The sequence below is a fragment of the Amblyomma americanum genome, chromosome 4 (assembly GCF_052857255.1).
Source record: "Amblyomma americanum isolate KBUSLIRL-KWMA chromosome 4, ASM5285725v1, whole genome shotgun sequence".
NCBI classification, from domain to species: domain Eukaryota; kingdom Metazoa; phylum Arthropoda; class Arachnida; order Ixodida; family Ixodidae; genus Amblyomma; species Amblyomma americanum.
Genome location: NC_135500.1, coordinates 116024008 through 116129886, shown reverse-complemented (window position 1 = coordinate 116129886; position 105879 = coordinate 116024008). Strand labels below are relative to the sequence as shown.

The 105879-nt window shown below is 47.0% G+C and overlaps 1 protein-coding gene and 2 long non-coding RNA genes across 3 annotated transcripts; 2 read left to right on the top strand and 1 right to left on the bottom strand.

Annotated features, from left to right (window-relative positions):
- Positions 1-23168: 23168 nt before the first annotated feature.
- LOC144128265 (histone-lysine N-methyltransferase PRDM9-like) lies at positions 23169-91281 on the bottom strand. The gene is made up of 8 exons (XM_077661538.1): positions 90062-91281; positions 61799-61912; positions 55475-55576; positions 55063-55139; positions 37036-37224; positions 36372-36624; positions 26740-26905; positions 23169-24538 (listed from the first exon to the last, which is right to left on the bottom strand). Exons 1-8 carry the CDS (start codon positions 90165-90167, stop codon positions 24028-24030), a joined length of 1518 nt encoding a protein of 505 aa, XP_077517664.1. The 5' UTR covers positions 90168-91281; the 3' UTR covers positions 23169-24027.
- On the top strand, positions 74174-78566 carry LOC144130319 (uncharacterized). The gene is made up of 3 exons (XR_013314068.1): positions 74174-74323; positions 74731-74801; positions 78466-78566. It is a non-coding gene; the product is annotated as an uncharacterized LOC144130319 (long non-coding RNA).
- LOC144130318 (uncharacterized) lies at positions 81578-87308 on the top strand. The gene is made up of 3 exons (XR_013314067.1): positions 81578-81714; positions 85439-85546; positions 87229-87308. It is a non-coding gene; the product is annotated as an uncharacterized LOC144130318 (long non-coding RNA).
- Positions 91282-105879: the final 14598 nt, after the last annotated feature.

Genomic DNA, 105879 nt, shown 5'->3' with positions numbered 1-105879 from the left:
TTGAGCCGTTTAATTATGTGACAGGCATATACGCGTATATTCTCTGATACAACTTTAATGCGACGTTTAAGAGTTATTTTCACTCATAAGTAAAATGTATATTGATTGAATGTAAAGGTGACCAGTTCCCCATCTAGCCAGCAAAAGTTGGCATTGCTTATTGTTAACTGATGTTTATACCACTAAACACGCGTTGAATATTCGAGTGTGCTAATAGCTGCAGACTATCAACATCTTCAGCAAAATATACCTGCTTCATTGCCAGTCTGGTTTTCAAAGAAATAAATTAATTGAGGCATCGAAAGGCATCAGAAATTTGAAAAAGACCAATTTGAAGTTAGGCCGAAGAATGCTGAAAAAACCAGGAAAGCAGTGATGGCTTTTGTCTTTACTGGTGTCTCTCTGCTGCAACTTGAAATTGACGGCTTTTGTGTTCAAGATGAACCAACGGCCGTGTTAACATTATTCTGAACATATTAAAGTCACATGCATAAACATGCATTCGTAGCATTCTCACTGAGCCATGTAATGATGAGCCAAGTGATGAAGGCGGTGTGTTGCTTAGCTGAAGAGACGATAAGAGAGAAAAACAAAGAAAAATCTGACACAGATAGGCACAATAATGCATTCTTAGCTTTTCAGCGCACAAGCTTAGCTGGCTAGACCTAGCTTGTGCACAATGTGCAAGTTAGCTTAAATGTAACTGTATACCGTCAGACAAATCTATAGTGAAAATCTGCCCCAATATTACTTGAAATAGACTTTGAGGAAAGTTTTTACGCATAAGAGAGCATTGTATTTGTTTGCCGAGCTGAGCAAGCGACTAAGCACTTCATTAGAACAATTTTTTTATCATTTATTATGCATAAACAGTACTAAATGACAATACTTGAGTGGTCAGCATTGACATGATGTGCCAGGTAGAAACGTGATAAGTTTTTTATTTACTAATAAGGCGTAATCAACCACTAGCAGCCAAGCACAGCCATACGGCTACAAAGGAAACATTTGTGGCCTTATGGCTGCACTTGGGTGGATATTAATAACTAATTACTCCCTTTTTACAAGTATTCTCTGCGTTGGCAGAATCGCTATAATCAGTGAATGAACATCATCATTTACTGGGTGGATTTCTGCAATGACCAGCTCAAAGGACAACAGGTTAGTAAGCCTTTTGAGGTGGAAGGCCATTCGAGCCTTTAGTGGCAAAGACAAAAATCGATCTTGAAATGCAGTGGCATGAGCTAACTGAGGCACAACAGTACTTGTGCGGCTAGTGCAGAAGAAACCATGAGTCAGAACAGATTAGTCGGTTATGTGACGGTAAAGAGCTAAAAATTCCCTGCAGTTTCTGCATGACGAGAAAATATTTCAAGATTCAGCTTTGGTGCTGTGAAACTGGAGCTTCAACAATTGTCTGAGAAAAGAAAACAAGGTCTCAGGTCTGAACTCATTCTAGGATTTCAGTTAAGTTAGGATTGTGCCATGTGCCATTATAACGCACAAGGTGATGCCACACAGGGGATCTGAACGAATGTAACTTGAAAGACGGCAATGATAAGTACATGTTATGGTGTAAATATCCTAGGTTGTAGGTGGGCGTATAAACATTACGAGGTTAGACCATGCTACAATGGGAGCCATTTGAATGGCTGAGTGTTTGAACTAGCATACAGTGATTATACCTTTCTCGGTAAGGCCTTATAGTAAGCAAAATGTAGTTTTGTTTACAATAAAAAAAATATTAGTCCATTCCTAGTAACATTAGCAAACAGGCCATTCTAGAGCATGCAAAATGTTGTTTTGGAGAACTGAAGCACTGGTATTTATTGCAAGATGGCAGACCCCATATAGCCTTCAATCAAGGCATGTAACAAAACACTGAAGGGAAAGTCATAATGTAGGTAATAAAAACCTGAGGCCCAAGGGCAATGGGACGTCCAAGGTTGCAGGAAAATGCAGGATGCATAAATCTGCCGATGGCTGGCTGTTTAAGCTTGGATCCAGTTTAGAGCTGTTGGACACAAGTTAAAGCACGACAAAAAAAGCCATACGCGAAAAGCCATAAGCGAATCGGATGCTTTTTCAAAGCCAAGAGAAAAAGCATCGAGGGGGATATTGCAGTCAAGGTGCATGTCGTGAATACAAGAGCAAGTTGGCTATTGCAGGAATGTTTTCTAAAAGCTTGCCAATTTGGATGAAACAACTTAATGGGCCAAAACAATCTAGCAGGGCAAGAATACAAAATGTGTTTGGTGATTTGCAGCACATGACAATGGCATAAATAGGGCCATAGGTGCTGGGTAATGATGGGTAAGAAACAGAGGGGCCAAGCTATGATGAGGCAGGAAGCTATCTGCACAGTATGCACTAGATATGCGTACACCGTGCTTCCTGTCCCGTTGATGTTTGCTACAAATTTCACAAAACTTGGTACGGGTGTACTGTCGGATGAACCGGCCGTAAGTTGGCATGTTGAAACTTCGCTAAGGGACGAGGACAAGAGAGCAAGCATTCCTGCTATGTGCGGTGGTATTGTGTTCCGTCGTCTTTGTTCCTAACATACCTTTACCAGCTCCACAGGGCTCATTTTTCAGTCTGCTCTGTATAGTGGTGTCAGGTAAAACCAATCGTTATTCTTCAGCCAACAAACTGCTGTGCCATACAACACATCCTTCTAATCATCTTCATAATTTGCAAAATAAATGTACTTCTTTAGTCTCGTAGTAAAATAACACAAATTAATTACTTGTGTCATCATCAGAACTAAAAAAATTAACCATAATTTCACTATGCAGCCTCTCCTCATTAGCACAGTCCTGGTTTATATGGACTCAAACTATTGACAGTGTTTCTGGCGAAAAAAACTTTTTTCAGTGCACTTACGCTTTGCTAACATAGAAACTTTCTGATCAGAGTGGCGCTGATCAGACAGAACGCGCACGGCCCATGGCCGCATGTGTTCTTGTCCCAGTAAAGTGCAGAGGGGAAAGGCTTAAAACTTTGGATTTGAGCAGAGAAATCAAATGCTGCCTGAATCATATACTTTTCTTGCACACTGGAATTGTCATCACAATGCTTACCCCACTGTCTGCACAGAATGTTATGTTATTGGAACAGCTGAGCAGCTTCTTGTGTACGCTTGACCTGAAAAGGGAATATTGCTAGTTTTTTTTCTGCTTCTTGTGTTAGCTTGTTTTTGCCTTTTCATGTCATTTCCCGCTGCTCGTGTTCTGTTTGCATTTTGGTATTTTTGCTCAATTTGTGATATGTTTTTGTAATCCTCTCCTGCTTGGGCCTAACGGCCTGCAGTATGTCATAAATAAAATAAATAAATAAATAAACCTGTGGACAGCCAGGCACACTGATTTCTAACCAGCTCAAGCATTTTCTGGTTGCCAAAGCACTTCTCCTTCTAGTGTAAAAATCACTGGCGGGGCTCGGTGACTCACATCCTGGCTTGGATAGCTCATTGCACAAAATGAATTAAGCTGCTTAAAAATAAAACAAAAGGACCGCTTGCTTATATTATAACCTCACAGATGCCTACCCGCAGCCCACAATGCTAGGTTAGCACTTTTTATACAGAGTGCACCGCTGAAGAAAAGAAAAAATGCAGCACTCCTGATTCAGGCATGCAAAGCGGGCAAGAACTGTACTAGGCGCTGTGCAAAGCGGGGAATCTGCTAATGCACGCAGCGACAGGCATTTCATTCATTCCGAGGAGTACAGGAAAGGGTTCAAATTAAATGCGGTCTTTGCCTTGACGGGTCAACGGTTCCATTGATACTACAGGTCTCTCAGAAACAGGGCAATGTCGGTATTGCAGAACCAACCACCATGCAACAATGCCTAGCACATTTCAAAGAACTGAAATAAGCCTTGTTATTGTTGCTTTGAATGTGTGCAGGAATCTTACTGTCGTGACCACACAAATGTGAATGGATGAGTGGGCCAGGAAACCTAGCCGATCACTAAAGAACCTGCAATTATGCATCTATATGTCAGCAAATAAATTTTTGTTAGTGTAAGATGTTGGGAGGATTAAGAAAGTATGGGAAGCATTCTACACTGCCGACACGCAGATGATTGTGCTCACCATCGCCGTCGCTCAGCAGACAAGTAATCATGTCCGTAGGAAGCAGTCACAGGCAAATGAAGGTAGCAGGGTGCATGTGCATTCATGGCATCTCCTTCTGAAGGCTTCGAAAATGTGTTGTTAAACAAACTGGTGCGGCTGTCCCAGGGAGTGCTGCTGAATACCTACTTAACACCAGCAAAGCAGAGTTCACGAGCTGCTCTGCAACAATAGCATTGTGCACACATCATCCACATTCGTACCGCTTACCTCCCGATCGAAAGGGACCCTGAGAAAAATCAACAACAAACCGTGTCACGGCCCATCAGGCGCTTCAAGATCACCGCCTTTTTCTAATTACAATGGAAACCAAGATCCCATTTCAACTTCATATTGCCAAGCATTTGTCAAAGCAAAAAGAGAAAAAAAGCAATGGGAAAGATTTTTTAGTATTTATTTATTTTTCTTTCAATCAAGACTCGCTATGCCCAAGTTCTTCTGTGGACAGTTTTGACCCCATAATCGTCTGCAATTTTTTTTTTGCGTAACATAGAGTGGAATGCTCATTGAAAAACAGACTCATGAGTTACCACATATTAGAGATTCTACACTGTGAAGTAGCCGTGATTTAAATGCGGCAGAGATTCTTGCTCGTAATCGCGTAATGCCATGTTGTCACAACCTAAACCGAAATGGCTAGAGGAAGTGTTCAGTCACCCATTCATCGCACAAATATCTATTGCAGACAAATGCCCGCACAGTCGGCAGGAAATAAAAAGAAATGACGCCCCCGAAGATACTTCTGCACTGCGCACCGATGTTTTCACACAAGTTAAACAGTGCCGCCGGCCACTCGTAACCCGAGCACCCATAATCACAAAATGTACTGAATGGAGCACCAAGACGCAAAAGGATGGCTGCGTTACTTTTGTCGCCGCAGAAAACAGTCCGACCGCAGTGCAGCCAATATCGTGTCACGTCGCACACACGGCAGGACTCGAGCACTGTGCCCGCATGAATCGTGATCAAAATGGTCATGAATACGTAGCAGAAATAACGTCTTGTGGTCGCGATCACTGCAACCATCGCACGAATGCGACTAGCTGCGCAACGCCACGATCATTTCAGCATTCGAAAAGCACGGCGTCCGTCGTGAGCTTTCGCTCATTTCGCTGCCTTGTCGTAAAAGCACTCGCTCCAATCGTAATAACGTTCACTACGCGGACACTTGCCACTGTGCTATGCAGCTCATGCACGCACAAGAAATTCACCGTGAGCAGCTGTTACTCGCCGCTGTCCGTGATGATCCTCGCAGGAATTAGGAACGCTTGTAACAACCACGAACAGCTCCATATAAACACTTCGTGACACCGCCAACGCGTAGGTCTTGAGTCGGTTTGAAGAGGTGCCCTGTCGACTCCATCAGCGTAGATGATTACAGAACTCAACTAGGGGAACTGTCGCTCGCCACTGCTGCACGCAGCGAAGTTCGCAGTCAGTCTGAACACTTCTAACATCAACAGGTGGCCAATATAATATGCTTCGCGACGTTACATGCCACTGCTCAGGACTCGCTCCCAAGTTCAGTCGACGGACGGCCATCTTGCCCTGGAATAAGCGAGACGTCACACTGATGTCACGAAACAAGCAGCCAATAGATGCAGTCCGATCCCCGGCTGGACCCGCTCGTCCACTCAAACGTTGAAGTTGACCAACTTTCCATCCGTTCGCCGGACGGGGCGGACCCGCTCGCCCGCTCGATTGCGGAAGCCGCATAAAAACGATCATACGACGGCCCTTAGGGATCTAGTGGCCTTGCAGCCAGCCAGGGGCGGCCGCCCGACATGTGATGGTCGGCCGCATATAGACGGGAGAAGATATTTTCCCCAATACCCTTAAAGGCTTAAATTTTACAGAGGCATAAAATCTACAGCAAACCTAAATTTATTCTGGTGCATCATTCTTATCAAGCACTGATATTACTTGGTACACTGTTCAGGGTGTTTCTTTTTCCTCCCTAGAGCTCTGTAACACCAACGTCTACGCAATGCCGTTGGCAGCTATGAGAGTGCAGCCCGAGTGCTTATCAATCCCACTCAAAGCTAACCGCTGAGGAATGAAGGAACGCAAACATGAACGGGTATTGTTACTACCTTGTCTAAGTCGAACTGCAGGCGCCTTCAGTGTACACAGCTTGCTTATGGAATGAGTGAGCCCACAGTATTTTTCTATGAACCCGTCATTGCCTATTAAGAGAGGGAACGTTCTGAAAATTGGTTTCATTCACATAAATAAAATTAATACCTGATTCCTAATATACAATAAATTTGAAAAAGAAGGCTCTTAATAATGGCTCTCTGCTATCGTTTTATTTTCTCTAACTCGCGTTGAGTATAACTTCGTGAAGGCAGTGTCACTTTGGCAATCAAAGCTTTTCATTTATTCTGCAAAAATAACCACTTAAGGCGCTGGGTCTACATATGTGGACGCGACATAAGCCTCCTCATATTTTCGTACGCAAGGCAAATTTCCACCTTTGAATACCGCGCTCACCGTTTTGACCCTTCCTGTCAAGTTTGTGGCGCCATCTCGTGCAGCTACAGAGAAATGCGTTTGTAAAAAAGAAGAAAATATGTGCATCACATTCGTTTTTGGCGGGAGGAGTAAATAGCTTTTCTTTTTGCATTCTATCTTTAAAAATGGTCCTGAATGATAGAATTTAGGGCTTGGAATATGTCTATAAGTTAATGCAGAAACGGCACACCAGTTTTCGTCGTCACAGACGAAGAAAAACTGCTGCGGTGGACAGTCAAGAGTGGCGCGTCCACAAACGTAGACGTGGTGCCATCATGCCGAAAATATCAGTGGTGTTTTCTCCCCATAACGCGTCGTTTTTTGTAGACGAATAGTACGAAATGGGCTTACTGCTTTTAGACGTGGTGCCATCATGCCGAAAATATCAGTGGCGTTTTCTCCCCATAACGCGTCGTTTTTTGTAGACGAATAGTACGAAATGGGCTTACTGCTTACGGGCGTTGAAAACTATGCTTGTACAAAGAGAACGCTGTACGATTCCAGAGCTGAAGCCTTTTTCATGAAAATAGCCGATGGAGAAGCACCTCCAATGAAATACAGCGCGCTACGACCAGGTCTCGGAGGGTCTTAGGCCCCTTACCAATATTCAAAAAGGATCAGAGACCACCACTGCTAGATTGTATAACTCGTGAATCCGTAGGAAGCAACCATTTTCAGGGGCGGTCAGAACGTTTTTTCTTTATCATTTTGAAAATTTAGCTGTAGTTTTTAGCAAGAGTCATTACATTGTGTATGAAACCCAAGACGGAGAAAAATACAAAATGGCAGCACTACACAAGGGGGGATGAAAAAGGGGAACCCGTGCCCTCACACCTTGGTCAGTTCAGAGCTGGCCACTAAGCTTCAAGGCTACAAAACAACAATCAGCACATTCATAGAGCGAGGAGACAGTTTGTTTGACGTCTCTGACATAAATTGAGCAAACTACCTTGAAAAATGATTTCTCATTTTTGCAAAAACCATGTGTAAAACAGGCCGCTAGATGCTCTCTCTTCCTTTCCACCTGTGCTCAGATCATTCGAGACCCCTTCGGTGCAGCCGGACTTGAAGCATTACTTATGATAGAAGCAACGATTGGCCCCAACTTCTGAACACGTCAGTTACACAACGGGGCCGACGTAAACGCTCCCCATCTAAAAGCCACATTCGGTGCTCGAAATATGGAATTTTTATCTGCCTGTCATCAGGGAATGACTGCTTTTATCGCTTTTATAAGTCAGGAACTTCAGAGTAATTACCTGAAGCGTACATTATTACACCTAAACATTTATTCCTGTCAAACAATCAGTTAGAAAAGGCCAGCAAAAGTATTAGCATTTGCGTTCATGTATCAGCTTTAAGGCGCTATGTCCGCAAATGTGGACGCAAATAGAATATATATATATATATATATATATATATATATATATATATATATATATATATATATATATATATATATATATATATATATATATATATATATATATATATTGTAATGGGACCGACAGGCGCAGCGCAGCGAAGAAGCGGACGAGTTCAAGCGGGACAACGAAGAAGCAGACGAAGTGCAGCTGGGTTTTTCGAACAACGCCTGTGAGTGTGCCCGTCGTGTCGCCGGACAACCAAGACCAACCGACCTGTGCTTCAAATAAACGCCTTGACACTTGGTGGAGGTGCCTCGGTTCCCGTCCCGGTCCTCATCCTGGAACTTCGAAGTGGAACGCTCCTCGTCTCCGCCACCATGCCGGAAGGTCCGAGTGAACCATCGCAGCCCCTCCCTGTCACCGTACTCTGTCACGGGGTGCAGCGCCAGCGTGACCCTTCTCCATTTAGTGGCACCGATGACCAAGACGTCGACGATTGGCTGGCCTCCTATGAGCGCATCAGCACCTACAATCGGTGGGACGATTCCGTGAAACATAGCAACGTCCTATTCTATCTAACGGACGTTGCCAACCTATGGTTTCGCAACCATGAGGCCGACCTTCCCACCTGGTCGTCCTTTAAAACAAACTTCGCCGACGTTTTCGGCCGCCCCGCCGTCCGGAAGCTTCGCGCCGAGCAACGTCTTCGTGCTCGATCTCAGCTCCCTTCCGAGACGTTCACAAGCTACATCGAGGACATCGTTGACCTGTGCAAGCGTGTCAACCCCTCCATGTCCGAAGGGGATAAAGTCAACCACATACTTAAAGGCATAGCCGATGACGCTTTCCAGATGCTGCTGGCGAAGAACCCCACCTCCGTCGCTACCGTCATCCAGCTGTGCCAAAGCTTCGACGAACTCCGCAAGCAACGCGCATCTACGCGGCAGTCCGGCGCGCCTGCGGGGGGTCTTGCTGGCTTGGCCCTTGGTGGCTCGTCTGCTGAGCAGTCCCTGTTCATGCAGCAGGTTAAAGACTTCATCCGCGAAGAGATCGCTCGCCAGCTTTCTCTGCCGCATCACATTCCCGACCCCGTCTGCCCTCCGCACGACCTGGCGCCATCTCTCACGCCCACTATCCGTCGTGTTATTCAGGAGCAGGTCGCTGCAGTTCTGCCATCCAGTCCCCCACCTCCTCCTGTGGCAGCGCCGCTCACCTATGCTGAAGCAGTCACCGGTACACGGCGCTCGCCCACCTCTGCCGCCTACCCTAGCAGCCCGGCCTTTTATGCTCCACCGCCGTCTTTACCCCCGCCGCAGGTCCCGGTTCGTCGACCCCGCCGAAACCCTACGAATCCCTGGCGTACCGAGGACAATCGACCGATATGCTATTCCTGCGGTCTTCCGGGCCATGTCGCACGCTTTTACCGTCAGCGATCTCCTCGTTCTGGCGATTTCATGCGCAATTTCCGCTACGATTCCGGGGCGCCCTTGCCTAATGTCTCTTCTGCCTCCTCTACACATCGCTCCCAGTACCCTACTCGTCGCTCGCCTTCCCCTCGTCGACGTTCCATTTCTCCGATGCTCCGCCGCCCGGGCCCTCTCCCAGAGGAAAACTGACTGCCGCAGTTCAGGAGGCAAGAACTGCGTGTTTTGCCAACTTTTTAAGTCCTCCGTGTTCTCCTGCTAACGTGATTGAGGTGTCTGTTGAAGGCGTCCCCGTTCTCGCGCTCGTCGACACGGGTGCTGCAGTGTCAGTAATTAGTGATGCTCTTCGACGCAAACTTCGTAAGGTGACAAAGCCGCTGTCTGACTTTTCACTACGTACGGCCACCTCTCAGCGCATCCACCCCATCGCAGCCTGCACGGTCCGCGTTTCTATCAACGACGTCGCCTATACCATCGAGTTTGTTGTGCTGACCGCCTGCTCTCACGATGTCATCCTCGGCTGCGATTTCCTCTCGACCCACCGTGCAGTGATTGATTGTGCCCGTGCGGAACTTGAGCTTTCTCCCCTGTGTGATGTTTCGTTGTGTGACCTACCTGTGCGCTCCGCTAAGCTTCTTGTAGCTGCCGACACCGACATACCTCCCTCCTCTTCAGCCCTCGTTCCGCTCCGCCCCGACTCTTTCCTCAGCGGCCCTGTTCTTTTCACACCTACCGCAGCACCCACTCGCCATCAGCGCCTCCTCATTCCATTCGCCGTTGTCACGATTTCCGATGGCCACTGCGCCATCTATGTCACCAACCCATTTTCTTACCCGTCGTTTGTTCTTCGCGGCGAATGCCTCGACTCTATTGAAGAACTGGACCCTGCTATTGCTTCCGAGTTCTCCGATACCCGTGCCTGCTCCCCAGTTACTGCCTTAGCCTGTTGTGCGACAGCGCCCGATCCGATTTCCATCGACGTCTTTCGTCGTAACATCGCTCCCGACCTTCCGTCCGCTTACCATGACCAACTCTTGGAACTTCTCTGCCGCTTCCGCAACTCTTTCGACCTTTCCCAGCCCTCCTTGGGGCGCGCATTGGCCGTCTCTCACACAATTGACACTGGTACCCACGCTCCCTTGCGTCAGCGACCGTACCGAGTCTCGCCGAGCGAGCGCCGCGTCATCCGTGACAATGTTGACGACATGCTTCGGCGCGGCATAATACAGCCTTCTCACAGCCCTTGGGCCTCTCCTGTTGTCTTGGTGACGAAAAAAGATGGCTCCATCAGGTTCTGTGTGGACTACCGCCGTCTCAACAAGATCACACGCAAGGATGTTTATCCTCTACCCCGAATCGACGACGCACTGGATTGCTTGCAGGGAGCGGAGTATTTTTCATCCCTCGACTTACGCTCCGGCTACTGGCAGGTCCCGATGGCGGCGAACGACAGGCCGAAAACCGCTTTCGTCACCCCAGACGGCTTGTATGAGTTCTATGTGATGCCATTCGGCCTCTGCAATGCTCCAGCCACATTCGAAAGGATGATGGACACTATTCTCAGTGGCCTCAAATGGGAAACTTGTCTGTGTTACTTAGATGACATTGTCGTTTTTTCCAAAGATTTTCCTTCCCATCTGCACCGCCTTCAGCGCGTACTCACTAGCCTTACTGACGCCGGCCTCCAACTAAACTTGAAAAAATGTTACTTCGGTGCAACGCAGCTCACAATATTAGGCCATGTCATCTCCAAAGACGGCGTTCTTCCTGACCCTGCCAAACTTCGCGCCGTCGCTGACTTCCCCAAACCAACCACCTTAAAAGAACTTCGCAGTTTTATAGGCTTATGCTCATATTTTCGCCGCTTCATCCGAAATTTCGCCAGTATCATCGCCCCTTTAACGCAGCTTCTTGCCGGCAGCCCGAACCTTTCGTCTTGGTCCCCCGCCTGCGATACCGCGTTCAGCACTTTACGCCGCCTGCTGGTCTCTCCCCTCATCCTTCGCCATTTTGATCCCGCCTGTCCGACAGAAGTTCACACTGACGCGAGTGGTGTGGGCTTGGGCGCAGTTCTTGCCCAGCGAAAGCCTGGGTATCCGGAATACGTCGTCGCTTACGCCAGCCGCGCCCTCACCAAGGCGGAATCAAACTATTCTGTTACAGAAAAAGAATGTCTCGCCATCATTTGGGCAATTGCTAAGTTCCGCCCTTACATTTACGGCCGGCCCTTCTATGTCGTCACAGACCACCACGCCCTATGCTGGCTATCCTCCCTCAAAGATCCTTCTGGCCGACTCGCCCGCTGGGCTTTACGTCTCCAGGAGTTTGATATACACGTCATTTATCGCTCCGGCCGCAAGCACTCGGACGCCGACGCCCTTTCTCGTTCACCACTCCCATGCGAGTCAACCTCTGCCCTCGTCTGTGCCTACGAATTCTCTTCGTTCAACATCCCTGATATGCTCTCCGAACAATTGAAGGATCCTTGGATCACCTCGCTGCTAAACTTCCTGAACACTCCCTCGCCGCATCCTTCGACCCGGACCCTTCGACGCCAAGCCCACCACTTCGCCGTTCGTGATGGCCTCTTATACCGCCGTAATTACCTCCCCGACGGCCGGAAGTGGCTGTTGGTCATCCCTCGACACCTCCGTGCTACAATCTGTGCCTCTTTTCACTCCGCTCCACAATGCGGCCACGCCGGTGTACTGAAAACATATGCTCGCCTTCGTCAGCGATTCTACTGGCGAGGTATGTACCGCTACATACGTCCGTACATTCGGTCGTGCACCGCCTGCCAACGTCGCAAGAAACCTCCCCACCCCGCCGCCGCTCCTTTGCAGCCGTTACCTTGCCCTGGCCGTCCCTTTGACCGCGTCGGCATTGATCTTTATGGCCCGCTTCCAACTACTTCGGCTAATAATCGGTGGATCATCGTTGCCGTTGACCATTTCACCCGTTACGTCGAAACGTCGGCTCTCAAATCTGCTACCGCAAACGATGTCGCTCACTTCATTCTACACAGTCTTGTTCTTCGTCACGGCGCCCCGAAAGAACTTCTAAGTGACCGCGGCCGTGTTTTTCTCTCGGACGCCGTCGAGGCCCTGCTCAAGCAATGCCAAATCGTTCATCGCTACACCAGCGCCTATCACCCCCAGACCAACGGCATGACTGAGCGGTTCAACCGCACTCTGAGTGACATGCTCGCCATGTACGTTGACACCGCCCACTCCAACTGGGATCAAGTGCTCCCGTTCGTCACGTACGCGTATAACACAGCTATTCAGACAACAACGGGGTTTTCTCCTTTCTTCCTCTTATATGGCCGGGAGCCTACGTCCACCATGGACACCATCCTTCCTTATCACCCTGACCCTTCCGAGACCACCTTACTCTCCGAAGCTCACCTGTATGCCGAAGAATGCCGGCAACTTGCCCGCTCTTTCACCACACAGCCACAATGGGATCAGAAGCACCATCGGGATTCCCCGGACCCTCCAGCGTCATACCCATCTGGCGCCCTCGTTTGGCTCTGGGTGCCTTCCTCCACTCCCGGCCTCGCCACGAAACTACTGTCTCGCTTTCACGGACCTTACCGGGTTGTCCACCAAACTTCTCCGGTGACTTATATCGTTGAGCCGCTCGTTCCCTCTTCGGACCACCGTCGCCGGGGGCGCGAAACTGTGCACGTTGAGCGCCTCAAGCCTTACTATGACCCGCCCATCCTCTCCTCTCCGTAAGTCGCCAGGATGGCTCCTTTTTCGGAGGGAGAGTAATTGTAATGGGACCGACAGGCGCAGCGCAGCGAAGAAGCGGACGAGTTCAAGCGGGACAACGAAGAAGCAGACGAAGTGCAGCTGGGTTTTTCGAACAACGCCTGTGAGTGTGCCCGTCGTGTCGCCGGACAACCAAGACCAACCGACCTGTGCTTCAAATAAACGCCTTGACACTATATATATATATATATATATATATATATATATATATATATATATATATATATATATATATATATATATATTGCGCAATTTCTTCACGTAAGTTCTGCTCAGTCTGTCAATTGTCATTTATGCAAAAAAAGATTTTTACTTTCAGCAGATTTAATTGGCGCCTGAGGGGATAAAGAATATTCCCTACAGCAAATATAGCAGTGTATTTTCGCTGCTTTTTTTCTGCAAATGGCGCCGGCCATTAATAAATATCAAATAAGGTCGTATACCATTGCAAGATAATGTGGTGGCCTGTGGGGCGTACAATATTTGGTGTCTACATCTCTTGTAAAAATTGGTTAACCTTAAGTAGAATGACCAGCATTGAAATGCGCCATAAAAATGCTCTCCTCATTTCACAAGTCCGACACAAGGCATGCAGTGCAGCTCAGAAGCAATTCAAGATTTAAAAGAAGCTGAAGGAGTGGTTCTTGAACTGCAGTAATAGGTGGGCAATGCTGAAATTAGTTTGGAAGCACCATGAACCTTATTTATTGAAGATGCATGCGACGGTATGAACGCCGCACAAGACACGTGAAACTCCGAAGAGGGCGCGATAGTCTATTTGGAAGAACGTGTCCTTTCTGGTGACCTGTTACGTGCCAGGAGAAATTCACCGGCAGTACTTTCCGGTCATACAGTTGCACGTAGTTGCCTTCAAGGTTGCTGCGCTGGTTATAGGTTATCGTCTTGAAATTACGTGGTACCTGCCAGGCTCTTAATCTCTATATTACTGTAGCTTAATTTAGCGGAAGTAATATGATAGGCAAATCGCAAATATATGTTGGATATCATTGCGACTATACTATGTATCTTTAGTTACATTTTGATGCAGTTGCAACTGACAGCTAGTGCTGAGATGGCAAGCTATTTTAGAGCGAAATCTCTACTTCAGGACTAAAGGCAGAAAATCCGCTTCATCGCTGATCCTTTGACCTTGAATAAATAAATATTGCCGCGGTTTAGATTCAAAACCGAGGTGGCGCGAACACATGGGGATAGCTCCTTTAGATATAAGGACCTGATTTTAAAGGCCTTTGCGCTGGCCGTGTGACAGGGCTATAATACCCCTGTCACACGGGCACTTGTAAGGCCATAGAAATTAAGGTCCTTTGCCCCAAAGGCGCGTGACGCGCATCTACACGGCAAAGCGTCGAGACCTTTGCGATAAAGGTCCGTAGCAATGAAGGCGGCCGTCAGCGGCCTTAAAGTTGCTTAAAGCAGCACCCAGACGGCAGCGCCAGCTAGCGAGCTCAAAGAATAAAAAATTGACGCAATTTTAATTTTGAAACCGTAAAAAAATATCTAATTTATCTTATTTAATGGTTAATTTTGCGTTAAAGTGCACTTAACCGTAGAGGAGACTATGACTAAAGACATCCACACTGCTAAAAAAGGACTTGAACGCTTTTCAGCAGCCGCATCGACACACACGTGCTTGCGCATCTCGCTTTGCTGTTTTTTCTTCGTTTGCTCTTTGTTGTGTGCGTGTTTTGAGTTTGCTTGTGTGCACAAAGACACAAGCAACAAAGCACGCTTCTCGAACACAACGAGGAGCCGAACGGAAAAGTGCGCCTACTGTGGTCGGACCGAGAACAATGAAAAAAAAAAAACTTTGTTTCAAAATATCTGTTTCTCACGGTCAGAACGCTCGTTTATTATCGTGATAGCTACTTTTTCCAACATAAACGAAAGCACTCTTAGCTGAAGTGCTACCGTCTGCATAATTTCATAATGTTACTAGCGCCACTTCACACACAGCGGTGACTTTTGGCATTCACAGAGGCCGCGTTCTAGCTCCTTTGGATTTGCCGTGTAGCAGCCTCGCTGCTCCTTTTCGGTTTTCCTCCTTTAGTGCAATAAGACAACTTTACGGCAAAGGCCGAGAAGAAGTCCCGTGTGACAGGGATATTAGTCACGTTGTACCACTGTGGGGAGGCGGTCAATGGCGACTTTTTTTCGTTGAGTCGAAGAGCGAATTCCCTGGGCATGTTCTGGGGGAAGGTTTCCTTTTGTGCAGTTGATGTTGTTCGAGGCGGTTTGGATGTTCCAACATTTCAGAAGGAGTCTTTTTTGGTAATTTGTTTCGGTTCCGAGGTTGCGGGTTTCTTCAAAGTTGATTCTATGGTCGGAGTCCTCGGAATGTTTTGCTACAGGATTGCGCTCTCTTGCGAAGTTACGGACGTCGTTTTTATGTTGCCGAATTCTTTCTTTGAGATTCTTGGTTTCGCCGATATAGCTGACGTAGCTTGCGTCGCAGTCGGGGCAAGAAATTTTGCAGACATTGCCTTGGGCTTTTTCTCTCCGCTGCCGGTCTTTGGGAACAGGCAGGCAAAGCGCAACAGTGTTTGTGGGCTTGTGCGCAACCTGGAAACCCCTTTTTTTCAGGATTCGGGCGACGGTTTCGCTGGCACTTCTGACATAAGGCAAAGTGAAGTATTTTGGCGGTGGCGTTGGTCTTTGTGCGTTGATTTCTTGGCGCATGTTGTCGTGTTTTTGAAGTCAAATGGTTTTTTGAATAAAGTTTTTGGGTAGCCGTTCATGATGACTTCTTGGAATATCGTGCGTTGTTCTTTTTTTCTGTCAAGTTCTGTGCTGCAGTATGTCTCACCTCTTCTGAACAACGTCTTCACCACTGATGCTTTATGGACTGTCGGGTGGTTCGAAGAGAAGTGGAGATACCGGCCTGAGTGAGTTGGTTTGGGTTATGCGGAGAATTGAAGGATACTGTGGTTTCGGGACACGAGGCCGTCCAAAAACGGCAGGGAGTTTTCTTGTTCCACCTCTAGCGTGAACTGAATATCAGGTTCAGCAGAGTTTAAATGAGAAGGTAAATTTTGAATCTCAGATCTTTTCATGACTGCAAAGCAGTCGTCGACATACCCGAGGAAAATCTTTGGTTTCGGGTGGAATGAGTTGGCTCGTTGTTCGATGTGTTCCATGGTTAAATTGGCCATGACGACAGAGATGGAGGCTCCCATTCGCGTTCCTTTCACTTGTCGCTAAAATTCCCCGTTTGACGAGAAGTATGTGTTTGATGGACACGGCTCCAGGATGCGGCACACATCATTTACACTCATCGGGGGTCGTGCGCTGGGTGTGTCGTCGCGTTGCAGGGCGTCTCGGGTAGCAGTCACCGCAAGCTTCACGGGGATTTTTGTGGAAAGGGACACCACGTCGAAGGAGACAAGGCATTCGTCGGCCTCAAGGGTGGCTTGGGACATCAGTTCGATGAAGTGATTGGAATGACGGATATGGGTCGTTGTTTTTCCTGCGATTGGGGATATGAGCTTGTGAAGGTATTCCGACAACGAGCGAAGGGGGGAGCACCGGAAGTCCACAATCGGGCGTAAAAAGGAATCCCCGGTTTGCGGGCTTTGGGCAGGCCGTAGAAGGGTGGAGCCGATCCGTTGGTGCTCAGTAACTAGAGGTAGAGGTTTCGGAAGTAGCAGTGCTTTTTCAAGACTTCTTTTAATATCCCGGTCGAATTTCGATGGAGGCGAAATTCTAGAGGCCCGTGTACTGTGCGATGTCAGTGCACGTTAAAGAACCCCACGTGGTCTACATTTCCGGAGCCCTTCACTACGGCGTCTCATAGCCTGAGTCGCTTTGGGACGTTAAACCCCCATAAACCATAAACTTCTTTTAATGTTTTGTTTAGCCTTGCTTGGGTAGTCGTTGTGGGGTCCTTCTTCAACTTTCATATTCCGGACTGCTGAGTAAGGCGGATATTTTTTTTTCGTAGTCCCGTCTGTCGAGAACGACTGTTGTGCTGCCCTTGTCCACCGGGAGAATCACTCTGTTGGTGTGTGTCTTGAGTTCTTGCAGGGCTTGCCTTTGATCCGGTGGTAGGTTTGTCTCTTTTCGCTGTGCTTGCATTGCATTAAGTACACCTATTGTTTTGAGCCTGACCACTTATCGTACACCATGTTCCAGTTGCCGGATGCCAACTTCAAGCGCACATACAATTACTGTAAGGGGGGTCTATTCACCTCAAGGTTCAATTTGTGTCCCGTGGCTAGGATTGATGTTTCGGTGCTTGTGAGCTTTCTGGAGAAGTTGGCGACCTGGTCAGAAGTGCATGTTTCGAAAACCAATTTCTATAGAGAATTAACAACGAGTAACAGAATATCAAGCAAGCAGCAGTAGTTTATTGTATTGTGAATAAATTGATGCAATAGCAACAAAGGTTGGAAGGAAAACAGCACAATAGTAATCGATTATTTTTCTGTAATTGTAAAGTTATTTTTCTGGGGATTATGATGATGATGATGATAGATTTTCATGGCGCAAGGGCATCTGAGGCAAAAGAGCGTCATGGCAGAAAGTTTTTTCGACTACTCAAGGTTGGATCCGAGACCCGTTTCCCAAGGATTTCATCCAAAAGGAGCCGAGCACCAGGCAGGGGAAATCTTGTACTCATTGTATCACCGCTGGGTACCCGGTGGCACTAGGTATCGAACCCCCCCCTCCCCCCCCCCCCGTATGCGAAGCGTGCGCTCAACCACTTGGCCAGCGCTGCAGTTTTTCTGGGGATGTAACTGACCACTCTAATCAGTTACATTTCAGATGGAGTAATTGCAATTGGTTACCTACTTTTTGTAACGTGTACCACGACTGCTCTTGAGTCTCAAACCAGAGCTACGTGGTGATTACACGCGGCAAAAAGCTGCTTGCCCTAGCATGCAATAATGAGCTGCGGGACGACCGGACATGCGGCTGGTATTTAAACTTCGGCCAGCCCGTGGCACCACAGCGGGTAGCCCCGCTGACGCAGTCGGTTTCGGAATGAAAAACGTGCAGCCTTACTTACTGCGGAAAGATGGAGCAGGCTGAGAGACGCTTGGAGCTCTGGTAGTGTTCTCGAGACACTCCCGCATGAACATGCGTGACGAAAGTGCCTGCTGAGACTCATTGTTTTACGCGATAGCATAAAGCGTGGCCCGCATGGAGCGTTTCTCCGGGCGATTCGTCGGCGTCGACGGTAGCGGAGCGTTTTTTTTTTTTTTTGCCGCGGAGAGGACATTTTCGCCAAATCGTCGGGTTCTGGCGGAAGAGAAAAAAATGCCGACGCCGCGCCGACGCCGGGAGAGGACAGCGACAGAGGGCCAATGAGAGCCGGAGCGGGCGTCGCGTGATTATGGCCGGATCCACGCCGGCCGAGAGAGACGCGCTCGCGAGCATTTTGCGCGCGAGAGCCAGCGCCTTCACCGCGCTTTCTGCGCATCCGTCTAATTTCAATATGGATGGGGCGCGCACATCGCACAACTGGCCGGCAAAAAAACACCGCTCGGTTGCTGACCATGTGGGAGTTAATTTGTCGACGCCGGCGCGGGCGCGCGACGCGATTTCGCGGGCAAAAAAAGGCTCCATGCGGACTACCGACTGCAGAGCTTCCGACTTCAGCACCACTACTTGTAGACAAAAACAATAATGAAAACACAAACACAATCAGCCCTCACGCGGGCAGTGAGCGCTGATTTGCTCTCAGAGGCAAAGAAGGATGCTGCATTCGTCGACAAGATCATTGCTGAAAACGAAACATGCTGTTTTCAATACAATCCTCAAAGAGGCAGAGCGCCGAATGGCGGTCCACAAGCTCTCCGGCGTCGAGAAAAAAAACAGGTGCGGCGACAGAAGACCAAAACAAAGATGATGCTAATAGTTTTTGTCGATGCCAGAGGTGTCATACACCGCGAATTCGTCCCACCACTCTACTACATCGAATACGCACGGCGTCTGCTCTCACTCCTGCCTGGATGCATAAGACGGGCGTGGCATCGTCTCTGCTATGTTCTTTATGTGGTGTGTGCGGGGATATCGAATATTATATTATGTACTGCGCAGAGTACGGCGCGGAAAGGTATGTGATGTTCGCTTCCTTTAAGAACACAGGAACCCTTCATAGTACAGTCCAGGACATTGTCTACCCGAGTGAAAACCAGACATGCAGAAGGGAGGCTGCACGCCTTCTTTTAACATTTCTGCAGGACACTGATCTTGTTTCTAAATGGTGACAGCAGGAACGGACAGTGGTCTACTGTGATTGAATGTGTGCGTAGATGGTGTCTTCTGGAGTGGACTTTGTTATACTGTGAGTGAATGTGTGTAGGGATTCTGGCACTGCAATGAACTATGTTCTACTGTGACTGAATATGTGCATAGATGGTGACTTCTAGAGTGGACTGTGGTGCGGACTGTGTGGAGTGAGCGTGTGCATAGATGGTGACTGCGGGAGTAGAATATGTGCTATTGTGACTGCGCGCATAGCGGGGTAGATCCGACAGGTTTTGGGACATTATTAACATAGATGTGACGCTACGGTGGAGCAATCGCCGGCATAACAAGCAATGCTAATCCCACCTGTAGCATTCATGAGCTCAACTCAACTCCCATGACGGTAGAGGGTGAATCAGGAGATTTATATCCGCGTGCTCCAACATATGCGTGATGCACTGCGACGCCGTCGCCCTGACTTATGGGCATCTGGACAATGGCGCCTTCTCCACGATAACGCAAGGCCGCAAACTGCTCTCAGCGTGACAAAATTTCTCGCCAAGCACAGCATTACTGTACTTCTCCATCCGCCATACTCGCCTGACCTCTCCCCATGCAATTTTTTCCTGTTTCTTCGTGTGAAGAGAGCCCTAAAAGGTCGCTGGATGGGGAGCTTGGAGGCCATTCAAGACGCCACGACAAAGGTGCTGACAGCCCTGCCAAATGAAGCGTTTTCGAAATTTCCCAAGACCTCAAGAAGCGTTGAAAGCTGTGTACAGACTGCAAGGGAGACTATTTCGAAGGGGTGCTGCACAAACTATTTCAATGTTAAACGCATTTTATTTAATTGACAAAGCCTTGTAACTTTACTGACGAAGGTTGTGTCTAGACTTTGGGTTCAGCAAATTGAACCCTATTTTAGTCTTTGCTATTTTAGTCTTTAACCAGGTTAGAAACAATGTCAACTCTGGCTTTCCTTTAAAAAAATAGAAATATCTACGAACGCCATGAACTGTATGGCTGTGCTTAGCCTCCTTGCAGCTTGGCCTCCTTGCTATACCAGCCCTTATCCCCAATCTATACTCCGTTTCAAACATCATGTGCAACGCTGTCAAAGCTAGCTCTCTTGTTGCGCTGCCTGCATCTGCGACCAAAATGTAGTGCGTTATTTGTGATGAACGAAACATAGTACATGCTTTGCGTGTAGGTTTACCACATGACATAGTTGTCATGATCTTGATTAAATGCACTGTTATTGCAGACAATACGGTGTCGCTTTCTCGTGCAATAGACCACTCAGGCACAGAACAAGCGCGGAGTAACACTCCTTCCTTTATTTTCCCGTACGGACTACTTCCGCACCTTTCACAGCGTTGCACCTGATGTATGAAACGGAGTATAGACATTTACTATTGAAGTTCTTGGCTGCCCGTGATATTGATAGGGATTGTTATACTTTGTACAGAGTGAAAGCGCATCATGATTCTCGAATCATTCAATCAAATGTATCGCTGCGCAGTAGAACCGATATGTTTGTTCTTTTATCGCTTTAGATTTCTGCCCAGGGTCCTAATTAGTGCCGAATTCTTTCTTACCGGCCAGCTTATGAACAAATACGGTTCAAACGTTTAGTCTGATGCTTGGGCGAGTTGGTATGCCATTTTCAAGCACAGCGCGAAGTAGACAAGGACTGAAGGCGGACACACACAGACAAGCTTTCACTTGCAAATAAAAATTTACTGCTTGTTCACAAGAATACACGAATACATCCTCTCATCTTTTGCCTTTGTTTTCTCTTGCTTGTATTATATATTTGTAATACGTTTTTGTCCGGAATTCTTGTACCCACTCTTTCCGGCAAGCGTTCGCTTTCGAACCAACCAGCTCTCGCAGCCGAGACGCGAGACTACCACATTTTTTTCTATGTCTGGTTGTTTCAGTGAGATAGCCATGGCAACTGATTAATGTTTATGTTGTTGTTATCACAACAGAACGCTTTGGTCTATTTAAAAGCATGGCTGCTGTGCTAGTGTGTGACCGGCGTGTCGTGCTAATGGGTGGCTTCATTTGCGTACGTCATCGGCCAGGTCGTGCAAATTTTGATGCTCCCAGGGACAAGAGCGAAGAAGTATTCTCACGCGTTGCAGGTGTCGCTGGGCTTATTAATATGGGAGCATCTCGCCCGCTTTTTTCCTCGTTCACCCTCATTCGGGGGCATTCTCGCGCCCGTATCCATCGAAATTATGCATTTTACGCACTCGCTTCACGTAGGCTGTTATGTGAAACTACCAGCTCCATTTTGTGACCATTGATGTGTTTGATCAGCTCGGTAGAAATAATTGTTCAGCATTTATTGCACAATTGGCGCTTTTGAACCAACAGTTTGTCATTCATATGCGATTGAAACTGCTATACTGTGTTTCTTGCTGCCTGCCGCTGTTTGCCGCTTCGGTGTTGTTTAAAGAGGAAGTACGTGCGAAAGATTTTTAACTTGGCTGTTCTGTACTTTTGTAGCAGAGGGTAAAATCCGGCACTTCACAAAATTTGTACACCTTGAATAAAATAACACGCAAAGCAACTGTCTCCAATGTGGATGAAATTTCTAGTATGAAGTGTGAATTAAAAAATCATAATGGGGGCTCGACGATTAAGGGCCGTCTCAGTTCGAAATTGCACGAAGCGTGATTTGAACTGTGAACTCCCGGCATGACAAGCTTTGCTCAACGAACACTGTCTTTGACTGCAAAGGTTAATCTGGGGAGGATGTGTGAAGTATAAAAATCCTCGTTCATCAATTGTTACACGGCACTGTGTAGAGCTCCTTCTCATATGCATAATACAACATTCCGTCGCATTTCCCGTCCCTTTTGAAGCTTTATCAGAACATTATCAATCCTTTATTGGCAGCTCGTTCACGAGGTAGAACTAGCAATTTATCAGTAACCTCTCTCAAAATGGCCTGGCCTTGATACAATTTCATGCGAATTTCACTCGTGTATTAACAGAATGAATACGTCAAGAAAGCAGTACAGAGCTGACCACTCGCTGTGGGAGCGGGAAATTCCGCCAGGAATGCACCGGCTACAACGACTGCGCCCACGCAACGCTATGCTGTTGTTTACACAAATGCATATACAAGCAGCCATGTACTGCTTGTTCTCACTGCATATTACGCAGCATAAGCTCTCATTATCTGAACAATTCTCTTGCGCACCGATTTCGCTTTTATTTGTTTAGACGCTACAATAACGCTGAATGAAGCGCCGACGATGAGATCGCCTTCCTGGGAAACGAAGCTTGATGGTCGGTTTTGTTGACACCGCTAAGGACCAGTGCTTCTCGCATACTGTATCTTCTTTCTCCGATGTAAAAGATACTTTACTGTGAATAGTTCTATTCACTAGCCTTCTCGGTGACCGTATCAATTTAATAAAACACTCAAATTTATGGCCCAAAGCTGGCGCAAACAACTGCTCCTGGCAGCCTGCAGGTTTTTTCATCACATCGAATAACTGCATTACTTCCCGCTTACTGTACGCGCTTCTTCCAACGTAAGCAAGGCTCTATTTAGGTCTCAGTTGACAGAACTACGGTAGATGCTCATTAGCATCAGATGAAACTTGCGAATTCACTCTATTCAAAAGCCTGCAGTGTACACACGAAACTGCAGACTTGCTAGGCATACATGTCGAGGGAGAAGTCGGTCTGGCCGGCATCGAATGAAATTTCAGGCGAATGCTATCACTTGCAAGTGTAATTTTATTATAATATAAAATTTAGCTCATCGTTTCGCTTTTTCTAACAAGCATAAGGCTGCGAAAACCGCAGCTGTTCAGGTCATCAGCTCGAATCTCTTCATCCAGCTGCGACTGCAACCTCGATCGTAGACGAAAGGAGGCAAGTCCGCTGATACCACAGCCCGCACTGCAGACGACTCTGCAGCCTGCATGTCATTGAGACGTCTCTGCATCATTTCAAAATGGCGGTCACTGTCGGATCCCAAAATCGATAGCATGGGCACTCAAACTATGGAAAGATAATCACAGCCTTTTGTACTTTTCAGTGAAGTTCGAAATTGAAATACTTCGAATAACCTTGCCATAGCCCGCATAAGAAACTCATCATTTAGCATGATTTGCATGTTTTAAGATGTCCGCCAACACAACGCTGCCATCCGCGATAAAAGTAACAGACCTCCTCTTTGAAGTTCCGACACCTGCCACTCTACTTGGTGTGCCGCCTGACAAAGTATTTCTGCTGTCGAGACAGACCAGCGCAGTGTGCTCTTCGCTATAGTGTACTACTCGAAGCCAGAAGTGCTTTGTCAAGTGGCGCCCCCATGCAGAGTGGCACAGGTCGCAACTTGGAGGGGTGGTCTGCTACTTATGCTAACGACAGTAACCAGGCTCTTCCAATGTATTTGAACTAAGTTCGGCTTTGTGGTGCCTCTTGGCCGTTTTGGTCTTTTCCTTTCTGTCGCACGAGCTTAACTTGGCTTCGCTTCACTATTCACTGTGCGTTTTATCTGTTTTTCACGTCGGCATTACGAAAGAAGCACGTACCCCTTCCCTCGCATGTGGGCGCATAATAGAGCTCGCTCAGTCCTCGCTGTACTGCGGTTCCTCTTTCTCAGCGGAAGAGTGGTGTCTGCGCACGTGGATTCTCAGATGATCCATGTCCGCATGGCCCTGACCGCAGTGCGGGCAGTGCAGCGCGTACTGGCGGCTATGAACTACTCTCTCATGCCTTCTGGTATTGCTGCGCGTCGCGAACCTCCGCCCACAATGCGAGCAGGCATGGGGTTTCTCTCCCGTGTGCGTAAGTATGTGCCGTTTGAGGAGGCCGAGGTCTGAGAAACCCTTCCCACAGAAGCGACACACGAGTGACGCAAGCCTGCCGCCGGAGGAGTGGTGCACATTGCGGTGACGCGCCATATTAAAGGCGCGTCTGAAGCGCTGTCCACAGTCGGTGCACTCGTGAGGTCTCTTCTTCGAGTGGGTTAGCAGGTGTCTGGTGAGGTGATGCCTCCGTGCGACAGCCTTTCCGCACTCCTTGCACACGAAGGGCCGCTCGCCCGTGTGGCTCCGCTGGTGTGTGGTGATGTGGCTTCTGTATGGAAGCAAATGAAAGGAGGAGGGGAGAGGGCATATTTTCACAGGCCTAGTTGACGACGATTATCAGAAAAGCAGGAATCTCATGGATAATAAAAAAAAAACCTGCGCCTATACATCAACATCATCCTCAGGCTGACTGCATCCACTGCAGGGCAAAGGCCTCTCCCCTTTCTCTCCAATTAACCCTGTCCTTTGCCTGCTCCACCCACCCTATGCCTAAGAACTTCTTAACCCAATCCGCCCACCTAACCTTCTGCCGCCCCCTGCTACGCTCCTCTTCTCTTGGAATCCACTCCGTTACCCTCAAGGACCAGCGGTTATCTTGCCTTCGCATCACATGCCCTGCCAAGCCCATTTCTTCCTCTTGATGTTTACTAGGATGTCATTAACCCGCATTTCTTCCCTCACCCACTCTCCTCACTTCCGGTCTCTTAACGTTACACCAATAAAGAATTGAGCCTTTTGTTCCCGCGAATGCAACTGCACAATTCTGCTCAGTTTCTTCTTGTAACAAGAAAGCATTGATCCTCTCCAATTGCGTTTATTCCAGACTGAAAATGAATCATTGCGGAAAAATAGCAGACGGTGAGCAAGGCTGACATGCAATTCCGTGCAGAAGCAATATAGTCAGTGTGCTGTGTTTCCACTCCGTCAAAGGTACAGCGCACCAAGTCCTGGTCTTACCTCCTGGCTGGTGTGAAAGGTTTTTTTTTTTATACGGCGATTTTTGCTGCAGAGGCCGTCATAATGCAAATTGCCTAAAAGGTAAGGCACATTGCGACGGGGACGAGTAAATTATTTCTGGGGTGCGGTCATTGGTTTTCCAAATAAAGAAGAAGCCAAATTTGGTTGTATTCAGTTGCTTAAGCGAGAAAGTTTTGGTCGGATTTCAGAATGCGACCTAACTGGAAACACAATCTCCAGAGAAAATGAGAAATGGCTTACGTCGTGAAAATGATGCAAAAAAAGAAACGAATAGAAAGTGTTCTTGCAATAATAATATAATAATAATAATTGGTTTTCGAGAAAAGGAAATGGCGCAGTATATGTCTCATATATCGCTGGACACCTGAACCGTGCCGTAAGGGATGGGATAAAGGAGGAAGTGAAAGAAGAAAGAAAGAGATGCCGTAGCAACATCTGAGGCCTTCCTTCCTTACTTCAGTAGCGGAGGGCTCTGACATCTCGCGACAACGTGCACTGACATCCCGCAGCACACGGGCGCTTTAGCGTTTTCCCGCTATAAAAACGCGGCCGCCGAGGTCGTATTCGGAGTTACGCGTTCTAAAGCAGTGCTCTAATCAAATGCGTCACAGAAGAAACTGGTATCAGTGGTTATAAGTGTGAATTTGCACGTTCTCGGTAATATCCTGTATTCTATACGTGCTGCTGCAGCTGAGTTAGAGCACTGTACCGTCGACGGTTCGAAAACACGCGTGAAAGAACAGTTCGAACGCCACGGGGCACAGAAGAGAAGGAAGACACAACACGCGCGTCGCCTTCTCCGCGTGAAGTGCCTTCCTTCTCTTCTGTGTCCCGTCCAGTGCGCGCTATTAGTGCCTAGGCACTAATTCGAGGCGTACCAACGCTGAGCAGAATAATAATAATAATAATAAAAATAATTGATTTTTGGTGGAAAGGAAATGGCGCAGTATCTGTCTCATATATCGTTGGACACCTGAACCGCGCCGTAGGGGAAGGGATAAAGGAGGGAGTGAAAGAAGAGAGGAACAAATAGGACCGTAGTGGAGGGCTCCGGAATAATTTCGACCACCTGGGGATCTTTAACGTGCACTGACATCGCACAGCACACGAGCGCCTTAGCGTTTTTCCTCTATAAAAGCGCAGCCGCCGTGGTCGGGTTCGAACCCGGGAACTCCGGATCAGTAGTCGAGCGCCCTAACCACTGAGCCACCGCGGCGGGGCGAGCAGAATAGTCCGTGTTCTGTTCCATGGTTGTTCGCAGCCGGCCCATCTCGAGCGTTCTGTCCCGCGGCACTGCCCGCTCATCGTCGTCTTCTACGTAGAACTAGTCCTGTGGTTTTAACCCCGCTAGAAGATATTCTTCTGCCCACTCATGATCGTCTTCTGCGTAGCAGAAATCCCTGCTTGCGCACTAATTTCAATATAGAAAAAATTATGTTAATTTTTTTGCACCATGTCTAAACAAGGACAGCAAGACATATTTTGGCTTACTTGTGATCGCTGGAATAGGGGCAGTATCTACAGCTGTGCCTCCCTTCCGGCTTCTCCAAGTGGTTGCCCTGCCGATGCTTCTCCAGAAGCTCTTGTGCGGAGAACAGGTCGCCGCATGTCTCGCAGGGGAAGGCCGGAACAGGAGCAGACTTGGTGTTCTCACCCTCTGAAAATAGATCATAGTAGACAGTGATTTGCTGATGGACACCGAATACCTGGGACGCTTTTCATTTTAGCACTGCCCCTTCTCTAATCGTCAGAAACGCACGGCAACGAACCAGGTGAAGTAGTGTGTCAGACCCTCTGTTTTTCTTTTTTTTTTTACGAAAGAATCGAATGAAAACTTTATTTCACTGGATTCTTTCTTGTAAACTAATTATGACGGCTCATTCTTGGGAAATCTTCACGTGCCGTCGCGGGCGCCATTTTATTGTACAGCGTTCAGCTTCAGCGGCAAACACACCGGGCTGCCTTCCGATGTGCCCCATTTACACCAACATGGCGGTCACTGTGGCTCGGGTGAGTTCTCCCTATACTACTGCTCCTACAGACGACAACCCCACCGGCAATATAATTAAAACGATTTTGGATAGGGCGACAAAGAGCGCAGTGAATAAGTGTTCATCTCACCTTCATTTCCTAACACCACTCAATCCTCTCCCCTTTTGTTATTCTGAGTTAACGCAGGGCGGTTTTAAATCAAATTCATTCACTTCAAAACGCATCTTTAACGTCTGACCAGGATATATTTGCTTACAAGAAATTAAACACGCCTGCACTGAAATACTCAAACTTCGTTGGCAACCTTTAATTACAACTACATGGCTAACTGGACCACTGTAATTAACCTCTCGAACTCGGCATTGGAGCCTACATGAGCTGTTTTTAAAATGGCTATTAAGTGGGCAACTTGTGAGTAATGAAATCCAACGAGTTTTCATATCGCGTACAAGTCTGCCAGTGAGCCCATAATATAGAAATATTTCTTTAGAGCGTTACCACATAAATTATTTCCTTCATGAACTCAACTGTTAGGAGAAGTCTTAGTGCGAGACCAGAGCGACGACGTTGCGATCAGTTCCGGAAACACGTGGCACACTCTTGACCGCCTCGGAGCAAGAAAAGTCGCGGCCTGCCGCCCCGCGACATGCTTCCGAACGCAGCTGCGGTGAGCGCAATGGAAACATCCTGATGCTGCGGATGCAGTGCCAGTATATATTAGGCACATATGATGGAACCAGCGAAACAGGCGCTGGATAACACAAAGAGGCACACACACACAACACCGTACTCACACAAACGTGTGCATTATGAACCACCTAGCCCAGAAATTTAATCTATTAAAATAAAATAGTGATACGGGATAGCGTGATTTGACCTGTGCGTGCGCCAAATGCTATTTCATATCAAGCCTTATATTACGCTTGCTTTGGGTACCCCATTTTCACAGTATATCGTACGCGGCTCTTGCGCGCTCTAAAACATATTTTCCAAAATGGCGGCGCCAATTGAAGCAGGACCCCTCGGACCATCGCCTAGAACTGAATTCGTCGTTACTGCCGTTTTCAGTGCGTTCACTGGCCATAAATGGGGCACCGGGCTTTCGCTTCGTCTCATCTCGGCTATAGCAAAACGTATGAGCAATAAAATTGCTTTAATTTCTTCACTTAGACTGATGATTATGCCGCTTCTAGTCTCAAAAAGGAGCGTCAATTTGTTGGCAAAATTCTTCCATTTCACACAACATGATGGCGCCACTAAGCTGAGCTTATCGTTACTTCTCCGTACGCATATGCTCAACTAAATGTGTTAATGTGACAAATCGCGTAACGTGCCGCAAAATGCGTGCGTTTAGCGTACATAAACGAACACACGCTTATGGTACGTAGACAGCGTGAATAATATTCTTTTCTAACCATAACTCTGTAAGGCGCGAGCAGACGAACGCATACGTGTATAGCGCAGAGGAACACATTTAACGAGCTCTCCTGATTGGCTGAGGAGGTCTCCGCCTACGGGATGCTATGATATGAGGTTGTGTTTCCGTCGAGATTATGTACTAGTGCCTGAACAGGGTCCAAAAAATCACTACATAGGTTTGCATAATGGATTTCGTAGACTCAACGAATTTGGTTTGGTTTATGGCGGTTTAACGTCCCAGAGCGACTCAGGCTATGAGAGACGCTGTATAGTGAAGGGCTCCGGGAATTTCGACCACCTGGGGTTCTTTAACGTGCGCTGACATCGCACAGTACACGGGCCTCTAGAATTTCGCCTCCATCGAAATTCGACCGCCGCGGCCGGGATCGAACCTGCGTCCTTCGGGTCAGCAGCCGAGAGCCGTAACCACTCAACCACCGCGGCGGCTTCAACGCACTTGGTTTCATGGTTTTTAAAAAGACTGGTTGTACGAAGAAGCATGAAACCAAGTTCTCTTGGTATACGGAATGGATTGTGCATAGCCTACCATTCACTTTCGGAAATAAATATATAGGTCAGAGTGGAAGGCGCCTGAAAGACCGCCTTGTGAACATCGTTGCAATGTCAAAAAAAAGAAATGTGGTTTCACTGATGCGACTTGAAGGAAATGCAAATCCAAGAGCAAAACTGCATAAGAACTATGAAGAATGCACTGTCGTCACGAGGAATGGTTGCGAACTTCCGCACAAAATCATTGAGGCAGGAGTCATAGATAGCTTAAGTGACACGTGCATCGCTAAACAATCTGTCGGGCTAGAGCTCTCAAAGACGTAGAATGTCTAAGAAATCACTAAGCAGTTCTTCTCCGGGCCCTTCGCAATGTATGGCCACGTCGTGTGTATCACTCGCTGTTCACTATAAACCGTTGCAAGTTAGCTCTCGTGTGTGTGCTTTCTTTTTACTGCGTGATGTCGTGTTATTCTCGGTGTTATGTTAGCAGTACTGTTCCTCACGGACGGAGGAGCAGCTGCCGCTGATGGGTTGAGCCATTGCGAGCTGGTGGCGGGGTTCAAATATTCAATCAAAAAATAAATGGCCACAGTTTAGCTCCGGTTAAACCTGGAGCGACGCGATAGGTACAAGTGGCCGAGTGGAACTCGCTCAGTCGAATTGCAAAATCAGTATTTCGCCACTCCGTTTCGCTGGGTGTTCCTTCTTCATCTTCGGCCCTGGACGTGGGTTCACACTTTACCCCTCTCCACACACTAGGTTTCGTCGGCGCGAAGCGCTGCCTGCGCTGCACCGCACCACGTGACCAGCCACGGCGCCGCCGCCGAGCTCAACGGCGGCCACGCAGCTCAAGGGGTGCCATGCTAGCCCGGGATACATAGTGCGTTTTTGTCGGCGTTTTTCGCCCGACGACGCGCGTGTGACACTCGGCGTAGAGAAAAACACCCGGCGCCGCCGATCTGGGCCCGCCAAATCGGCGAGACCGGAAGCGGCAGCCGAAGCAAGCCAATAGCAGCGCAGAAAGCCCGCTCTTCCGGTTTGGCTGCCTCCGGCGCCGGCGCTAACATGGCCGCCATAGACGACGAGCAATGCGATGTTTATTGCACGGAAATGTTATTTTCGTGAAAATAAACGCTTCACCAGAAATGAAATGTCACCTTTTTTGAAGAACTCGACCGATTCTTGGATCGAAATGACTGCTTTTCCTCCCAGAAGCAAAGGTGCCGAAGAAAACCGCAGCCGATGGTCGGCACGGCTGAGCGGGCATCGAAAGGTACGCGACCGCATGCATTCGAGCACGCCGAACCTTTTGGATACCTATGCACTCGTGCTGCAATCAGTACAGTGGTGTCCAAATGAACAATTTCGTTATTCTAACAGAGTATTCAGCGTCGCAGGTCTCAAAGAGCTCCTCGCTTAATGGTATTTGCCACTTGTTGATAACAGTGCTTTCGCTCTGAGAGATACGCGGCGGCGGGCTGCCACTTATTCGCTCCATGTATCTCCGGCCGGGCGTCGCGCCTCCACGACGTTTTCTGCCACGCGAGCGTCGTCGAAAAAAAATTTCTAATGTATCCCAGACTTAAGGCTCAAAGTTCGCCCCTGACAGGAAAATGCATGATGGTCACATGGGTTGGCGGCCACCGAAACCAGACCGCCGGCAATCACGGCGGCAAGCCGACAACAAATCACGGAGTGCAGGTGGTCTCCGAACCCGCCGCGATGGTTCAGTGGCTGGTGCGCTCGGCTACTGATCCGGAGTTCCCGGGTTCGAACCCGACCGCGGTGGCTGCGTTTTTATGGAGGCAAAACGCTAAGGCGCCCGTGTGCTTTGCGATGTCAGTGCACGTTAAAGATCCCCAGGTGGTTGAAATTATTCCGGAGCCCTCCACTACGGCACCTTTTTCATCCTTTCTTTTTTCACTCCTTCCTTTACGGCGCGGTTCAGGTGTCGAACGATATATGAGACAGATACTGCGCCATTTCCTTTCCCCGACAACGAATTATTATTATTATGCTCTGTAGCTTTGCTTTCTGCTGCGTCTTGTAGCTACGAACGCATACGGTAGAAATAGGCTGCTTGGGGGAAAACAATGACAAAGTTATTGAGGACTGCCGCAGACTGCAGAACAAACATATCATCGCACTCACACTCGTATTCATCGGCGGTGACGACGCGGTCGTGTGCTTTCGGTGCGCTGTGAAAGCTTCGAGAAATCCTCAAATTCATTCGATCAGCAATCGCAATGCAACACCTTTCAGTCGACATCACATCGGGGGGAAAAGCTGCCCTTGCGTTGCTCATCAAACGGCCCACCGCGCTCTCGGATTATCGCGTGTTTGTTTAATGCGCAGTAAGAATGACTGGTATGACCGCAAACGATCGACCCTGCAAGACGATTGACTCTCCGGATGTAGCTCTGATTTCTACATTCGCGAACTGATTCCTGTGGGCTGTAATCAGAAAAGAATCTGGATTCGAGATACGTTTCGTTCAACTCTATGTCTGTCGGCCAGCGGATTTTTCTGCCTGTTAGGAATGCGCGCGTAGTCATTGACATACGCGAATATCAGCTTATTGAGCGTTCACCTAGAACAAGCAAGTGTACTGTACAAATTTAGCTGTGTACCCTATCTGTAACGCTGCAGCTTTACCGCAGAGGACTGGCACTCGAATGAGAGGCGCTACAATCCGGCCTTACGTGTCGGCGCCTCACGCATCGCGTGTGGTTGCATGATGATCCGCACTGGGAAATTCTTCTCTTCATCTTTTTAATGAGCCAAACGCGAGGATGATGCACACGCGGGGTACTTCACAGATACTTTAAGCATCTGCGGCAGAAGGCCCGAGCATCAAGCTGTACGGCAGTCAGAGACGACGGAATCAGCTCTCGTTTCGGCTGCCACAAGTGCACCTGTGTAACCACATATATGCTCTCACACATGCCGGGAGCAATGTTCTTGTGAGGTCTATTTAAAAGAACATCTTTCAATCAATAATGCATTTCTCAAAGCACATCCGCCTTTCCCTTGCGCAGAACGCAGTTAAGACGCTTCCATACGCTTCCGTATCGCGTTACACTTAACTCGCCAAAACGTTCAGCACATTCGTATTTGTGCGCGCACTGGGAGCTGGAATCTGCCTCGAACACCATCGCAATATCAGCCGGTCGCACAAAGTTAACACTCGAAATATTTTGGGAATAATTTTGTGATCGTAATACCAAGCGGCGATTCGTGATTGGGAGGTGGGAAGACCATCCATCGACTGCAATAACACACACCTACGCAAAAAAAATAAATGAACGTTGCAGCAAAGCTGCCATTGCAGGCGACACAGACGATATACACCATGATCTGTTCAAAAAATCGCCTGCATCGCGCAAATCATCGCAAGAAGAACCGCGGTCCTTCTATTCCACATAAAAATGGCCGCGCGCGCTTCCCGCTACCGTACCTCCTCCCCGTCGTCTGCTAGTTGCCCGAGTGCGGGCTGCACGAAATCGTCCTGGTGAGTCTGGCTGCCCGCTGGCAGTCGAAAACCGCCCAGCCAGAGAATAACTAACGCGTTCGGGGCAGCCACCAGAAGTGAGGGGAACAGCCCAAGAAAGAAAAAACTGAAGGAAGAGAATATTGCCGGCCGCGGCATTTGCTATCTAATATCTTGAGCACCCGAGCTGCAGCCGGCGGAGGTGAAAGGGAAAGGAAGAGGAAAGCGAGGAGAAGCATAGGGTGGAGTGATAGCAAGAAAGAACATGGGAGTGCTTTGTACACTATATACAAAATACAAAAAGTAATCAAGTTCGCGCCGCTCACGCGTCAATATACAGGTTCTGTTCCCAAATAATTGCGCGCAAGCGGCCACTGTTCGCAATTATTTGCAGAAAAAGTAAACTACATACATTGACGTGCGCCGTAGCGCCCCGTCTCAAATCGCGCGGACGGCACACTGCACGAGCGGCCGGGGTGGGGCGCCCGGCCGCGCGTACAGTCCGGGGTAGCACCCACGGGGCGTTCATGTCACGCGTGCACTACCTGGCGAAGAGCAAGCGGAAGTAAAGCCCGCCGGCTCGGTGAACACACAGAGCCTCACCATTGTTCTGTCACAGGTGCGCGCACTGCTGTGTGGCCGCAGGACCGCCTCGAAACTGTCCGGGATAAGTATGCCGCGAGTATCTCGCGACCCGGCATTGGAGAAGCGGTGCAGCGAAGGGCATGTGCTCCAATAGACAATTATGCATAGCGCGATCCGCTATCGTGACCCGTTATCGCGGAGCGCAGCTGGGTACACGCTGATTGGTCCTTATGCGGCTGGCGCGCACGCAGCTGACGGCCACGTGGCGCCATCTGGCGCCCTCAAGGCGTTGTGCGCACGCGCAGTGTCGCCTCTCGCAAGCGGTTCACAGTAGCGGATTGCGGGTTGCGCTATGCTATAACTCTAATAGACAGTTTTAGCTGTGCGTACACAAAGCGCAACGGCGCTGCGTGCGTTACGCTGTCCGCTCCGAACCACAGTTTTAGCTGGCCGACTAGTGGCGTCCCTCAGGCGCACGTAGCGCCATCTAGTAGCAAGAGGTCAAAACACATCAACGCTCGGTTGAAGAAAATTTCATCCGTGATTACTGATAACTAGTGTGAGTGCATTGGGAGCCTTTTTTTTTGTTCCAAGAAGAAAAACTATGCAAACCGAAGAAAATGTAAGAACTGGCTAAAAGCTGGAAAACTGCTTCGCCAGGTGTCGTTGCTACGAGGAAAACACACTGCATTCATTTAGCCCTAGGAGCTTGAAAATCGCCAATTTATCTGAAAAACAGGGGCTAGTTATCGCTTATACCGCTACGTGTGGGCAAGAGTAGGTGAAATAAAAGCGAACCGCTACCATTTGAGCGAGCTAATGCGTCGAAGAATCCAGCGGCGACATTTATTTATTCCGAAGCGGGCGAGCAGGGCGCCGCCATCTTGTCAACTTTAGACTACGCAAGCCACGCAAGTGCCGCAACGCAAACTCCGCTGGCTAGCGTACGCACGCAAGACGCAAGGCTTGCGCATGCGCACTACCGTCCCCGCAAACTCCTTGCGTACGCACAGCTAAAACTGTCTTATGTCTCCACTGCACCGCAGTCACCGCACGCGTCGCTCGACGAAAGCACGTGGCGCACCCGTCTTTCCCCGGGCCATACGCAGCCAACGCTGGATGCGCGCTCTCGAGACCAGCAGGCATCCCGCGGGGCGGCAGAGGCGGAAAATTGAAGAGGCCCACTGCGACACATCATTCCCCTTTCCACTTTCCCTCTCGCCATCCAGCGCCTTACAACCTCTCTTCGTCTTCCATAATTAACCCACTATCTCTCCCTTTCCCTCATCTTTCCTTGAGAGGAGGGGTGCATTTTCCTCTTTTCACTTCGACACCTGCCAAACAAGGCTACACACGGAAGGAAGGAAAGTTTTTTTTCCCCGCAATGGCAGTGCTAAGACTGAGTCCTTATTAAACTGAAAACAAACTTTGTGGAAGCATTCAAAACATTCCTGATGAATATGTGAAGTTATGACGTGTTTTTTTTTTGTTGTTTTGCTTAGGATGTGTGAATTGTGTATGCGTACGTTTGTTTATGCCTGTTTAGAATCTGACTTATTTTATGAAACCAATGTGTCGTTTTCGCGTGCCGCGTTTAAAATGGGCAGTATTGTGATGGACCCGAAACTAGCCTTGAGCTCTGGGTCTAATAGCATTCTGCGTATTGTAACCTTCAGAATTCATTTTTAATTTTAAAAAATACGCCTCCACGTCGTTTTGCACTTAACTTAAGCTGCATTCTTTTCGTTAGCCTTCACGTTTCTGCCCCATAGGTGAGTACCGGTAGGATACAGCGGTTGTATACATTTCTCTTGGATACATTGGTAAACTGCCATTCATTATCTGAGAGAACCTGCCACATGCGCTCCACCCCTTTCTGATTCTTCTAGTTGTTTCCTTCTCATAATCCGGAGAAGCTGTCACTACCTACCCTAAGTAGACGTATTCCTTTACCGCTTCCAGCCCCTCGCTTCCGCTTGTGAACTGCTATTATGTTGCTAGGCTGTTGAACATTCCTTTAGTTTCTGCACGTAAATTTTTAGACCCACCGTTCTGCTCTCCTGACTAACCCATTCATCATGATTCGCAGCTCATCTCCTGACTGATTCAACAAGGTAAAGTCACCACCGAATCGCAAATTGTTTTGGCGTTTTTCATTAACCCTTATCCCAAACTGTTGCAATTTAAGCATTGGAAGACCTCCTGTAAACAGGCGCTGAATATCTTTGTCGAGATCGTGTCTCCCTACCTGGCGCCCTCCCTAATTATAATTTTATGGCAGACTTTATGGAGGACTATGGCAGCTGTGCAGTCGCTGTAGATATCTTCCACTATTTTCGTATAAGGCTCTTCTACACTCACAGCGCACGAGCGGCGCGAAGTTGATTGCTTTATGTATTTTGTAAATAGTGTACAAAGCTCTCCCGTGTCCTTTCTTGCTATTGCTCCCCTCCATACTTCACGCTATCCTCTCACTTTCCCTTTCACCTTCGCCGGCTGCAGCTCTGGTGCTTAATATATTACACGGCAAATGCCGCGGCCGGCGACATTCTTTTCCTTCCATTCTTTTATTTATGTTTAAATAAACTACTAATACTACTACCTCTACACTCTGTTTACGCAATGCCTGCATGAATGCTGAGGTTTCCATTGAGTCAAATGCTTTCTCGTAATCAATGAAGGCTATATATAGGGCTCGGTTATAATCTGCGCATTTTTGTATCACCTGATTGAAAGTGTGAATATGACCTATTGTGTAATGCCTTCTACGAAAGCCTTCCTGATCGTTTGGTTAATTGAAGTCTAAGGTTGCCCTGACTCTATTAGCGATTACATTAGTAATTATTTTCTAGGCAATGGACCGGAAGCTGATCGGTCTGTAATTTTTCAAGTCCTTGGCGTCTGCTTTCTTATGAATTAAGATAATGTTAGCGTTCTGTTAAGCTTCTGGTACGCTCGAGGTCATAACTTAAGGTGGTCACGCGTTTAAGCACGTCACTAGGGCAATCTGTAGCCGCAGGCATCTTATTCCATTGGCAAAGCATTGATTTAATATTGCGAGACCGAGGTGACATCACTCTGCCCGCCTGAAGTGAATCACTTCCGCGAAAAGTGACGAACCCCTCACCGTCCCGTGGTGGCCGCGAAGCTCGTGGCTTGGTGAGCAGCCCTCGCTCCCGGGCGCACGATGGGCCGCACGACACGAGGAGCTCCTCGCCCGTGCCGACAGCCTTGCACGTCCTGTAGTAGATGTTACCTTGGCGCGTGTAGGCCACCAAGTTATGTTCCCGCGGGTTGGCCGCATAGTTCACATATCGCATCCAGTTGGAACTGTCGAGTGGACGACCGTCCACCAGGAACTCCTTGCCGTTCTTGCGAACCTGGGAACACCACGAAGAAACTTGGCTGTGTGTCAGGCCATCAGGTCAAGATTACAAGGCAGCATGGGATTCTGTTTGGTCACGGTGGAAATTCTGCCTATCCTTCTGCGCTGGACACTGCTATCCCACTGGAGGCAAGAATGGAAGACCTGGGGCTTTATATTAAAATTCAAGCGTAAACTCGTCCTGAGAAAGCTTCATCATGAGTAGTTGATTGGCAGAGCGCGTGATATTATCTGCTGTTCGTGGAAGTGGAATACTTTCAGGCATTTCTGTGAGACTCATCAGATGGCAACAAATCCACAGACTAGAAAATATTTCACATTTAGAGCTACTATAGTAGAAGAAAGAAGACGCCTGTGCTCTAAGCGGGGCCATGGTGGTTCTAAACAGGCCTCGTATTAGACGCACCTTCCAGGTGTAGGCGTTGCTCTCGCCGTTGTCTTTCACCCTTAAACCCTCATAGGGGCCGAAGAAGACCCTCCTGGGCAGGGGTTTTAGCGTGAACACCCCGATCTCGGTGCGCTTGAGGGCGTAGCGGCGAATGGACAGACCTTTTGGGAGGCTCTTGTTGGCACGCAGTGGGTCCCCGGCTTCCACCTGCGAGCGGAACGCCCTCTCGTGAATGCCTGCAGTGCTCCAGCTTCTGTTTTCCACAGCACTCACTAGCAAACCACACTCACAAAAGCACTCAACTTCAGTGGAGCTGCAGTTTCATACATGAAAAATCTGTTTATTTGCATTTGAATGAACGCCGCAGTCCGAGGAATCTTTGCTGTAAAGGGGTCATCCTGATATGTGATATGTTTTGCGGGTAATCATGATAAAACGAAAGGAGCAGTAGTTCGCTCAGTAATGGCTTTCCGCTGAATAACGTTCTAGGGCATACCTCGTCACTATGACATGTGGCTCAACCACACTCACAACCATTTACGCTCACAACCATTTACGGAAGCTCACGTCCACACGTTCACATGGATACATGGAGCGTTTAGTAGGTGTTTTTCGCCCAAAGGCGCGCGTTTGACGCCCGGCGTCGAGAAAAACGCCCGCCGCCACCGAACTGGCCCGATATTGACGCGCGGCGTCCGGCGAGACCGGAAGCGGCAGCCGAAGCAAGCCAATAGTTGGTGTCCAACCTGACCGAGCCGCAAGGCATGCTGGGTACTCCGAGTTCCGGTCCTTTCGGCGAGATGCGTGTGTACAGCACTTTGCTTGAAACGCGATATTGACAAGCTTGAATTCGGCTCTTCATGCGTTAATACGCGCGAATGAAGCCGTATAAAAGACCAGGATGCTCTACGTGCATTATTATGTCCGCGCTCGACGTTACGTATTTGAATTAATGGCGAAAAAGCGTTGCAAGTGCGAACGTTTCGGCGTGCGTCGTCTGTTCGCGCAGAAGTTTAGGACGCTTCATTCACTCGTTAAAAATTCTCCTGTTGTTACTCGGCTGCTGCATTGATCTCTAATATATGTTAGGGAACATATTTCCGAGAGGTTTCGCGCTAGCAGGCGCTGAATATATGGACTACCAGCAACTGAGTGGCTGCGACGGCGAAGAGCTTGCATCATACAAATCCTCGGAGGACTTCAGGTACTTTTTTTACACCAGCCGCGGTGGCCTAGTGGTTAGGGCACTCGGCTACTGATTCAGAGGACCCACGCATTCATTCCGGGACGCGGCGGCCGCGTTTCGATGGCGGCCGAGCACGAAAGACACGACCGTGTGCTGTGCGATAGAACCCGTCTAAACTAATCCGAAGCCCTTCACTACGGCGTCCCTCATTGTCCATGTATCACTTATAGACGTGACACCATACAATTTGCAATATTTTATTAGTTTCTAGTCTACGAAGCTTTCATGTGCACTGCATCGGAGCTGCAAGGATTTCTTGCTGCGCGGTAGCACCGGAGCTGTCGCTGCATGCAAGCAAGCTTGACCGCGTTTTAGTTTCGCTATAATTGGCGCATGCGGCAAGTTGAGCTCCGCCCAAAAATCTGTACTTAACAATGTTTCACAGCCTCGGAAAAGGTGCACAATCTGTTTTACTGTATGTTATGTTCTTGCCAGCTCAACTGCTTTTGTCGAATATTTGCGATGGCTTATGGAATAATTACTGCACTAGCTCCTGTGCATAACAACTATCTTAAAGAATCGAATTTCATTTCGTCTGTAATGCAAAAATGCAACTGCGATTTCAGCCCTAGTGTATTCTTTCTGCCAGTACGAATTGCACCGAGCATGCGCATCTAGACTTTGTGGCTAAAAACCTTTAAAAATGTGCGTCAAGGGCATAAATAGCCATGTTACATAACAGCTATTCCAGCACTGAGAGAGGTGCACCCATTTACTGAGGCTTTGGTACGTGCACAAGAACCTCACTCACACACAAAATTAACGACGCAATGCATTTCACAGCCTGCACATGGTGGTGCAGGACATTGCATGCCATTTACATATAACTTGCTACTCTGAATGTTAAGAATTCCTGCACTTGACTTCCCAATGCTAGTTGCTGCTTTGTGTATATGAAAAAAAAGTAATAAAATAAATGCATTGTTTTATGGCCTCTCTTGAATGGCTTTATGGCTTCCCATCAAGGCAGAGGTGAGCCTGTAGGCATTTTGCAGTCGTGTACTTAGTACTCGGAGCCTAGTCGAAGAAGAAACACCAGGCAATGTACGGACAGATGTCCCAATGGCTGGCACCTCAGCTGTTGATGCATATGTACAGAAGTGTGGAAATAAAAAGCTTGTGCATTGTATGCTAAGTGTTCAAGGTAAGGTAGATAAGTAATAACACAAGCAGCTGGGCAGAAGATTAGCTTGCCTTGTGTTTTTCTTAATGAAAGCTTCAAGTCAAAACAAAGCATCAAAGCCTGCTGCACAACTTTGCTACAGGCACCACAATGTAAACAAAGTCATGCATAGAGACAAAACAGAAAGCAGACCGCAGCCAAAAGCAGAACTAACTCCACATAGGCAGCTTTACTGTTTAACTGCAAAATGAGAAAGTTCATCAGCTGTTAACTGAAAACTCTTCTTGTCATGTGGGTAATAACATCCGATATAACCTTTGTCTTGCAAAAACTCTTTCAGGCACAAATTATACAGCAGCCCCGCCGCGGTGGCTCAGTGGTTAGGGCGCTCGACTACTTATCCGGAGTTCCCGGGTTCGAACCCGACCGCGGCGGCTGCGTTTTTATGGAGGAAAAACGATAAGGCGCCCGTGTGCTGTGCGATGTCAATGCACGTTAAAGATCCCCAGGTGGTCGAAATTATTCCGGAGCCCTGCACTACGGACCTATTTGTTCCTCTCTTCTTTCACTCCCTCATTTATCCTTTCCCTTACGGCGCGGTTCAGGTGTCCAACGGTATATGAGACAGATACTGCGCCATTTCCATTCCACCAAAAACCAATTATTATTATTATTATTATTATTATTATTATTATTATTATACAGCACAGCATGTAATAATTTTAATGCAGGAGATCCGAGTATAAAATAGTAAATTATAATAAATAGCATGGTAGAGCGTAAAAAATCTTGCTTCGGCTTTTCGAGCACACACACAGGCTTGATCCGAGTTGTTTTAAGCATTTTCTACAAGTTCCTCTAACGAAGTCTTGTGCGATGTTGACCGAAAGGCATTCCCATCCAGTTTTAGTTTTGGTGTGAACACTGCGGCATAGCTTGAATGTTAACTGACTTTGGTAAACCATCCCTAAGACACTGGTGATACCAAAAAAATTTGGGATGTGTGTGAACACAATCTGTTCCTGGGCCTTTGAAAACTATCAATTTTATAGCATGTTTATTACTCTTTATCCTTACGGGTAATTGACACAACGACCACCAGATTGGCCTCTGTCATCCTTGCAGCATTTCGGACTTCTTGAAATCACCAGCGTCTCTATCAAAAGTCAACCATTCAGTGCAATATTCCTACATGCAACCATGCAGTGCATCAGATGTAAGCTAGAGACACAGACATTTATCTACTTCACATGTATGTTCAGCACCTGGATAGTTTTCAAATGATGCTTTGTTGCACTGCGACAGCTCAGAATTAAAACATTTGTCTCATATGTCAATTCTCCCACGTGCTGTACAGGAAGGTGAAAAACAGCTAGACTATGTTGAGTGCTATATATGTTTTAAGTTGGCCGGGTTATCCTGAAGTAAAGCTTCTCATAACATACTGCCTCAGAGTATGAAAAGAATTGTGGTGAATAATTCTTATCCCTTTTTAATGTGACCAGCTTGTCGGTCACCCTCCCTCTCCGCACACAGTAAACGGAGAAACATAACTACAACATGCGGGCCCACACAAACGGGTAACTTTAATAAGTATAGAGGAGGCACTGCTTTAACTTAAGAACTCGCCTCTCCACACCTGCTGTGTGCTCATGTCGATCGACTGCTCTGCTGGTGAAAACATGTGTTTCACTTTGGGCATGAAGTTGGGAAATATGTTGACATAAAACAATTCACAAATCCTAAAAGTGCTCGCAAACATATATTGCGACCAGCAATGTCAGACAACGGGACCCCGCCTTGGCCGGCGTCGCCGTTTCGGCAGCTGACTGTTGCGATCGCATAGGCCTAAAGTGTTAGCTCTGGATTCGAGCAACTCGCATGCAGTACAAAATCCTGAGCATTAAATCGTTCTGCCCTTTAACATCTTGTCGAGCTATAGTGACGGAGGCCGAACAGCACATATCTTCTCACCTACGACCGCGCAGTGCTACCGCTGTCATGCGAGGACGGCTGTGTCCGAAGTTGTCTGAGCGAGAAATTGGTGCTCCTCAAGGAGAGAAAACAACCTACTTAACCAAATCCCCAAACTTCCGCAACGCTCTAAAACGTTTACCGCCAACAAAACGCTCGAAGCAAAGCCAAGAGCTGTCTGTGGAGCTCGTAGCAGGCAGTCTGTCAACGAATCACAACGGCGTACGGTTTTCGCCGTTCAATACTTGACGGCACTCGGAACATGTTGCATTCCGTTGCTTTGAAGTTGCTGCAGTTTGAGGCAGCGCATAACACCCTTTTTTCAGCGATGTGAGCGTTAGTATTAAGGAAAGAAATGCCGAAACCGCACGTCTGCAAGCAATGCCTATGCAGACGAAACCGCAGGAAAGATCCGAAAGTCTAAATTCCCGTGAAAAGGTTGAGCCCTGACGTGTATTTTAGACACCACCTATAGCAGCGCAGAAAGCCCGCTCTTCCGGTTTGGCTGCCTCCGCCGCCGCCGCCGCCAACATGGCCGACGAGCAATGCGATGTTTATTGCACGGAAATGTTATTATCGGGAAAATAAACGCTTCACCAGACATGAAATGTCACTTTTTTTGGAGAACACGAACGAATCTTGGATCCAAATGCCTGCCTTTCCGATGCATGCGTGCTGCAATCACTGCAGTGGTGTCTATACGAACAATTTCGTTATTCTAACAAAGGAGACAGCGTCGCTTCTCTCAAAGAGCTCCTCGCTCAATGGTATTTGCCACTTGTTGTTCACATTGCTTTCGCGCTGAGAGATACGCGGCGGCTGGCTGCCGCTTAATCGCTCCATGTATCACCCGGGCGTCGCGCCGCCACGACGTTTTTTGCAACGCCAACATCGTCGAAAAAAACGTCGCATGTATGCCGGGCTCACTGTCTCCTTAATTTCGGAAAACGGAAGAAATGAGAGATTTACTGCCGCGGCCGACTACGCTCGTGGCTCCCCTTGCATAGCCTGGTTCGCACAGATGTGTTGGCGAGCAGCCCGGGGCTCTGTCGGGTTCTTTAGCCAATTTTTACAGTTTCTATGCTCGAAGAAAGTGGTAATTTATCACTCATATTCATGTCACGGACCAATCTTACGCGCGTGGGCTCCCGCGCTTGCTGCTAAGAGGATGACTGCGTGTTTAGCGTCAGCGAGGATGCTTATAGACACGTTTTCCAACGGTGTCCATAGGCGTGCGCAGTGTTCTTCATTAATGGAAGAAAAACTTCAGCGCAGCGGCCCCTACTTCAGATCCTCCTCTCACCTGGGGCCTTAGGATAAAAAATGAGCGCTAAGATGGGGAATGATGCAATTGCAAGCTTTACAAAATATTATTGAGCAGTAGTTAATACTTTCAGGTGTAGCATATGCAGAGGAAAACAGTCCCTGCGCCGCTGAGGCATCAATTTAACAACGTGCTTGGGAAGTAATTCTCGTAATATCTATGCAAAAAAAATATGACTCGTTAACTGCAAAAGAGAAACTGAAAAGATCGCCTCAAATTGAACTGGCCAGTAAACACTTCTTGGAACGCAATTTCATGGCACCTCGGCCGCCAGTACCGTCAAGTAACCTGCATGCCCAGAACACTCCATGGACTATAAGCAACGAAGGAAAAGGTTTAACAGAATAAAGGCATGGGGCAGACTTCGCACCCCATTAGATTATTAAGGGCGAGGAGGAGCCCGACAACGCCCCCCCCTACTCCGCTGCGCACGCCTATGACAGCGCATAGCTAACAATAATGAGTGTGTTCACAATGGTCTTCGATAGTGTCTGAGTGCCAATATTTCGCTTGATTTCAGAATGACATGCCTAAGTCTGTATGAACACTTTGGAGGCAACTCGCGCCTATGAATACTTTTCGCTTCCTGGGAATGGAGAAAGTTTCTGAAAAGATCGGTGAAATGACCATTTGCGTAAAGCCCCTCAATGGACTCCATTGAGGGCTTTATATTCTCGGAGTAGCGACCGCCACCTGTCGTGCAAAAAGGGAAGCTCCGCTGGCACTTTCGGTTGGAAACGGGTTCTCTACCGACCATGTGCAAGGCAGCGTTCACGCGCGCTTGTTTTGTGGTTTTAGTGTTCTTTATTTTCCGGAAACGTGGGTTTGCAGGCGAAAAAGGATGATAGAGGAGAACACTCATTTTCGTTTTTAGAAACGGGGTGGAGCGAAGATTTTCGCGTATTAGCCTGGAAGACGACGATGTGTGGCAATACCTGCACTCTGCTACGTCAACGGAACGCCTAACGCCCTCGTGAAAATGTGCGCCTATGCGCGGGCGAGTGTAACAGTATAATGGATGCACTTTGAATTTGCTAATGCGAACAAATGTATATAAGTTTGCGCTTCCTTGATAGGGCAGCAGTTTCTGCTTACTTCACACAGCGCGTTTCGTCTCAGGGCACACTTAGCTGACCAGTAAACCACCCGTTGTAGTATCTTAATCAGGGCTGATACCGCAGAGCGCTGCCTTGCGTGCTAACGGGCGGGCCGCAGGAGCGTTATATAATGCGCGAATATACGCGAAGTTGCTCTCTGCCGTGCTCCCGCTGTTCAGATAGCCCCGCTTGACATTGCAGCATTTATGGTGAATGTTCATACTAGTACATATCATTTGATTTTCGTGCTTCGATGGCAGAACGCTTCTAGAGCGACAGCAGTGTGCACTTGGCAGTACGCGCGGAATATATCAGAAACACCCGTTTCGAAACGTGATGGAAGTGCGCATTATTGGCCTCATAAATGGGTTCGTCTTTAGCGCCTTGAATCTCGTCGCTGCCCTCATTATGTACGAGTCTCGCTATTGTAAAACGCGTGCTTAGTTTAGATAAAAACATCTTGCAGTTACATGGCAATGACGTGGCACTTACAGCTCACATCAGTCGCCGCAATACAGCGGAGGAATGCACGGCCAGCTCGTGTTTTCCAACCACAACCGAATCGCCTGTAGAGAGCGCTGGCTGCGCCCTCACCACGCATGCGCAGAAACTTTTCCGAAAATGGTCAATTCATCACGAAAAGAAGAATGGCTCGAAAAGGCCCCCTCTCTCGTTCCGTTTCGTGCGCTAAGCTGTTTTCGTGGTTACCCAACAGGCCTAAATTCACACCTTAACGCCCCAGTACAGATTTGCCCTGCAGAAAAAAGGATCCAAAGGGCAGTGGTAACCCGTTTCGGAGAGATTCGTCTAGCTAGAGCAGGCATGCGGGACCGATGTGTGGAGATGCCTGCCGTGCAGTAGGTTGCCTGCGCTGCACATAATCCCACTCTGAAGGGGGCTTTAGAGACCAGTGTGGTGTTCTCGTTTGAGGGCGGCGCATACGGAGGTCATCTGTGCATCGGCGTTGGCATAGAGGGTGCTAACACTGGACCTAATTATTCTCCCCGCAGTCCGCCGCGCCGTTGGTCGAGGAAACATCATTCGTGGAAGAATGCGTACGCATCTAACATTTTAGGCATTTTGCGGTACAAGCCCGTTTGAAACGGCACGACGTTATTAGGAAAACGCTCTAGCCAGAAATTCTTAGAGGCAATCGCATTATTCGGTTGAAAGGATTCCTCATGCTTCCCAGATATCAGTGCAGCTAGAATTGCTGAAATCGCAGCGTGCAAACAGAAGCTATTCCGCTGACATACAAAATTGAAAACACAAGGGTAAAAATTTCAGAAGCCCATTGCACTCGACAAGTGCTGTTGCGCTCGACGCCTGCCGCAAGGTCGCCTATGGGCCGGAAATGAGCTGCTTCCTCGAGCCAGCCTTGGCACAGAGGGAAGAATTTCAGTAATGAATGTTCCCTCTCGGGTAAGGCCGGTCAGCAGAGAACGTGGCCCACGTGGCGGCGAGACGTGCTCAAGCAATGGCTCAAGGGAGGGAAGCAAGGGAAGGGTTCGGTGTCAGTAACAAGCCATCTGCACGCGGTGGCGGCATGTGGCAGAAATTGGTGAATGCTCCAGCAATAACGTCAATGCGTGGGTGCGATACGCGAAGGTTCGCGTCTGACTTTGGTGAAGACTGCAGCTGGGCCACGGTGGTGATGACAGCAGCGACGGCAAGACGAACTCCTTTTTGTTAAGGCGCGCTCACATTAGCGGGAAAACGCGCAACGCAGGACGTTTTCCGCGTGCCGCTTTCCGCACAAGCCGGTTTTTCTCCCGCGGACAGCCTGCTGTGCCGTCCGTGCCGCTGACGAAAACAGCCAATGGGCGCCGACCGTGAACCGCGACGTCGGTCCCAGTTCAGTGACCCCGTCGGCGGAGGCGGAGGCTGTGCACGTCCGGCCGGCCGGCCGGGCACTCGACGGCTGCTTTGCCAGCATGAACATGCGACTTGAGACGGTGCAGAAGCAGCGAACAAACAAGTATAAGCACGATTACCGTAGCAAACAGCTCATCGTTCGAACCAGTCATCCTCGAGACAAAAAGGCGACGGGAGGAGAGATAGCAGACGATCAAGACGACGACGCCAGAAAGGGGCGCCCTTTGCAGTCTTCTCTGGTGTCACGTGACTATCCCCTTCTCTTTCTGCTCGTTCGGGTCCTCCCTCAGCGCCTCCTGTCTCTACATTCCAAGACAACCGCAGCGAGAAAAAGCGCGCAGTGTGAGCGTCATTCTGAGGAGCTGCGAGGCAGCGTGGACTGGCGTCTCAGCCCAAGGGCTGAACCTGATCCTATTGGTGCGCATTGTGTCTGAAGGGTATTTAAACCACGTAGAAGGGTGTAGGAGAAACTTTTGACTCGGATGATGATGTGAACGAATAAATTTCTAGATGTAACCTGATGGTTCTAGAGAAAGCTCATTCCATGTGCCGACAGAGGGAAAGAACGTATGAAGAAATATAACCAGTGCCGATGATAGGGGTGCGGGAACACAACCACGCCTTGCAGACGTGCAGCGGAAGCGCGCATGATGTTTTGGATTTGCCAGCCGCTTCAAGCAGCCCAAATCGCCAGTGGCGTATTTCCTCGTACACTGATGCTGAGGGCAGTTTATTCATGACCTTAAATAAAAGGGCTTTGTATGGCCGCCCGTCTTTTCCAGCTGCGTACCAGGACGCCGGCACACGCGGAAGCGCCCCCCCCCCCCCCCCAGTACAAGCGAGAGCCCCCGAGTGCATACGGGGAAAGCAAAGGGTCGCTTGACGCACCGACCCTTCCCCCCCCACCCTAAAAACGTGGGCTATCGTCGGGGAGGCACCCGTGCCTCGTGAACAAAAGCGTATTCCCAGGAGCGCCGTGACGGACACCTGTCATGGCGGCTAAATACTTGCAACAGCTACGGGAAAAGTTTGAGCTAGCGGCCAGTGTGGCTGGGCGCGACAGGCCAGCTACTAAGCGTAAGCGTAGACAGCTGGGCTAGTTGGTTCACAGTCGCATTATGATACATCGTTCTGGCGCACGAAAAACACGGACGAAGGAAGAACAGACACACAATCGCCGGACATCAACTGAAGTTTATTCACAGAAACCAGTCCTATATGTACACATGTGACCACCAGGTAACTGAAATCAAAAGCACAAAATCGGGAAAACCAAAAGGCAATCAACCAGAGCCACAGGTTCCATATCGCACACGTGCCTTCATGCAAATCGCCCACAATTTCTGTGCCTAGCTGACACGATCAACACCGTTAGCCTTCAGATAATCTAGTTCCTTTCTTCTAAGCACAATAGAGGGAGTACTGACGCAGTGATCTTTATCATTGGCAATACAGAGGGCTTCAAAAATTTCCCGGCTTTTCTGAGTCCTGAACTTTCTTAACACACTTGTTTCTTCCAAAAACGCCTTGCATGCTGGCTTATACGAACAACGGCGAATGTGGTCAGCTAAATGACCTCCGCCACTAATCGAAGTTACTGTCCTGCGATGCTCTAGCAAGCGTTCGTTGATACAGCGCCCGGTTTGTCCAATGTAGCGTTTGCCACAGGCGAGAGGGATGTTATACACCACGCCAACCTTGCAGTCGACGAGGGCTTTGGTGTGCCTAATTTTGAAGGCAGACCCCTTTTTGGGTTCGTTTACTAGGCGGCACAGGCGTCCCAGCTTCTCCGGAGCTGAAAACACTACACGGACGCCGCACTTGTCCCCGACCTTCTTGAGGCGGTGCGAGACCTCGTGCCAGTAAGGCACAACGACAGGTCGCTGTTGCGGGCGTGTGTTATCCACCTGCCTGTGCCGTCCACCAGATTTTACTTCGCTAATCTGGCTTTCGACCACTGAGGCCACGATTTCTCTGGAAACCTGCCTTCTCCAGACGCCTTAGTTGGGCATGGACACTCTCCCGGACTCGATGCTCACACGACTTGGCTAGAGCAGAGCGGATGCAGTTTTTTGCAATAGCTCTCTTCACGAGCTTAGAATGAGCCGATTTGTAGTTAATATTTGTTTTCTCGACCGTGGCTTGTACTGCCAGCACACGCGCGTTTCCTCAAAAATAAAGCACACATCTAGATACTGGATGTGCCCTTCCTGTGGCAGTTCGTGCGTGAACTTCATGCCAAAGGCGTTGCAAACAAAAATGTCAATAATGTCGTCCACGACAATACCCCTATCCCGAGCCTCAGTCGCGTTCATTACTACAAGGTAGTCGTCTACGTATCTAAAAACTTTCAGCACGCTGGCGTTGTAAAGGGACGCCTGAATGCGCTTGTCAAGGGTGGATAAAAATATATCGCTTAAAAGCGGTGCTAGGCAAGAGCCTATGCACACTCCTTCTTTTTGGATGAGGCAACGATCATTGAAGGTGACAATGGTGGATGAAAGATCAAATCTTAAAAGCTCTAGAAAATTGTCGGTAGATAACCCTGTCATATTCTGAAAAGCCACAGGCCCGGCGTCTTCAATGAAAGTTCTGACCGCGCAAAACGCAGAAGCCTACAAGAGGACGCGGAACAAAGTTTTAAACGTAGGGCGATCGAGTGCTCATTCTTGACACAGACCGCACCACTAAGATGGCCCCGAAGTGGTTCGATCGCGTCACAGTAATTGGGTGTGAGAGCCAACATTCGTACCGGGTAGAGAACGAATAGGGAAAAAGATCAGTGGTGCACGCCAACCGGATGAGGCCGTACTATGCGAGGGAAAGCCATATTGGGGTGGTGTTTGATGAAGATCATGAGTTTGGGGAAGTAGAGTGCGCGCCACAAGTTGCGCCACCGCAACTAGACGAGGAACTAATACCATTCGAAAAGTTAGCCCAACTACGGGAGCAGGAGCAGAATGAAGTGCGAAGACTGTTCACAAAGCACCGCTTACTTTTCGATGGCAAGCCGGGACTGGCAAAAGTAGGCGTACAACGAATTGAGCTAGAAGAATGGTTCAAACCAAAAAAAAGCTTTTCCTTATCGGGTGCCTGAACTGCTCGAGAAAGAAGTAAGCCGCTAAGTGGAGGAGTTACTCAAGTTAAGATTAATTTATCCTGTAGAAAGTGAATTTGCACCTTGAACAAACAGCGCGAACAAAGACGAGCACAAAAGACAAGAAAGCGAACGACACGGCGCTTTGTCTTTTGTGCTCGTCTTTGTTCGCGCTGTTTGTTCAAGATGCTTAACCAACTAGCCCGCCAAAACGTGTTAATGAATTTGCACACCAAGTTGTGTGCGTGGGAAAGAAAGATGGGTCGATACGAATGTGTATTGTCTACCGAACTTTGAATGCAGGAACTCGTTCAGACGCGTTTCCGATGACAAACTCCCAGGAGGAAATTTTCCGGGTCGGCCGCGCGCAGTTTATCACGCTAGTGGATTTAAGGCGTGGCTACTGGCAGGTACCGATGGACCCGCACAGCCAAGCGCTGACCGCATTTGTGACGCATGAGGGGCAATATGCGTGGACAGTCATGTCCTTTTGGCTAAAGAACTCTGCAGCGACCTTCCAAAGAATAGTCAATACGCTACTAAGCACCAAGCCTACGCCACTGTATATCTGGATGATATAGCAATTTTCTCAAATACTTGGCAGCAACACGTAGAGCACATCAATGCTACCTTTTGGCTGCTTAGAAGAGCCGGACTAAAGGCTAGTCCTGAAAAATGTCAAGTTGGACAGCCTCACATTCGCTATCTAGGACACATTGTAGGTTCAGGTACACATGCACCTGACCCGGAGTAGATATCCGCCATAAAAGGCTTAGTGCAGCCTAAGACAAAGAAAGAGCTGCGAGGCTTGCTAGGACTATGTGGATATTATAGAGAATATGTCCCTGGATACGCTGAAATAGCTGGCCCCCTAACGACTTTGACAAACCGGGGCGTACCCAGCTTGATCCCGTGGCCAGAAGATGCGCAGCGCACATTAGAAGAGCTGAAAGACTTGATCTGCAGAGCAGTGGCATTGAGCACTCCACAACCTCACCAGCCGTATTGGCTTTTCACTGACGCATCAGCGACGGCTGCATGGGTTTGCTTGGCACAAATGACAGAAGAGGGCAAAGAAAGGCCTATAGCGTTCGCGAGTCATCGCTTCGACACGACTCAGGCGAGATGGTCGACCATAGAGCGCGAAGCGTTCGCTATTATATGGGCTCTTAAGAAGTTCAATTATTGGCTCTTTGGCGCTGAGGTCAATGTCGTCTCTGACCACAACCCCTGTCATACTTGACGACGTGCACTCCACACGGGGCAAAATTGGCTTGATGGGCGCTGGCACTCCAGCTTTATAACATAACGGTGAAACATCGAAAAGGCACCAAGAATAGAAACGCAGCTGCGCTATCCACGCTCCCCAACTTGACATGGGAGTCAGGCGGTACCACCATGCCAGCCTAGACAAGGCGTGAATGTTCCCACTCAACCGACGCTCGGTGAGCGGGATGCCGTGTGTTCGGGCACATACGAAGGGACTTCTGCATGGCGTCTGCATGGAACCAGTGCCCGTGAGTGTTGTACGTAGACCTGTGAACAGTGATGAACAAAGTGGCTTTGTGTGTGCTTCGAATGTAGACTGCGCAGTGCATGATGTTGCTCCCCGTTCAGTGAACTGTACAGCAGCATGCACCAATGTTGTGCTTTAGTTTCTTTATTGGTTATTGCTTTAATTTGGTTCTCGAAGTGTCGAGTACCCAGGAGAAACTATGCCCCGGGAGAGCTGACACTCTTGAAGTGAAAGTGCTGCGGCCTCTTTGTTAATAAGCATAAACGAGCTGATAGCAAGTTCAGTTAATACTCTTATGTTGAATTCCAATGGCAGATCGAGAGCGCTCCGCCGGATCACAAACGGAGCGCGTACTTCAGGCGGAGATCACTCCCTCCCATTTTGCCAATGGAATGCATGCGCTCCCGCGGGGGCACTTCAGCGCAAGAATAGCTCCAAGTTCAGGCAACATGGCGGCGCCTTTCGAAGCGCGGCCTCTCGCTTCACCAGCGACTCGTCCTTGCCGCCACTCTGTCTCTCGCGTTCACGGCAAACAAAAGGCGCACGAAGCTTTCGCTTTGTGTGATGATGCCCGCACCACAAAATTCTAGTGATGAAACTCGCCAAATTTTCAGATTGCTTCCTTATTTACAGAGCTGCTAGGCTTAGATAGTACGCGTCGTTTGACGTCAGAAAGCGCGGGAGGTTCAAACAAGTCAACGATTTTGGTCTAAAAAGCGGTCACAAAGAATTGACCGCGATGGAATTGACATCCTGTTCAGGAAATTATTTGTTTTACCTTGTGCGGACGCGAATAAAACGAAAAATAATTACATTTGGGAGAATTGAATTTAAAAAAAAGTCAACAATACTACTTGTACGTAGCCCGGATCATCGCGTAGCGACGACAGGAAGTTCGCGTATGCGACAGAACGGATGCAGACGGTCATGACCGGAAGCAGACGCGGGAAACTAAAACGTCGCGCGGGGTTCCGGTGAAATCTGCCGATTTCGGCGGAGCAAATATCGCTGCTCCACGGAGCGATCCGGGATCGACGTCTGATCCCGATCTGCCATTGGAACAGACAACTCGTACTCCCATTTTGCAATTGGAATGCGATTGCTCCCATCAGAGCAGAAAAACTTGATCCGGATCTGCCATTGGAATTCAACATTAGAGGGGACGTGTAAGGTCGCCCCTCTTTTCCAGCTGTGTACCAGGACACCGGCACACGCGGAAGAGTCCTCCCCCCTCCCCACCCCCTGCCCCCATCCTAACGACGTGGGCTATCGTCTGGGAGGCACCCGCAGCGTCCGGCCCTGCCTCGTGAACAAAAGCGTATTCCCAGGAGGGCCGTGACGGACACCTGTCATGGCGGACAGGCAGTGCTCACCAAGAATGTGGGAAGACAGGGGCGATCCTAAATCTGGTTTCCCGGAGCAGCAGACAAACCCCTTCATGCCTATTAGCTGTGTCCCGCCGTAGGTAGTACGGCAGTTTCGTGGCGCTTTCGCTTTCTCTTCTGTTGCTGACGGGCGGCGCGGACCGATGATGGGTGGCAGGGTGCCTGAGGCAAGTCGGATTAGCGCCGAAGGGAGAGCGTGTGGATACTCTCACTTGAGAGAGAGTGGTGGGGTATTTGTTTTTGATTTAGTTTGTGTTGTTAACGAGGCCCTGGGTTCGAGGCTAAGCCCTGCCCAAGGAGTTGTCCCCATCTCTCGTGTTATTTTTTATTGGAGAGCTGATGCTTAGGGCGGGCCACTCAAAGTGACCGCCTTTAGTCCTTTGCTAATTAATTGCTTAAAAGCGCATGTGAACGAATGCAGTCCAAACCAGTCTGAGCTGCGGCTCCAGTAGTGCAAAGTTTGTTCTTTTGTAAATCAGTTGTGCTTTTTCCAGTTTAACTCTCTGTATATGTATGCTGTAAATATATGCTCTGCTGTCATCATCTACAAGCTCGCCTCCTATCCATCTTCCAAGCCGAACGACACTAGAGGAAGGGTTCGTAAACCTTCCTCGAAGAAACGAACGGCCATTGAAATTCTACTGGCTTTGGACGCTGGGGAGATTTTTGGAGCACTTTATCCTCAGCTCCTCCCCGCTCTTCGAGCAAAGTCCATTCGCTTCTATTGCTTTTTTTCTGTAGCTTTCTTTTTCAAGAGCGAAAATACAACACTCAGAGACTTTATATTTTCGATTCCTTTCCAGAGTGTAGAAGATTCTGGGTGCGGCCAATTTGGCTCCCACCTCATATGCACTGCAAGAAATCGCCGCAACGTTTCGTCACCATCGCCACACACAAAAAAAAAATCAGTTATTGAGCAAATAAAAGCATTAAATATTACCACTTCGGCTATTTCCTTGTCGTCAAGGCGTTACCATGTCTGATTTTATGTATACAAAAAATTAAAAAAATATATATATGCTTGATTTTCGATGATGGGCGTCTTCAAGTAAACGATAGGAACAAGAACCACTGGCGTTACCGAAAAGAGCGCTTGCTTTTCGCGCCGTTTCGGGGCTTGAGCCAAGCTTGTGCAGTTCAAAAGCCGTGCCAAATGATTCAGGTTCATCACGTGGGTCCAGTTCAAAAAAAAAAATTACGGCTAGAGCAGAGCTCTACAATGCCCGCTACAGGACACAGAAAAATTGCAGGGGACGCTTAAGCTCTGCAAACAATGTGACGTGATAGCATGAGTGAATTCAATGTGTGCAGAATTGGATGTTTTCTTCTATACATTCAGAGAACTCCGGGGCGCGTGGTGCAGTGGTTAAGAGATGCGCCGCAGCCCTGCGGTGGCAAACGCTGCCACAGGTCGGCTCTTTGTGCCCTAAGTTGCTCTTCCCGAGTGACCAATCATTTTAACTGCGAACCGCCATGACGTCCAGTTTCTCACAATCCGGTGGGCAGGTTATGATGACAACAAGAGATCACGTGGACCTAAATGGCCCACCTTCATCCTAGGTTGCTTTTCTGGGCAGCAAGGCGGAAATTTGCCTGTTTGTGCTAGTCCTTCGTCTTGTGTCCCGTTCGTGTTGCGCTGAGAGCGAAAATGAATGCTTTTCTGGGGATTCGTGGTTTTTTTGCTGCTCACGGCCAATGGCGACGCCGGATTTTCTGCGACACGAGGTCTTTAACACTCTCGCGTTAAAAACCTAAGGGTCCACTCCAGTACTCGTGATACCACGTTACGCTAGCTATCGCAGATAATAGACAGTTTTAGCTGTGCGTACGCAAGTGCTTGCGTACGCAAAGAGCTACGGCGCTGCGTGCGTTACGCTGTCCGCTCCGAAGTATAGTTTTAGCTGACCGTGCCGTAGCGTCCCTCAGGCGCACGTGGCGCCATCTAGTGACAAGAAGTCAAACCACATCAACGCTCGGTTGAAGAAAATTTCATCCGTGATTACTGATAACTACTGTGAGTGCATTGGGAGCCTTTTTTGTTCCAAAAAGAAAAACTATGCAAACCGAAGAAAATGCAAGATCTGGCTAAAAGTTAGAAAACTGCTTCGCCAGGTGTCGTTGCTACGAGGAAAACACACTGAATATACTTAGGCCTAGGAGCTTGAAGATCGCCAAATTATCTGAAAAACAGGGGCTAGTTATCGCTTATACCGCTACGTGTGGGCAAGATTAGGCGAAATAAAAGCGAACCGCTACCATTTGAGCGAGCTATTTCGTCGAAGAATCCAGCGGCGACATGTATTTATTCCGAAGCGGGCGAGCAGGGCGCCGCCATTTTGTCAAAGTTAGCGTACGCAAGCCACGCAAGCGCCGCAACGCAAACTCCGCTGGCTACCGTACGCAAGGCTACCGTACGCAAGACGCAAGGCTTGCGCTTGCGTTCTGCGCATGCGCACTACCGTCCCCGCAAACTCCTCGCGTACGCTAACTCTTTGCGTACGCACAGCTAAAACTGTCTAATTTGCCCTTCGTTGATTTCGCAGCGCGAATTGAAACTCTTCGTATGTGAGCGCAAGCCAAGTAGAAGGACTGACAAGAGAATCTACATTTCTAGCAGTGATAAATCGAATTTCGATCAAAGGATCTGACACAATTCGTAGCGACTCATTGCACCCGCGAAAAGCGTCCGCCCACGCCAACTGTGAACTAGTAATGCGAAGAGTAACGAAAGATTGACGTTCCTGCGCCAGCGAGACGCCCTGCTGCGGTCGTCCAAAAACACTGGCATGATGTCTTATGATGCCTCGAGGCGCCTTCGGCAATGAATGTTTGCTTCCCTCAGTTTCAACAACATAAACAGCGGATACCTTCACTACGAAACACACGCGAAAAACTTCGCTGTCGCGTCCACACGCCACACACATCCACTCACGACGACTCGCACCTATTCACGTCAGCTCACAACCACTCCTCGCCCATGTTCATTCACCACTTATCACTACTCACGCTTACATCCACTCACACTCATATCCCCTCACACGCAATCACACGGACATGCATTTACACTCCCAACCATTCACTGACACTCACACTCACAGGCGTAGGTGTGAGTGAGTGAGGCAATGTGAGTAACCTCATGAGCGATGTGCCGCCCCGTGGGTCGGGTAAGACACAAAGATGCAGTGAAAAGAGAGAAACAGGTAGAGTGGCTGCAGTGGACAGTTCCCGTTATGGATGCATGCTATGCCAAGTGAAGGTAAATTCTGGAATCCAGGACTGCCCTCTCCACTCGGCCCATTTCCTGTCGTGTTTTGCGTCGGCTCGGTCCGTGCGGACTGAGAATAGCCAGATACGAGTTGGACGCCAAGGCAGCGTTTCACTCTCAGCATGCACGTCCTTCGCACTCACCTCGGTGTCCTGGATGTGTGTCAACGGTCCGTGTACGGGGCAGTTGCCGGGGTGGTCGCTCCCGCAGTCGTCGCAAACTGCAAGCAGAGTGTCCAGGCCGGGGTTTCGCACAAGGCGCAGCGAGAAGGCGGACATTTTGTATGCAATGTTCTCAGGCTCAAGTCAGGGCGAGGCACAGGAATAAGGAGTAGTTTATATACACATAAAATATATGTGTCTATAGGTGCCTAAGCGTCATTTGATCATAAATTAAAAGTCAGCCTTCAACGAACTCCTTCAAAGCGTGAGACATGCACAGCATAAAGTAGTTTTCCAAATGCTGTTAATTAACGTAAGACGAGCAGTAAACTTATTTACGACGTGCGCAAGTTTCCTAAGGAAGGTAGGCACAGGATTTTTTTGGACAGCTCACACAGAAATTGTTCGTCGGAGTTCTCCTCGCAGTCCATGGACTTGACTCTCTTTCGTTTCCTTCTCGGGTACCTGGACTCGCTGGTATGCTCCCTGGAGGAAACTGCGATTAATCGAGGAAGAGTTGTTGTAAGAATGGTTTTTGCAATATAATCTTACGAGCACTTGTAAACGCAAGTAGCAATTGTGTGCTAAGAACAAGAGTGGAGGCTTGAGCCTAATCGAGTGTCTATCATTACGGATGAAGTTATTGGGGAAAAAAATTAACTCCCCCGGACACGGTAAAAAGATCAGTTCTGACACAAGCCCAAGTGCTGTTTCAAAACTTAAGGGGGCCGTTACAGCCTATTTTCACGCACACTCTGCTTATCGCATTTAATTCTCAACTTGTTAAATTAAAATTCTCCCAAGATTCAGTTGATTATGTGCGGTAAATACTTTTTAAAATGAATTATTTCCGTTTCTTCTGCGAACTGCTAGCTGGTCTGGCAAACTCTTATTGCTGACGTCGGAGAAGCATACCCGCCCCGCATCGTTTGCTGCGCACTTTTGAGGTTATTGCGCATGCACACCGTAGACGGCAGTCGCTCGCAAGTTTTCTTTTTTTTTAGCTTATCGAAATAAAATTCCTTTTCAGTGTTTTCTTTTCGGAAGCCGTCAGCTTATAGTACGCGACCTGTGTGGTCCTTAAGAAAGCGGACTTGCTCGTGGCACCTCTTTTCTGATTGTTGAGGAAACAGAAATCGATGCACTCCTGTTTTTTTTTATTTACGCTCATAAACATGTTACGTTCATGTTATGAGTGCGGTTTATTTTGAGCAGTCAAGTGCTCCCGTATGTGAAAAGCGGCACGTGCCGTGCATGCCTTCGCCGATGTGCGCCGTGAAAGCTGTGGCGTTTTGTAGCTGGCTACCAGTTTCCGGTCTGCTATTCATCGGCTCGATAATTAAACTCAAATCATCACAAGGTGGCACTAGAGTAACCTTGAGGTACGAAAGAAGCAGAGAAAAGCGCATGAGAATGAGACGACTTCCCCGCTGCATGTATGCATTTGTAAGTCGAACATACATTTCCTTGGGCACGTCGAACCCTTTGGTAGGAACCAAGCCGCTTGCAAAACCTTACGCGACTCGGATGGTTTTACTGCCCGCACCGATTAATTGTCGCCGCCGTCTAAATGAGTGTTTGAAAATAATAGTACATCATTTAGCGTTTACTGTGTGTGCGCATTGTGGCCTAGGAATGCGACGATCACGACAACTGCAGCCCCGCGCTGGGGTTGTTTACATATTTGTTCGAAAACAGTACTGCTCTTTTTCTTAACATAAAACGCAAGGTGGGCTCTCCTTATCTTAAGTATTACGTAGCATTGCCCACAGATTGCAGTTTCACTAATTTACACACTATGATAACACTGCAATGAGCGCCGCTGATGCTATTATCGCCTGCTTGGGAAACGCGTCGCGTAGGACCAGCGCTTCCCTTTAATTGTATCTGCTTTTCATCGGTATGTGATTTTAAAGCGCTTTAACTAAAAATACGTTCGGACATTACTCGAATCAATAAAAACAACGAGATGTGTTGTCCACAGTCGACGCCGACGGCTGCTGCCGGCTGCCTTCAGTACATGCTGTGTAGACCGGGTCACATGCCGACACTTCCCGCTTATTGTACTCGCGCCCTGCGATATAGGCAGTCGTCGCTTTGAGGGCACTGTGGCCAAAACTACGCTCTACAACTATTTTCAGGCCCTAAAACTTGCGAATTCGCTCTCTGCAAACGCCGAAAACGCACACACGAATCCTGCGTACTCACTAGGCCTCGTAACAAAAAGGTCCGGCGGTCTACCGTCGGCCGAAATTCAAGCATCTGGCAGGAGCTCCCCGCTGATTAGTAAGGAAGTGTGAAGATATTCAATGCAGCCGCTCGTTTCGCTTTTTTCGATACGGATAAGGTACACAAGCGCCGTTTTTCGGGTCATCTATTCACCGGGAGTGAAGCTTTTGCTCAGGCGCACAAGCCCAGGCGACGATCGCCGTCGCATCGGCCTATAATGCAACCGGACCACATACCGAAGAATAACTGCGTTACTATTATTAACGCTTTTGCGGCACCAGTCACTTATATATGAGGGACGACTGCTACTTCGATCGCCCGCGGAAGTACAGGGGACAAGAAACCTCGCTGCGCACATTGCAGCAAGGAGAGCAGACGACGTTGCTCCGTGTAGGCGCTGGTGACGTCACGATAGCATTCAATATGGCGGTCGCTGCCGGTGGGAGGAGTTTACCGTTCTCAATTTGGATGGCATTTTTGGAATATGGAGCGCGTCCAGGGCAGCCATATTTCGGAAACTGAATAATGAGCTCTTGTATTAGTTACTGAAGCACAAAAATCCCATATGAAGAACGACGGTGTCACGGCCCTTTTAAGATCGTCCTATTGCCCCCCAAAAATGGTTCCTGGCCTAAGAAGCGATGAATCGATGGTATAATTGCTTCACTACTCAGTGTCCTGTCATGGCTCACATAAATGCACTATAGTGGGGTAGACTGGCTGAAACCTCTTTGTTTCAGAATCAAATTTATTGTTTGTACATTGCCGCGTAAAGTTCTATATTCAGCGCTAGCTTCGCTGTGCAAGTGCATGTTCTGCTGCTTTTTGGGGCGTAGCGTTACATATGCGAACACCATATCTGCTAGAACCAAGGCTGCGCAACCTCTCCCTCTCCTCCCAGCTGTTATTTTTCTTTCTCTCAACCGCGTTTGGTGAGAGAGCCGAGTTTGCTGTGCACTGCGAGATCCCTTCCCCTCGCACCTTCCATCTCGCCTCATCCGCTTTCCGACACCCGAGGGAAAGCGGTTATGCTTCTTCAGCGTGGTTACCATAGCGTGTACCATTAAAAGGCGGCTGATGAAGACCTCACGCCGTGAGAATTATGGCGAAAAACTCATCATCTAGAAGGACTGTAGTCGCATATAACTCAATAATGCAGCGGTGCATGCATTTCAAAAGACGCCCTCCAACAAAGCCATCGAAAGGAGTGAGGTAATCCCACGAATAACTTTCATGCGCCTCTCAGCTACCATCAGTGTCACACCAGTGAGCAAGGGGATAAACCGCGACGTCATGACATTCAGTCGACGCCGTTGGCTGCAAGGCCTTCTTTGAGATGCACTTGCTGCTGCTTTACTATACTATAATGCGGGGCCCACGGAGCCCCATGGCTCCATGCAACAGACTGCGCGTGCTGAGCACGCGTTATCCGGTGTCTTTCAGGTGCGAACGGGTGCATCCGAATGCAACAAATTGGCGCATGTCAGGCAAGTGCTTCGCGTCTGGCCGTCGGCTAGATAAAGACCGAGCGAGCAGAGCGCCGGGGAGATGAGCGCGGGTGCTGTGCACGCGTATACTTCTCGCTTATGGCGATGCGGACCAGCCGCCAGCCAGACATTCACGGTTCGCATTTTTTTTAATTTATTTAGTTATACATTTACCTACATTCGCCCGCAGGGGCGTTACGGAAGGGTACCGCAGTATTCTTCACACATTAGCGCCGAGGAAACAAATATATAAACAAGTAAAACACTAATAGAGGATAATGCAAACACTCCGATAGGACATATGATCATACGACAAAATATCAGCGTAAATAAACACTGTGCATTGAATGGAAATGCATAGTAATGTCGCCGCGCACACAAAAAATTGCTAAGTTTAAAACGTGGTAAAGAGAACGAATGTTCCCCCCACAATGTCGACATACAGACCACGGAAATCAGTGTTAAACCAGAGCAGCCTTTAGCTCAACAGAAAATTCTTAATCGGATGTAGCCACACCTATGTCGCGGGGAAGATTATTTCATGCACTGATTGTGCGTGGAAAAAATGAATGTTCAAAAACTGAGGTACGCGCTGATATTTCTTTAATCGGGTGATCTCGACGCTGGGAAATTTACGTAGGTGGTAAATCATAAGCATCTTTGTTCAGTACGGTTCGACAATGAAATATATCTCGCTTAAACACGAGTTGAAAAAATTGCCGACGTGAGGATAGAAGAGGTCATTCGAAGCTACTTTTGATGTCAGTGATACTGCTACGATGCGAAGAGTTGTGGGATACAAAACGGTCGGCTTGGTTCTGAATTTTTTCAAATCTGTTGTTAAGAACTTCTGTGCACGGGTCCCATATGACATAAGCATATTATACGATTGGGCTGACATTTTTTAAGTAGAGCAGTTTTTTGACATCTTGTGGAGCATATTTAAAGTTTCGTTTGATAAAATTTAAAAAGCGGGCAGTCTTCAGAGTTTGTGTCTACGTAGCGGCTCCATGTCAAGTCAGAGCTAAATTTTACTCATAGGTGTTTTGCCTCGCTTACATGGGAGAACATTTCAGTGTTTCAATAGTAGTCTATTGATCGGTTTATACTTTCGGATAAAACGAACATGCTTGCATTAAGACACATTTAGATTCATAAGACAGGAGCGACACCAGGATGAAAAACTGTTGAGGACATTTTGAAGTTCTATCCTGTCGGAATCATGTTTTATTTCTCGGTACAAGACGCAATCATCAGCGCACAATCTAATTTTGTAGGTTATACCGTAGCCAATGTCATTTACGTCGACCAGAAACAGTGTTGGGCCAAGCACTGACATTGGGGCACACCTGAAAGTACGGAAACATCTGTCGATTGGGAGCCATTAATCAATACCTTTTGGCTGCGTCTCGTCAAATAATTTTCTATCCAGGGAATTATATTGTGCGGAAAACCGCTAAAGGATAACTTGTGCAGAAGAACCGGCGTGTGCGGAGCAAGCTGCGTCCTTCCCAGCCAATCGCATAGTGTGGAAGCTCGACTGCCATCGCGTAATTCGTTGGAGCGGATTGTCTCATCTGAGCATGGATTTCAGAACCCGGGCCTCTGTTGCGGAGCTGATACACTACTGAGTTGTTCCGCTTGTGTGAGCGCTGCCCGTTGCTTGGACCACGGTACGAGCGCATTGGATTTTTTGTTTTTTGTTTATTACTGTGTTGTTCCGTTACCCTGAAATAACCTGTAATGTCTGCTGCTCGTGGTCTGTCACTCTTCGGGCGATATCTTGGCTCGCTAACCCCATGAGGTGAGGAGTGCCTTAAACTAGGGGTTTAACTTTCAGTTTTTATTTTTGTAAATGTCGGCGGGCTTTTTTTTGCATCGTTATTTCAGAACGCAGTTTTCGTTTTCTTTTTCTTTTCGGCGAATGAATTACTGGCTTTTTCTTTCAAGTCTTTCAAGTTTAAATACTGGTTTGTTAAAAGTCACTCACACGATTTCGGCGTTTTTTGTGAGCATGAAATGTTTATTTACCAATAATTAACGTTCAAACAGCGGCACTTGGACTTCTGCTTGTGGAAGGAACTGCGATCGTCATTAAAAAACGTAACCAATGTTAAATGAGATAGCCGGCAGAAAATACCCCGAGTGAAAGTTTACTTCTAAGGACAAGGTTGGCATATGTCATGGGTGGAGTGTTCCACTGGGTCCAGCGAGAATTCGGGATTTAAGGCATTCTGCGTGTTGATGGCAGTCACAGAACTGCCGGACAGTAGGTCAGTTGTCAAGGTAGCTTCGACATAATACTTTTTCGTGATGCCCATGCAATGTGTCGTTTCAACGTCCGACATGAAGTTGATCAAGCTACTTAAGCACCAAACAGGTCTAAACAGGTGACAAGAGTGAAAAAACAGTCATTAGCTTATAAATGGCAAGGAGGTGGTGTTCTCCAGTCTGCACACACGTAAAAGCTATATAGCCACACCATGCATACAATCGCCAAACCGCGCTGCTTATTCAACACCAGCGTCTTATCACGCTCCAGATTCCCCACTTACTAAATTTTCAGCTTTGAGTATAAATCGTACTCAACAGCCACCTAAGAGTACATTGCTTGCAATAATACTGAATTGTTTCTTTCACATCAAATTTTTATAACTTAATTTGTGGCGCTTTTATTGCTTTTTTTTTCTTGGGGGGGGGGGGGGGGGGTTAAACTGAAACTGTCAACCCGTATATATAATGATATCAGACTAATTGTCTGATGTAGTCTCTAGATAGCCGGGGTACTAGCAGTCAAAGATTGCAAGTCCGTACAGAACCACATCCCAATGAAACTTACTTTTATTCGTCCCTGTCATTTGCCAATAGCCCGTGAGAATCCTTAGTGTGCACTCTAGGGTGATTTAAAGCTCGGTTTTCCACGGCTGTAGTCCGAGCACAACCAGGCGATAACGCAATGCAGTTTGGCCTAACTTAATAGGCAGGAAACCCCAAACACTTACAGGTGGGTTGGCCGGTCGCCCTTTGGCCGCTGTGATCTTCGTCCTCAGCGCAGCTGGCTTGCCCAACGACACGCTTCGGGTAATGCTTGTCGTCAGCTCCGATGGCGCCTGTTCCTAAGGCAAATGAGTCGGGATATTAGGAATTACAATAACGTGCAGTGAGTACACACCCACCGCGAGAGCTGCGGAGAGGAAGCTCCCTTTGTTGTTTATGATAACATAAGTCTAGCAGCATTCATGTGGGTTAATTAGTTTCACGCATTATGGGCACAGCCGTACTGGTCACGTTGAGTGCGTCATTCGATTGTTTGTCAGTAGATAGTACGGCTATGAATATAAATAAAATACGATCAGCCTGAACCAAAGAGTGCGCACAAAAGCCAAAAGAGGATAACGATATCTATGCAGAAGAAGAAGAAAGCAAAGCAAATTTCTAGAACCCGTAGGAAGTGGCTCCATTGTGTGTCAAGAGTGATATTTTCAATTAGTTTAGGCACATCAGAACACGAAATTCAAGACCATCTGCGCGGAAAAGAAGCAAACATAGCTGTCCCCCCGTTTTTTTTTTTCCCTAGCGATGGGGTTGATTCCACAGCCAATGCAGATAATAATACCACACATGTGCGCAGGGCGCGTGCCGCAGACCCTCAGACATCTCGTAGAGTTTCTGGACTCCATGCAGTTGACACCTGTGTTCTGAAGCGGCTTGCCCCAACCAAGCTCCCGACATGCGACGACCAGCATGTTTCCCATCCCCCTCATCTCATCGACTTTTCTCACCCGCGGCTCTAAGCTGTGAAGTATAGCCAGGAGGTATCAATCTCTTGCTCACCGCTGCTAGCGGCCCCAAGAGGAGGCAGCTTTGTGTGCCCAAAGTGCGGATTGGCAGCCATTGCGACAGTCGATGATCGTGTTTTTGCGGAATTTCCAGGAGACAACTTCTTTCTTCCACTTAACAACTCGGCACCTTTATAGCTTTCTCGGGTTCTAATTGAAAGACTTGGATGATAATCGCGGCTGGTCGCTGTAACTGCTGCCGCGATACGACGGTAATCCTCGCCAAATTGCACACCGTCGTAAGTGAAGCTGCAATTCAAATGCCGGCATTTAATCTTTTTCCTCTCTGCGTTCTATATTTTCGCATCGATGTCTATTCGTTCTAAGCACTCGTGTTTACCGGTCTGCAAAATAAACAAAAAATCAAACCTAGGGGAACTACCCTACACGCGCCGTCCCTACATCGAGGGCGCGCCTCGGCTCGATGGTGTGGTGTTCAGCCCGCAAACGTACAGGTGTAAACAGGCTTATATGGTAGCGCTCAGGAGGTCCTCTGCAGAGCAAACAGAGCGAAATTTTACAGCCGGTACGGCGTTTCGCAGCCTGACCCCACGCTGAGGCTAAGCAGCACAGAAATAAAAGCAAGGAATAAACAGCACTTGCGCGCCATGATTGTTCAGGAGCATCCCACACCAGCGCTCTAAACAGGTCTTCTCACGAATGTTACATATAAGCGCGCTGCTTGCTCAACTGAGGTGTTCGCCACACGTAGATGCTACTGCGGTTCAGCTTCCTGGATTGAAATCCAAGCAAACGACGGCCGAGAGCGAAACAATGGCGATCCATTCTATCGCTTTCATCGTTATGCAGCGATTTCGCAAAGCCCTGCTCATCTTATCAATGCAACGCGACAATCGACAGTTTTAGCTGTGCTTACGCAAGTGCTTGCTTATGCAAAGCGCCACGGCGCTGCGTGCGTTACGCTGTCCGCTCCGAAGTATAGTTTTAGCTGCCGTGCCGTAGCGTCCCTCAAGCGCACGCGTAAAGCCCCTTCCCCGCGCGTAAACAGTAGCGCCATCTAGTGACAAGACGTGAAAGCACATTAAACGCTCGATTGAAGGAATTTTCATCCGTGATTTCTGATAACTATATGAGTGCATTGGAAGCCTTTTTTTGTTCCAAAAAGAAAAACCATGCAAACCAAAGAAAATGTAAGAACTGACTTAAATCTAGAAAACTGCTTCGCCAGATGACGTTGCTACGAGGAAAACACTCTGCATTTAGTTAGGCCTAGGAGCTTGATAATCACCAAACTATCTGGAAAACAGGGGCTAGTTATCGCTTATAATGCTACGTGTGGGCAAGACAAGGCGAAATAAAAGCGAACCGCTACCATTTGATCGAGCTATTGCGTCGGAGAATCCAGCGGCGACATGTATTTATTCCGAAGCGGGCGAGCTGGGCGCCGCCATCTTGTCAAAGTTAACGTACGCAAGCCACGCACGCGCCGCAACACTAGAGAGTTTTAGTTTCACGTACGTAGAGGGTTCACGTACGCAAACGTGAGAAGTCTACGTAGCGTGCACGCAGGTGGTTTGAAACCCTTATAGTTACACGTACGCGCCTAGCGCCATCTACTAAGAAACACAGACACTGGTTGTAGCCAAAATCATCCAAGACAAGTCATTAAGCGAAGCCATTCATAGCGAGACCGTTGCTATGACGACGACCAACGCTACTTCGTCAGGCTTAGCAGCTGAAAAATCGCCCTTCTGTCTGGAAAACAAAAGCTCTTTGTCGCTTTAAACCTTATGCGAGGGTAAGAATGGGCAAATCGAAGGCGAACACAGCAGTTTAGAACACCATATCGCCTCGAGGGATTAGCGACGAAGCTGTTATCGCCGTGAAGCGACGGGCAGGGTGCCGCCATGTTTGTCAAAGCTACGTACGCAAGCAACGCAGAGACCGCAACGTAAAAATCCGAATCTCACGTACGTACGTGAGACTCGCGCATACCCTTTGCGTTCTGCGCATGCGCACTGGTCACCCGTAAGCGCTCTACGTACGTGAAGCCTCTACGTACGTGAAACTAAAACTCTCTACTAAGTCCGCTGGCTAGCGTACGCACGCAAGACGCAGGGCTTGCGCTTGCGTTCCGCGTATACGCACTACCGTGCCCGCAAACTCCTTGCGTACGTTAAGCCGTTGCGTACGCACAGCTAAAACTGTCAATCCCGGGTAGGAAGACTCACCGCTGGCGATCTTGACTTCAGTAGAAACATCCTGGAGGTATGCGATCATAGTGCGCGGTCACCTTGCATGGCAGACGTTTGCAGACATAGATCGACGATCTCCAGTTTGTAACCGGTTTGTGTATTACGCATACTATGCAAAGCGTTTAGCGGAACCTATAGGTGCCTACCTTCAATAAAAAAAACATGAGTCAATCGTTCAATCAAGGAAGCCTGTTAATGCGCCTAAGCTGGTCACAGGCCGAGTCCTCTTTACGGTTGCCATTTTATCTCGACTGCGACGCCGCATCGGCACTTGCATTAACACAGGTGTTTACGGGATGAAACTCTGCCCCTTGTATGCATACTTTGGCCGGTGCCGGTCTCCGGCAGCGTTGCTGCAGTGTTCTGCTCACTTTTTGCGGTCAGGACACACAATTTTCCTTTCTGTTCGCGCAAAATAATTCCTTATTCGCAAATACCTTTAGAGAGAGAGTACCGGCAAAAAATACATTAAATTTAAAAAAAATTGCAAAGCCCACGAACAATTTAGCGCCAGTCTAGAGCCCGCATAACCAACTCTAGAGCTGAAGTGCAGTAATTATTCAATTGGTCGTCGCAGGGCGCGATAACCGTACTTAACTACGTTGTAAAAGAACGTCACTTCGATTGGACAGTTGCGCTTCTTGAAGAAGCGCTGCTCGAGCCGGTCGAGAAAACAGGCGCAGCGACGAAATTCGGTCGCGGGTTTCCTTGCTCAAGATTCCGGGATCCAAGCTCGGATAGCGATCAATGATCAATAGTCACGCTTCCTTGAAACCAGAGAGCCGCATGTAGTTCAGGCACATTCACGAGGAAGATATCGGTCACCCGGCCACTCGACAGCTGCGGCGCGTCTGCGGTGCTCCTTCCATAACTGTGGACTGCGTATATGCGCAGACCCCTTGATTTCTCAGCTCTACCAAACATCTGACCTTCATATAATGCTGCCAGGTTTAATCTTAGGGTGACCCGCGAATTCTTACGGCGAAGTGCACCGCGAACAATCGTAGGGCAGCCACCAAAGTTCGCTTCAGAGTTCAAGTTATGTATATAACCTAGTGCTATCTTGGGCCTTGAAATAAATGCTTGGGGCATGCGCTTCGTTTTTCGGTGGAGTCGTCGGCACCGAGACGGCATCTTTTTAATGTGGACGATGCGAAATCTGCGCTCGCGTCAGTGTCTCACGAGCTGGCGCAGGAGAACAGCACACTAATTTCGGCAGTGTTCTGTGCTGTGAAAAGCCGACACGAAAAAAGACACGACACAGAATAAGCGCGGGCTGTCAAGTGTAAGCTACAAGATACTCTAGTGCTGAATTTTGTAAACACGGCGCAGAGTCTGCAAAAGTAAACAACTTCCTAGCCCACTTTGCTGTCTTTCGAGCGCCAGTTCTGAGAAGGTACGACCACATTTGCGTAAAAAAGGCGACTTCTCCAAAGTGGTAAAAAGGATTCCCAAGTCTAGTGATGTGTATGCGTTGCTTGTAGAGGACTCCCAGGCTAGACAGAATTGTCATCTTTTAGGCGTATTGAGTGGCAGACGTCGCGCGACTGATTTCAGGCAATGAGTTACGGTTTCCAAAGCACTAGGAAAACGGGGGAGGCAGCGTAGCAAATCGACCTAAACCTGTCGCGCGGCCTCCGCGACTCGAGAATGTGAATCCACCTTTTCTCCGATATTTAAGACTGCATTTTCCAACTTTCCAAAAATTTCCAACTTTGTAAAGCCCAACTAGATGGACACGTCCTAGACGTACGGGCGGAGCGCCTACGGGCATGGGCATAACCTGGAGCCTGCCTGCGCATGAGCGAGGCTGAGAGTCGAACTCTTCCCTTGGGAGTGAAACAGGAACCACCTTTGCAGGCTGAGTGTTCGAAACTGGGTTCGTCCCCGAAAGGGCGCAGCGGGGTTTGCGGAGCCTCTTCCAAGCTGAATAAGCTGTCTCTCTCTTCCAAACCCACAAGGACGAGATTTGAAGGCGCAGGCTCCTATGCCAAGTCATGTAACCCTAGTAAGACGAGCACCAGTCTGGGCCATAGCTTGAGCCCATTTTGAGGAAACCTGTGGGTAACCGGTCGTCAGCGGGAGTCGAACCCGCCCCCTTCCGAAGCAGAGGCGGGTCGGAAAACCGGAAAAACCGGACTCTGCCAGGTCTGCAGTGATACTCTGAATCGCTTCTGACGAGGGATCGCTTAGTATTGAACTTGAGACGCTGGTTAGAGCGTACGAGCTTTGAGTCGAACTCTTCACTTGGGAGTGAAACACTAAACACATTTGCAGGCTGAGTGTTCGAAACTGGGTTTGCCCCCGGAAAGGCGCAGCAGGGTTTGCGGAGCCTCCTCCAAGCACACCCCTGAAGAAGCCGGGCGCCGGGCCAGGGGTAGCTTGTACCCATTTTTACCGGTGGCTGTCCGGCAGTGGGTTTCGAACCAACCACCTCCCGCAGCCGAAGCGGACGCCCAGACCACTAGGCCAGACCACTGGTCAGAAGGGGTTTGTTAGCGCAAGGTGCCATACAAGTCAGCTCATTCTAAACTCGTGAAACGAGTCATCATAAACCGATGCATGCAAAATGCTCTCGAAAAGTCATGCCCCCCCCCCCCCTTCTAGCAGCTTCAGCTTTCAAGTACAACTTAGAAGATTCCTCGAAGCAGGGTATCCTAAATATGTCAGGGTTTCAGTGGCTGAAAGCGTGTTTAAGAAGAAACTTCAAGAACAAGGAAGAGTTACAGATAAAACTCAAGGAAAGACAGCTGTCATCCCTTATATCCATGCTCTGCCGCACAATTTAAAGAAAATAGGCAAGAAGGCATACGTTCAGGTACTTTTTCAGCCCCAGGTAAACTAAGCGCCGTGTGCAAAAGAACCCTGCCCGCCGAACAACGTCCCCAAAATCTGCGGTGTAACATCTGCCACCGGAAAAGATTTGTTAAACGCACAGAGGGCATCGTGTACAGCATCCGGCTGTCCTGTGGGAAGCAGTATGTGGGAAAGTCCGGTAGCTGCCTCATGAAAGGCTTCGTGAACACAACATGAAGTCGTTAACGGGCAGCAATCTGGACATGCATTGCAAGGAGTGCAGGTGCATGCCAGTTCTGGATAAATGCGCCGTCGTTGCCAGAAGCAGAGATACACTGACAAGAAAAACCATTGAAGCTACGCAGATATGTATACTTTGCGTGATCTGTGTGTCAGCGAGCCTTCTATATTCTTATCGAAACGAGAATTGAGATTCATGGGTTTGTGATAGCCTTTATCCTCTTATGCTTAGTTTTTTCCTTTGATTTCTTCGGCTTCCCTGGTTTGGTGCATGCGCTCAGTCGTTTGGCTCAGGTCCCGGTCGACACGGTTTTGTGCTTTTCCTTTAGTCCGAAGTTAGCGCTCCTTCTGTGTGTTCTGTCTTCGTCCGTCGTCTTGTTTTCGCATTCCTTTTCTCATGGATCGATACCGAGTAGTCCAACTTTCCACCTCTGTACCTAAAACGTTACAGGTAATTGAATACTGGGAATCGATTACGTTATCTTCTAATTTTGAAATTTTACTCAATTACCTTGTTTTTTCAAACCGCAACGGCTCGCGTAATTCAAGAACTTTTATCTGTAACTGCTTACTAGTGATAAGTTACTTTTTCCAAAACAGAGTGTTAACGGCCGATAGAGGTTGGAGAAACTAAACCTGAAGGCAAACTTAGGTGGTAACGGAGATAATTCCGCCGTGACACAGCGACAACCTATCAGCTGCGTAAGAGCATCTTGTGTAATCAGTTCCGTACCACATCACACTCCATGCAATCACCGCCGCATTCTACGGCAATCCCCGTCTCGAGAAATATCATGTGGCTGCTCTGACTAGCCTCCGTCCTGTCTGATAACGCCGCAACTAACCTCTCACTATGCACCAAACTCGGATGCTTCCACACAATGCACGGAGCAACAATGAAGCAAGGCGCTTCGTTGGGGACTTTGACACTAGCATCGAGGTACTGCCCAACCACGACCTGTTGCGCAAGGTGTTCAAACGTTCTAATGCCGTCCTACGCTCCAGCGCATGCACTGAGAGGGGTGAGTGCAGCTTTCGAAAATCAATTCCTACGGAGAATTAACAACGAGTAACACAACATCAAGCACGCCGCAGTAGTTTATTGTATCCTGAATAAATTGATGTAATGGCAACAAAGATTGGAAGGAGAACAATACAATAGTTATCGATAATTTTTCTGTCATCGTTCAGTTATTTTTCTTAGAATGATGATGATGATGATGGATTTTTATGGCACAATGGCATCTAAGGCCAAAGAGCGCCATGGCACAAGGTTTTTTCGACTAATCAATGTGGGGTCAAAAACCCATTTCCCAAGCATTTCACCCTAAAGAAGCCGAGCACCAGGCAGGGGAAATCTTGTACCCATTGTATCACCGGTGGGTACCCGGCGGCACTGGAGATCGAACCCCGAACCTCCCGTATGCGAAGCGGACGCTCAACCACTTGGCCACCGCTGCAGTTTTTCTGGGGATGTAACTGATCACTGTAATCAGTTACGTTTCAGAATGCAACTGGTTACTTATTTTTTGTGACGTGTACCACGACTGCTCTGGAGCCTCAAACCAGAGCTGCGTGTTCATTACACACGGCAAAAAGCTGCTTGTCGTAGCATGCAATTATGAGCAGCGGGACGACCGCACATGCGGCTGGTATTTAAACTTCGGCCAGCCCGTGACACCACTGTGGGTAGCCCCGCTAACGCTGTCGGTTTCGAAAGGAAAAACGTGCAGCCTTACTTAAAGGGAGAATAGGAGCAGGCTGGAGCGACGTTTGGAGCTCTGCTAGTGTTCTCGAAACACTCCCGCATGAACATGCGTGACCAAAATGCCAGCTGAAGTTCATTGCGTTACGCGATAGCATAAAAAAAACCGTTCAGCCATTTTGCGTTAACTCATGTTGCACATCGCGAAATTAATTAAATAAACAAGAACTGCATAGCCAAAGCGTAATTTGATCCCACGCCAATACGAGCAGATTCGATCAGCTAGTCAGTGCTTGAGACAAATATGTATACGCCACTGCAACAGGCAAAAGGCCCGCTTGTGAAACAGCCGGTCTCTGGCCATGTGATCTGGTTGTCGCGGTCTTCATCCACTTATCGCGGTCTCGCCACTGACGACGCCGTCCAAACACCACCCCGGATTACCTTTACTATTGGTAACCGGGCTTGAGATTGAAGATCTCACCTTTTTTTTTTAACGGATCCAAATCTAACCATTGATCTTCCGTTACAAAGAGAATGACGCCAATATCGTCCCTATTAAGATGCCTCCACCCCTTAAACGAACTGACCCAACAAACTAAGGATGCGTTCCGATACTCCGAAGTAGACATCTAAATAAACGAATCACTGTCTAGCTGGACCGCCGTCATCTTGAGACGCGTTCCATTTGCGCGCGATCCAGGCAGCGAGGACATCAATGTAGGCAGGCTTCCTGTCTAAACATGGTCGGGCACTATGGGGATCAGATTGCCGAGCCATTGGGCGCCTAAGTACGGAGAGGCACACTCTATCAAGCGTGAGTGATAGCGTTAAGTTAATTACGTGAACTGGCGGCTGATTCCGCAACATTCGTGGACGTGCTTCTCCGGCTGTGCATATTCGTGAATTGTGGAGAAGGGAATCATGCACTGTAAAAAAATTCCGTACCTATAACGTAGACTATGTACGTTTTAAATACAGAACCACTTCTGCTTTCAATGAAACGTAGGGAATGACCGTATATTCAGTCCAGTATTGAAGGAAACGTCCGTGTTCCTCTGTAGTCGTTGCAGGAAAAAATACTAAACATTCAATTTAAGGGATCAAAACTTAACACGACAGGACGGTTGACCCCGTCGACTATGTGTTGCACCAAATGCACTAATAACTTGCTTAAAGGCAGCAAGAACAGAAGATGCTTATGATGTGATGCCACTTTTACACGATGAACTGCTGGCCCGCGGACTATAGGCATCACATGACATCCGATTTTTTATTTGTCTGGTTTACTCTTAGCCAACAATGTCCGCAAACTAGCATGGCAAACGACTGTGAGCATGTCTAATGTGATTAACACAATGAAGAGCCGAGGAAGGGTGATAACGCATTACGTTGCTTCAAGGTTGAGTGATTGGTACAAATTGTGAGCAACGTTAAATAACAAAGGCCTTAATTTGCTATAATGTTAAAAGCTGACTTGATGAAAATATTTTTCGCTACATTGCTAGCCACATGATAGAGTAACATTTAATAAAAATGTTACTGCAACATTTGCTTCCTGTGAGAAATGCTGCGTAATGAGGTCAACTGTTAGAAAACATTTAGACACAGACAATGGTTGGACAACTTCTCCAAAGTGGAACTGAACACCAGCTGAAAGTACATTGCAAACTTGATGAAAGTGCACAATTTGAAAGCCGAATTTCCATCTGCCATTTGGTAAGGAAATAAACAACTGAGTAAACCAAAAGCATGGGCAAACAAATCTGTGAATGCAGTGCAATGTAGCAGTTACATCTTTGCTACACAACCATTAATCAAAAACACCAACTCCTTCATGGATAACAAAAGCACCGACACAACAACATATTGCTCAATGCAATGTTTAATTTAGTAGATACCTATTGCCGCCCATTCATGCCTGCTCTTCCTGCAGATAAATGAAATGCCACCAAAAAGCAGCGAGCAGCCATAATTGCTGCAGTGACAAGGAGGATGTGCACCATCGATGCTGTTCCCCCATCCTGAGTAGGAAATAATAGCAGTTTTTTCTGGAAATACTCTGAAAGCACGAATTTTCTATCCATCGTTTACTTAGCTTGCACTGACATGACCCATTGTGTACTCGGTACCTTTGACAAACAAGGGGACAGCCGATAGGCACACAAAACTGTAGAACCTTGCTAACTTGAAAAAAAAAATGCACAGAAAGAAAAAGCTGACAAAAAAATGAGGAATTCCTTATTTGCACTTTTTATACAATACTAAGAATGTGGCTAAGATATGGCATGAACATTGTTTTTTTCTGTTCACTTAAACAGAAAGAAAAAGCTGACAAAAAAATGAGGAATTCCTTATTTGCACTTTTTATACAATACTAAGAATGTGGCTAAGATATGGCATGAACATTGTTTTTTTCTGTTCACTTAGAAACTTTCCAGCCTATGCTAGCATATTACTGTGATGTAAATAATGAAGCATGCCAGCACTGTACAATATGCTGTAACACTTATGAAATACTCCCCTTCAAGGCTACCGCATGCCTCTTACATGCGGTAAAGTTTAAATCTGCCAAACTAGCTAGTCTGCAAGATGAGACGCCAAGCCTCTGACATCTGGCGATGTGTACCTCCCATGTAATTAGAGTGATTGGAGATGCTCCTTTTTGATGGCATTTCAGTTGCTGGGTGTGGAAGGACCAGATATGAAGGGCAACAACTAGACACCAACTTTTTAAGCAACATCACAATAAGCAATGTGCCTTAGCTTTCCTTCTGTCCAAAAAGGAGTTTCATTTTCTATGTTCTGTGTACACACAACTGCTTGCATGTGCACATTTTGGCTTGCTGGGAGGTGCTTTCCTCTGTTAAACTACAGTTTTAACTCTGGCCTCAGTCTTCTGCGCCTTCTTAATTTTTTGCTAGCGTTCACCTTAAGTCGCGTACAAACTCACGCAGATCTCCACTTTTCTACGTTTCCAGCTGTCACATCTTCTCTGCCTTCGTCATGTCCACCACTGCATCCAATGCCTTCAAGTCTGCTGTGTATAATCATTTTAATTAATCTGCCTACACATGTATTTATGTTAGTTGCTCTCCTCTCTTCGATGCCAATTGGCCCTGAGAGTAAATAAGTGAAATGGTAGTCTAATCTAGGTCTGAGCAATCACGCATTATGTTGAGTTTATTTTACCACATTGGCCAGTAGAGAGTGGAAGGGAAAAAAAGCTGCTAAGTGGAGCTCGACATGCCTCTCGACCCCTACACTGGAAAGCAGCAGACACCAAGGCATACGTAATCACTAACGACAACAGAACATGACAAGTGTGAAGTAATTCAGTAACGTTCGTTGCATTTACCACAGTGCATACTCGCTGCTCAGTAATTTATTACCTCATTAGACATTCTTCAAAGAGAGTGTACAATTATGTGTTTTGTTTGAACATGGCACCACAGTACAATGACTATCATTAACCTTGTGCCAACACAACATAAAATAAACTTCTGCCCAGTAAATGCATTGCTTACAGTGCCACCACGGCACCTGTTTAGAAAATAAGCTCAAAATATTAGTGACATTAAATTTGAGCAGACGGTAATTCCCCTACCCCCTCCCTAAAAAAATGAAAAAGGGTGCTCTTCCGACGGTACGTTTGTACGCTGTAATATTTGCGAGTCCAACTACGTGTGAAATTCAGATATAGATAATTAACGCCAAAGCATTCGGTTGAATGTGAGGCGCCAGGGCGCGGGCAAACAGTAATCGTCTTCAGGTATCCACTGGTGCCACGCCCTGAGGGCCACTGCTCGGCGAATACCATTCATGGCCACGTTCACATCCAACAAGCTTGTCACAAACATCACACAGGTGATGATGCAGCAGCAGTTCATCATTGCTGTTGGCCAGTGCTGAATTTTTTGGCGTGGTAAACGGAATCAGCCACCGAAACGCGCGTCGACTGTTACTCGCCAGATTCTTGCAGTCCCACGAGGGAGAGCAGCTTTTCCGTCGGCTTCAAGTCTCCTCTTTCGTGCAGGGCCACTGGCATTGTAACGCACATTCTGCATGATCGTTTTACTACGCACCGATGCCGCACGGGACAGCGAGCTGTTGTATGTACACTCCAATGCAGCGTTCCGGCCACACACATACACACACACACATACTAAAGACACGCAACGCGCAGGACGCACGCAGCGAACACGGAAGAACAAAAACCCATTCCAAAGCGCCTGTTCATTCAACTCCACACTGCGCTAACTGCGCACATGTTTCCGACTGCGGGCTCGGCTAGCGCTTCGACTTCGCCATGGCTAGCCATGGCCAAGCTGCGCTGCCGCTGGTGGTAATAACGTTCATGCAACGAAAAGAAAAAACAATATATCAAACGATTCAGGTTGTCAGCTAAAAAAGCTACCGTAAAATTAAATACATCTTATATGTTTTTGCCGTTGTGCGCCTTTGCGACATCAGCGACGTGAGCTTGAGCGCGAATACGCGAATGGCGCTATGAATTTCCCGTGTTTCTCCGTAAATTGCAAATGGCGCGGCTGCGCCGCTAACTTTTAGGCATGCTTGCAGAGGTAGTCGGTGCGAACAGTTGGAAGTTCAATCGACTGGAATTGCTCAAGGAAAGTCAACGGCACTGCATTTTTATTGTTTCTGTGCATTGCGAGTGACTTTGGCGGCAGCCACTCGGCAACGTCTCCGGTTTGGCGAACTTGTGAGAAGGTGAGCCTTTTTTTCTCAAATTTTGAAAGCGGTTTTTTGTTTGTATTGTAACCCTGCGTCTCGTCGCATGTTATGTTCACGATAACATCAGTACAACGTGCATGCGCTTTCTGTCTCTATTTAGAGTAATATTGGTCGATCAGCGTAAACTTTTGGATTCAATTAAGCACGAACTGTCCATGTTGGTACTGCGTGTCGAATGTGTTTTGAAATGATTCTGAGCGGGAGATGGTGTTCTGATAATTTGTGTACTACCAGATATAGTCTAGACATTTGAAACCATTTATCACACTGAAACAAAGTTGGAAAACTGTTTTGTGTTCATGCATCTGCTGTCCTTAAACTTGACTTTTTGGCAATCATTCGCATGGCTCCTTTGGATCTGGAAAATTGACTATTGTTGCCAGGGGTGCCTGGTAGCAGAGCTCCTGGGGACGCCCAGTGGGTCATTTGTTTGTCCAAGTGCCCAGTACCAAAGGTACCATTCCTGACATTTTTTTCCCAGTCCGTTAACCTCATATTCCTTGCAAAGATTACAGTATGTAATCAGGTAGTAAAAAAATTGGTAACTTCTGCATATTTCAGAACAGTTCAGAGAAATGCACATGCAGCATCAGTATTCTCTCGGTAGAATTTCTGAGACCTGGATTCATTTCTTCTAGGACTGTGGCAAGCAGTAGGTCAACTGTACATAAATTTATTTTCCTCTGGTGCAAAGTAAAGAGTGCAAACGTCATAAGACAAGTCTCTAGTCTGTTTCATTCTCACTGCATTTGGCCAAAGCATAATATGAAATGCTGTATGTTTTATGCCCTAGTTTCCTTTACTTTGAGCAGTAGATATTGACAGTGAATAGCAAGGCAACTCCACTCGCTGACGGTATTGCCTTCGGCAGCAAAACAGGGAATACCTTACCCCATGTGTTATCTCGACAGACTGAAAACTGCGATGGACAGCTGCGTCCACAGCTGCTATCACCTCCCAAGTGCATGCGCTCGTAAGACGCATAACTCTGGATTGCCATTAACATAGCCTTGCTCATTGCAGTTGCCGATAAACACCTCATAAGTGGTACTATTATGCACTCTTTTCTTTGGCACTATGTATGAGCTTCTGTTTTCGCGCTTTCTAGAAATAATGCATGCAGTTTTGAACTGCGAAAAGAGAATTTACGTTTAACTAGATTGTCATGTCAGTATGTTACAGCCAAATTGTACATTGATGTCAGTGCTGGTGGTTTCTTTTCATTATTTTAGGAGAATGTTATAATTTTACCTATAGCAAATAATAGCCCTCACTAATTAGCTGATTTTGTCATGTCCAGTATTCTGATATGCTAAGCCACCAAAGCATGATTCAGAATGTTGTCAGAACAAAAGGCACTGAGTCTTTCGTGTCAGTAAGAAATGTGCTTTATACCCCTGTCACATGGCATTCCTCGAAGGCCTTTCCAGCAAAGGCACCATTTTTCACCAAAGCAGCGAAAGCTTAAAGGAGCAGCGATGCAGCTACACGGTGCAGCCCAAAGGTGAAAGTCGTTCAGGCTTAGCACCCGCTGCTATACTCGAGGTGGCTGAAGTGAGTGTTCTAAAATTAAAGTGGTGTATTCTGTTCATTCGTTGAGCTTTGACAATTTTTTATTCTGATTGCTTCCTTAAAAGTACTGCAACAGCTACTCTCATCAGCAGGAGCAGGTTTTGTACGTGTATTGCCTTGGCCTCCATGGGCGCTCGGTGTTGCCGCAACACGGGGCCGAGGGCTCGTCAAGCCTTGCTGGCTTTTTTCCTCGGCCCTTTTCATCGTTGTAATGAATAAATCTCTATTATTATTATTATTATTATTACTTTCACTGTCTTGAAATTTGAACATAAAACATAAACACCCGTACAAAAACCAAAGCCAGACACACCTTTCGTATTTGAAAAAAATGTTTTCAAACATTATTAGCTTATGTATTTTTTTTTATTGCTTTTACTTTTTGACTTTGGATGGTACTGCGATCACAGCTTCTCGAATGCCGCGTCTTCGGGCTCCGAAGGTCTCGGTTGAGCGCCTTCGCCTCCAAGGCCCTTGGCGACAAAGGCGCAACATTTGTACCGGGTAGCTGCACTCCTTACGCCTTTGGATATGATTCTCAAAGGCCTTTGCGGTGCCCGTGTGACAGGGGTATTAGTGTGGTATGGCTGCTTGAACACCTGTCCCTGGTATCTCACAAACTGAACAAACTGAATAAGGAAGGGAAAAGCCTCAGGGTGCTTGCCGACATTTCGACAAGAGGACTTGTCTTTGTCTGGCAAAGTGTTCATCATTGGTGGGGTTTAAATAAGGTTTTCACTTCGAGGCGAAAGGCCTGTTGTGTGGGACGAGGGTGCGATATGGGAAGGGCGTTACGATGGGGAGCATGAACCTTGACCAGGCATGATAGCTGCTAAAGAAGATTAACCGGTTGACCTGCAAAACTGTGAAAACAAAAAAGCCCAATTCAGTAGAAACGAATCTCGGGGTATGGAGTGTGGATAGTGGGCTTGAATGGTTTTATGTCCAGCCACAACAGGTGGCTTGGTATGGCTGGCTGCCTTTTCCTGAAAAATTAGGATAAAGGAATTAAGGAGCATGGCAGAATAAAATACCAGGGGGGGTGGGGGGGGCAAAATAATTTGAAGTAAAAAGAGAAAATGAGGGCAGGTTCGGAGAAAAGGCAAAAAGAAGGGGAAGGGGGAGGAGTATGGCAGCCAAGGTTCCGAGAAGTGATGTCAGGAGGTGCAGGGCGTAAGGTTAAAGTATAACGATAAATTAAAGAAAGCAGGAAAGGAGGGGGAAAATGTGGGTTGGGAAACTTCTGACCATGTGCAAGGCCTTTTCAAATAATTATGCCAATTCCGGAATGTACAGAGCTGGCCACATTTAGTGCAAACATGAGAGCGCATGGCCGCACTCTTTAGAGGTCCACTGTGTGCGGCGCAGCCACTCATCGCTGCAAAATGGCGCAAGAGGAGATGCACCTGGATGTGGTGCTTCGTGTCATGTTACACTTCGATGTGTGGCAATGTCAGACACAGTGGCCCAAAGAGCACAGCCATGTGCTCGCGTGTTCGCACTAAGAGTGGACAACCCTGTACTTGATTCTAAGTTTCCTCTGTATATGTTGACCCCAGACGAAAACAAGTTGTCTTGTCGAAACGGCAAGCACCCTGAGATTTTTCCTTCCCTTGTTCACTTTTTGAGTGTCAAGAAACCATCTGCCTACTCTCTCTGTACCATGGACTCCACATCTTGTACGGTTATCTTTGTATGTATACACCAGTGATAAATCATGAAGGAAATCAAGGGATTTGTATTTGTATTGCTTAACACTTACTTTAAAGCTATATCATGAGGGTATAGTTGAAAATGTGCTACGGGGGCTTGGTTGTGTGTCGTGACTGGTTTCTCTTTATCAGAGCTACTTGACAGCCACCATGAAACGCAGGCTTTTGAAAAGTCGTTCCTCATATAAAAGAGCGTTTCCACTGTTACAATGGAAATGTTATTTGCTAAAAACTTCAATCATTGCAGTTCAGGGATTGATATTTTTCAAATAACTAACCTGAAATTCAAAACCTGCAGAAGGAACTATGTAACTTTTTTCCTGCCTTAAAAACCCAGTACTTATTTGCCAATTTCAGCAAGCAGAGGTCTGTTTCATGGCACATACTTTCCACTACCTTGCATGAAAATTGTGCAGTACAGGCCCACCATAAAACTAGGGGCATAGTATACTGCTTGTATGCAACTACTTTGGCGTTAGACCATGCATAGCATGGTCTTAAAGTTATTCTTTTCATTTGCAACTGGTTCATAAAAGGCCTATTCTGGCAAAAGGCATTTAGCAAAATTATCTTCCTCTGAATGCTTCTAAGGATAACTTTAGTTCATTCAGGAAAATATATATTGACAATATCTCTTAAAGGCATAATTGTCCATATTAGCTCTTGTTACCTCACAGTATTTAGTTTTGTGCCTCCAGCATCACTGACTTGCATCATATGTTAAATAAAGTAGTAAAAAGCTCGCTGTTAGTTTAAACCACAACTCATGATGGGGCTGTGCACTTTTTGTTGTGTTACATGAAATATACTTATGTATGAAACAATTTCTTTCAGCTGCACCTCACATGATTCAAATTCCATCAGAAGAAAGGCTGCAACACAACATTGCTCACCATCTGTTGCTTTCCCAGCACATAACATGCCATAACAGCACATAGCGGGTAAGATGTGAACAAAAACAGTGCATGTATATGTTCCACACATGCATTTTGTGTACTACCAACACTATGATATGATTAACTATGTCATGTAAGAGAGAGCACACAAATCATTTTTTGTATATATTGCAGCATGGTTATTTCAAGTTTTAAACTGGCCATTGAAACGACCCATTGTATCACCGCTGGTTACCCGATGGCACTGGGGATCGAACTCCACACCTACCGCTTGCGAGGCAGATGCTCGGACCACTAGGCCACTCCTGCGGACCCCCACTGATGTTGCTTACACCAGGCGCTGTTAAAGCCCCGGTATGTATGTTAAATGCATTTTAGAAAACCATTCACTTCCAAAGTACCATTTCATCTTTACAGCAAAACCACAGTTCGCCTAGCTAGACAAACCTGCTGCATACAAGCCAGCAGAATGGTTGCACATACATGCTTCGTTAGGAAAACATAAAAATCAAGCAGAGCCTGCCCTTCATGGTGCATTATACCCTGATTTTGAGCAATGATCAAGATAGGCAGATGGTCATTTCATTGAACACTTGCATGATACATTCGTAGAATCGAAAAGACAAGTACTATTGCAAAATCTTCAAACAGTGTTTATTCTCAGAGAAAACATATCATGAAAAAAGTGTTGGATTAGTTATGGTGCACCTTGTATGGGGAAAGGGGCTCCCACTTTGTGAAAGGCTTAATTTTGGAATAACGGCAGCGTTTAAACTAGTTGGGTTACCATGTTTAGATAGTGGATGTGCTCAAAAAGACACTGGAAGTAAGCGCACTGTGTGGAAATCTCTTTCTGTATCCTTGTCTTTTCGAGCGCTTTCACGATCTGAACTTAATTTTGCAAGAGAGCAAGGAAAACAAATATTTAAATTCTGATAATTAAGGATAAAAGATCATGTTTCATTGTGTTGCTTAAAGTGTACATTGTATCACTATTGCTGTATTGCAGCACTTCTGTCGTGGCCTTACATTGCAGCCTCTTGACTTTTGTTTATATAATAGGCAGTCCTTTTTTTCATTCGATTGCAACACTTTAGGAGTTACTACAGAGTTGCGTGGTAGCGAACTCTCAGATTAACGGTTTGCATTATTACGCCCGCATAACTTGCTAAGTGTTTCACTGCAGTCTTGTTACTAGAACAGCCTCTTGAAAGTATTCAGCCTGGTGGTCATTGAGGGTTACTGTTCACATATCAAAATGCCGGATCAGCTGTATACTCTTTACAGCTACCAGAACTATGGTACATTTCATGACATGCTGGCTGAAGAGTGCTGGAGCACCAGACTGGGGATTTGGATGAAACAATTTTCAAATGTGTGCTCGGTATCACGCTGTTTTGTTCCAGTTGTGGAGAGGTTTTCTTTTCATATTTGTTCTGTCAAACATTTAAATTTTGGGCAATATGTTGTTGCCTTTATCTTGTGTTCTCTTTGTTGTTGAGGTTTAGTATTTTTGGCACAAGCACTCCACTCTATTACTTTTCAGTATAATTTAAAATTTGTAGGGCACGTCATGAAGAATAATACTTCTACTTGAATAATCTGCATGTGTTTATGTTCTCATTGTTGATATAAAAACTTAGTTGAGACAGCTTGTATTTTAGCTCTGGCTAGAATTTTTAGGAGAGCCTCAGTAACATAATCACATGACCAACACAAACTTGGTATTATTGTTTGTGCAATGAAAAACAGTTTTAAAATAGTTATTAACAGCTGTCAGTGTAGGACTGGCCTAAAATGTTTTGTGCTCTATGTAGCTCTTCTCTGAGGCAGGATTAATTCATCTGCACCTGCAGCCTGATACCGCCAAGATACCAATTCTTGGGTGAACTTATGATTTTTTTTCACTGAGCAAACTTGCATCATCTTGAAGCATGGAACTTGAGCTGATTCTTAACAGCTCTAGTGTAGCGAATTTCATTATCCTCATTGCTTAGTTTACATTCACCTCAGGACAATGGCCTTTTCCAGTTTAATTATCTGTCTTGCACCAGCTACATGCCACACTATCAGAAATCACCTAATCTTATCTAGTGAGCTTATAATCAGCTATCTCCTGCTATATTTTCCTTAGGGTGAAATTCATTTTGTTGCGATACAATGCACAAGCTGTTTCCTGGCGTGGTGCTCAGCTTATCTGGAATGAAATGCTTGGGAAATGGGTCTCTGATTTCACCTTGAGTAGATGAAATTAACTTGTGCTAAGGCACTCTTTGGCCACAGATGCCCTTGTGCCATTAAAATCCATCAAATTCATTATGTTACCCTAAGATGCCATTGGTGATTCATTCTCTGCATTGTATGCCCTGGCCAGATCCATTTTCTTCTTTTAATTTCTGCCAGAATATTAACAACTTCCTTGTTCATCCCTGTTATGGTTTCACTCAGTCAGTTGTTCTATTAATAATTATAATCACTTTATTGAAGACATATTTTGGGCTAAATGGCATCAAGTTAGCCACTCTGCATAATGATATATATGTCTGGTCTTGTATGTCTTTACTTGTGTGGTAATGTTTATTTTGTGCTCACTGTCTAAACAACCTTATTTGCCTATGATATCCTAAGCCCTTCTATACCTATTTTCCTTCCCCCTGGCTCTTTTTCTTTTCAGTCATTCCTCCTCTTTCCTTTACACCGGCCATTGGTCATAAGGCTGCTGTGGGAACGACAGTCAGCACTGGGCCCTTTTTTGTTCATGGAACCTGTACTGCTACTATTAGCACAAAGTACGTTATCAGTATTTTTGTGATACTGCATTTATTGTTATTTATGAAGTAGTTGGCTAAGGCAATGGTAGCAGTGTTGGATATTGCAATATATTAAGCATATATCTCACTTGCAATATATCAGTGTGTTCACTATTACACTACCCTCTATTTCTTTTAGTTCAGTTATTTGGCTATAGATATATTGTGCTGCTTTCCTAGTTTAGTCCACTCAGACTAAAACTTTGCTCTTTGTGTCACAGGTAGAATCTACAATGATTACTGCTCTGTGTCTTGTAAGCAGGAGGCAGTGTTCAATGGAGCCATGAACTTTCCTTGGAATTGAAAAGCCTTTGCTGTATTATGCGCTGAACCACGAGTGTGAAGAGGAAAATGTCATGCCTTGGATTTCTGCAGAGGTGAGCCATTGCGGTGAATCCACCAGCGCGAAAGACAGGGATGAGAAAGGAGACAAGACAGGTGCTGACTCGCGACTATAGTTTATTGGCGTGAACAGGGAATATATAAAAAGCCAAGCAATACCATAAACCATGTAGTTACAGATAAGCATACAGGACAACATGAGTCAAAAATCGCCCTCAACATTTCCCTGATCGAGGTAGTCCAACTCATTGTGTGTTAACACGATAGACAAAACACACATTCTTCACGGAGTCATAAGGTGTGTCTAGCCTCGATAATCTCCCATTTAATCTCTCTGAATTTACTGCCAAAATGCGTGTTGCCAAAAGGAAAGGGTAGCAGACTTCACATCCCGTGCAGTGTACAGCAGAGTTACCCCAACCACCTAGCCAAGCCCCTACCCTCTTGTGTTCCTGTAGTCTTACATTCATACACCTTCCAGTTGTACCTACGTAAACCAGACTACAAGATAACAATATTTGATACCACATTCATTTTACAAGGTACATATACATTTCACTCTACACGTGTACTTTTCTCGAGCCACATTCACAGAATTATTCTTAAAATTTTACATGCTTTAGACAACGTATTAGGGGCCGAGAAAGCCACTTTTACATCATACCTTCTGGCCACATTTTTCAAATTTTGCGACAATTTATGTACATACGGTAACACAACTGGTCTTTTGGCATCTTGCTGGCTGGCCCCAGCCAGATTGTGCCGGTCGCCGCAAAACTGTCTCAGCTTCTTTAACAATTTATCATATGCTCTTGCAGTAACAAGGTTTGGAAATCCTGCGTTCGTTAACCTTAAAATCTGCTCTTGGAAACTAGTCGTCATGCTGTGAAAGCATAATTTCATCAATTCTGAGCCCGCGCTAGAAAGTGCAATGCTATCTTTCACTAGCTTGGAATGGTCGACATGTAGCCAGGTAGCAGCTTAACACTCGCCAGCACACAAGAAGTGTGCTGAACATCAAGGTAAGGTCCAGAAACCACAGCTCTTTTTCTTGGGACATTTGCTCCAAGGTAAACCTGAGATAAAGGCCTTGCTCCTTAAACAACTTGAGAAGATGTACAGGTCCCGAACTATCACAACCTTTATAAAAGACCAGAAAATCATCGACATAGCAAAAGATTTTTCCCCCAGCCCATGCACATTCTAGACAATTATTCTATCCACCCTACTCAAGAAAATATTGCTTAGCACAAGGTCAACCTTTGAACCACTGCATATTCGAGACTTTAGAACACATACCGCACTGCACTACTCTACAAACATGCTCTTCAAATAAATGCTATTCAATAACATGCTCTTCAGAAAAATTTCAGAAAAGGATTCATGCAAAATTATCTCTGGTTATTTGCAAAAGCATCTGTCTACTTCGCATCTTGAAGATCCATTTCTTGTATCAATTCGCAGTGTGGTTGAGTATCTTAAGAATGACAATCCAGTGGATTGTCTTGTGATTAGTGTCGATGTAGAACTATTTTATTCTATCCCGTATGAAGATCTTGTGAAAAGCTTATGAATGTGTATATCGGAGCACAACGATGAGCTCGTGTTTAGGAATGGGTGTGTAACATAAGTCTTTTTTGGCACTTGCCTCCTTTTATTTGAAGTGAAGAGCATGTTTGTGGAGTATGGCACTGCGGCATATGTTCAAAAGTCTGCTAAATGTATCGATTCGAAGGTTGCCCCTGTGCTAAGCAATATTCTCTTAAGCAGGGTGGAAGGAATGATTGCCAAGAAATTGCATGGGCTGGGGGAAATCTTTCGCTACGTCTATGATTTTTTGGTCTTTTACAAAGGTTGTGATAGTGTGGGACCTGTACATATTGTGAACTTGTTTAAGGAGCAAGGCCTTTGTCTTAAGTTTACCTTGGAGAAAATGTCCCAACAAAAAGAGCTGCGGTTTCTGCACCTTACCTTGATGTTCTGCACACGCCATGTGTGCTAGCGATATTCACCCAGGAGTGTTAAGCAGCTACTTGACTGTTGGTCGAACGATTCTAAGCTAGTGAAAGATAGCATTGCGTCGTCAAGTCTAGGCTCGGTATTGGTGAAGCCATGCTTTTACAGCGTGACAACTGGTTTCCAAGAGAAGATTTTAAGGCTAATGAAAGCATGATTTCCCAACCATGCTATTGCAGAAGCGTGCGATAAATTGTTAAAGCTGAGCATATAAGATTGGGCAAGTTGGTCTGACATGCTAAAGATAAGAATGGCGCAGCATCAAGTAACGAGGACAACAGGAGAGCACACCCACGCACAAGTGCCATCCTTGGAGCGGATGCAGAATGTAAGAGCGTGTACTTGACATTCAGCGTTGGCAGCCAAGGATCAGGCTCGTTCAATCTTTAGCGTTCAAATCAGTGTTTCCTCGTTTCCTTGACTGTCAACGCTGAATGTCAAGCACGCGCTCTTGGATTTTGTATCTGCTCCAGGGTTGGCACTTGTGTGTGGATGTGCTGTCCTGCTTTCCTCGTTACTTGATGCTGTGCCATTCTTCCCTTTAGCATGTTAAAAGCTGAAACCCCTTCGCAGGGACTGGCATGATCAGGCTGGAGCTAGCCAGTGAGATGCCAAAAGACTGACTGTGTTGTTGCAGATTGTTGCAAAATTTGAAAACTGGCCAGAAGGTATGACGTAAAAATGGTGTGTTCGGCCCCTAATAAGTTGTCTACAATCTGTAAAATTGTTAATAATTTTGTGAATTTCGTTAGGGAAAAGCACATGTGTCGAGTGAAACGTGGCAACATATATGTGCCTTGCAACCATTGCATGCATTGCATACCATTATCATGTGGTTGGGTTTATGTTGGTGAAACTGGAATGTGTATCAATGTAAGACTACAGGAGCATGAGAGGTATTTGGATATTGGTAGGGGTTGTAACTTTTCTGCATATTACAAGGGATGTGAAGGCTGCTAGCCATTCCTTTCGGCAACACGCATTTTGGCACTACGTTCACAGCAGATTAACCAGAAAATTATCGAGGCTAGACACATCTTATGACTCGGTGACGAATGTGTGAGTGTGCTGCCCATTGCGTTAACATGCAGCGGGTTGGACTGTCTAGATGAGAGGAATGTTAAGGGCAATCTTTTACTTATGTTGTGATGTAGCTTATGTGTAATTGTGTAGTTTGTGGCGTGTGGCTTTTCTGTATATACTCTGTTCACTTCAATAAACTTCAGTTGCGAGTCAGTGCCTGTTTTGTTTCTTTTCTCGTCCCTGTCTAGTGCTGATAGATTCAAGTACTTGTAGAGTAGATTCACTGAATTGTGTACTTGCAGAGGCTTGTGAAAAAACGAGAGGAATTTTCTTTCCTTTATGCGGAATGGAAGGTTGAAATTTTTTTACTTAAATGTTTGCAGCATTAAATTCTATTCGGAAAGGCAAAACCCACTTTATTGTATATTTTGTGTGCAATGGTGCCGGTGGCTGCATGCAACTGAAAACATTCGTCCAGGTTATCTAGCTAGCGTACTTCTTTCTTGTGCCACATTTTCTGAAATAATATTTTGTCAGATTTATTTCAATCAGAATTTCTAAGAACATATTGGTGATCACATAATTTGGTGATCACATATGACATAATTCAAAGCGTGATCATTGGTATTTTTTAGTCGGGCAGTACAATGAGAAGTACATAGTATATAGTAAAATTAAATATGACCAGTCTAACATAAACAAAACTACTTTTTTTTAAAGGAAAATTTTGCTACCGAAGTGCTGGAGTGACATGGCATTATGAAGACGTGGACAGTGTGCTGTATTCATGATGGCACGAGAACTTGCGTACAGTGCTTCAGGTAACTGGTGAGTACCTTGGTGCTGTGCTTCTGCTAATGTAGCCAAATTATGTTTTTAATCTAAGAGCATATCTGAAAACTTAAGCAAAAATTGAGTAGTATTTAGATATTCTTGCACCAGATACCACTGTGAGAATTAGTTATTAATGATGTGTCTCACATGTACCCTTGTCTGCTGAATATAGTAAGCATGGCTTTCGAGCTGAGTGCCTCCGACGTATGAAAAAAAAATGGCCACTGGGCTGCTCCACAACGCGTGGAGCAGCCCAGTGTAGCACATTCAGGCTTCATGGAGTGGAGAATGAAGGCAGTAAATAATTTAAGAGTAGAAAACACAGCACAAACCACAGGACCAGGAAACTGACAGGACACACCGACCCTGATGACACTCTTTGCATGAAGGGTGTTATAAAGTTGCCTGTCATGTAGAGCAAGATGGAGGTCGCACAGGACGGGTGTTAAATATGAGTTGATGCAGACACCTGTCATTACGTAGTACTCACTGTAAAACTCGAGCAAGAAGCAAAGGTAACAGCTGAGCATGGCCACTCTTGTGCTTTCCTCCGCAAGCAGTCTAGAATTGCACTAAGAAATCTTTTATGCTTTCTCTTGACATATACATCATTGCTGCATGTGGCGAGGAAAAGTACATACCCTTGATGCCAAGTGACAGTGAACTCACAGGGCTGGTGACAGCTCACTGAGGTGTTGTGGTATATCTACAGGGCACCTCATGAGAACAAAGAGCCCTTGAAGGAATTCTCTCAAAGTTTGTTGCCACATGGACCTCTTCGTAATCAATGACTCTAAAAGGCAAGCCTTCCTTTAGTGTCACAAAAAAAGGCCTAGGACATGGGTCTTTTTGCTTCTCCATTAGTGCCAAAATGTTTGCTAGCGAGATCTTTCACAGATATATAATTATTTCACAAAATGTCAAGAAGGAGACCGAAGCTGCACCAAGCAGTACCAGTAAAAAACTTATCACAGCTGTTCAAAAAGCAGAAAGACTCATGCCTTCATCCTTATTTTGCATCAGACACATGAGGACACTTCGTCTTTTTGGGTCATCATTTTAAAAAGGTTCACATGGCAACGGCCTTTGGTTAAATTTCTGCCAAGAGCCCTTTTTTTGAAACTTGAGCATCCGTTCCTTGTGAGGCACACTGCAGAGATATTGGAATGCCATAATAAAAAGCATCATAATCTGCCGCAACGGGCATGCCCGGGGACTTTCACTTCGTCTTGTCTTGCCTATAACAAATTGGATGGACGATAAATTCGGCAAGCGTCTCCCACCTTTTTCAGATTTTACCAATGTTCCTTGCTCGCTAAGTTGTGCATTTAGTACTATGTACAGAAAGGCACCTGCATTGAATTGCATCTGGCCCCCATCCTGAGCTACTTTCTATTTGCACAAAATGATAAGCAACTGTAAAGACTTTCATGCGCACAGTGCCGCCCGGGAAAGCGCATTTTGTCTGCTTCTTTCTGGACCTGTGGTTTTTACTGTTTACTGTTATGAGAAATGAATTTTGGGCAATAAATTATAACGGGTTGGTTCTCGGTGAATGGCTTTTGAAAGCTTTTACGAAAGCCAATTGTTCAATAGCGGATGGTTGAAATGTATTTGTGAAATTTATATTTGGTGTTGTGTGACCACTAAATGAGGATTTTTTTTATGCTTTTCAGATGGATCCGACAGCAATGTGCAGATGTACAATGTGTGTAGTTTGCCATGAAAATAAAACGTATGTACTTGTACTCACCCAAACACCACTCTTTCATTCTAAGCTGCATTCTTTGTACGTATACACTACATAATATGCGTAAAGGAAAGCCTTGTACATAATACTTATTTCTTCGGCACCTGGACGGCTATATCTGCAGTGAACATTGCGGGCAGAAGCTATACGAAGACGCATGTTCATGTACTACAGAAAGTACATAATTACAATACAGATAATTTCCGCTCTAGATGAAATGACTTCCGAGTAAACGCAGGACGTATGCATACACATTGCGGAAACTTCAATAAGAACAAAACATAAGCATTCGTTGTGAAAAAACGATTTCGGTCTCGTGCATAGCATGGCGTAACTTTTCGTTACCAAGAATGTGACAGTCGTCATACGGAGTCTCTGTTTCTGACATTTAGTCCGTACCTCATGTTGCGGAAAACCCTCCGGCAACGCATTACCAGCGGGTTTCTCTGTACTGCGGAGCATTTTTTTTTACAGTGTGCGTGTGATCGAGAGCATTACTAAATCAGTGGACGGCTTGAAACAAGGACTGAGACCCGTGGACGTTGCAGGCTTCTTTACAACCAGGCGATGCTGTCTTTTTGCACCTTGATTTTATAGTCGGTTAAGGTTAAATCTAGTTGCTGTCTTAATCTGGTTCCTCTGCAGGTAGAGACGGTTAGTGTATTGGCACGCACATGTTCCTTTTTCTGTAGTGTCTCTATGAATCCATCTTGTGCATATTCATTTTCATTAACAGTCTCGTAAGAAAAACACACCTGACGATGCCGTCCTGCTGCACCTTAATTTTAGACATTAACATTAAAACAGGTTGCTCTTTCTGGGTTTCTTGCCGGGTGACGCGGCAGGCCGCAGGTGCAATGTCACGCAACTGCGTGTTTCGCTGGCTGCCACACTGCAGTAGCCGTATCATCTTTCGTGCTTATTGTTTTTATGCTTATCGTCTTTCGTATCTTCTTTTAACGATTACAGTACCATCTAGGTGAGCACATTCGAGGAGCACGAACAGTCTGACACAGTCGTCTTCAGAGAGGCGCTGCCACCACTCGTCTCATTTACACAACTTGACGATGAAACAGGCAACGTTATTGTACCACATGCACAAACTGCTTTACACGCGTTTTTAATCTGCATTATAAACAAGTGTCTGAAAAATAGCATATTTAGTTTATGTTTATGCCCCGTCTGTACATGAACCGTGTTCCTAGGCTTCGAACTAGAGGTCTCGTTTGGAGTCCAGACAATTGGAACGTGACCTGAGAACGGCACTACAACGAAACAGCGAAGCGCCAGGACACTTTTTTTACTGGGCTGATTGTACATGTGCACCCTTCCAATATTTTAACGTGAACGAGCGAGCACCGACTGCCCGGTGACAAGGGGAAGCAGAGTGGAAACCGGGAGAGGGAACGAGCATGCGCGCCGAACATGCCGCTGTTGCTGGCGTCGTCTGCTTGCACGTGCTGTTTTGTGCGAAGCAACCACTGCGAAACAAGTTTTATGGCCGAATTCCGAGAGCGTTTGTTCCGTGTTCTATTTTCTGCTTGTTTCTGGCTCAGGGCAGGTGCGGACGCGTAGATTTCCAGGCACGAGACCCTGGTTGTATTTGCGGGTAGCGTCTTAACGAATTTAACAAGGCAAGACAGAGGGTCCTGTTCAGTCAGATTTTAGCAATTAACGGTCTTAACTAGTTCCTTGGACGTGCTAAGCTGTTCTCAATTGCATGCTCTATATGCAGCGGATAAGAACAATTCCTCGCTGCTTCTTGGGCCTCCGATGCATAACAGCCGATGATGGGAGGGGTTGCTTCGCACTAATCAGAACAGCCTAGAAGACGAAGCTGAGCATGCCCTTTCTCTCGCCTCCTATCTGCTCTCCTTCTTCCGGGGCCGGGCAGTCGCATAATGGCAGTCGACACTCGCGCTTTCGTGTTCAAAACTGGAAAGCAGTGCTTACAAATTTTGGCCGAAAAAAATAGAAAAAATTGTGACTATAAGGGGGGGGGGGGGATGCTCCAGTACACTGTACAACAAAGGCAATGAACATAAATCTTTCGAAACTTAAATATTTCAGACTTGCCTCGTGGACACGACTCATATTTAGCGATGTCAGTACTTCGCGAATGCGGCTGAAGTCGATGATTCCGAATACCTGCAAGTAATAAATTTTGCTAAGCAAGCGCGACAGGCCTCGTAGTGCTCACTCCTTTGTCGAGACGCTTCCACGCGGTTGTATGCTGCGCGCGTACAGGAGGCGCTGCAGCAAGGATGATGCGCAGTAGACGTGCCCGTACACTCAAGAGCACACGTGACGAAGCCCTTTTAAGCGGCACGGCTCACTCAAGTGTGTCGCGAACTCTTAGTAAGGGTGCAAGGACACTTGATTAAGAGATATCGTGCGGTAGGCATTGCGAAATCAGTGTTTTTCAGCAGTGCTGAATTCATGGCTCAGAGCGTTCATTGTTATCAAATACAATTTGAAGACGGGACCGGACCAACACGCTCTTCTTAGAACAATTTAGTGGCAAGTCAGAATTCGTCACATTGCTCAAATTATTTTCGATTTGCACTGATACACCAGCATGAGGTCCTCGCAAAAATTAATCCACCGACGTATGTCGAACTGAAGATCCCGCGTTTTCCCACCAGGTTCAAACGCGCACAACGGAAAGCAAGGAAAAGTTTGGCAGAAGCCTCGCGACGCAATCGGCAGTAGGCTCTAGCGGGCAGCCGCCGCAGCGAGCACTGTGTCGACAAGCTCACCAGTTGCTGTAATGCCGCAGTCGCGGAGGCCGGCACGTGTCCGAGACTGAGGAGACGGACGTCGCCGCGATGAGCGAAGCTCCATGGCATCCGCCACTGGTTGCATCCACGAAGTCCTTCAGCACGCACCACCTCAGTTCGCGCACACTCTTAAGCAGTCACTGCACACCTCAGGAGAGGCAAATGTCTGAAATAAACGAATATTAAGCGAGCCAGTGCAGAGTTCCTGGTGCATGCCAGCTAGGGAGAATGATGGAGCGATACAGGATGAAAATATCGTCACAAACACAGGTCGCGGTCACATGGCAGCGACAAATTCACAGCGGAGCGAGTTGGCACAGCGCCTGCAGCGATAAGGCACTGTTTGTATGGGGGAGCATCGAAGCATCCGCGATGGTGGCGCCGTCTTGTGTCGCAGCTGTGAGCTCAGGCGGATTCCACAATTGCCAGTCGCAAACATCGCGCGACCGCACGGTTCCCGAAGGACGAGGAAAACGGGGAGAGAGCATAGCAAATCGATTTCATCCTGTCGCGCGACTTCCTAGACTCGCCAATGTGAACCTGCCTTTAGGCCGCTGTTGCTCGTCCACTGAAGCAAGCCGACGCGAGGAAAACCGGTGTCGGTCAGTGAACCCCGCTGCGTTCTCCCCCACCCCCCGCACTTCCGAGCCCAGCGACTCCCAAATGACCCTGCGAGCGGTGACGAACGGCCGCTTCATCACATGTTACCAAAGGCTTCCAAAAAGCATGCCTTTCAATGACTCCTCAGCAAGATTTTTCCCTCGTTCTGCGGATTCCTACTCGAGGATGCCATCTTTGCGGCGGCTTACTGCAAATACACTTGCCTGCACGCAGACGACGCGGAGGAGAACAGAGGCAGCCATGTTAGGCTGGCTAGAAGGGCAACCAGGCGGAAAGCCTCAGCACCGCGGAGGAGAGAAGGCGGGCCGCGCGCAGAAAGAAAGCTTCGCACCCCTCTTCCCAGAAAAGGGAGACCCCGCACACAAGGGTGCATCTAGTAGCCTCTACGTCAGTAGTGGACTGAAACATAGCCTCCTTTATACTTTCTGTGCCTGTCAACGCGCCGCGCGACCCATACAGCGGCGCCGTCGGGTAAAGTTGCGCGGCGCTGCCGCTCCCGCTGCTGAGGGCGCCACTGACGTAGGTGTCGAGGCGCACTGGTGCGAATGCCGGCGCGAGGATGGGAGCGCTGTTATTTGCTCGCGGGATAACTGCTACTAAGCATGAATCGTACAAACTCGTTATATTTACTCGTAAAGCAAAAATCCTCTAAGCATAACAAGTGATCACGTTAGTTGTTAGCCAGTAACACCAACGCTATGACATGTTATGTGAGGCAGTTTCAAGATACGTGGGCATGGCTCGAAAAACTACATGACTGCTCCGCTAGCGTAAGTGGTTATAGCACAGTTACAATGCTAGTCTACGCTGCGCTAAAACAAAACTTAAGAAGAAAGGCACCAACATTTATTTACACATTTCACAACAGCCGCTGTGCTACAAGAGTAGCTACATTTACAGCTTCATTACTTTTCGTGAGAGTGGCTTCTGCCGAAACAGCGGCTTAAACAAATCATTCTTGTCTGTTATCGAACAGCCGTAGTTCACCAGCAGCGGTCTGATGAATCTAGTTGCCACAAGTAGAGAAAAATGTTCACGGTGACTGCTGTCACTGAAAGGGCACTTCAGCAGCCTTGATTTACAGATGGCTGGAACAGCTGCATCTGTCAGGTTCTTCAGTGGATTTTCAAGTCGTGGGTTTTCTTTTAAGCTTGTCTCCACAAACAGCCGCAGCGTGTCTAAGACATAGAGTAATTCGTCAGATGGGTAAAGCAGCCCACCACGGTCCTGTTCTCGCGTGAACTGCTCGAGTGGGTTACCAGTAGGTGGCTTGGTTGTGAGTAAACAGCACTGCTCACATTCCATATGTTCACTTATCACACGAGCAATGTAGCCACCTACATAGAACGTGGCCGACAGCTGCAATGTAGGTAGAGAAGCAGGGACATGCTGCACGTCTAAGCGTCCCAAGATTTCCAAAGCAGCCTTTGGAAGCTCATCGATCCTCCCAAGTGCACATAGCCCTGCAGTCCTAAGTCCAGTGCTGTGGTGACTCTCATGATATAGCACGTTGCTGTGTTCAGATGTCGCGGCAATTCCCGTCTTCAAGACTTTTTCTAGTCCTGAGAGTACTGACCGCACGTCAAGTTGGTCGTTGCATCCCAGTGACCGCCTCAGGGTTCCAAACAGCGCTTCAGTCGGGTCACTGCTGAATTTCCGCGTTAGTACAAAACAGAACTTCTCCTCAGCTAACAGATAGCGAATGCAGCAAGCAGTCGAGTATGTTGTGAGCAGAAGGGCCTCGTACGTTTCGGCTGTGAAAAAGGCACGAGGATAAGTTGCATCTTTCTTCAGTTGGTCGATATATAGCGGAAATGTAACTTCCAGCCATTCCAGCCTAGAATCCTTTTTGTCGTCAAAGTGCCTGACGTCAGGGAAATTTTGCTCGATATGTTGGTACTTGTTGCTGGTGTCGTGCAGTAGGAACCACCGATGGATGTTCTTCATAAAGAGTATTGTGGGTCCCGCATAGGCAAATGATGAATGGCAGCTTTGTCCTGCGTGCTCTTTCAAAAACTCCAGAGCAGATGTAACGCCTGGAGAAAAAACTTCGACAGCTCGTTTGACGTTCATTTTTTCAATATTGTTCGGAAAAACATGTTTTCTGGTTAGGCTCCTCACAGGTTTTACAATCCAATCTTTCTGCATCTCGTAGAGTTTCTTCAAGTGAGATGACCAAACCTCGCCTTTCTTTCCAAGGTCGCGTGCAAGGAACTGAGAGCGGATGTTTTTCAAGACGTGGCAATAATCAAAGCTTAAAAAAAGCAGCCGATCAGGATTACACGGATGCTGTATCCTGTACGTGAGGAATCCGCCGCAGAGGTCCTTCATGGCACTCACGTTTACTTTATGGTTGTCGCTCACAAGGCGCACCACCTTGAAGCCTGCCTCTTCAACCTTAGTGAGAACATATCGCATCAATTTGGACAGCTGTGCGCCATTCAGTCCTTTCGTAAAAAAGTACGATGCTGGTATTCTGTATGAAGTAGACAGGCCGTTAATTACAAAACAAAGCAAGGAATTTGCCAGTACCGGCGCACTGTCAAGATCGGCGGCCACACCCATGTCCACATGGCCTACGAAGCTATCTTGCTGCTTGTTGTACTGCAACCTTGGCTTTATTCGCATCTCGTCGACGATGAGAGAACATACTCTGGACTGCGGCGATTCAAGCTTGTCAAGCTCTGCTTTCAGCCGGGCTTGTACCAAGCGACTAAAACCTGTCTCTCCAGAGGTACTTCCAATGAAGTTTTGTAGTGTGTTCCTACTTGGAAGCTTCAACAATTTTTCCTTTCGGACGTGCTCATAGGCCTTTGTAGAAAGATGCCTAAGTACAATGCAGTGTCGCACTACATCTTCAGACCATGTTGGCATTTTTCGCTTGAAATTGACAACTTGGTTGAGCAGGAAAACTGCAGCAATGTTTTTTTCTTCCGCTTGTTCCCGGATATATGTTATATCTCCAAAATTACTGTCTTCTTTAAGCCTTTTCAGCTCCATTTTATATTTATCTACCGTGGTGCAAAGCCTCTCTATTTGCTTTTTTAAGTCTCTCTCCTTCCTCTTCCACTTGATTCTTTCCACTGCCAGCCAGTAGGAAGATCTGATGTCAGCTTGCGTTGTTTTGTCGGCGCGGACAAGTTCTTCTTCATGCTTTGTACAAGTGGCTCTTGATTGGTGCTGCGTCACTTCAAAATAGTTGACACTTGTAGTTGGAGCGGCTTCAGAGACCTCACTGTCAGCATCAGACGCCGGCATTTCCACGTTCGTGCTTTCGTCATGCTTCATGAGTTTTTTCGCTGGCTCATCTTGGCTATGGTGGGGCTGAAAAGCTGCTCTTTTTCTTCCGCTTACACTGTGCCTCTCCTTCAATACTCGAGGTTGCAAGTACGACGGGTAGTCACTGAACACTGATGGTACAACTCCCTTTTTCAGACGGCGCCGTTTGCCCTCTGCGAAGTCAGAGATTTTGAAATGTTTGCTGCATACCCTTGAATAGTTGGAAGTGCAGTTAGGTACCCAGTCATCTCTTCGTATTGCTTTCAGCCATTGCTCACGCTGTGCAGCTTCGACGGGGATCTCATGAAAAGAAACGCCGGGCTCCTTCTTTTTACTGTCCGACCGGCACAATGGTACGCAGCAGTATGCCATTGGGAGCTGTAAGAAGAACAATTTCGGTATCAGCTGTTACATTAATTGATTCATCGCGTCCTGCAAACAATTTTTTTTTTCTAACTTGAAAAACAAGGAAAACAAACATACGCGTTGCATCTTTCGGTTTCGCTCACTCCAAAGCAATGGTCATAATAGGTAAAGCTTGTGTTTTTATTTTATCAAAGAATTTCACAATTAGCCGATACATTGCAAAAAAAAATACTGCCCTGGAGCACATGTAGCATACCACACAGACGAGCTAACCAGGGAAGAAATTAGCACCGCAGACCAAAGAATACTAGCGCACATTTAATATTATTGCCTTACTGGCGCGTAATAAACAGTTTATGGTGCTGTCGTTATTTTTCACAGGCCTCAATGCGGCTGAATACGAGTTTGGCGGTTTCCGATGCAAGAGAGGGACACAACGATTGAGTTGACAACATTTTAAACTAATATAGCTTTCCATCGTTCGGTTAAGCTCACTTTAAAGTAGCCACCATAACAATAGGTAAATCTTCTGTTTCTATTTTTTCACAAAATTTCACAATTAGCGTATGTTGTAAAAAAAAATGCGCAGGAGCACATCCAACATACTACGCAGACGAGCTAGGCAGAGAAGCAATTAGCATTGGTGGTAGTGGAATTTTTATTAAAAATAATACAAAAAGGAGCATTTGCAGTCCAAAAAAAAAAAACACGTGCACATCCCGAATTACTATTGCAGTACTGACGCGTGATAAACGCAGTTTTTTGTGCCGCCACTATTTTTCACAAGCCTTAAAGCAGCTGAACACTACGCAGCGATAGCCGGAAGGATAAATCAAAGCTGGCACTCACCACTTGGTGCAATGCTGTATTCCTGCGGCATCGGAAGGCACAGAAAAGTGGAAGTAAGACCTTGCACACTGCAAAAAAGCCCACGTAACGACGACAGAGCAACAGCACGTGGCACGCGGCTATCCGGGCTGCTGTGGGCAGGCTGTGGGTGCCCCAACGTCGCTGTCGCCATCTCTCGGCAGCCAGCGGCGTAACTTCTCAAAGGAGGAGGAGCGGCGACGACGGCCGCGGAGCGCGGAGTTGACAGGCACAGAAAGTATAAAGGAGGCTATGACTGAAATAACCTTGCCCTGCTTACAAATAAAGTGCTACATTGTGCATTGTCGCGACGAAGACACGCGTCTAGATGTCGTGCAGTCAAGAAAAACTCGGTCATCCGCAGCACTGCACTGATCCGTGCCCTGTCCCTATCCCTTTTATTTCCTCTGGAAGAGTGTGGCAGCGGAGGAGGAAATGGCAAACGCTATGGCTGCTTCTTCGGCTTCAAGCGAGGTTGTTGCCTTAATCCAGCACGAGGCTATGTGTTGGAGGTCATGCGATGCTACAGTGATAGCGTAGGCTGAATTGTGGATGTATTCTGCGGCGTCCCCGTAGACCGCGTCTTTGTTGTTTGCATGAGCTTTGTGTAGTGCCTTAGCACGAGCTTCACGTCTGACCTGGTTGTGAACTGGGTGTACGTTTTTGGGCAGAGGATGAACTATAAGTGTGTCTTTGATGTTTGTTGGGATGGCGTGAGTGTTGCTCGGGGGGTGGACCTGTTGGCTGAATCTTTAGAGAGGCGAGAGTGTGTCTACCTGTATTTGTGGAGGAGAGTCTGTGAATGAGAGCTGTGCGATGAGCTTCAGTCCTTGTAGTGCATTGTGTACTGCCATGCCTAGGAGATGGGTGGTGGGAGCTCGTTGTGGGAGATTTAAGGCAGACTTGTATGCCTTTCTTATTAGTGCATCTAACTTCTCCTCTTCCACCTTTGTGAGGTTGAGGCAGTGAAGGGAGTAAACCATCCGACTAATCACGAATTCCTGCAACAGCCACCTCAGGTCATGTTCACGCATGCCTCGGTGCTTGTTGGCTATTCTTCTAATGAGTCAAAGTGTTTGGTATGTCGTGATTGTTAATTTGAAGATGGTCTCCATGTTGTGTCCATTGTTTTGTAAGAATATGCCTAGGATGCGAATCTTTTCAACCTCTGGTACTGGTAGACCATTGGCCTCGACGTGTATGGAGGGGTTTTCCTTCCTGTTGCGGTTCGGCGTTGGGTGGAGTTAGCAAGAGTTCAGACTTAGCAGAGGAGCACGCGAGGCCTATACAGGCTGCGCACTCTACTGCCGCGTGCGCACCTTCTTGAAGGGTTTCTTCCATCGTCCCAACATTGCCCATGGTGGCCCATAAGGCAATGTCGTCCGCATAGAAGGCGTGGGAGAGGTTTGGGATGCGCTCTAGCTTGCGAGCCATGGAAATGAAAGTGATGTTGAAAAGTAGGGGAGATAAGACTGATCCCTGGGGTGCCCCCCTGCTGCCCATTTGGAAGGAGGGGTCTCTATAGGGCCTAGTTTGATTTCCGCTGTGCGGTCTCGTAGGAAAGCTGCTATGTAGGTGTATGTTCCAGTCCCGACTCCTAGATTGGATAAGGTGTCCAGTATGGCTTTGTGTTGGGCATTGTCAAGCGCCTTAGTGTGGTCTAAGGCTAGCAGTGCTTGTGTGCGTTTGTAATGTCGGGGATTTAGAATTTCTTTTCAGATTTGAAGCATTACGTCTTGTGTTGATAGATGGCTACGGAATACTAGCATTGTGTGGGGAAAGAGCCCTTTTATTTGCATGTAATTTTGAAGTCTGTTTAGGATTACGTACCCAAATAGCTTTCCCAAGCATTGGGTGAGGGAGATTAGCCTGAGGTTTAACATGTCCAGCGGTTTTCCGGGCTTGGGGATGAAAGTGACCCTCGAGTGGGTCCACTCGGAGGGAAGAGTACCTTCCTTCCAGTGCTTGTTGAAAAGGTCTGTTAGGGCCTGGATGGAGTTCTCGTCCAAATTTCGTATCGTTTTTTTTGTTATCTTGTTTGCTCCTGGCGCAGACGTGGTGCGAAGTTTGAACATTGCTGCTCTAACCTCCCACGTTGTTATGTCCGCGTCGAGCTCGGGGTTTTCTACGCCGAAGTAGGAAGGGAGGGGTAATTTGGGAGTTGTTTTGGGGTACCTGTCTTCGAGATTCTGGATCAGGACGTCATCATCCATACCTATTCTGTGAATGAGGCGCGTTACATTACGCTGTTGCGTGCTCTTCGTGCTGTAGGGCTCTAAGAGGCAGCGCAGTAATTTCCATGTGTCTCTTAGGCCCAGATTGCCCACCATGCGGTTGCAGAGCTGACCCCATTGCTGACGGGTTAGTTGTGCCGCGTGTGCCTCTATTTCCTTGATCAAGGCTGATATCTTTAACTTGGGTGATCTGTTGTGTTTGTTACGAAGCCGTCGTTTCTGCAGGCCGGAGTGAGCCTCCCAGATCTGAAGGAGTCTGCAGTCGACCGCGTCGGATTCGCGATTGCTCGGAATCTTAGATGTCGCTGTAGCGACTTCCTTTGCGAGTTCTGCCACCCACCTCGCAAGGTGTTTCATTTGGGTGGGGGCCCCGTTCCGGAGGTTCCAAAACTGGTTCCAGTCTGTGATCTGCAGCTTCTTTTTCATGAAGGGGGTGATTGAGTTTATAGAGAGTGAGGTTTCAATTATGTAGTGGTCGCTGCCTAGGGAAGTCTGCGTGTGCGACCACTGACATTGTGCGATATTCTTTGTGAGTGTGAGATCGGGAGTGGTGTTGTGTTGCACGCTGTTACCGATGCGCATATGTTGTTGCGGATTATTGACGAGGGTGAGTCCCTCGTTCTGAATTAGTGTCCAGAGGTGTCCTCCTTTCTTGAAGTTGAATTTGTACCCCCCGCTGACGTGTCTGGCATTAAAGTCACCAAGCACTATAAGAGGATGTTTAGCGCTGATATGCAGCGCTTTGTGTATGGCTGCGAGGAGAGAACTGCTTTGCATTTCGGGCTGTTCACGACATAACTGCACAGGCAGCATTCAATGCTGACCTGTCATTTTTAAGGAAGTGCTGAACTGAGACACCAGTTATCCCGTCTGCTGCGGTGATATTGGTGTAGTCACTGGATCATAAGTGCTGAAGAGAACGAGTACTTTGCTGCTAAAGTTGTATCCCCACAAGGAGAAGCTCTTAAGTCATAGCTATTGAAATTATAAATCAAAAAGGTGCCCTGGGTTAGTAGGAAGCAATAGTTCAGTGCTGTTTCTTGGCATCTTCTCTCGGAAAATTCTCATACACTGATATATCTATCTATCATGTAACCTGTTCTCCAATACATGCATTATTACTTTCAGCTATCAATAAGAACAATCATGGCTTTTATTTGAATTGCAGGTGGTACAAGAAGCGGTCACATGAGCACAATGGCGCTCCGAATCCTCAACAGGAAGTGGTCTTTTGATACGTTGGCACAACTACTGCAGCAGTCAAAGACAACACCTGTGCCTACAGTTATGTATGGTAAGTGTCCAACAACTTGCTCCCCATACCAACTAGGATAGAAGGCATGTTCAGTCTGTCTCAAAAGTATACAGCCCAAAGGGTCTGCCTCTGAGTCCTGTAGTTTGGCTCCTCTTGCATACTCAGGGACACTAATCTCACGAAGGTTGGAGGTACTTAAGTCCTCAACCCTCCCAATCTTGAGACACTCAGATGTGCTTAAGAGCCGCGCTACACAAACCTCTTGGGTGTATATTTTTGAAAAAGACGGTATATGCAACGGAAGGTATAAAAGAAAAAAGTTGCCTATATTATACTAGTATGTGTTGGTCCAATACCACAAACAGCTGTACGTAAAGTAATCCAACTGGCTCCGCAAGTGAGTTGTTTGTAATGTAATTTATTGTCCCTTGGGATGATTTGGGAGGGGTTATTGATGTTTGACGCAGTGGTGTTCCCGCTGTACATAAAGTAATCCAACTGGCTCCGCAAGTGAGTTGTTTGTAATGTAATTTGCCGTCACTTGGGATGATTTGGGAAGGGTTATTGATGTTTGACGCAGTGGTGTTCCCACTGAGTAAAAATAAAGGAATGAGAGAAAAAGTTCGGCATAAAAAGAAGTGTGGAAATATAATTAACAGCAGGTTTTGCTGGAACGAAATGTGTAGTATGCATGTTCATGAGAAAAGCATGAGCTTATAAAAAAGTCACAGTGGGCTAAATTTGTGCGTGTGTCAGCACACCTTCTTCAGATTAACCTGCTGTTTCTGTAGCAGAAGTGACTACTTCTGCATAAAAGGCTGAAAAGCTGTGACAACCGTGCCATCACATCTATGATGTGGTTACTGGAATAAAACGCAGATGGGATGACACGATGTTTCCAGCATACTTGCCTGTCGCAGGAACTGGCATGGAACCAGAGGCAAGAAATAATTTTGAGAAGAAAATTGGCGCAAAAATGACGCCGGTCTGTGACCGCATCTTTAACCTGCTCTGCAGTGAAAAAATAGGCTAATGTGTAATTATCATGTTCCGAGATTGGTGCGCAAACGATGAGATATAGATTAAGAACGATTCAAGATTATAAGTGGTCTGTCTTCATCGTATTTGTTTCACCCTTCTCATGCTACTGTCACAAGAAGAAGTAATTTAAGGAGCTTGCCAATTACGGTTTCTAATGTTTTCACGTTGAGCTAAGCTGCCTCCTTGGGTAAACAACCAAATGCTTTCTGTTTATGAGTTAAGCAACTTGCATTGCGTGCTTATTGCGGGAACCCAGATCAATGTGATCTGGTGGGTATTGAAGATTGTTTGTAATATTTTGAAGGCTGCGGAGTTGGCCCTACCATTGGCAAAATTCCGAATTGCGGTTTCAGAGTCGCTGATGATGTATTTGGCAGTGGTGGACGTAATGGCTACATCTATGGCAGCTTCTTCGGCCTCCTCCGGAAATTTTGTTTTATCGATTATCTCCGATGCAAGGGGAGAACCTCGAAGATCGAACTCTGCCAGGGAAAAGGCGTTGCGGTCCGCATGTTCTGCCACGTCCACATGCGCCGTGTCTTTCTGAGCTGAAAATCTTTCATGAAATTTTTGTGCCGTAGCCTTTCTTCTGTCCGTGTCGTAGTGTGGATGCATGTTTTTGGGCAGAGGATGGACTATTAAGTGTTCATGTACGTGTCTTGGAATTTGCAAGGTGTGTGCACGGATTCCTTCATATTGTATCCACGCTTTATTTAGGATGAAACGTCCGGTTTCAGTGCCTGATGCTCTTTCGTATTGTGCAGTGAGGTGTGGTTCCATCATTTCCGCTAAGGTGTTATGAATTCCTAACTCTAGTAGTTTTCATTTGGGGTATGACAAGGGAGGTTGAGCGCAATTTTGTAGGATTCTCTTATTAGAAAACCCAGGTAGTCTCCTTCTTTGACTGCGAGGGTGACGTATCTTGTAGAGAAGATGACTCTGCAAAGATGAACCTCGAAGTTGCTGCTTAAATACCGAGCGTAAATTACGGCCAACATCCGCCTGAGCTGCACTCCAAAGGCTGGAGGCGCATCGATACCTGACGCTGCAGCATACAGCGACGGGACGCAGTTGAAAACATTTTTTTATTTTGCAAGATTCATCAGTAGTTATGCGATCACGAATATCTATGAAGCCCTTAACGAAAAAATGGCTACGGCTCGACTCGGCTGAGTAAGGGGCGCGATTCTCGACATTCACATTCGCCTGTAGGCGCCATGTTGCCTCTCTGATTGGCTTTCAGAAGCGTCAATCAGCGACAAGGCAGGGCAAGGTTGGTGTCATTCATCGTCTGTTGCAGACGCACTTTTTGCGCTGACGTCAAATTGACTTGGCGTTGAAAAAATATTTTCAGCAGCGCTATTCTTGGTGTCCAGCTGGTAATATATATGTGATTGTGAAGGACAAAAAAAAATGTACAGGTGGTACGTATGAGAACACATGCACTCGACTTGCCAATTTGGAGAAAATAGACACATACTGAGAATAGCCGCTTCCTGAAATTTGATTGGCTGGAACAATGTCACGTGAAACGCGTGATACGCACGCCTTATAAAGTCATGTCAAAATGACGTTTCATCATTTTTACAATGTGCCGCAATTGCTAAAATTGCTGTAATTCGCCGCCATAACTTCGCCCGGCCAAAGGTACGTGAACTATGCAAATGAGTGAATGCACCGCTGATTTATACGACGTTAGGTCGCAGCAGTTTAATAGGCATTTATTTCAAGCCAGAGCTAAGGTTGAAACATCTTGTTTTGTTTGCACAGTGCAATGAAACGACGTCATAAGGTCACATGTGAAATAAGGAACGAATCAGAACATTATTAGCGAGAACATAAATGTGCAGCCGCATAGGGACGCTAACTGCTCTCCCGTTGAAAACCCTTAGCTCGCATTGAGAAGTAATTGGTCCCTGTAGTTAATGTAGCGGGGTAATGGCAGCGCCGGCGGTACGTTTTGATGAGTTTTGCTAACCGTTGCATTATTCGTCGTTTGTTAAACCCTAGAAATGCGAGAGATGAGAGACTTTAATAGCACCACGATGCTTTCGAGTGGTCTATGACTAGACAGCTCGACTGTGCAATCATCTGACGAGGCATATGATGTGGTGGCTATGCAAGAATGCATTGCCGTGAGAGGCAGTGCTGAAATGTCGAGCTCTGAGGTGCGGTTTCCAGCAGTTACCGTCGCTGAACGGATGGGCTTTTTGCGCATGATGAGTGGATGGCACGATAAGTGTTCGGCCGGCCGAGCAACACACTTCAGTATCGTGTCGGGCTGCTCCACGAGACATCTGTGTACACTGGAGCATTATCTGATCATAGCGGTGTCAGCAAGACAGCGTAAACGTCTGTCGGGAAAGGAACAACGTGACGCCCCAGGATCATTGAGGTAAGGAAAACGAAAGCTTTAGCGGTGACAGTTTGTGTAGTGCCATCGTCACTCGTTTTGCATGCAGGCTGACAATGACTTTAAAGTAGGCAATTCAGTATATGCCCACCCAGTCGTTTCCTTAAGTGTGGGGAAAAATTGCGTGAAAGCTTAAAAAAATATTAACACCGGGATTAAGCATTACTTATGAACCGCGTAAAGTTGATTGCGCTAGTCAAGCTGAAATTTTCATAGCAGTGTTACAGCATCAGTTACACAGCAGTCATGCGGAAATGACCACAGGAGGGCGAAAAGTTATTTCTGTATATATTCCTGTTAGGGCACGCAAAAAAACAAAAATGTGTGACTCCTCTGCATTTTTTTACATGTGTGCTGTTCCTGCCGGTGAAGGCACCACCACACAAGAAGTCTATGATGCATCTATGACCCATTCCTGTAGAATATCTCTTCATTTTCCTGTACTCCCGGCATGGAAATCGTCAAACTGGTGCGCACGAGTTTAGTGTGTTGTTTGGTTTATGGTTTATAGGTGTGTAACGTCCCAAAGCGACTCAGGCTGTGAGAGACGCCGTAGTGAAGGTATCCGGAAATTTTAACCACCTTGGGTTCTTTTACGTGCACTGACCTCGCACAATACACGGGCCTCTAGAATTTCGCCTCCATCGAAATCTGACCGCCGTGGCCCGGGTTGAACCCGCGTCTTTCGGGCCGGCACTTAGTGTGTTGTGGCAGGCATGAAGAGTTAACGTGCTTACCTGGAGCAAGATTGCAGATAGCTAGTGATACTTGATTGCATTTATTTAGAGTAGTTTAAGCTTGGATGAACAATGTAAATAGAATCGCATATCAAATTAATGTAAATTAATCATGTTTATTGTTCAGATGACAGCAGATAGGTGTGGGTGACACGCAATGTTGTTTTGTGACTTTGGATTTATCTTGCTGATCACAATGACACGGCGGCCTCATTTTCATCGGTGCAAAACTCAAAAGGATGCATATACTAAAAAACTGAAGGTAGTCATAAATAATTGAACTTGTAACCTTCCCTGCTGCGTATTTTGTAGTGGTTGCTTTTACTTAGTATAAAAAGACTCTAATTTGAAATTATGTGTGGCCATCAGTTTGGAAAATCTGCCGTCAAGTACCTGTAGCTATATCGGAGCCAGTTCATTTTAGTACTAATGATTGGTTTTGCACTGAGCTAATTTTACAATCATACCTGAAACTGAACTTCAGTGGGACTTCCAGCTTTAACAGTTTTCAATATTTGGAAACCTAATGTCTAGCTTAAGTGTTCGAAGATTTCAGAATACAACATTGATTAACTTGCAGGTGATGGTGTGAGTCAAATGCAAATGTGGCAGACCACTCACACCATGAGGTCTCATGTGCTCGAAAGCCCTGATGCCCGATCCATCTTCGTTCACGTCTCGGCTGGACTGGTTATCTAGCTGTGTGTCCATACCAGGCTCCTCAATGATTACATGTGGTATCTGCAAAGATGTTGAGTGCTGGACATCATGATCAAATGTTCTCTTCGAAGATCAGCACAGCTTGCATTGTGTAACAGCACGCATTCATCCACTCTCAGGTGCAGGACTTTGACACCACCAGCGAGTGGTGATAATAGCAGGAGCATCAACATCCATAACAAGGATGACGACACAGCACCATTAGGGTTATTCCTAAAGAGAGGAAGTGTATGATCAGCTGCATGTAGGAAACGCACTCACCGCCGTAGTTTTCACAACAAGCTATGCCACAAGAAATCAATGAATTTTCTCTCAAGTTGGACAGCATACTGCTAAGAAGCTGGTGAAGACTTCATTTTGGTGCTCTACTTTGACCAGGACCATATTTCTGGCTTTCAATTTATTAGTGGTGTTCACGACAGCAGAGATTAGTTTTAAGGCAAGTCTTTATAGGCTCAAGACTCGCCAGCGGGGATATTTGCAGAAAAGTGTCACGCTATAGCTATCAATCAAATGTTGTTGAGGTGTCCACCAAAATTTCGAGATGTGAAAGATAATGCGTCCTTTCCGCAAAAGCCTTTTCTTTCCTTGAAATGCATATTTTCACATTTATCCACGTAATCAGACAAGTGTCCTCGCAGTTAGTTATTTGTTAATTAGCAATACTAGTGCTCAATACCTGCGCATGAGCCTACTGCGCATGCGCGTGGCGTCACTGAGTGGCGCCACCATCGTTGGAGCGCTCCCCAGGCAATCTTGCCGAACGCCCCCTGAACGCCGACCTGGAAGGATGCTGCCTAAGCGCTCTATTGTGTAACCAGCAATACCCGGCGCGGTGGCTCAGTGGTTCGGGCGCTCGGCTACTGATCCGGTGTTCCCAGGTTCGAACCCGACCGCGGCGGCTGCGTTTTTATGAAGACAAAACGCTAAGGCGCCCATATGCTGTGTGATGTCAGTGCACGTTAAAGATCCTCAGCTGGTCGAAATTATTCCGCAGCCCTCCACTACGGTACCTCTTTCTTCATTTCTTCTTTCACTCCCTCCTTTATCCCTTCCCTTACGGCGCGGTTCAGGTGTCCAACGATATATGAGGAAGATACTGCGCCATTTCCTTTCCCTCAAAACCTATTATTATTATTATTCGCCAGCAATCAAGCGTGTCCGCGCAAGTGAACGTGAGCGAAAGTGTCGTGAAGCGAACAATTGTGCAGTCTTTAATAAACATCTTCACCACACATCAGCGACACAAGCAGCAGCACTGTGCTAAAGGCTTTCGCCTCACCGCACCTTAGATCAACCAAATGCCCCTCTGAATTTTTATCGGCTGCTGCAGTTTTTTCGGGAGTCAGGAAGTGTCCCAATTGCTTTCTGCCTGCCGTCGGCGAACTTCCTGAGTGTGTACTTCAACACATCCTTTGGTGATTCTCAAGAAACTCCGTTCTCTGGTGCAGTGCCTCCTTAGGTTTCCTGCCTGTACACAACGCAATTTTATTTGGTGCTTCAGTGACAGACAAGAAGGCACCAAAGTGTTTTCCTTCTAGCATCATAGTGTTGGCTGGACATGCTTTAACCAGTACTTTATTGTTTCCTTTGGTGTTTTTGGAGAGTCAGCAGTCAACAGTATGCTCAACATACAGCATAGTCGCTGCGTCTGCAGTCATTTACAGCATCTCTCCAGGGTGCAGCACATCTTGTGTGGCACTGTTTGTGTGATAACATTGCAACATGATTTGCCTCATCGCATTTGGTTGCATCTTTGTGACTGCTTCTTTCACATGCTGCATGTAATTCCTCAGCAATGAACTGTATCTCTTAAAGGAAAAGTCAGGCCATTGTTTCATGGTCATTATCTTCGAGATGAAAATGCAAGGCTAGGCCCGAGTTCTGTCCGGCTACCCATTGTCATCTTCAAACTGAAATTTGTACCCCGGACGAAAATCAACAAATTCTACATTAATTCAGTTGACCGTAACTGGAAGTATAAATTATGCAGCTGGACGTAATTTCAACAATAAAGGTCCAATTGGCATTTTGCAGCTGGAAGTGTATGATCCAGTTCAATAATGCAGCTGAAAGATGATAGTAATAGTAGTATTAGTAAACTTTATTGATCTTTCTGGGTTACTCAGGAGCTCTCCCCAAGGCCGGGATCTTTATCTTTCCGGTATTCAGGGTCCGGGATAATTTTCTGTGCTGGGCTATCAACCTCCCAGTAAAACTGCGTTCGATCGCCTTTTCAATGACTCCGTCTTTGCACTTTGCTT

Bases quoted from the DNA above. Each gene is read 5' to 3' on its own strand.
- LOC144128265 (XM_077661538.1), bottom strand. From the start codon at position 90,167: ATGCAACCAGTGGCGGATGCCATGGAGCTTCGCTCATCGCGGCGACGT. The intron at 26,906-36,371 runs GTGAGGGGTTCG...ATCTATTTTCAG, and splicing joins TTCGCGGCCACCACGGGACG to AGGGTGAGAACACCAAGTCT. The intron at 24,539-26,739 runs GTAAGCCAAAAT...GCTTCCATACAG, and splicing joins CCCTATTCCAGCGATCACAA to AAGCCACATCACCACACACC.